Here is a 119928-nt window from a genome sequence, read left to right as displayed (position 1 = left end):
GCGTAACAACCAACTACAATACAAAGACATTCACCATGTCAGGGTTGTGTAACAACCAACTATAATACAGAGATATTCACCATGTCAGGATCGCGTAACAACCAACTACAATACAAAGACATTCACCTTGTCAGGGTCGCGTAACAACCAACTACAACACAAACATATTCACCATGTCAGGGTCACGTAACAACCAACTACAATACAAAGACATTCACCTTGTCAGGGTCGCGTAACAACCAACTGCAATACAAAGATATTCACCATGTCAGGGTCACGTATCAACCAACTACAATACAAAGATATTCACTATGTCAGGGTCGCGTAACAACCAACTACAATTCAAAGATATTTACCATGTCAGGGTCACGTAACAACCAACTACAACACAAAGAGATTCACCTTGTCAGGGTCGCGTAACAACCAACTACAACACAAACATATTCACCATGTCAGGGTCACGTAACAACCAACTACAACACAAAGAGATTCACCTTGTCAGGGTCGCGTAACAACCAACTACAATACAAAGATATGCACCTTGTCAGGGTCGCGTAACAACCAACTACAATACTAAGACATTCACCATGTCAGGGTCGCGTAACAACCAACTACAATTCAAAGATATTTACCATGTCAGGGTCACGTAACAACCAACTACAACACAAAGATATTCACCATGTCAGGGTCGCGGAACAACCAACTACAATACAAAGATATTCACCATGTCAGGGTTGTGTAACAACCAACTACAATACAAAGATATATACAAAGACATTCACCATGTCAGGGTTGTGTAACAACCAACTACAATACAAAGATATTCTCCTTGTCAGGGTCGCGTAACAACCAACTACAATACAAAGGTATTCACCATGTCAGGGTCACGTAACAACCAACCACAATACAAAGATATTCCCCTTGTCAGGGTCGCGTAACAACCAACTACAATACAAAGACATTCACCTTGTCAGGGTCGCGTAACAACCAACTGCAATACAAAGATATTCACCATGTCAGGGTCACGTATCAACCAACTACAATACAAAGATATTCACTATGTCAGGGTCGCGTAACAACCAACTACAATCCAAAGATATTCACCTTGTCAGGGTCGCGTAACAACCAACTACAACACAAAGATATTCCCCATGTCAGGGTCGCGTAACAACCAACTACAATCCAAAGATATTCACCTTGTCAGGGTCGCGTAACAACCAACTACAATACAAAAACATTCACCTTGTCAGGGTCGCGTAACAACCAACTGCAATACAAAGATATTCACCATGTCAGGGTCACGTAACAACCAACGACAACACAAAGATATTCACCTTGTCAGGGTCGCGTATCAACCAACTACAGGTCACGTAACAACCAACTACAATACAAAGATATTCACCATGTCACGGTCGCGTAACAACCAACTACAACACAACCATATTCACCATGTCAGGGTCACGTAACAACCAACGACAACACAAAGATATTCACCTTGTCAGGGTCGCGTAACAACCAACTGCAATACAAAGATATTCACCATGTCAGGGTCAGCAAATTAGACAACTATAATACAAAAATAACAATTCACCATGCCAGTACAATTCAGAGATACCTGAGATAGTTAATAAAAGCAGACAACCAACTACAATACAAAGATATTCACCTTGTCAGTGTCGCGTAACAACCAACTACAACACAAAGATATTCCCCATGTCAGGGTCGCGTAACAACCAACTACAATTCAAAGATATTTACCATGTCAGGGTCACGTAACAACCAACTACAATTCAAAGATATTCACCATGTCAGGGTCACGTAACAACCAACCACAATACAAAGATATTCCCCTTGTCAGGGTCGCGTAACAACCAACTACAATACAAAAACATTCACCTTGTCAGGGTCGCGTAACAACCAACTGCAATACAAAGATATTCACCATGTCAGGGTCAGCAAATTAAACAACTATAATACAAAAATAACAATTCACCATGCCAGTACAATTCAGAGATACCTGAGATCGTTAATAAAAGCAGACATATTGTCAGGGTCGCGTAACAACCAACTACAATACTAAGACATTCACCATGTCAGGGTCGCGTAACAACCAACTACAACACAAAAGATATTCACCATGTCAGGGTCGCGTAACATCCAACTACAATACAAAGATATTCACCATGTCAGGGTCAGCAAATTAAACAACTATAATACAAAAATAACAAGTCACGTAACAACCAACTACAATACAAAGATATTCTCCTTGTCAGGGTCGCGTAACAACCAACTACAATACTAAGACATTCACCATGTCAGGGTCGCGTAACAACCAACTACAATTCAAAGATATTTACCATGTCAGGGTCACGTAACAACCAACTACAATACAAAGACATTCACCATGTCAGGGTTGTGTAACAACCAACTACAATACAAAGATATTCAACTTGTCAGGGTCGCGTAACAACCAACTACAACACAAAAGATATTCACCATGTCAGGGTCGCGTAACAACCAACTACAACACAAAAGATATTCACCATGTCAGGGTCGCGTAACATCCAACTACAATACAAAGATATTCACCATGTCAGGATCGCGTAACAACCAACTACAATCCAAAGATATTCACCTTGTCAGGGTCGCGTAACAACCAACTACAATACAAAAACATTCACCTTGTCAGGGTCGCGTAACAACCAACTGCAATACAAAGATATTCACCATGTCAGGGTCACGTAAAAACCAACTACAATACAAAGATATTCACCTTGGCAGGGTCGCGTAACAACCAACTACAACACAAAGATATTCCCCATGTCAGGGTCGCGTAACAACCAACTACAATACTAAGACATTCACCATGTCAGGGTCGCGTAACAACCAACTACAACACAAACATATTCACCATGTCAGGGTCACGTAACAACCAACGACAACACAAAGATATTCACCTTGTCAGGGTCGCGTATCAACCAACTACAACACAAAGATATTCACCATGTCAGGGTCGCGTATCAACCAACTACAACACAAAGATATTCACTATGTCAGGGTCACGTAACAACCAACTACAATTCAAAGATATTCACCATGTCAGGGTCACGTAACAACCAACGACAACACAAAGATATTCACCTTGTCAGGGTCGCGTAACAACCAACTACAATACAAAAACATTCACCTTGTCAGGGTCGCGTAACAACCAACTACAATACAAAGATATTCACCATGTCAGGGTCAGCAAATTAAACAACTATAATACAAAAATAACAATTCACCATGCCAGTACAATTCAGAGATACCTGAGATAGTTAATAAAAGCAGACATATTACTCATACTTTGTTGACACTTCCATATAAGAGTTACATTTGCATGAATTTTTTTTACCTTGGAAGACCTCCAAGTTCAAGGTCACTGCCAATGTAGGGCCCAATACTGACAATGACGTGAAGCCCCACCCTTTTGGCCGTTTCCAGGAACTCTCTGTAACACAACATGGTCAATATTACCTATTATATATCATATATTTATCTATATGTTAATTATTACCTGGTACTGTAGTAATAAGTCAAATCTGGTACTCATAGATAATTTATTTCTAAGCGAAAGAACGTTATTGGTATTATTTTACCGTTACACACAATTGAACTGTGTTAATTCACATTCAGGTTTCTGGAGAAAATTAACAGATAAACAAATTCCTAGATAAATCACAGCTCTTTACATCAGGAATAAGAAAGAAAAAAAAAAAAAAAAAAATCAACTTTAAAAATGACCTATACAGAATACAGTGTTTGATTGCACACTTGAGAATTGTCATTGAGACAATGAGGCCATTGTGTCGTGTGTTAAAAACAACTTTGCTTTAGGCGTTAATTTTGGTATCTACACAAAATTTTCTGATTGCAGGTTCTTATTATAAGGATGGGACAAGTATCTGTTCTGATAAAAACTTATCTGATCCAGAACAATGCAGAATTTCTTGACTATTTGATACGTATTATTGCTGATCTGAAAAGATTGACTCCAGATTGTGTCTGGTTTAGTGGAGCTAGATTAATGAGCTATATAAAACTTACCCCAAGTTTAGATTCTGACCAAAGTCATATATCCCTTGTTCCTTCTCATGTAGATTCCATGGAATTGATCTGGAAGAAAACATATTGTGTAATGTCTTTAATATGATACTGTTACAATCAAATTACTTAAATAATAATTAATTTTGTACATCCAATTATATTTATTTGTGTGTCAATATTTTTATTGAAAGATTCAAAATTAGCACCCTAATAAGAAAAAGAAAAAAAAGAGAAAATGATGGTTCGTCTCAAAAGCATATATCTTGTTAAGAAATAACATTGTATCAGGTGATTTCTATGTTTTTTTGGTATTTATATATAGTTTATATATACAACAAATAACTAATCACTTACGTTTGCAGCGTGTTTAATCCACACTCTTTCATTTTTAACATACGTTCCTCCCAATAGCTCGGGACAACTCGGAAGTAGTGCATGGTACCACTGATAATTTTGATTGGATATTTATCAAGATAAAACTCTCCGCTTTTGAAGGTGAGACTACCGTGGCTTTTGTAGCGATGTTTAATGTGAGACACATCAGGGACCTCTCCTTTGAAGCCTCCCCGAGGCCAGCCAAAAAATAGAATTATAGCTGCTATGACTAAAATCGCAATGAATCCTTTTTTGTAGTTATTATCTAATAAGGGTTTTGTTAGTTGTTTGTGCCGTTTAGATTTAGATTCATCATCGTCAGTGTTTACAGGACCGTATCCATCCTTGCGCCGTTTCAACGTATCTTTCCATTCCCACGGCCACATGGTGCACCCTTCACTCCTTATTTACATCAGGGAGAACCTTTCTCTACAATATATACAACAGGTCATATCAGTCATCAGATCTCAGGGGAGACTATAATCTTCATACAACACAAAAACATCAATTTTATTTCTTCCTAAAATAATTTCAAGAATCTTGATTTTGATTTTGATACTAAATGTTACTTATTCCACTTAGCCTGTGAACTCCTTTAGCACATTATGTGTCTTTGTCTCTGGAACCACCTAAAGAAATACAACATCTTCAAAACATCTCAAGCATGGCTTCATATCTAAACACTTCTGTTAAACTCAACGAGTACTCGCCACTCAGGACATCACCAGCATGTACAGCAGGAGACTACAAGATGACACAGGAATCATAGACTTCATAGGTTCCCCATTCCTCTACAAATTCGAGCACTTTGGTGTGAACTCCAACATTCTATCATATGTAACAGGAAAGAGAATAGTGTGCTTCCACAGAGGATCGAACCCTCGATCTCCAGGTTCCTAGTCGGACGCTCTACCACTGAGCTAAAGGGAAAATCTCTTAAGTTTGAAGCTAGACGGCGACCTTAAACCTATGTACAATTAAAACCTGCCACATTACTCCCCCCTTTTAAAAGTGTTCGCCCTTCAACACCACAATCAAGGTTCTAACTCCCTGACACCACAGCGGTGGGGGTGGGGGACACAGACAATATTTATAACAGGAAAGAAAAAAGTGTGCTTCCACCGGGGATCGAACCTCGATCTCCAGGTTCCTAGGCGGACGCTCTACCACTGAGCTAAAGGGAAATTCCCTCTAGCTCGAAACTAGAAGACGACCTTAAACCTTATAATGTACAATTAAAACCTGCCACACATATATCAGTCTTGTTGACATCATGAAAACAGTTACCTTATTCACTGTTACCTTAAATTAGCCAGCTGTTAGGCGAACCTTGATTAATTTCAACGATGCTTTATTAAATTAGCTTACAAACTTGTAACATACAAACAATATCAAGGGGAAAGGAAAACAAGATAATGGCGCGTTTGTGGAACAGCTAGACGCGATTATGTTGTGAACAGCACATGCTTTTGTAATACAGTGTAAAAATCGGTTCGTTTCCATCATGATATGAATGGGCCTATATGTTAGGAACAAACAATAAACCAATCGCTCACCTGTAGATAAGTTGAAGTTCGACAAACTGAAACAAGAAACCGGAAGTGAATGTGACACATTGGTGGAATCTCATGAACTATATCTAGAACTACAATATCTTTGAAGCAATATCTTGCTTATAAAACCACAAAAATAAACTATAATGTTACTTACTGTATTCGTTACGTTGTTTTTACACGACAAACTTATAATAAATAGGCATAACGTCGGACAGGTATTTCTCCACCACACGTGTGGAAAGGGTGAAAATCAACTTCCGGGTCAGATTACAGGGTCAAAACGCCGACACTGCGATATAACGATACAGTTGCTGACACCGACCTGGAAAGTAATAATTGGTCCCTTGACAGTTAATTAAAAGCGTCACCATACAAGGATTGAGTGTGTTCATTGTGTTCTCAGCTCGGTACGTATATTTATAGGACAAACTAATTTGGTCATGTTTGGATTGTACAGTAGATTGTGTAAGGCGGGTGTAAAATAAGAGGTCATGGCTACTGACAGTTTCCAATAGACTTACACAAGTCACAATTTCGTCCTTCAATATGTGTGAATTCTACTATGTGATTGTTCCGGCTTTTGACAGAAATGAAAAAAAATCCCCAAAAGTTAAAGAAAACCCATAAGGAAAATTTGACAAAGGTGTAGCGGATGTAAACTGGGTCGATTACAAGCAAGTGCGTCTGAAGCCGTGATCGTTAGCGCGCTCAGTCATTTCTATTGCACCCCTGCAGGTGGGTGATCGGGCATTGAATACACCTGCTGTTATTGTAGGAGGCGACTAATGAGGGGAACTCCTGCAGGATTGGGAATTTGCTTTGGTGTACTCTATTTGGGGACACAAAACCAACCAAAATTGCAATATTTGGATTATTTAATGTTGTGTACATTGTCAACAACAAACATAAGCTCTGTAGAGCTTTTATTATGACGCCGCTAAGGGAACAAATGTTGTTTTCGTGATTGAGGAAAACCTACGGGGGAAACCCCCTGCCATCAGAGGGATAACAACTAACCAATTATGAATCAGACATCACTCTCTTTTTCTGCCACCGCAGGAGATCAAACCAAAATTCTTGGGAGAGCGAGAGGTCTGAATCTCACGCTTGATTGCACACAGTAGAAATGGTTTGGTTTGGTTTAATTTAGTTTTAACATCTTATTAACAGCTTAGGACATTTAAGGATGTGCCTACATGTGTGTAGTGTATGCGTGCTTGCCTGTGTGTATGCAGGAGACAGGGTATGTTGGAGGGCTTGCCTCCTTATGATAGCGCTGATCTGATCAGAGGCTGAACTTTAAGCAGGGAATAACAACTACCATTTTTAAGGACTTTGGTATGTCCCCGCCTGGGTACAGAACCCATTACCTTCCTCACCTTGGCAAACGCTCAACATTAAAGCCAAAAGTGAGGTGTTGCCAAGCAAGGCAGTAAAGATTACTTATTTATAGTCGTTAGAGCGCCAACCTAAATCTGTTTAGTCTTCTGTATTGTCCAATACATTTTTCAAAATATTTTTCTGTAAAATATGTGTTTGTTTAAATTCTAGTGTGACAGTGAACATCTGGAAAGATGCTGATGATAAGGAGGTCTCTACAATGTGTCTCACAGCGTTACATGTCTATAGTGACCGGCTCAAACTCACAGGTCACACAGCCTCTCAACTACATAGGAGGTCAAAGGGCAGAGCCAAAAAACTCACCAAACACCTTCAATCTCACATCTCCAGCCACAGGTAACTATCTCAATCTCAAAGCTCCAGCCACAGGTAATTCACTAGCCCACCAAACACCTTCAATCTCACATCTCCAGCCACAGGTAACTATCTCAATCTCACAGCCCCAGCCACAGATAACTCTCTAGCTCACCAAACACCTTCAATTTCACAGCTCCAGCCACAGGTAACTCTCTAGCTCACCAAACACCTTCAATCGTACGGCTCCAGCCACAGATAATTCACTAGCTAACCAAACACCTTCAATCGCACAGCTCCAGCCACAGATAATTCACTAGCTCACCAAACACCTTCAATCTCACAGCTCCAGCCACAGGTAACTCACTAGCTAACCAAACACCTTCAATCTCACAGCTCCAGCCACAGATAACTCTCTAGCTCACCAAACACCTTCAATCGTACAGCTCCAGCCACAGATAATTCACTAGCTAACCAAACACCTTCAATCTCACAGCTCCAGCCACAGGTAACTCACTAGCACACTAGACACCTTCAATCTCACAGCTCCAGCCACAGGTAACTCACTAGCTCAATAGATACCTTCAATCTCACAGCTCCAGCCACAGGTAACTCTCTAGCTCACCAAACACCTTCAATCTTACAGCTCCAGCCACATACAATTCATTAGCTCAATAGACACCTTCAATCTCACAGCTCCAGCCACAGGTAACTCACTAGCTCACCAAACACCTTCAATTTCACAGCTCCAGTCACAGGTAACTCTCTAGCTCACCAAACACCTTCAATCTCACAGCTCCAGCCACAGGTAACTCACTAGCTCACCAAACACCTTCAATTTCACAGCTCCAGCCACAGGTAACTCTCTAGCTCACTTGACAACTCCAGCCATTGATATCCCTCTAGATTATTAGGCAACTGAAATCTCACATCTCAAGTAACATATAACTCAACAGCTCACTACACATCTTCTATCTCATTTTAATTAAAAGACAATAAAACCCATTAGCTCAAATGACACATTTAATTACAAATCTGTAGTCATTGGTCACACTCTAGCCCACTAGATATCATCAATCCTTTTTTTTTTTTGCATGTTCAAGTTTTTGTTTTTTTAATCTTTCTAGCTTTTATGATTAGTTATGATAATTATGATATCTTTAACTATTTACGTAGTCAGCATCTCTCTTCCTTATGTATAATTTAAACTTTTAACCATTTTCCACAAATGTGCTCTTAATTGACCAATTAATAGCACCTTGGTTGGGTGGGTGAGTGGTGCAATGGATAACATGCTCGCCTTTCATATAGACAGCTGGAGTATGATTCCCAAGTCAGATGTGAAAAGGTATTGAGTCACCTCCTGAGTGCTCTACATGAATTTTCTCAATGTACTCTGGTTTTCTCCTACACTAAGACACCCTGTGTCCTAACATCCGGGCCAACAAGGGTGATTGATATAAGTTAGAAAACTTATTTCATAATTGTTGTAAAATAAGTAAAGTTTATATTATTTGACCAATTTTATCATGACCAACTTCCATATAACGGCCATGTTATTTGACAATTATTCACCGTGAGAATTAGGAGAGAAAATCGGCAATTCAATTATAATAAAGGTTATAGTACTTAATGACAGCAAATAATTTACCCAAAGATGCTTATAGTATTACACAGGTAATCCTTCATACTTTTTAGTCTAGTATAGTCATATTTTTCATGACAGCATGTACATGCCAAATATGTAAATTCCTTTTTGCCATAAAGTACATTGTAACATGTGGCATGCATTAAGATATTAATTTATGCATATTACCTCATTTTATCTATTCATAGAGTCAGGCCAGCTATGCTAGCAATATTTGACAATATGGATCCGCCTGAAGAAGCCCTAGAAGGCAGAAAGGCCTAGCGGACGATCTGAAAGATTTATGTTTTTATTCTATATTTTCCTTCGCAAGGACTAATTTATTTATTATCTACTGGATATGGTATTTTATCTATTCATAGAGTCAGGCCAGGTATGCTAGCAATATTTGACAATATGGATATGGTATATATATATAGCTATGCAGTCCAACTAGTCAATCAATACCCAAAAAACAGTTTTAATAAACATCATAACACACAGGCACACATGTTTATCATGTGGTATCTGTGTTATATGCTAGATTTCACTTATGGTCATTACCATACCGCAGAATGACAAAAAGAAACGGATTTCCCTTGTTAAGTTATCTTTGACATAGATAGGAATGCACTTCTCCTTAAGTACTTTCTTGTTTACCATACACTTCTCTTTCATCCTGTGGCTTATGACTTCAACCTGGAATAGTTGTTTCTTGTGATTCTAGTAGATACCTATCCTATGGGCAATGTCTATCAGAATCTTTAATGTTCATTTCCATTTAATCCTTCATCATTTTAACAATTTCCCCAGTCATTTGTCCCACACTTTGCCTGGCAACGTCATCGTACATATTTACATTATTCTCCTCTGAAGCTCATCGTTCGTCTTTTCTAGGGTGAACAACCTTCCTTCCAATATTTCCAATTTGCCCCGTTTATTTTTCTACAATGTCTGTTCTGACGTTTTCCAAATCACTTTTTGCTACCATTTTACTGAAAAGCTTGTCCATATTTTCCCTCATTTTATCCTCAATGTCCGGCAGCATAGATTATAATAGATCTATGCTGAATTTTCTGATCTGGGCATCCATCTTTATGTCTATATTGACCACAAGGTGTTACACTACTTTTTTTTTAAATTTCAATGCTTCTATCCGAACTTGATGTTGACGAGATAATTTCTGGTTTCAATGTGTCTGCCATCTATCCTGTATGAGGTGTACATACAATATGTTCAGGTGTTAAGTGGCACATGTGTGGGTTATACATGCTCGCATGTTTGTACCTTATGAGAGTCAAATTTAATATTTTACTCTCATTTTCTTTGGCATATTGTCTATATTCCAGGTCTGTTGAGTAATGTGACAGTATCACATGTTCCTAAATCACTTTTTAATAAGAAAATACATGTTTTTTCAATGAAAATATGAAAACTTAATGGAGCAGTATGGAGTACATGCACTCAACCTGTGTGTGTCACCACGATTTTATTTCTATCTTCAATTTTAGATATACCTTAACCAAATGTCTCCAATCACATATCTCCACACACAGGTACCTGTAACTCACTAGCTCACGTGACTCCTTTATTTTCACTCCCCTGTCACAACAAGTGGTCTACCTCTAAAACTGAGCAATGAGCAATAGGTGTTGCTGTAGTGCTTGCTTGTCTGTTATAGGTGAGGTTCTCAGACCCGTGGGTAATGCTGGAAGTCAGGATGTTGATGAGGCTGTGTCTGTAGCTCAGCAAGCCTTTAAAACCTGGTCAAAGATGGCTGGCTTTGAGCGGGGAACAGTACTGAAGAAAGCTGCTAACATAATCAGGGTAGGTGTTTCTATTTATGAAATGAGGAGGGTGTGTATTGTATATTCCAGTGCTTGTTTTATAGCTGTGGTGAAGAACATTAGATCATTTTGAAATTTGTCAGTTGGACTCTCAGGATTAGTTGTAAACGAAGTCTAATCTATATTCTTTAGATATTTGTATAGATTGGAGTGCAGCACTTGGTGTTATGATCACGTGTCTATAAGTAAGTAAGTATTTAAAGTGAAATAAGGAACACTAAATTTTCATAGCTGTTTTTTAATAAACCGTGTTCTGAATGATGTAGCTTGTTTAATACCATTAGTCACTTTGCTTGGTCTGTAAATGTTGTTTAGGAGCGGTCTGAGGAGCTGGCGAGGACGGAGGTCCTGGACACAGGGAAACCAATTTGGGAGGCTAGATATGACATTCAAGCCTGTGCTGATACCATCGATTATTATGGAGGACTGGCTGCCAAAATAGCAGGTAGGAATAACATCCTGTAAGGCACTGTATCTTTCACTGCTCAGTTGCCCCAAAGAGATTATTTTGTTCTATCATTTCTGTCAGAATAATCACACATTTTATCTAAACATCAATTCAGTAAAATAAAACATTATTCCTACAGTAGCTGACTAGTCTATCTTCATTTCAGGAGAGTACCAGCAGTTAGCCAATGGAAGCTTTGCTTACACAATCAAGGAGCCCCTGGGTGTGATCGGGGGGATTGGCGCCTGGAACTACCCATTTCAGATGGCTGCATGGAAGACGAGCCCGGCCCTTGCTGCAGGCAACACCATAGTGTTCAAACCATCACAGTTTACACCCCTCACTGCTGTCATGCTGGCAGAGATCTACACGGAGGCTGGACTCCCACATGGCTGCTGTAATGTCATCCAGGTAAATTATCTGGCCAAGTAAAATACCTGACTGAAATCCTCGCATGAATGTTAATTACATGTTTTTTGTCCTATTGTACATGCTCATTTGAAAATGCATCATTTTAAGATCATCAACCAAATAGTACAAAATGCTAACATAAACATAGAAAGAGTTTTAATCAAACATCATTATTTCATTGCAACACATTTTGAATTCATGACAAGTATAATTGTAGGGTGAAGGAGAAACGGGACAGTTTTTAAGCAACCACACAGGTGTGTCCAAGATATCATTTACAGGCAGCGTTCAAACCGGCAGCAAAATCATGGAGGCATGTGCTAAGGTAAAACTAGTTAACGACAGACTGAGTTGATACAGATAATAGTTTCACACAGAAGACATCGTTCTTCATTCTATTATGAGATTGATTTGACTGTCATATTTGAAAACTTTGCATTGTTGTTTTGATGTAAAAACTAGTTCATTACTTATTTCCCTTTTTTTCTGGATGCTGAAAATAGACAAGCATGTGTAAATTATAAATCATTGCTGTCTACTGCATTTTTTGGTTATCTCAGTAGTTTTATGAGCAGTGATGTGTACATATATATGTAACAGAGGTCATATTTTTTTCAATGCCTCCGCCAGGAGTCGAACCTTAGACCTCTGGTTTACTAGTCTTACGATCTACCGAATGAGCTAGAGAGAAATACTCTTTAGCTCATTAAAAACATTTTAATATGAAGTATTGTGGAGGGTTACATTTGGGGATACACAGTCACCATTAATGTATAAAAAAAACTGTACAAATTTAAATTTGTATTGAAATCAATAATCTGCAAACTTTTCAGCAAATCCATCACGTGACCTTGGAGCTGGGAGGAAAATCTCCTTGTATTATCTTTGAGGACAGTAATCTGGACGATGCGGTGACCGGCGCCATGCTGGCTAATTTCCTCAACCAAGGCCAGGTAAGACTTGTCAATGACCAGTCATCTTCCTCAACCAAAGGCCAGGTAAGACTCATCAGTGACAAGTCACCTTCCTCAACCAAAGGCCAGGTAAGACTTGTCAGTGACCAGTCATCTTCCTCAACCAAGGTCAGGTAAGACTCGTCAGTGACCAGTCATCTTCCTCAACCAAGGCCAGGTAAGACTCATCAGTGACCAGTCATCTTCCTCAACCAAGGCCAGGTAAGACTCGTCAGTGACCAGTCACCTTCCTCAACATAAGGAGTGACCAATCAACTCCCAAACAAATAAGAGGTAAGACTCGTCAGTGACCAGTCATCTTCCTCAACCTAAGGAGTGACCAATCAACTCCCTAACAAATGAGAGGTAAGACTGACCAGTCAAGCTTTTCTATCAAGGAGTGACCAATTGACTTTAAACAAGGACAGAAAAAACTGGTCACTGTCCGTGGAAACTGAATGGACTGTATCTGTATCTGTATCAGTTTCTGTACCAATCCGACCAAACAGTCTGTGTTAGACCAAAACCACTCACAGGTCCTTAACCTGAGGTCCAAATTACAATAAGGGGTGAAAGGTCAAGTCATTCTTATGCTTGTTCAGGTAATGATATAAGAATGAATAAATATTTTTCAATGAAAATTCAGACAGATGCATCATGTCTAGACATTGTGCCATGGTGGGATTCAATGAAAACTTCAGTTTGGTTGTTATAAAATATTAATTTCACTGTTGTTCCGTTAAATAGATCTATAGTCTGTTGAGGATATTTTTATTGCAGGTCTGCTCCAATGGGACAAGAGTGTTTGTACAAGACAGTGTGATGAAACCTTTCCTGGAGAAATTGGTGGAGAGAACCAAGGGGATGAAAATTGGTGACCCAAATGATGAGGACACTACTGTGGGTGCTACTATCAGCCCCGAACAGGCACAGAAGACTCTAAAGTACATAGACATCGCCCGAACAGAGGTACTCGCACAAAACTGTACAATATATATGTGGCAGGTTTTACATGTATATAAGATTACAGTTGCCTTCCAGCTTCATGTTGGGGGAATTTCCTTTTGGCTCAATTGGTAGAGTGGCAGACAGGGAAGCTGGTGCGATCTTCTGTAGAAGGTCTCTTTCTTTTTTGTGTTATACAAATTCGTGACAGGGAGTTGGAACCTAGGACGTTGGAGAGGTGTCAGGGCGTGCACATATGTAAAAAGGGGGTAGTAGTGTAAGTGTAGGAAGTGAACGTCTTATAAGAGGTTAAACATGTCACACATCATCCCACTCTTGTTTGAATAGCAGTACTACCGTGAGTGTGTTGTAAGGAGTTAGTTGTACATGTATTCAGTGTATTTTTTAGGGCGCTAACGTCCTGTATGGTGGTGAACGTGTAACACCAAGCCCCAGTCTGGCTGGTGGCCACTACATCCGGCCCTGTATACTGACTGGTTGCCAAGACAACATGCGAGTGGTCAAGGAGGAGGTGTTTGGCAGCGTCATGTCCGTCCTGAGCTTCTCCACTGATGATGAGGTCATCGCTCGTGCCAATGACACAGAATTTGGACTGGCAGGAGGAATCTTTACAAAGTATGATATAATGAGATACAACCCAGTTAACTCCCTTGGCTCTTTGTAAAGATGGTTAGGCTTTGAAAAATGTCTACAGTGTGTACCATAGAAAATTGATGATCACTTGTATTGGATACAAGACCTAACAAAGGTTTGTTTATAATGGGGATCTTCTGATACAATCTTTAGGTATCACTGATTTAGGAAGTGTACACTGTTGTCATGCCTACAGGTATAGACTTCTACTCTTGGAAAGGGCTTCATAAGATCAGCACTGTGGGTTTTATAGATTTACACAAACAGATTACTATGACATTTAATGTTCGCTAGTCTATTAAATCATTGACTGTTGATAATCAACACTATTCATCAATATCCAAAGGGAGATAATCAGTCTGTAATATTAAAAAAAAAAAAAAAGGATAATTCAAGGTTCATATATGTCACTTTATCACAGCCAAGCTCTTAGCCTGTCTCAAAGAGGTTCACAAATTATTATCTGTGGTTATTGGGCCTTTGCAATTACAACCAGCCAATATCTTTCTGAACTTTTTTCCAACTGAAATGTTAGAAAATTGAAAGTATGAAATTGTATGATACAGTAACCTAAAATCATTAGTTTGCTTGAAAGTTTTTTTTTCAATCATGATGAGTAATGTCTGTATTTTTTATTCCAGTAATTTACAGCGAGCTCACAGGGTAGCAAGCAGTCTGGAGGCCGGCTCTCTCTACATCAATACCTACAATGTGTACCCAGTGGGCGTACCGTTTGGCGGCTACAAGAAGTCGGGTATTGGACGTGAAAATGGAGCAGACACACTGGACTACTACACACAGATCAAGTCAGTGTATGTGGAGATGGGGCCAGTAGAAGCCCCCTTCTGAACAGCCAGAGTTTACATAGGGCCAGAGCAAGACCATGACTATATAGGGCCATACCTAGGGTAGACTCCGATATGGACAGGCGTCATTATTAAGGCCCAGGAGAAGAGGGGATAGACTCTGATTGGAACCGACCTTCTGTAAGGCCTTGTCATACTGGGGTTACACTCTGGCAGGGAACAAGCTTATGAAGAGTCATACCTGGATAGACCCTGGTGGCAACAGTACTTTTTGTTGGTCTTGCCTGGGGTAAACAAAAATAGAGACACTAAAAATGTGGAGTCAGACTCAATAAAATATAAAACCTGCCTGGAACAAAGGCATGATTTCCTAAAAAAAGCGTTCATGAAGAATTTTTATTGATGATAAAAAAGGATCCTTTAAACCAGGAGTTTCAATACAAAAAGGGTATTAAGACCTTTTGGAAATGTTATGGTATGGTTGCTGGGGTCTAAAATCATACATTTGTGCTCTCTAGGAAAAAGATATTGTATGTGGTGGAGGGCACAAAAAGATGCTTCCACTCCTGGACATATTGATGACAAAGTTGTTATATGAATATATTGTTTATGATCATGTGAGTTAAAATTTTATGTACAAGATGTTTTTACTGTTTTGAGAAAACAGTATATATTGAGACATTTCAAACTTATTTAGGGGTTTGTCGACCAAATGTTGTATGAATATAACCAAGAATTATTTCATAGGAATGCAAAATATTTATTCCAGCACATTGTGTATTAACACTGCCACTTACTAAACAGGTATATTATATGTATGATATTATGACAATCAGGATTAACTAACTTCATCATGTACTCAGCCTGTGCTGGGAAAATCTGGTCCAGATTGTTATTTTTAATGTAGTAATTTGTTTTTTATCTGGACACAACAACGAACAGCATACTGTATAGCTGCTAATATTCACGAGGGTTTTAATTTCGCAAATTTCCTGAATGCATTAAAATTTGCAAAATTAAAACTCTCATGAATATTTTGAGATTGTTAGGTTGTTTGTTACTGGTAGTAACAAGTACTCGGAAATCTTTGAGAGGTGTTCCAAAAGAGACTTACAGAAATTGTGATTCACGAAATTAAACCCCACGAATACTAAATCGCGAAATTTTAACCTAGCAAAATTTAACAACTTTTTACTATATAGTACTGAGAAATTAGTGTCATATTTATTGTTGGTTGTAGTGCCGTATGAGAAATAATGATTTTGTTTTAATGGGTGCATCTAACATGTTTTCTGTTTTATATGACATACCGATCAATAACTGTATATTAGTCAGAAGTCTGGGTTGGGGGTCAGAGGAACCTCTAACATGTTTTCTGTTTATATGACATACCGATCAATAACTGTATATTAATCAGAAGTCTGGGGTGGGGGTCAGAGGAACGTCAGACTAATGTGTAACCTGTCTTCCAATGTGATGTCAGCTAAAACTAATCTTAATGAACTTGTAAGTCACTCTTTTCCAAGCTTTCGGGCTTAGCCATCACTATAAAACCTATCTCATATAATAAAACTAATCTGTTTAATATGTACTGTCATTATCAAAGATTTACTTTATAAGCTAACAATGTATTTAAGTGTCACATTTAATATCTACAGTAGTTGTGTATAAAGTAAAACTTGAGTCATAGCTTGACAAAGGAACCAGACAGCCTTGAAACATTGCGACTCATTTAATCACCTCTGCGTTGGGAGGCAACGATAAGCGCGGACGGACCGATCCGGCGTCCGCGATGGTTATGCCACAGAAAACGGTCATTGGTGCGTCTAGAATTCAGCGTACTGACCGAAACGATATCGATCCTATCACTGAAGAGGTGTAAAATCATTCTTTAATGCATACCTGGGTACACTGTTTGTGTATAAAGTAAAAATTTGATAAAACCTATTTCATAGATATGTACTACCATGTTTTGGGGAGAAACACTTGATACATGTACATTCAAATGCCATCAAAGGTGATATAGCTATTACTAGTTCTGAAATTTATAAATGTATCTAGATTATAATTACTGGTAACAAACTACATGTAGTATTTTATTTGAGTGTTTTTTGAAGAAAGAAACAGTCTAATCCACTGATTTATGGACATGTATAGTATTATTATATTACTTCAATTGTGAAGAGTCCCAGTGAACTATAAAAATATTGTTGTATAATTAGATTTATATACAGGGTTTCCCACTTTTCATATATTAAAGTGTCAGAACAGTTCTGGTGAATGTTCTTGTACTTTGTCATATTTTAAGTGACTGGTAGGGTAGTACACTGAACAGCATTACTTATATACAGAAGATCTCACATCTGTTCATATTATACAGAATTATTCAAATTTTATAAAAATCACTTGGAGTGGGAACAAGTTTGAGATTATGTTTTTGCTCAACCAAAGCATGTATGGAAAAAAACAAAGGTAAACACAGTTTTTGTCCTCGTTAGATTACGTCATTATCAGACATCACAAGGAGTAATTTTGTATTATTACCCATTGTGATGTCATAACCATATAATGATGTATTGCATGTTACATATCATAAATTGATGCGATTGTATTATCATACTGTGTAACGGAGGATGTGATGTGCAAGTTATTTTGTGACTGATGTTGAAATAACAGGAGTTGTGTGGTTGTATGAGAAATTTTACATTTGCTGTATGTGAATTTATATAAACAAATAAAATTACATTATATCAAATTGTGCCTTGTTTCTTTGGACACTAGCTATTTGTGTCCCCGGATATGAAAGACATGTGTGTATCGTTAACTACCCACCATTGTCCGTCTGTTCATCCATAAAATCCAGTGTAAGGTCATCTCTAGTATCTTAAGTTGTGATCGGATTTCCATGAAACTTCAGAGGTTACATACTTAGAAAGCTTTTAAAAATATGTGTGCGTTTAAATGTTTTTTTTAATTTAGGTTAAGGTCACTTACTGTAAATAGAACTAAAACTAATACCTGTTCTCTCATTAAAAAAATATATTGCAATGTGTGCAATATTTCATAAAAGTGTTACAAATAATATTTATCAGATTGGAAGTTGTCCAGAAAGAAGTTCTTAACAGGGACTTGCCAATTTTCCCCCTTTTTGCCCCGCTCCTCAGCTCCCTGTGGGGTCAGCCACCACCATTTGTACAATTTTGAATCCCCACCACCTAGGGATGCTTCCAGTCAAATTTAGTTAAAAGACGACCATTATTGTGTCAGACAATCATGGCCATTTTTTGAATTCCAAAAATTAAAAGATGGCCTTTGATATAAATTATACCTCCTGATTCAGATTTCTAATGAACTCATATTAACAACTGGTTTGAAAACTTATACTGACAATCAGTTTAAAAAGGTTATGTTTTACCAATATGTGAAAGTCATGTAACTGTGTTGATAAAAATAAAGAACTCAAAACCCTGATTCTTAGAAACTCGTTTATTCCTCTCTTGCATAGTACAATGTACCTCTTTTACACAGGATCAAAATTCCTTGCAATTCAGAAAAAAAGGTCAACAAAATTAAATCGCAACAAAATCTCATAAAATTTTCATCGTCATCGAGCTTGGTTCCTTGTAAACCACTACAGGATGTGACCACCTGTATGTAGGAATACATTCACTACATATTATAGCATATTTCAGTAGAGTGTACAGTAGTCTGCATCAAAACCTAGTAATGTCTAAAGGGACTTTTTTTTACAGCAAATTTATTTTCTCTATACTCATGGTATGAAGAATGAAATTCTGTAAATACTGTCATGACAGAAATGTATTCTGAAGTACCAACCAAAGAAAATAATACTGCACAAACCAGATATTTAAAGCAAAGGAAAGGACTGTAGCCGACACTTGGTCATACAAACAAACTGTATTGACACATTAAACCAGTCCTATGGGAATATATGCTGAACTTTTCCATATAAATTGTCTTGATTCGATGACGATAATGATATAACAGAAACATGTTAAAAAATAAATCATGATCTGATATGTAGCTTACAGCAACAGTTTCGTTAAAATTCTGTTTCCAAAAAAAGAGATGAGCCACATTATCAGGAAAAAGTTCATTCACAACATGTCTTGGAATCGGCTCTTATTGTAATACATTTAATATATTTTCAAAGAATGAAACATAATATTAGTGAGATTAAGAAACCCTGATCCATGAAGGATTGTATCCACTTAATATCTCTATAACTTTCTAATGCTGCACAATTCATACATAAAAGGCTTCCTTTAGCACTCACAGCAATCAGTTAAAACAATGTGTGACCATACACGATCATCATGTCAACTTTTGACCAACAATGTAAAATACTTCAAGGACACTGACATACCTTCCCATTTACAACCACACAGACATGTATCTTCACCCAAATTACACACACACGCACACAAAACATTGGCGCCTCCTATCAACACAAATTACACACACACTCTGAGGAAAAATAGATGCCTTCTACAAACAAAAGAAAATGGAGGCCTAATACCCACAATGTTCACCAAACGCAGACACAGATAAGAAATATACACAGGGGTGGAATTAACTACTGGTCCACTGGCCCATGGTTTTCTGGGTGGACCAGTAGGTTTTTCAACAAGCTATCCCTCCGGGCCAGTAAATGTTTTGTAAATTTTCTAAAACATCAGCAAATTTGAAAATATTTCCCCAGACCCTCCTTTGGTGCTCAAACAGGACCTGTGCATTTTTACTTCAACTGGACCATTGGGCCAGTAACCTTTTTTGATTCCACCCTTTAATACTTACATCCACTTTGACAATTTGTATTTTCAGACGTTTTCCCATGCTCACATAAAACCTTTCTATGACAAGGAATCAACATGTTCACAGTAGACCTGCACCAAGAATATGTCATGTAAATACAACTTTTATAAATCATCTTTTACAGAAAGTTTAAATAAATGTGTATCTTAAAAAATCTACAAAATATCCAGATAAGTCTCCCCACACCTAAGCTGCAGTCTCAATCTAATAGAAATATATTTATTATAAATATATTGTTTAATCAAATAATACCATACATTAGTCTTTTACTATGTAAAATTTCTCTTAATAAAGCAATTAAGAAGGATAAAAGGAAAGTCGGATAAGTCTAAATGATGTTGCATTATAACGCTATTTTCTTTACAAAAAAAATCTGAAATTCATTTCAGTAAATCTTGGGCTTTTTTTCTCCAAAAGTATATCAAAAGCATTCTACTCCCGAGTTAGAATTTAGTCTTAGGTATATGATATTAAAGTTCCTCTTTCAGTCCTTTCCCAAATGAAACTGTTGCTTTTTCTTTGATGAACTTTTCGAAGTCGTCGGTCTCACGTTGGCGATCATATTGAATAGGGTTTTCCTTGTTGTTGGCAGGGGCCCAGTAGATCGTAGGGAAACCTCCAACACGGTACGCCTCTGGAGCCTCGTTTGCTGTTGCATCCATTTTGGCAATCACAAGATTCTTCTCATTCTTGAAACGCTTAGCAAGCTCGTTGTACTTGGGTGTGAGTGACTTACAGTGTCCACACCAGGGGGCGTACAGTTCGATGAGGACATCCTTGGTTGGGTCCATTACGATATCCTTAAAGGAGTTTCCTACCACCGTCACCACTGGACCCGACTGTTTCTTTGGCACTTTCTGTGATTTGATTATCTGCGGCAATTTTCCTGTAAATTCAAAACATTTACTTAGATAACTTATAACTGGCAGGATCTCTGTCTTATCTTAAATTTTCTTAAACAGCAGCTGAGAGTTGAACAGATTCTCCTACAGATTTAAGGCCAGCTTGTCAGGAATTACAACCAAGGCAGATTTCTGCTGCTAAATATTGATATTCTTATCTGCATGTCAAGATATATAATACAGCTTTTTCAAAACATTCAAAACAATCGAGCAAAAAAGATAGATGTCAACATTCTGATGTATGATCTATCATGAATTTCACTAAAGCGTGAACCATAAACAATGATCATTATAGATTCACTTCAGGTTTAAATGCTTGAGTAACTACCAAAACATGTTTAGGTTATTTCCCATATCTATATTTAGACCAAAACACCCAACCCACATTTCTGTTTTGAGGCATTATTTAATAAACCTGATCTTTTAAATTAACCTGCTCTTCTGTTGTATTTTGGACTCAAAGTTGACACTAAGCCCTGTTCAGATGTACCCGCTAAACAGTGATCAGTTGTACCTACTGACCTGTGGTCAAATACACTAGCTTGTGGTCAGTCACACCAACAAGCCAGCAGTCATGTGTTTTGTTTGTTCATGATGATTCTTTCTGTCTTCCTGCAACAACTACAGTCATCTGAAGGTCAAACCTACAATCCCGTGGTCACTACTCACCTGTGCGGAACTTGCCGAGGAACTCCTCCACGTCATCATCATCCCACTCATCCATGTCGTCCAACTTGTACCGACGATTCTTGCTGTCATAGCAACCAATGTTTAGTTCTTCCCCAGAATCTTCCAGACGGAACTCAGAAATAAGTCGCTTGTTGTCATCTTCGTCTGCCACCGCAAACAAGATCTCTTTGTTGGATGCAGCAACACCAGCTACACGATTCCGCCACAGCTGAGTAGCTATGGTAACACAGGTAAACATGGCATCAACAACTTTATGGTATCAACATGAGTAACCATAACATATCAATACTTATTAATGAACTTGTAAGTCACTCTTTTCCAAGCTTTCGGGCTTAGCCCTTAGTCAGGGACCAAATGTCACTGGACCTCTATGTCACATCCATCTTGACAAACATGTTGAATAACTATATCAATACTTAGCTATGTAGATATAATCAAGGACAAAGGGAAAACATTGACATAAACAGACTGAACTGGTGACGAAATGAAAATCAGTGAACTATGTATTAAACACCTGGTATTAAATGGTATTTGCAAAATATATTAATGCTGATTCAGAATGCTTGAAAAGACATTTAGTTTTCAACATCTTTGACCTGTGACTTTTGACAATGTTGATAAAACACCAGGCTCAAAGATCATCTCAAAACCGTCTCAAGTTTTTACTTAACCAATCACAAATTGAGTTATGAAAAGTTAAACCATACATGATTGGCTAAGCAAAAACTTAGGTCTAAGATTGCTTCATGATCCAGCGGTCCACTAATACATTTTCAGATTTAGTCATTCTAGATAAGATCTGTGATGTTTTAACACATGATTCATGTTACCATGAAAGTGTGTGTCACAGTCATTCATTAGAACAAATCATTTGTTATTCACCCCAGCCACATACAGACACTGTCATCCATGTCTCCTGGATCATTGAGAAATTTAATTGAATCATAATAAAATATTTAATTACTTTAGACCAGGAATGAAAGCCAACATCATATAGAGATCTATTTGAAAATTCTTCATAGCTCATTGGGCCTGGGGACTTAGAAATGTCATTATTCTAAAAGGTCAAGGTCATATATTTAACAACTTGAGAGCTCTTCATCCTGCAATCTTCAGGCAACATATCTCAATCAATTCTTTATGCTGAGTTGACACAACATATATATATAATTAGTGTATATTAACATAGTTCATTCACCATTAATACACATATACCTTCTCTGTGGTCGAAGCTCCAGTCTACAGCATAGAACACCAGACAGAGTGGGCGTCTATTCTTGAAGTGTTTCTCGCGTTCAGCCGTGTACTGTCCGACCAGCGGATGTTGGTGTTCCTGGATAAATTTCTGTACGTCCTCTGGAGTAGTACCATCAACCTGCCAATACAGACCAACATTAACTCATTCACCCCTACATATATCTAAACTGTCAGTCTGTCGATACAGACCAACATTAACTCATTCACCCCTACATATATCTAAACTGTCAGTCTGTCGATACAGACCAACATTAACTCATTCACCCCTACATATATCTAAACTGTCAGTCTGTCGATACAGACCAACATTAACTCATTCACCCCTACATATATCTAAACTGTCAGTCTGTCGATACAGACCAACATTAACTCATTCACCCCTACATATATCTAAACTGTCAGTCTGTCGATACAGACCAACATTAACTCATTCACCCCTACATATATCTAAACTGTCAGTCTGTCGATACAGACCAACATTAACTCATTCACCCCTACATATATCTAAACTGTCAGTCTGTCGATACAGACCAACATTAACTCATTCACCCCTACGTATATGTAAACTGTCAGTCTGTCGATACAGACCAACATTATTACACCGACATACGACATACTAGGGAGCACAACTTTACTGTCAAACACTGATACGCTGACATACTGTGGAGTTGATTATGTAGATTTGTCTTCCTGCCAATACAGTCCAACATTAATAAAATAATATTCCTCAATTCTTTATAAGAAATTCACCTTAAACTAGCTTGTTTACCTGGGAAAATTATAGGTTTCCTGAAAACTTTCCCTCCACCTATTACAAATTAACCTACTTAAGTTGTATCTTATCGAAAATAACCAATTCTCAACTGTATTTCTTGCATTCTCAAGTTTTGATGTTTTTGACTAAAGAGTCCCTGATTTACCTGCATAAATATAGAGGTTCTCAACATAGCATCAGTGCACAGCTAAAGGTAGTATGTATTGTATAAAGCTTCAGTACAGGATGTCTCACCATGTTGAAGATGTGCCACTTGGGTTCATACTTGGTGTAGAATTTCTCCGGAGTAAACACCACCACAGACTTAGGATTGACCTTGTAGCTGTTTCCCACATCCTTGGAAACAGAATGTCCAAAAGTGAAGTCCTCTCGCAGGTCATTAGCTGTTCAGAAAGTTACATTTCAGCTTTGATTTATGACCGAAGTACAGTTACAATGTATCACACAGCTTACAATATAGTATTAGTACTAATATCAAGTAGCTAAACCTGTAGCGTAACTAAATGTACTTAACAAGTAAGTACATATATTCAAGGTGATGCAACTTCTACTCCAATATTTATTTATGACAGATGAGACAGTTTCAATTCTGGATTGTGTTCAGATGAATATGTGGTAACACAAATCTGTGAGAAAGAGATATTGACCAAGACCAAGTTGAGGTCAATATAACTTTTCAGGTCCATATAACCACATATTCAATAAAATGAAAATCATGATCATTGATATATCAAATATGAAATGATCCAGTTTTTCGTCACTAAACAAGTTAGATAGTAAGAAAATTATTCAGAGAAAGTATACTGTATTTTGCAGACAAAATAGCGATCTTACAGTTGATGTGTAATCATAGAGCAAAATTGACCTGCTGTTTCTATAAAAGTAGCAACAAGTCAACATACAGATATATTGACTTGGACATGACCACCTTTAATCAATCAGTCTAAGAAATGTGTTTCTTATGTAATATTGTTTCCCGAGTACCTGCGTCCATGTAGACACGGAGAAGTGGATCAAACATGTTGTCAAAGAATCCCATGATGGTGACCTGGTCCTCCAGCATGTAGTGTTTCACCTCTTTTTTTGTGTGTTTGAGCTTTGACGCCTCACCCTGCTGCTTCATCATGTAATTGATGATTCCTGCAAATATAGCAAAACAGGGCTGACACTTTGATAAATTTTTAATTCAAATTGAATGCAAGCCTCGTTTCAGTTGCAAGCTTCATTTAAGTTAAACTCAAAACTAATCTAGTCTGTTCCAGTTTATCAAAAATTTAATCATCAGGGCTAGAAATTAATTTTAATACCACTGGTCTATCGGTGTGGCAGCTTCCAATTTTTACTAGTCAATGTGCAAATTTGGACTGGTCAATCGGGCCAGCAGTCTTTAGAACCACTAGTCCAGCTGGAGATTTCACAAGTCTCAGACTATTAAATTACCCTTATTGTCTAGCCCTGATCATTTAATTTCAATTTGATTTAATTTTAACTAAATTAATTTAATTGACTTCAATTAATTTCTACGTCTTTAGACTGTGTATCTTACCTGACACATCTCTTTCCCCATTGTAATCTGAGTCTCGTCCGTTCCTGAACATTTTCAAGGTTGGGTAGCCTGTCACATCGAATCGTGAAGCTAGCTCTTTTTCTTCTGTAGCATCCACTTTTCCTAGAAAGATAGGCTCATCTATGTCTGCCAGTCGCTTGGCTGCCTTCTCGTAGTCTGGAGCCAGCTTTTTGCAATGTCCACACCTGTAAACAAATTAAAACACACACAACATGAAATAGCATTTTAAAAACACCTATTTTACTTTCGATTTCTCAGGTGTTTTCAGTACGAATAAAATGCCAAAAAATCTTCATACCTCTTATCTTAATATACCAAACATGTTACAGTAAAAACTTTAAAGATTCAAGAGAAAATTTTCTGCTCCTAAGTATCTGTGAAAACCTCCAAGTTTGAAACATAAGAAACAAATCCTGTTTTACAGAGTCAAATACCCAGGTATGTTGTATTGATTTTGTTTGACAACTTCATCTATGAGACATCAAGTAACTTGCCACAAGACTGAGATTACAGTCTGCCGACGATCGACAACTGATCAACCCTCCCAACTTACACAATACCTTCTATGTGACCTTAGTAATCAGAATAAATTGACAGATTTATAACCAAAACAGTCATAGAAAGGAATTTAGTGTAAAACTTAGTTCTACCCAGAGTTGTCGCTCCTTCCACTCAATTACATTTCTTTCAGTTCCTAAAAGCAAGATTCTTGTCAAAACTTAAATTCTTAGCCCATGTTGTGAATACAAATAAAAAGTTTTCCTTTATGCTTTTACAGTAGGCATTGTTTTTCCATATACAATATGACTGATATAGAAGTTTTGATTTTGGTTGCTGAGTATTATAAATATGCAAAAGTCTATCAAATGAGTTAAGAATTGTGAAACTTGGTTGTCTTTCAGTCACACTCTCAAAATCTCAGAAACTAAATTAAGTGGAGAACAGACAAAAGATGTCCCAGAAAGATAGATACATTCTATATTGTTTCCCCTAATGCTATTCAATATACAAATCTTTCGGATTCAATCATGTTTTCTTACTGTTGTCTATTTTACTGTATTCTAATGACTCAATAGACATGAAAACACAAATAACTTCTTTGCTAAGTCTCTGAGGATGATGCTGGGGAGTTAATTACACAAAAGGTAACAGTGATCCTCACTATGGAGTAGCCCACCAATAAGTTCTCATGACTAGATACAAACAGTAGAATATTACTGAAAAGAAATATTCTATGTAATGACAGCTGAGTCACAGAGCTTAATTCATTCACCCCTGAAACTTCATAATGAACTATTCCAACCTTTGATCTGAAAGAGATCAAATGTGTGTCCAGGGTTAAATAAGTTAATAATGATATAGTTGGTAAGACCTTGGAATGGTTAGATGTGGATTTAGTGACAAAGTGATCCCTTACCATGGAGCATAGAACTCCAGCAATACAAGGTCAGCGCTGTCGATAAATTCCTGGAATGTATCCGTGGTAACAGTCACTACAGCTTCTGCAGGCGGCTTCCAGTCTGGTGAAGCCCTCTCCTTCATGTATTTCACTATACCTACAACACACAAGATATATATAGTCACACACAAGGTATATAATACGGTCACAGGTACATTACCTCACACACAGGCAGTTGGTTTTATTTAGGTCCAATTTCCCCATGGAAAATAATTTCATAAACCAAAAATTAATTAAATAGAAAAAAAATGTTTAAATGTAAATAAACTTTCGTAAAGAAATGATTGTAGTCTTTTAAATAGTTCTTTTGAATGACCTTCAAGTGAATTTCGCTTTCTGGATACATATGATGGAACTCTGTTCCAGAAACAGTAAAATAAGCACACAGGCTTTATCATATGACAAACTTACCTTCTTTTTCTCTTGGCCCCTCATATTCATTGACAACTCCTCCTTTGAAAAACTTAAGAGTGGGATATCCGGAAACATCAAATCTACAAAGTTAATGTACAACAATTACTTAAAATTCATAAATATCCAGATTGGCACATTCCAAAACTTTAATTTACATATGATATTTAAAATACATAACTGACAGTCAAATATCTAAAGTGGGACATTCCAAAACTTAAATTTACATAATTAACATACAGAATTGACGATCATATATCTTATAAAGTGGGACATTCCAAAACTTAAATCTAAAACTTTAATTGAAAATTTTAAATACAATAGTAACTGTCACATCCTCAGAAACAAAATAAACCAATCAACACCTGTTACGACATATTTCTGAACCCTTTTGCATTTATCCAGCCAGATAATTTCAACTAAATAATTTCATAAGATTTATGCGAAATACCTCTCCCCAAGCTCGGATTCCTGTGTGGCATCAACTTTGGCTAGTACAACTGGCGGTGTATGTTGAGACAGTTGTTCGGCAGCAGCCGCATATTCAGGCTCCAATTGTTTACAATGGCCACACCTACAATAGCCATGCAATACAGTTTAACAACACATAGTAATTGATTTTTTTATGAGCATTGTTCAGTTTTAGATAATTTGATATTAAAACAACAACAAAAACTGTTAGTTGTCTATCACAAGTATTTATAACATCATATGAAAAGTTGATGTGACATCATTTAATTGCTATTATGTGATTCATATGCATGAAAAACTTTTACAAATTAAAAAGGAATGTATGTTTGAATGGGTCAAATGTGTACTTAATGATATTGTGTTTACATCCATACATGTTCAGAGTAATGTGGTTATGCTTAGATATTTACCAAGGAGCGTAAAACTCCACCAAAACAGTATCATGGGCTGCTATAGTGTCATCAAAGTTTTCAGTTGTTAACACCAGAACACTATTTCCTCCTCCATTCTCAACATCTGTGAACAATCAATATAAAGTCAACCAATGAGATTAGTCCTTTTGTACGTGGCATTAAACTCCAGCTATGCATAATGATATTTATATATATAGGAAAGTGTCGTTACTTATTTTAAACTTTTACTTTCATCTGTCAACACATTTTCTTAACAACATTTTCAATCTAATTCTGTGATCCATCATGATCAACAAAATTGAAAAAAAAAGAGAATTATTTTGGACTCATTTTTTCCAAAAAAGACTGATATATACATATATGTCATTATAAAAAAAAAAAAAAAAATATTTATAGATCCTAGGGTGGGGGTCATGTAACAATATCACTGCTACTTTTTCAATGGATTCACATACAGACCTTTTGATATGGAGTCGAAATACACATTTGGCCATTCATTGTTTCACATGTATGTTAATATAAAGTACTCTAGCATTTCTTATTTCTCATTCTGCATGGTGATTGGATGGTAAACCACTCCAGACAAATGACACTGTACACATTTAATCTGAGATCTTTGTGAGAATTCTAATATAAGCTCGAGTTTTCTCTCTATCTGTCAAAACGTCTTAGTCTGGTGTCAGGGTCAGATAAAACTCGGGTTTATAATCAGCACTGAAAATAATGTCACAAAATGTGAACAAAAATGTTTTGCAATTTGGTGACATAGGCAAATAAACAACATGCGTATTATTATCTATGCCGATTCCATTTTTATTTATAACAAAATCACTAATCACTATTTCGATGCTTCGCTCATGTTTCGTATTATTAAACTAACATTGCCTCATCATATTGTCAACGACAGGAGCCTAGCTCCCGAGTCCCGGTAACTGAAGTCAATGGGGGGGGGGGGGGGGGGTTCTAATGGAACGAATCAAATTACATGTATCGTCAGAATGTGACAATCTTTTGAAAATATACCTTCGTCCTCATCCTCATCCTCGTCGTCGTCTTCTGCTCTTGTAGCAAATAACAACGATGCAACGATGAGCAGAACGAGATATCTTTTGATTTCCATCTTCGGTCTCCACTAGCACACGATTCAGTAGTAAACATGGGCCGAACAACTTTGCCGACTGAAAACCGGAAAAGTATCCGCAATAATGTAGTTCTCATATCCATTCATTATGTTGTCTGTTTACAGCTAAATGGTATTTTCAATTAATTCTGTCTATTATCATTAGCCAACATTCTACTAAATATTTACATTCGCGCGGTATACACCCATTTTATTTATTTACTTGGTAGCTCTGTGTATGAATACATGACAGGAAATCAGTAGCCAATCAAACTGTGACAAGTTTTGAAGCTCCCGCAAAAATACTTCCGACACGTCGAAAAATTGTTAGATGCCCCGCCCACTCAATATAGATGATCCAATATAGAAAATAGCGTTTGTTTTCCTTACAAGAAACGTTTAATTACTCAAAATGTACAATATCATTTGAAAGCAATAGGAACATCATATATTTATAGTAGATATGAAAGAGATAATAAAATGAAGGCGGTGGCGTGCATGATGAAATTATACGTGGAATTCGACAAGGACGTCCCCTTTCCTCTTATGTTAACGACAATAATTTCTCAATAATTATGAAAAAAACATTTTGCAGAAGATATCAAAGCACGGAACTAGATTGCTATCTATCTCCGTGGTCACAGTTATGTATTTAAAATGCAATTACATTCCGCATAAAGATGTTCACTTTTGTCTTTTATTTTTTTAAACATATTTTATTATATACAATGGGAGTTGGGCACAAGAGAGAGAGAGAGATTAGTTGGTAAACATTGTTGGTAAACATTGTTAGTATCTAGAATAAATTGCTGCGTCTGTTTGGCTATTAGGATGTTTTCTTGATATGACAATTCACTATTACCGTATAGTAGTAGCTGCAAGTTAAGTGGAATGAAATCATTCAATTCGCGGTAGAGTTTAATTATCTGATCCGCATAGTTATTACAAGTAAAAAAAGAAGTAATTTGTATCTTCGATAGGATGTCCACACTGACAGTGCTGAGAATCTATTAAATTAGCATGAAATAAGTGATTGTTTAAGGTACTAGAGTTATTTCTCAATCTGGTGTGTAAAATATTACTTTTTCGATCACCAAGGAGATAATATATAGCCTTCTAATGTATTTAGCCTGCGATGACTATCTTTAAAAGCTGTATATGAAACGCTGTGTCTTATATTAAGGTCTAACTGGTTCCAGAGTCGGATTGTGGGAGGGAAAAAAGACAAATGTTAATTGAAGTTATGTATTACGTATACAGTAACTTTCAGCAATACGGAGGTTATAGTGTGTGTTTTCTGAAACTGTAGGAGGAAGTAAAGAGGTAAGATAGTTTCAAAATACAATGATTCTCTACTTGAGTAAGATGATAACCCGGTGATAATCCTTACAGCCTCAAGCTGAAGTTTTTCTAATTTGTTTGCGTCACCGACAGTGCACCCATCCCATACCTCACAACAGTATTCTAATAGAGGAAGAATGTACGATCTATAAATTTTACTAAAAGTTCTTCTACTCAAAATAAATTTCAATTTACGTAAAACGCTTCACTGTTTCGATACCTTTATACAAATATTTTCAATATGGGTACTCCATTTACAATTTGCACCCAAAATTACTCCAATGTGCCTATGATTGTCAACAAAATCAACACTAACGTTATTAAATTTTAAATCGAACATACTCAAGTTCAAAGTTAGAAACAGTAAAGCTTTCGTTTTTGCAGGGTTGAATTTAACCAGCCAAAGAGGTATGGCGGAAAACTGCCCGTATTTCCCTAAGTCGGCATTTATGAAAACGGGGGAAAAAATTAAGGAGTAAAACATTTCGTGTAGCAAAAATGCATACAAAAGACACAAAACCAATTGAATATGAATTTTTAAACTGCTGAGAAATTAGGTATTGCTAATATGATACTGCAAATATAGCCATATACACTATATCTATGAAAGTGATGGGGTTTCCCGGAGTTAAAATGATACTTTCAACACTTTCCTATCCGAGGACCAACTTTTGAATACACTTTTTGTGACCGTGATGTAATATGCAAAAACAAATCGTATTACGGAAAAGTGGTACTCCTTTGGGAAAGTGCTCAAAATAATGAAAAACAGGGGTGATCAAGTTTCTCTAAACTGCGACCGGTGTTTCTCGGGTTAAATAAGCTTGAAATTGCCAATGTGTAACGCAGTTTACTTGCGACTAGAAAATAAACGATGCAGGTTCGAATCCTCATTCAGTTAAAAAAATTTTTTTTTAAATATTTAGGCATGTGATCATTTTCCTTAATAAGGCAATGATGGTTTTAATTAAATCGATGGAAGATTTTGTTTACATTTTGATAACATACCTATTGATTATCAGTTTTGTTAGTAATAATTTCTTTACTATTTAGTGCGACATACTTATATCGAAGCATGTCAACACATCCCTGTACACGTGTACAGTACAGCTACGCTTTGTAGGTAAGACACTGTTTTTGATGAAATTTATGAATTGTTTTACCCTCCAACTGGCAATAGTAATTATATAAAGTGCTTAAACACCAACAAATAATGCCGAAATACCAAATATGTGGTCTGTTTACAATAATCTATTCTTAGACACGGGATTCCGATATTACCTGAGGACACGTCATAGCAGTACACGGTTGGATGCGCGCACTAGCGTAAGATAGCTTTGAGGAAATAGGCATAGAAACCCGCCATATCTCTTTCAGCCAAATTTTGAATTTTTGCCAAATCATTATTTATCTTAGTTTCGATAATCTGGGGAGATGCATCAGAACAAAATACAGATGTATCGTCAGCAAATAATTTAGTTAAGCTTTCAAGATTATCAGATATATCATTGATATATAAAATATAAAATAAAGGGCCTAGTACTGAGCCTTTAGGTACTCCAGCATTAATAGCTTTAATAGAAGACTTATCATTACCAATAAAACTTGCTGTCGTCTATTACATTACATAATTACTTAACCAGGCTAATAACTTTCCCGATATACCAGTACTAGCTAGTTTCACTTTCAGTCCCTTGTGCCACACACGATCGAATGCTTTAGATATATCACAAAAAACTAAACAGGTAGGATATCTTTTTTCTAAAATTTCGCATACAGTGTGATAAATTTCTATCATTTGATGAACAGTAGAGTGACGAGGTTGAAATCCAGATTGGAATTTATATATAAATGAATTATCTTACAAATAGTTGTTTAAATATTTTACAATCAATAGTTCAAAAACTTTACCAATTGTGCTAAGTAATACTATTGGTCTATAATTAGCAGATTCATGTTTAGATAAGATATCGAGTTCGAGAGGTTATCGGTCGAGAATAAAATAAGAAATAGAAGAAAAAAAGCAGACGTTCTTACCATTTTTTTTCAAATCCTCTAAACTTTGTATCAAGATAGAGGCTGATTCTCCTTCTTCTTATGGTACATGGGCTCCATCAGTTGTGATGTTTATGCCATCGGGGGTACTAACACAGAGGCGTGAAAAGGGGGGTTATTTACAGTGATAAGTTGGGGTTTTTTGTGATTTTTTGTGCAATGTATAGATAAAAGATAAAAGTTGGCGTATATTTTAGCGTGTGATGAGGGCTTCTAGGACTGCATAGGGTAAGTGTGCCTTTAAGTCATCTAGTGTTGTGCATTGTACTGCTGCTATGGGAAGGAGATTCCATTGTGTTATTGTGTGTGGAAAGAATGAATATTTGTAGGTGTCCTTTGTTGCAGAAATGTGTTTGTATGCGTTTAAATCGTTTAAATCGATAAAATCGTGATCGTTTAAATCGATTAAATCGTGATCGTTTAAATCGATATATCGTGATTTGCAATAGAGGCTAAATATTTAGACCAAGACGGTAAGTATAAACTCTTAAACATGAAAAAATAAAGTCCGAATTTAAAATAAAATAAAATAAATAAAGCTATCAACTTGGCCTATTTCTAGATTTGAATTTTACTTAAACTTGGGAGTTTTTTAGTTTCAAATCAAACCGTGAAAATAGGCTGATCCTAGAAATCCTCAGTGAGCTAATTAAATTAGACCCGTAAATCTACCATTTTCTGTATCTAGTTTAAAGCGAAACATGAATTTTTAACATTTATTCCAACCTTTTATATCAATACAGCAAAGCTATTGTACGCGAAAGTTGTCTCCCGAAAAGGGTGTCCGTCAATGTGAGAGGCGCGATGGTGTTGCGTTGATTACTATGAGCCGCTGTTATGACGTCATACGTACGCGGAAAACCAAGTGATATTATAAAAAAAACACTTGAACAATATAGAGAATAAATTTGTTCACATTAACTCTGCTCAGGTATACTGATACATCCATTTACATTTATATATTTTTTTATTAATTTTATGAGCCGTACAAAATATTCACCTCGGCCCTAGCAGGATTCGAAAATGGCGACCTGGCAACAACAAACTTTTAGAACTCAGCGTATCGATTAGTGCGCTAAAAGTGCATTTTAAATATCCATAGAGTCGCCGTTTCAAATGTGAGTATAGCATACCATTATCTGAAGTAAATAGATTATGTAATTTACCGTGATATGGTTTTATATAAAACAAAAGGTCGTAAGTTTATACATCGTAAAGCCAAAGGTCTTCTGATGCGCACCTGCTGATTCTGACAGTCTGGGGTGATGACCAGAAACACACACGTATTGAAATGATTATGACTTTATATACACATATACGATGTCATTGACATGTGCCGAATTCAGTAGGGATATAGTGGCTAGTGATGTTATGTTTAAACAACATGACAACAAAATATTGAACAAATTCAATGGGGTGTTTACCTTTGTGAAAACATTGGTATGTTATTTTTAAAAGCATGGTTTGTTGATTTTCTGTCTATCCGTGTATCATTTGATGGATGAAAGATCCACAAGGACTTGAGGGAGGAGGTTGCATTTAAAAGGTTAAAAACTACACCAAACTCAACTCAAAAACCTTGTATGAATGTACCTATTGTAATAAATAGGCTTTTCAATACCAGGTACTGCCACTGGAGCACCGGCGAATCTAGCTAGATTGGGCTATATAGTCAAAATGACTATACATATATAATATAATATATAACACTACAATCGATGTGCATGAGATAAATACGACCAGTACTGGCATGTTTGTTTACATTCGCCCTATATTAGTATATACGTATAGTCATATTTGATACCCAAATTTAGCTATAGCCAGATTTGCCAGTGCTCCAGTACCTACATGCATTGGATGAAAGCATAATGCACGTTTGTTATATATATCTGTAAAAGTACCGCTGAGTATATTTGTCAATATCAACCGGGTCCCAACATGGGCGCCAATGTAACAAAGGTCTTTATTTTTTAATGCCTCCGCTAGGACTCCAATCCGGGACCTCTGGTTTACTAGTCTTACGCTCTACCGAATGAGCTAAAGAGAAATTCTCTCTAGCCCAGACGGCAGGAAACAGCTATAGTATTATACCAGGGTGACATATGGCTCCCCCACTTTGATTGTAAAGTCACTCGCTCCTCTCAATTATAACGAGCACAAGATTTGAGTTCATTGGTGTTTATTACTTGTCCAGTAGATAAACATAAAATACTATATATCAGTAATAAAATATATGAGTCGAACTAAGTACGAAACTAACATCATAGATGATAGATATCTACACTATTTAATTTCGCTTCATAAGCTTCGACGTTATTATACAGATACAGTATTATATTATATTATATTGGACTGTGCTAATGTACATTTACACATTTCTACTATAATTATAATGACTTACCATAGGCCTGGAAAGGTCCGTCCTGCTCCGACGGCAGCACAGTGCAGAGTGAGGTGGGAAGGTTATGGGTGCGTGTGTATATGACACCCAGGGTGGCTTGAGTTATTGGAAATACTCGTGCCATTGCAAGTAAACATGCTGACCTAGTGCATTGAGTACAACCTGTTACATAACTATATCATGAGTCCCTATATATGTCTAATAGGTAGCAAGATGTCTGCTGACCGGTGATAAGTGCTGACTATGGCTGCCAAGCTGGAACAGTCTCTAGACCAGACGTCCAGTCTGCCACTACTGCGGGATGGACAGACCAGTCTGGTGGCACCCTCCCAGACCTCCCCAGCCCCCTCTCCTCGTCACAGAGCAGCACAGTGGGCACAGGAGGTTCGTCAAAGGTAAGATAAAGTCTACCTTTTTCTCCCCATACTGGCATAAGCATCCCACATACAAACAAGTCAAAGCGATGGACCTTAGTCATGTTCCCTAATTCTAAACGGCTAAGGTTTGATTCCCTGATCAAACGTGGAAAGGTGTTATAGGTTATTTGCCTGACCTGAATAGTCTAGTTTTCTCACACTCTGCATGCTTCCATCTAGGCAAGCAAAAATTATTTATATAACTTGTTTTTACAAAGAACTTTCAAAAATCTGTCCTAAACAATGTTTTTCAGCCTAGCTTGTGTCCCTGATTAATGTGCTATGAATTATAGACATTTGACCCATGTGTGATTGTACTATGCTAAATTCATCACTGAATGAATATGTGAGTATAAGTGCATGGATGCTGTGTTATTATATATACATGTACAAGTGTCACCTGTTAATGTTTGTTGAAGTAATGTTAAACACAATGAAATGTTCTCGTTCTTCATAGGTTAAAAAGTGGAGATCAACTTGAGGAAGATGTAAGGATACTGAAGAAAGAACTGATCGCTGTCCTCATCACAGCACTCCAACAGGACAGGTTGGTCGAGTGTGTCATAAAACATTCCAGTCTGACATTCCAAAACACTGTACAATGCAGTGTTACACAAGTAGCAACCTAAATTTTATGTTTCTGAGGTAAAAAATGTACTGTTGTAGTTTGAATTTTGTCAGGTATGTGAATGATAAATATCTGACTGAACAAGAAAGATTGTGTTGTTATTCTTGTAGAGTTATAATTTCTTGTTTCTTGTTGAATACGTATACTTTACTGATTACAGCCGGTCTGCCTGGGTATTCCTCCATGAGGTGTTGTGTTTACTGGAGCCTCTGAAGGAGTCCTTAGATTATCCAGAAATCAAACCAGAGGTAAATCCTACATATAACAAGGCTCCCTTAAACACCCTTATAAATATAACGGGTTACTTTTTTATTCACGCACAGTTCTGAGGATTTCTTTTTATCACAACAATCTCCAAATTTATTATCATGACAAAAAATCACTTTCCACCCATTTATAAGTAACAAATGTTATTTAAAAATGAATAAAAATACAAACTTATAATAAAATTCAGAAAACTAATATATGCATCACTAAAATATAAGAGGATACTAAATTTACTAATGACAGGATGCTGAATTTTTAGTATTAAATGAGAAGATACAGAATCCACCAATAGCTTTTGACTTCTCTCTGTATCAGTTACAAGTAGTATACAAATCAGAAAAAAACTAACTCTGACATTTTATCCACTGAATGTTTTAGTAAAAGTTATTGTGAAATGCATAAATTATCAACGTATTAACTAACATTGACATCTGTTTAGTAAATGTAACAAATTTTTGTCCTTTTCAGATTGTTCACTACATAGAGCGAGTGTTACAACACGTGGCCCTACACAAAGAGAGGCTGTTTGATCTACAGATCTCTGAGTCTCTCACCAAAGTCTTCCCAAAGGTACTGACATTATTACAGATGATACTTGGTTTCAAGGGATTTTACTTTGCATGAAACAAAAGAAAACACCACACTATGACTATTATGTTCTGTTACAAGGACATTTGATTTTGTTGATTTATTGTTTTACTAATTACATAGCATGTCTCTGTTACAATGTGTTTATTGTCTGCTGTTTTACCAGATAAAAGGGAATATTTCAATTGTTTGTGAAATAGAAAACAGCATGTCCTTACTTAAGGGCCCATCACACCATAACGTTCTGGTCAGCGTTCTCTGAACGTTCTAAAAATGTTTAATCGTTCAATTTTCGAGAGGTCTAGGGTGAGGTGGACACATCTGGCGTGTGATTAGTGCATTATTGGCGTGTGACTTACGCATAAGGAGCGTGTACCAGCGACCAAGTAAGACACCCCTGAAAGCTATTAGTGTGTGCTGACGTGTCACTGGCGCGTAGATAGTCAACAAGGTTGTTGAGCGTGTGACTAACGTCTGACTAACGACAGACTAGCATGTTGAGTCGTTCACTGCAAAGCAAAGATTATGAAGATTAATAACAACCAAGTAACTCTAGGGTAACGACTGCCTAACAACAGCCGAACACGTGAACGTTCTCCAGCGTTTAAAGTTTAACGTTCCGACGATCACCAGCGTTCACCAGCATTCACACACTCTCTTCTGGCGCTATACCAGCGACCACGGACGATTACCAACGTTTCCTCAAACGTCATAGAACGCTGACCAGAACGTTATGGTGTGACAGACCCTTTACACCTGTTGACAATCCTTTTGCTTTTCCTCCGTTTTAAAGTTATGTTTCTATAATCAGGAGGTGAGTAAAGTGAACCATTATGGATCCAGACCGGCCAACAACTACGGTGTGTCCGTGGTTAAGCTGAGCGCTGTGTCACCTAAAAAGTCTGCCCACACACCTCGCCAGGCCATGTTACTACCAGACAACACAAACCCGTACAATCCTGTACTGCCGGTAAGTCAGGCTGAATATGAAGACATATGACTGTATACTGTCAATAAAACATGGTCTTTATGTTTTAAACTTTTCCTCTTAAAAGGTGAAAAAGTAAACTGTTTAATGGACAATAAATTTTGACTGTTCCCAAAACAGCCATTTAACAAGTGACATTGATTACTGTTGTGATATTTGATGATACATGTGTTTCAGAGAGAAGATGAACCCATATTGCTTACAAAACCTTTGACCATTGGTGATCTGAGGAGCTCTATTGCTGGAGTAGCAATGGAAATGGCTGCAAGTAAGTTAACTATGTCTTTTAACAGTTTTAGATAGATAAACCCTAACTGAAACAATTTTTGAGACTCATAGTTCATCCTACTGGTCATTTTGAAATTATCAATTTCGGATGGTTGTTGACGAAAGTTGCTAAACATTATCATATACACTCTTTGTCAATCGATACAGAAGAAGAATAATAGAGACTACTAGTGAAATCAGAACAGTATTTCAAGCTAACCAGTAATGACTGTTGTGTACATTATAGAGTTTGTTTAAGTAATATTGCTTATTTTACAGGAGAGTCTATATGGAGCCACCATTTTGGGACAGTCACCACGGCACTTGCCACAGATTTCCTTGACCCGCCAGATGAGGTATTGTCCAAAATAAACAAGTCATATATCTGCTTATGTTTAAAAAAGTAGCTGATGCCAGATATTGCAACATGAAAGTGCCACCAAACTGTAGTGTCAGTCATTATACATACATACAAACTCATGATCTGGGCAGGAGTCTCACAAAACTTACAAAGGATGTTGTGAATAATTCTGGTGAAACAGCCAGTTCTCTCCCACCTCATATTTATGGTATTTAGTCTGTAGCTATTTGGGGTAGAGGGCTATAAGTAAGTTAGTTTGACCCACATTTCTACCAACTCCTGTTCAAGTTTCTATGTGAATTGTACAGGCCCTATAGATCTCTTGTTTAATGTGTAAGGAGTTGATGTTTTTTAATGAAGTTTTAAATATAATTATTGTTGGAAATATTAATTAAAGATGTTGTATTATGTAAAAGTGGATATCTTCATTTAAATGATATTGAACATTAGTATAACTGTTATCAGGGATTATAAGTTTGAAAAGAAGAGAAAATATATTTGTGTTTGCTGTGTTACAGATGAAGAATGAAGTGCATGCTTCTGCTGCAAACAGACCAACTACTCGCAGTTCTGTCTCCTCGCTGTCGGGCAGTCAGAAGGACAGCAAGACGCCCCGTATACAGGTATTAAGACATGTATTATCTCTGCTAAGACTCTTGTGTATAGGAATATGTTGATACTGTATAAACATTGTATTTACCTGTGGCAGCAATGTGTTGGTTTCTATCCATATAATTGATAAAAATTAGTGTAAAACCCACAAAATCTGTAGAGTAAGTGTACGTCTGTTGTTGATTAGGAGGAGAAGGTGATAGATATGACGGGCAGGGAAGCTGTAGAATACTTTGCCAAACTCCACCATATTGGCAAAATACAGTCCATTTACTTCAACAAGGTGGAGAATCGTCACTACCGCCCCTACGACCTGCGCTCTGCTCCAAAGAACAAGGTTAGTGGTAGCACTTTAGACATGACCGGTAACACTGAGTTTTGTGTTCTCAGTTGATGGAGATCAACTCTTTTGTGTTTCAATGCCAAGGCATTTACAATGTAAAAATATAATAGCAAAATTGCTTCATGGAACCATGGAATCTAGTAGTCTAGCACCTGTTGCTAAATAATATTTTGAATCACAGATACTCATGATTAATAAGGAAGCAGTTTGTATTAAATTTACATTCAGAAGTATTTTTCATTGAGTATAGTACTAAGTACTTAGAGCTACTCCAAGTACTGAAGTCGTTTTCGTGAGACCTTGTTTTTCTATGTTGACTTTGAGAGCCTGGATTGATTCTTGTTTCATGAATTGACTATTGACTATAAGAGCAATAATTTCCTGGAGACAATGTTCACAAGTTGTCTGGTGATATTACAGGCTAACCCTGAACACTATGTGTTCTCCACATTCGGTGTCCTACATGTTTATCAAGACCAGCCGAGCGAGAGCCTCAGTTTGGCTGAGTGGCAGCGAGAGGCTGTACTGTGGTCAGCTGTGTCATCCATCCCTTTCTTCAAACAGTTCCTCATCAGGAAAATGTTCTGCAAGTAAGTCTAGCATGACATCTGTATTTGAATATCGATCATATTGCAACAATTATAGCAAATGTATCCTTGTAAAAAGTAAAACAAGAAAACAATGTCATTGAAACCCTTTTAAATTATCATACTGAAAGTGTAGAGAGGACAGATTGGAAATATTATTAGAAGTTACTGACATTACTGAATACTGATCTGCAACCTGTACAGGTGGCGATACAACAAAAGATACCTGGACTTCCTGAGACGACAGGACAACCTCACCGCTAACCTGTTACCTGCTGTACCAGCATTTGGTGCTGCCTTACTACAGGTCTCCAGGTACCATTACATTTTTTTTCCAAATCAAACAGCAATAAAAACAATATCAGATGAGTACAGATAGTCTTTTTTTATAAAAGAGTACCAACAGGAAACAGATTTTAGTATCAGGTACATCTGTTTTATTTTCATTTAAAATATCAATAGGTTATTAGACTTAAGTGTCAGTAACCAGGTAGCATGTCATTATAATTAGCTCAGTAACTGGATCCTCGCATCAGAAGAAAACAATTAACATATTAACTTGTCTTAATCTTGTTGATTACTGACAATGTTTTATTTTATACATATTTCACGTTTTTCGAATTCATGAATCTTCACACATACACATATCAAGATGGAAACTTAAGAATTTTGTCATTGATAATTTGAGTGGATTTGTTTTGTCTTGTAGACTACTGAAGGAGCTGATTACTGTGAAATTCCTGCCATTTGATGTTGAGTAAGTAACTAGTACCAGTTCTAACTCTCCAGCACTATAGAAAACCTTGTTTATCTGTAAAACAGAACTGCAGTATCTCGATTCTTGGCAACTTCCAGACACATAATACTTTGAAATTAATTTCCTATTGAGCCATATTTCTTTTTTATTGAAAAAAATATGGGCATTTCATTTCCCTTGATCTAAATGTTTTTCTTGTTTGTTTTCCAGCAAAACATATCAGCTGTCTGATTTTGAGAATTATGTCAACTACAAGAATATACAAGCAGAAAAGTTCCTGGAGAAATTCTTCAGGTAATGAATACCAATACACCTACAGAGTCAATAAAATGTTTAGCTTGTCTGTCAATTACAGACAAAAAACAAGTGTCTTGTGCTAAGATATCCTTACTAAAGATGATGAGCAGTTTGATCTTGTGTCAAGAGTTATCACATTGTGTTGATAATCACCTCTAACACACCGATGATAAGTACAGGTGATGGTTATCACAATGTAATGCAATATTGGAATGTCAATTATTTAGTGCCTCACAAAATTGTCATTAGGCAAATTTAACATCCTTTTAGTATGTTTTATTCCTATATCTGTTTAATACGTTCATGTCCAAATAGCTATACATTAATTTAAATCTTGTGCCAAACAGCAGTTACATTCTTTCTTATAAAGCCCTAAACTTGTCCTGGTAGAGTCTATTAACCATCACGTTCACCTGTGTAGGTACTGTAAGATGGTGATGGACGTGACGGCTGAGGAATCCTTCAAAAAACTGAAATACTGTGAGGACCAGGTGAAGAAAAAGACGGTGTTGTAAGTAATATAAGTAATTGTTTTGTTGTGGTATCTTACCTGCACATGTCACTGTTAACTACAGTTGGAAAGACATCCAATCACAAAAGGTGAGATATTGATGACGAAAAGAAGGATGGAAATTGTGAAAGACATGCTAAAGCGTTTTCTATAAATTTGTAAACTATACACAAGTGGGACCACATCATTTTGCTGCATCGTAGAGTTCAAGATTACAGATATTCCACTTGTTACACATTCTTTGGTTGGTTTAGATGTAACAGAGGTCACAGGACCTATTGTTTACTAGTCTTAGGCTCTACCGCATGAGCTAAATAAAAATTCTCCCTAGCTGAGTCAGTAGGAATTAAGCAGCTAGTGTTTTACCAGGGTGACATAGACAAAAAATCCTTAACGAACAGAGTCCAGTTTCAACAGAGTGGACTGTATCATTAATCCCCTTTTATGACATTGGGTATAACAGGAGTAACCTGTCTATACAGCCAAGTACCCTCAACTAAAAACATTAAATTCTAAGCATTGTATGGTTGGGAGGAAAATACAATTAATTTTTTGTTGGTTAATTTTAGCTCAAAGGACTCGCTCCACATGCAGAGAGTGAAAAAGGAGAACAGGGCAGAAAACCTGCGTAAAGCACGGAGTGAGACAGGGTTGGTATTCATCTTGTTTATCCTCACCTGGCATTGTCAAAATATCATAAGCATACCAAATTGAACTAGCAATCATAATCTGCACACCAATTAATAGCATTTCCGTAATTAAGGGTCTGGTAATAAAGAACTTAAAAACAACATCAGAGTTCTGGTGTCAGATTTTCAAGGTGATTTTTATATAATGCTATACTTAGATTTATAATTCATACATTTGTTTTATACTGTTGTCATTTGAGCGTAATCGAAATTCTCAAGAACAGGTTGTTAGAAACGAAAGCACTGAGATGAAAATATGAAAAGTTCAGACATTGACAGAGTACAGAACTTAGTATGTCAACAGGGGTTGTTACCCAAACCAACCACCTGCCCATCAGACAAGAGTATAACCTGGTTGTTATGTTGTAGGCGCCTGGGTAACTTTGTGAAGCTTGTGGACCAGGTGATCGTGGAACACATGTTTTATATCTGTAAGAACCAGGTGATCTCCTTTGTGGATTCGGTCCTCAAGATCGGCGACGAGGCGCCCAGGGAGGGATTCTTTAAAGCCAACCTCATCCTCACCAAACAAGGTAACTATAACATCAATAAATGACTGATGTTAGATTATTTTTTATTCAATTCGCTTAAAACAGTTTTATTATGATGTATTAGTTACGGAATGGGGAAACAAGTTTATAGACTTGACAATTTCCACACTGATTAGAAACTTGATATAAGATTAAAACTTTTTTTCAGCATAACACTTACTAGTATTGAAAAAAATTGTAGTTTAATTACCTGAGGGTCATTTTAATTTCTGCTTTCATATATAAAACTGACTACATGTACAATCATAGGGTACCTTATTGAGGCTAGACATATAAAGTGTGATGTTCTTTAGTACTTTCATTTATCAGGGTCAAAGCTTGACAGTTTTGCTTCAGGAACAAATGTGTGGGGTTTCCAATTTCACACAACAATTCTTACTTACTCTCAGAAGGACAAGATTTTGGAGTTTAAATCTGGCACATTCTTTTAAGGCTGCCAAAACACAACCTTTGCAAGAGTGTTATACAGTCGCACTGAATTATCTATACAGTACAAACTTCAAGACAATGTGTACATAGAGGAAAATAGCTGGAAATAAATATTTTGTTTTGTTTCTATCGTACATTATACACACCACCTTCACTGAACTGTGTGTTGATGTTAAGAAGATCCGGGAAGCCAACTGTCTGTTGTAATGATGTATAGTTATCATACTGATTTATTCCTGTTTCAGATGTGTTAGGGTTGTCCCCACCTTCTGACCGGTTCATTAAGGTCTTGGCCAGCACATTGAAGGGGATCCCCAACGTGCTCACCAGTAATGCCATTCCCATCGACGGGTCAGTACCCCCTGATCAGGACATTCTAGGAGACGACACAGAGTCATCTGCTCCAACTAAATCTGATGCAGCCAAGTCTGTGGACAATGTTAGGTAAGTAGTGTAGCACTACCAAGTCAGGTGATAGAGTCTTGTAAACTTTGTTTTTAAAGATATTAATCGTGTTTCCTCACATGCATGTGTATATCTAAGTTGAAATGTATTAGTAAAATGATAATACTGGCCTGGCACTGTTCTCTCTAGGATCGCACCTGAGAGGAGGAAAAGTACAGCAAAAAGTTCTCTGAAGCAAGACAGTCACTGTAACCTTGGTGACCGAGATAAAGCAATGTCATCCCAGGCAACGCCAGCAGGGGAGACAACTGCAGGGGAGACAACCACAGGAGAGGCAACCGATGTTGAGTCTCAAGTAGGCATGTCCAAGTCAGTTCTTGGGGATGATGGGGTACCATTACCTGACCTCCCCCGTCAGGGTAAGTCTATGTTAGATTAATACCTCAAATTGATACCTTACTTTCATCATTGGTTGATGTTGAAGGTTGAATAGATTCTTGTATATTGAACTGATTCCCTGTACTAACTAGTGAATATATACTTGTATGTTGCTATGGAGATTAGGAGTTGTGGTCTGTAATTGGTTGTACAGTTTTGTTATGGAGACTAGGAGTTATGATTTGTGATTGGTTGTTACAGAGACAATGACCAAAGAAGAAGATATAATGGGGGTCGCGACACCTGACCTTGTGAATCGGGCTGACGAAGGACGACTGGTGGTGATGGGGGAGGGGTTTATGGGGCAGTACGACCCACTGTCTAAGGCCAACCTAGAGGATAAGCTGGACAAGGAGTGAGTAACATTGTAATACCTCAATAACAATAATAATAATATACAATATATTATTTGATATAGCACCCTATCTAGCTAGAATAAGCCACTCTTAAGCGTTTTACAGTACATAGATAAACAACGTATACATTAATCAATAAAAATTTTGAGGAATTCACAGGAACTGCCTTAACAGGTGCTTGCTACTAGTCCTATGCCACCTGGCTAATATCTCCCTATGTGTGTATGCCTGCATGTGTCCTGGAGATGTACAATGTATTGTGATAATCCAAATACATGTATGATCCGGACCCTCGGTAATCCAGACACCTTTGTAAAGCAGACCCTCATCTCTGTCCCACCACAAAATGAGTGAGTGACAATGTTGTAATACTCTAACCTCAGTAATCAGGAAAACTATATGGTATGTAAATCTATATCAACAGTCTGGTCCCACTGGATATGTATATATATGTAGGACAAAAAAGGTAAAACATTCATTCATGAGATATATTTCTCATTAAAGTTTGTCTTCATTTATTTATTTACTAAAATGATATGATAACATGTTGTGTTACAGTACGGAGTACCAGCTGGCCCTTGAGGACCACAGTAAGATCATTTGTGCGGGCCTAGAGGAGATAGATCAGTACTGTGAGAGGGCCTCATGGATCAATCCCATACACCTCTTCTGTAAGAAATGGAACGACAAGTCACTGAAAGAATTCAAAGGGATGGCTGCCTACACTATAGAGGTAAAAAAACAGACGTCACCACAAGGTCAGGTTTACTCTAACATTGTATAACGGGAACACTATAGAGTTTATACATAACTAAAAGAATCAAGGAAACAGTTAAGATGTTTATTAACGATAGTCCGAAGACTATAAACCACAAACGAAATATAAACGTTATTTCTTTGGCGTACATGGGGCTACTCACTCATTAACCAAAATAACAATAGGCTTGACTCTGAGAAAAAACAGAGAAGCACTGTGCAGTAACATGCTAAATCAGCTTGACTCTGACTTTATGAGAAGTAAGCTTGACTCGGTAGACCCTGGAGAAGCAACGTGACTCGAAAAATCAGAGAAGCTATGATAATGGTAATATTCAGCTTGACATGGAATCTGTGAGAAATCACTTGACTCAGAAGATTGAGCTCTTGCTTAAAGAAGTGATTTGACTCCAGACCAACAAGCAGGCGATATAGAACAAGGTCAGACTAGTCAGGTTTACTCTAACATTGTATAACGGGAACACTATAAAGATAAAACACAGACGTCACCAAAAGGTCAGGTTTACTCTAACTGTGTATAACGGGAACCCTATAAAGGTAAAACACAGGCATCACCACAAGGTCAGGTTTTCTCTAACATTGTATAACGGGAACAATATAAAGGTAAAACACAGACGTCACAACAAGGTCAGGGTTACTCTAACATTGTATAACGGGAACGCTATAAAGGTAAAACACAGGCATCACCACAAGGTCAGGTCTGCTCTCACATTGTATAACGGGAACGCTATAAAGGTAAAACACAGACCTCACCACAAGGTCAGGTTTCCTCTAACATTGCATAACGGGAACACCATAAAGGTAAAACACAGACGTCACTCCAAGGTCAGGTTTACTCTATAATTGTATAACGGGAACACTATATAGGTAAAACACAGACATCACAACAAGGTCAGGTTTCCTCTAACATTGCATAACGGGAACACTATAAAAGTAAAACACAGACATCACCACAATGTCAGGTTTGCTCTCACATTGTATAACGGTAACACTATAAAGGTAAAAACAGACCTCACAACAAGGTCAGGTTTACTCTCACAATGTATAACGGGAACCCTATAAAGGTAAAAACAGACGTCACAACAAGGTCAGGGTTACTCTAACATTGTATAACATGAACACTATAGCGGTAGAACACAGACGTCACTACAAGGTCAGGCTTACTCTCACATTGTATAACGTTACCATAATAAAGGTAAAAACAGACGTCACAACAAGGTCAGGGTTACTCTAACATTGTATAACCGGAACACTATAGAGGTAAAGCACAGACGTCACCACAAGGCCAGGTTTGCTCTCACATTGTATAGCGGGAACACTATAAAGGTAAAACATAGATATCACCACAAGGTCAGGTTTCCTCTAACATTGTATAACGGGAACGCTATAAAGGTAAAACACAGACGTCACCTCAAGGGTAGGTTTACTCTAACATTGTATAACATGAACACTATAGCGGTAGAACACAGACGTCACTACAAGGTCAGGCTTACTCTAACATTGTATAACCGGAACACTATAGAGGTAAAGCACAGACGTCACCACAAGGTCAGGGTTGCTCTCACATTGTATAACGGTAACACTATAAAGGTAAAAACAGACGTCACAACAAGGTCAGGGTTACTCTAACATTGTATAACATGAACACTATAGCGGTAGAACACAGACGTCACTACAAGGTAAGGTTTACTCTAGCATTGTATAACGGCAACACTATAGAGGTAACACACAGACGTCACCACAAGGTCAGGGTTGCTCTCACATTGTATAACGGGAACAATATAAAGGTAAAACACAGATGTCACCACAAGGTCAGGTTTCCTCTAACATTGTATAACGGGAACACTATATAGGTAAAACACAGACATCACAACAAGGTCAGGTTTACTCTAGCATTGTATAACGGGAACACCATAAAGGTAAAACACAGACGTCACTACAAGGTCAGGCTTACTCTCACATTGTATAACGGGAACAATATAAAGGTAAAACACAGATATCACCACAAGGTCAGGTTTGCTCTCACATTGTATAGCGGGAACACTATAGAGGTAAAGCACAGACGTCACCACAAGGTCAGGTGTACTCTAACATTGTATAACGGGAACGCTATAAAGGTAAAACACAGACGTCACTACAAGGTCAGGTTTACTATAACATTGTATAACGGGAACGCTATAAAGGTAAAACACAGACCTCACCACAAGGTCAGGTTTAGTCTCACATTGTATAACGGGAACCCTATAAAGGTAAAACACAGACGTCACAACAAGGCCAGGTTTACTCTAACATTGCATAACGGGAACAATATAAAGGTAAAACACAGACAGCACCACAAGGTCAGGTTTGATCTCACATTGTATAACGGGAACCCTATAAAGGTAAAAACAGACGTCACAACAAGGTCAGGTGTACTCTAACATTGTATAACGGGAACAATATAAAGGTAAAACACAGACACCACCACAAGGTCAGGTTTGCACTCACATTGTATAACGGGAACACAAGAAAGGTAAAAACAGACGTCACAACAAGGTCAGGTTTACTCTCACATTGCATAACGGGAACAATATAAAGGTAAAACACAGATGTCACCACAAGGTCAGGTTTACTCTAACATTGTATAACGGGAACACTATAGAGGTAAAACACAGACGTGCTTTTGAGAATGAAAATAAGTACATGTCATTTCAACCTGCTACATCATGTTGATCAGTGTTTGCTACAAATCAAATAACACTGATAGTCAGTAGAAATAAAACAAGGTACAAAATTGTGAGTACCTGGAATCACTAACTGAGCATTTGCACATTAAAAAGTTGACCCCAGGAGTTCCTGCTCCAACTCTCTGGAAACCTTTAACTCCAGAAATTTATCCTAGTCACTTAATTTTTACAACAGCAAAGGCTGACAGAGCTACGGCAATGGTCTGAAAGAATCCGAAACTTTGACAAGAGTTTCTCCACGGAGAACAACCTGTTCTACATCGACTGTATGGCCATTCATGAAGTGCTTCTCCCTCGACTCAATGACATCTACCAGGAGGTGGTGACCTTTGTAGCCGAGGAAGCTAAGATGTTGGCCACTAGTTTCTGTGAGGAGATGGAGGAGGTCCTACAGGTGTGTGTCAATGTGTTCACTGGGGCTCACACGAATCATAGGTGACTCAGGGCAGGGCGTAGTTTTAGTGTAAAGGAGGGTTTACATCTGTTCTTATTTCAAATGTGTTGTTTGACATTCTTGGCGGAAAATAAATGGATGTGGGGCGTGTACAAAAGACAAGGGGTTCTGAAGGCTAGACTAGGGAGGTTTATGAAAGACAATAAGCAATATATAGGCTGTAGTGTAGAAATAAGACTAGGGTGTGAGAAATCTGTTATTGTGAATCTGGAATTGAGGCTTACATAATCCAGAATTCAATGTCAAAAGCTATCATAATCTTTATTCTTTTTAGAGTATAGTTGTTAAATTATAAAACGGTAAGATTAAAGAAGACATTTATCATCGATTCAATTTTCAGCTGTATTACTGGCAATTGTTTATGATTCCAAAAGCTTGTTTTTCTGTTTCAATGCGTATAGCCTGTTTTGAATTAAGGTATTCCCCTCTGTAACCTTGTTTTCTAAACTAAGTACCTCTTGGGACTTCTTGGGACCCACTGCATGTATCTCTGGTGCTTTTGCAGAACATGAAGGACAAACGAGCTTCTGTGGATGCATTTGCCAGATTTGCCAAGAACTTCACCATTTACAAGAAGAATGCTCCCCAGTACCAACAAAGAATGGAGTACATCAAATCTTTGTTTGAGGTAAAACAAATGTTGTACAGATAAAGATCAGAAAGTTAAAGCTCTCCAGGTGGAACTGTGCTTTGTTCCTGTTCACCTGAGACTTGTCTATGGGTATATTGGTAATTCAAGGCTTAGATTCTGGATATAAATATTGTAGTTTTATAAACATGTTATGAAATACAAATTTGAAAATACTATTTTAGCAGATGTCAGGTGTACTATCTATTGATAAAAACCTTCAGTTATTGTTTGTCAGATGAAGTAGATCTTGGTTGATATATATTTGGCTATGGAGAAGGGTCACCTTGAACTTGGCTATGAAGAAGGGTCACCTTGAACTTGGCTATGGAGAAGGGTCACCATGAACTTGGCTATGGATCGGACTTCTGAGATTGAATCTATGTATGGACAAATGTCTGAACTTACTGGTGAAAATTTACTTTGAACATTGTATGAAAATCTGCATTAAAATTGGCTATGAACAACATACCACGAACTTGGCTATGGAAAACCGACCATGAACTTGTCTATGGGCAACTGACCCTGAACTTGGCTATGGAAAACCGACCATGAACTTGGCTATGGGCAACTGACCCTGAACTTGGCTATGGACAACTGACCTTGAACTTAGCTATGGATAACTGACCTTGAACTTGGTTATTGACAACTGACCTTGAACTTGGCTATGGACAACTGACCTTGAACTTGGTTATGGACAACTGACCTTGAACTTGGCTATGGATAACTGACCTTGAACTTGGCTATGGACAACTGACTTTGAATTATAATAATAACCAACCTTGAACTAGAATATTTACAACTGAAATTTAACTGGATGATATTGAATCCTGGATGAAAATGAATCCTGGATGAACTTTAACCCTGATGTTTGTTGTAGGTAATAAGAATGGGATATCGCCAGCTGACTCCGGAAGAAGAGAAGAACGAGGAGAATGTTTCTGCCGCGGGAGAGGCATTCATGCTCCAAATGCAAGACGCTTCAGAGTTTGTAAACACCCAGACACCACTGATGACCAAACTACTGGAGGATACATTCCAGGTAAAGAGACGTAACTCCAGAAGTTATGTTTTCAGTACGTGTTTCTCACAAAGATGGACATTTCTCTGAGACAAAATTACAAAGTTATCTTCATGTTCACTGCATGGTAACAATTATGTTTTCTGTTAAAATGTTCCTCATATCACCCAAGGCATTCAGATCATACTTGAGACTTCAGCCAGCAGTGAAGGATTAAGAATACCATTCATGTAGAGGTGAAGTTGAAGGGAGACAACTCGTTAAGTTTTGGGAGGATATTTGAATGCCTGACACATTGTGCTCTGTGATGACTGTGTATTAGGACAATCATTGATATACATTTCCTGGTTTCTATTTTACAATATCAAGGGTCAGAATGTGAGTGATACGTTTTTATTTTCCATATCTCACCTGATGAACCATTCACACACTTGTCTAATGTAATGTGAGCCCCACCCCAATGTGAACCCTATCCAGAATGTTGCTGGACAGTGGTCAGTGTAGTGATCATTGTAGTGGTCACTTACCTGTAATTAGCTCCCTCCAGTATTGTTCTTGTCTGATATACAGTCGTCAGAGAGGTGACTGTGTCTCAGGTCTAAGGCCAACATTAAAAATCAGTTTGTCTAATGTAACCCTACCGACCCCATCCATAATTTGTTTCGATTCCTTTGGGATTAATTTTGTTTTCCCACTACTTTTTTGCTTTTTACTCTAACATTATCAGTAAGACAACATTTTCCAAACAATACCTTCCTTTCCTGTCGGTTGATGTTGGGTCGAGTTTCACTAAACAAAGTTATTTTTAGTTGTGGCCTAATACAATCAGTATCAGAGAGATGAAAGTGTTATATGTTGTACATTTCTAATTCATTGTCAGTCTCCTTACTATTATAGTTACCATTCACTTACATTTTACAAATAGTCACTAATATTTACAATATTCACAAAGATTTGCTAGTATTCAGCAATGATTTACAGTCACTGAAGATTTACAAGCATTCACCATTTTTCATGTTGACTTTCACTTTCACTTGTTTTCACATTGTGTGTTTAGTAATAGGTGTTGACCAGCTATATAGTTGACCATTCTACATTCACTGAAGTGGTTAGGTCACATATAATTGAATTTCCTGATGATGACATTTTTGATGTTTTTTTATCTTAATAGTATCATTGTCTATGAGCTCTTTGCTTTATGAGTATTATGCCAGATTGTTTTCACTTGAACTTCTGTCACATAATTTTCTTTTTCTTATCTCATATTTTTTTCTAGATTTGTCTTTATAATTCATTTAATGCTCAGAGTGGCCAATGAAATACCCAAACAGTGCATCAGGATTAGGAAGGACCCTGAACAGCACTGTAGTATATGTATGTTCCAGTATTAAAAACATAAAATTTAATGACAAAAGTGCTGTATTATGGGATAGAGACATCGATGAGCTGGAGTAATGTTCTATATTATTCACTGTTGTGTGTCCATGTGTGGTTCCAGCGTATGGCTAAGGCGAAGACCTTGAAACAGAAGGTGGAGGCGATGAGAAATCCCAGCCTCTACATGGTACACTGTGTGCTGTGTTTGTTGTGTCCTGCTAAACCACACTCACTGTTCACCACACGATTGTCACACTAACTCACAGCGCAATAATTAATCACAAAACCACATCATAATCACACAAAAATACGTCATAAACACAAAACTACATCTTAATCATAAAACATTGCTCCAGCTTACGACTCAACTGTTAGGTTCACTCACTACACATAAGTCACAAACTAAAGAAAAACTCATCACGAAACAATCAACAAATAGGCTAACTCAAAAAGTGATCACACTAAAGTTTTTTAAATAATATAAAATCATTGAAGACAGAAGGTAAAGATGTTCCTAATATAGTGAGTTTACTGATGCCACTGAATTCTAAATCAGGTGATTCAATTAAATTTTGACTCCATGGCAAGTTAATTAAGTTCAAACAAACCTTTAGAATGACAATAGTGTTTAAACGCTTTGTATATCCTGCAGCAAAAACATGAATACTGGAAACTTATTAAACCTGAAGTGGTACCTATACCAGTCACAAACACAGGATTTTGTTTATACATGACTGTAGCGACTGATAGTCTAAATCAGAGTGGATGATAGTCTAGATCAGAGTGGATGATAGTCTAGATCAGAGTAGATGATAGTCCAGATCAGAGTGGATGATAGTCTAGATCAGAGTGGATGATAGTCTAGATAAGAGTGGATGAAAGTCTAGATCAGAGTGGATGATAGACTAGATCAGAGTGGATGATAGTCTAGATCAGAGTGGATGAGAGTCTAGATCAGAGTGGATGAGAGTCTAGATCAGAGTGGATGAAAGTCTAGATCAGAGTGGATGATAGGCTAGATCAGAGTGGATGAGAGTCTAGATCAGAGTGGATGATAGTCTAGATCAGAGTGGATGATAGACTTACCATTTTCTGCCAGACTAGTCACTTGAGTGTCCAGCAGGAATGTATTGTGATGTGTATTACATAGTGATTCATATCCTTATGTTGTGATGGCTGTGATTTGTTGGATCCCATTTTAATTGCTTGATTTTTGTGTGATAATGTAGTACATGTATATTAAATCCTTACATTTTCGTTTGAAAACGAAATTACCCATAATTGTGCATGTATTAATACCAGTGTTTTATAAAATCTAAAACAATTCGGAGTGACTCTGCACAAGAAGGTAAGCCATCAAGCATTCAACTTTAAAGTACTTAACCTTATTATCAACATATTTATTCAGTATCTTGTGTGTCCCAGCAAAGCTACCTTCAGAATTAATAAGCATATTACTAGCATTTCTATTGTTGAATTCTGGATTAATATATATATATAATTATGGTTAAAGATAACTTTAGCTCTATGCTTGGAGCTTAAATTTTATGATAATAATAAGACCTCAATATAGGATTGTTTAGAGTAATGCAGTGGGTTTGATGCTACTGCTAACGGATTATTTGGGAAATTGAGATAAAAAAATCATAATATTATGTATGATACACATATAAAAAAAACTCCTAGAATCTTGTTTACATTAATTACAAACCTGTGGCTTACATCTTTTACACTTCTGGTATATCATTTATCAATCAAACAATAATAATGAGTGTTAGAACGGTAAACGGTAAAAAAAAGTTTTGAACACAAACAGTAATTGTAAACTTATTTTGCAAGCTTTTAAAAATGTCTGTTTCCTTTGTCAATCAAAGCGTGCAAATGCCATTAGACTGGTGACTTTCGACGATAAGCGCTATTTACTAATGTCAGTTTTAATGCAGCACAAGCACGTTTATCACACCTCGTCACTGTTGATCAACATGTCACGTCTTCACTATCATCTGGGGTCAGTTTTGAGTGACTTTTTGTGTTTTATAAGTCAATGGTGTGATGTTGATGTACCATTGTCATGTCCAATGTGTCGGTTATGAGTCTATAACGTGTCTATTGATTGTTTCACGTGTCAATGTCGTGTCATAGATGTGTCTATTTTGTCAATGTTGTGTCTAGTGTACATGACATGTCAATGGTAAGCCATGTATCACAAACAGATCCCCTCTGTGATGACTATCATGCCTTATATTACAGAGACTGGAGAAGCAGGTCCTGGAGCTGTCGGAGAAAGCCACTAACGGGAAGTTCCTGGACACAAAACAGGACCCTACGGCCATTCTCCAGGAGATGAGAGGGGTGAGTACTGAACAAGGTCACTTATTCTGTATCAACCTTAATCTGTATTTTAATGAATCAGTCTGATTTTCACCTCTTACTGTCATTAACAACTTGAGTGTCGTGTCATAGATCCGAGACGAGTTCTTCGACGTGTTGTCACGACTACGACAGGCGAGTCGGTGGCGTGAGGCAATTTGTGGGGAGGCCTACAACCTTGACTTCCTAGAGGACCTCACAACAAAGATGAACGTACGACAGGAAGTGTGGAAGTATGTGGAGGTCACACGCCACTCTATTGACGACTGGAAAGCCACGCCCTTCAGGAAGGTATAACAATCAAAGTGACAGTGACACTGGGCTAGATATAATGTTGAATATTAAAATGTATTGGAGAATTCAAGTACCTTTGTGAAGGGTTTCTTTTTTTCGTAAGGTGAAAAAAATTAACAAACATTCCCTCATAGTTGAAGATCACACTGGTCAAGGTCGTGGTCAGGTTGTTGATGTTCTCACCTTTTGGTATGGACCAGATTAACTGTTTGATGAAAAAAGTATAGAAATTTTTCAAAGGAACATAAATAAAATGATTCAGCTAATTTAAATTAAAAACACTCTGCCTGTGATTTGTGAAATTATTCGTAAGAGTATAATGTAGTACAAAGTAGTACAGTATTGTTTTAAGCCCCACAGACTACTGTTCTCTTCTAGTACTGTTGCCCTTTTACTTAAAAACTTGGAGTGATATGTGACAAATTATCATGCCTTACTCATTAGTACAGCATTAGACTATTGATAGGTCGGTGGACACACTAACTTAAAGATGTATTGTTGTGTGTTGTAGATGAACATTAAGAAGGCATTGGAGAAGCTGTTTGAGTGGCAGTCAGCAGCTGCCCAGCTCAAACCCTACCTACCACATGGTGACCAGGTGTTAGGGGCGTGGTTCCAGTCCATGTCAGAGTTCAAGAAAAATCTACCTGTTCTTCACAAGCTGGCTAACGAGGCTCTCAAGGTAGGTTTAATATTTATCGTGTTGTGAGGCTCCTGAGGAGATTTATTATGTGATGATGTTCCATGGGAGATGTTTTATGTCATCGATTATCAATCAAGTGATCATTATAGATAAACAAGAATGTATTTTCGAATCTTACAATTACTGTTGTTTAAATTAAATCTTAAAAATTACCATTGTTTCAATCAAATCCTATAAACTACAATTGAATCATTTTCTGAATTTTCTTTCCCTAACCAAACTAAGTATTACTGTGAATCCTCTGTGAATCAAGATTTTACCAGTAAGTGGTTTACAACATTATTGTCCCTGTAATGTAGGAGCGTCACTGGAAGGCCATCTTTGTCGGTATGAACGAGACTTATGATGGGATGAAGCAGTACACTGTTGCTGACCTTCTAGCGTATGACCTTGAGGAGCATGCCCAGCTCATTCACACGATCTATCTTGGTGCAATCGAGGAGTTTGACCTCGAGGTCAAAATCACACAAATCAGCAAGATGTGGGAGGAGAGAGAATTTAAACTGGCAAAACACATTCCTGACAGTGTCCTCAGTAGTAAAGGTAAGCAACACAGACAACTAACAACATACATCACAAACATCACACAACAGGCAACACAGACAACTTACAACAGACAACACAGACAACTTACAACAGACAACACAGACAACTAACAACAAACATCACAAGCATCACACAACAGGCAACACAGACAACTTACAATAGACAACACAAACAACTTACAACATACATCACAGACAAATTAAAACATGCAACACAGACAACTTACAACATGCATCACAAACATCACACAATGGGCAACACAGACAAATTACAACAGACAACACAGACAACTTACAACATACATCACAGACAACGTACAACTCACAATACAATGCATTACTGACAGTGTCCTCAGCAACAAAGGATGGTTACAAACAGTGGCCACACATAACACCTATCACCTGACAGACAACACCTATCACCTGACAGACAACACCTATCACCTGACAGACAACACATGAAAGACAAAACACAAGACAACATGTAACATAATACAGATAAAGCAATATGAATAAAAGATAAAACAATATACAACAGACAATGCAAAGCAGACAACACATTGTGTACATGAGCACGATATGGATAACATGTAATGGACTTTAATATTTTGTGTGTTTGATATTGTCATTGTGTGTCATTGTTGTGACTTAAATGTATGTTCTGTGTTAATTTTTATTTATTATTTCACAAAATAAGAATCAATCACACTGCCTGATTGTTTTAATGAGAAATGTAAACAGTCCTAAATGTGAATTCCCACCTGCAGATCAGAAAAAGGAGATAGAGGATACCGCTGACATGGGTAATTATACGCTGGGCGTGTCCTAACTATTCACGTTTGTCACAGGGGAGACAACCCTGCGTGTGATCCTCACCTACACCTAATGCCTAACCCGACTGCCCATGTTGATGAACTTATACATAGCTTATAAGATTATGTTTGCTTTTATGATATTGTAAGCTGTAAGTTTAAGTTGGGTCTGTAACATGTGGTCTGTGCTGTGTTATTCAGGTAGCCTGGAATTGTTCATGTGATATAGGCTCAATTTAATATATAAATACAATGTAGTGGGAAACTAAATGATTCAAACCAGGATTAATATAAAACAATTAATTACCACCTTTATATTGCTGTTCAGGCTTACTCAACATACTATGAGTTAGAATATATCTTGTCAGTATCTAGTTTGTATGATGTTCTCAACAACAAAAAATGATAACTAGGTAATACAAAAAAATGCTCTGCTAAAGACGTTGCAAAGATTTGCTTTCACAAAAGGAACAACAGCTTCTAATTTTGTTTCTTGTTTAACCAACACTGCTTAAAAGATATTTATGATCCTCTGTTCTCACGAGTAAACTTGAATATAGATATCTCATGAATTATAAGGGACTCCCTTCCGTAATATGTACATACTGTGCCTAGTATAGCTATGACTCCCAGTTAATTCCCCCACAGTATGTCTACAGTGATATTGTATTCTCAGTCCTCAACAGGTCCATTTACAGGTACCAGAATCAGAAATTTACAATTTTTATTTTCTTCCTCAGCGTAAGAAAGACTTTTTGAAAAACAAAATGCTGCTGTGTTGAAAACTTTGATTGAAATCTTTGAAAACTTTACGTAATAATTGAGATTTGTCTGTGTGTTATCGTTGTATTTAAGTGTACAATGTAATGATTAAGAATTATCTGTGTGTTATCGGTGTATTTAAGTGTACAATGTAATAATCAAGAATCGTCTGTGTGTTATCAGTGTATTTAAGTGTATAATGTAATTGTGTCATGATTTGACTGTGTGACCTAATCCAAGTTTACATTTATAAAAGATATCTCGCTGATTTCTATCTGCGGAAATCTTTTGAAAAAGTATTCATGTCAGATGTACATATATGTAGCATACTCCCTTAAGGTCTAGGGAAATCAAAGATGAAATAAAGCTGCTGTGTCCCAGTGTAAAGATTAATGAGGCTAATTGACATAAAGGCATTGTAATAACACTGTTTCTAATTAGATCAGCTACATATATAGCTAAATGTCCCATTTATGATATTTTGAAAATCCTCTTTATTTTTGCAGAATGTACTATACAATTTTCACCTACACATATTGTCTGGAATTCTTCAAAGACCAGAAAAAACATCACTTGATGACATTACTAAACCACTGTGTGCTATTTTTTGTTTGTATGAGTGGCAACTTACACTACCCTACTATCAGTATCATACATTGTTACAGTTAATATACGACTTAAAATTGTGTGTTAGGGAATCATTTTATTTGGTATATTAAGGTCTTTTGATGCTGGCTACTGTTGAAACAAGATTTTCTGACTTAATTTTTGTAGATATGCCCAAGAAACCAAGTAGCCCACGACGCCGCACCAAACTGGAGAAATACCGCCAGGAGCGAGCAGCGGCACAAGTGGGCGAGCCCCAGGGCCTCAACGTACGAGACGATGATTTCTTTATTCTCATCGAGGTTGACGACCTGAAGTACCAACTACAGGTGAGATCACAGGTTTCACAAGGTCACCTGCAGCATCATTAATCATTGACATTTCTTTATTTCTCATTATGATGACTGATGATCAGAACAATCAAATCAAATAATGATTACAAACCAAATAACAGTTAATAAGTTCTATACTAAAGATATGATGTAATAGAAACCTACTTTCACCGATGTGCAACCAGTATCTTCAGGCTAGATTAAAATAGGTGCTGAAAAATATACATGTATTTAAATATACATTATTGTATAATGATACAAGGGGGATAACTCTCCACTTTAAATGGTTTTCAGCATTCCCGTATCTCCATCAAGTCAATGATGCAGTCACCTTACCTAGGTGACATGAGCCTGCAGGTGGAATACTGGCACACAGCACTACAGCAGGTGGAGGAGATCACAGACCTCTGGTACACCTGTCAGAAAAAGGTACGGTATTCACCACTGTCTTGGTGTGGTATCATTGGGTTATTGTGGAAAACTATGAATAATAGGTAGAGTTATGTTATATCTTCTGTTATTTGTTTGTAGTGGCTTTACCTGCTGAAGATCTTTGAGAGGGCAGACCTGTACAAGAAGTTCAACGCTGTCAGTCACAAGTTTGAGGCCATCCATGGAAAATTCAAGGTAAGTTACCTGTTCCAGCTGCAACTGTAGGTAATCAGTTGCAGGCTGAATCAGTTTAACTATCTCCATCTATCTGATGTAAGTTTTAAAGGTTCAAGTCTGCCAGTTAGACCCAACAATCTTACAGCGAGATAGCGCTCATTAATTATCACTTTAGTTAATGCCCTGTATACTGTGGCCTGAGCCTACCGATATGGGACCTGAGGAATTAAAGCAAGTTAATACATAGCTTCCCTGTTTTCCATGGAATATAAAAGATCATATAATTGTAAGGTAAAAAAAACATTGTGAGACATGTTCTGGTGTAGTTTTGTTGTGTGTTCCGCTGCAAATTTGACATGTTCTCCCCAATCTCCAACCTGTTCAGGTCAAAATAGAGCCAGGTTAGTCAGCCAGCTAATGATATCTCATAAACATCTGTGTCCGTGTCCAAACACTGTACTGTGTGCTACCCTAGACCATGTAGTTACTGTTGTGACTTATCTGCAGCATGTAGGGGAGATTACTCCGTACTTTATCTGAGTGTTTTATGGGAGGTGTTATTTTGCTGTTTTTGTACAGGACTGGATGCGAGTGGTGTCTAACGACTCTAAGATCCTGACGGTGGTTCACAGGAAGAGAGGAGAGAAAGGGTACCGCCTGTTACAGGGAGACAACCTACGCGCTTTATTCCTCCAACTTATTGAGAGCCAGGTCTGTTGATAACTTTGTTCTTATATTTAGAGTTAAAGAGATTATAATATACTCTGCCTGTAGGATTCACTAAAGAAAATGGTATATTTTATAGATGGAAATGAATTAATTCTGTACTGTTCATTGGTGAATATTATTCATATAAAATAACTGTTTGTTTTCTTTTGAAGGAGATAAATCTGTGCTTTTTCTGTAGGAAAGATAACTGTACTATTTCTTTTGAGGAGATAACTCAGTTCTTTTTCTGTCGTTAGAAATAATCTATACAATTTCTGTTGGATTGATAACTCTTTACTTTTTCTTTAGGAGGAAATTCTCAAACACCTTGAGGTGGTATTGGAGACGTCCAGGATGGAGTTCCCCCGTCTCTACTTCCTCAGTAACGATGAACTCATTGACCTACTCGGAATCTCCAGGAATCCAAAGATGATGCTACCAACTGCTAAGAAGTGTTTCCAAGGTGTGGAGTCGCTGACCTTTGCCCTCCCTCCAGGAACCTCCAGTATCAGTACCGAGCTGGACTTTGCTCTCAATGGTATGTCTGTCAACCATCTTACTTAAAAGACCATACTTCTGTATCCCTGTTTTGTATTTCTGTCATCAGTCATACATACATTGTATATCAATTTGCTAATTTTACAGCGGACAAGTTGGAGGTGACAACAATGCACGGTGACCTCGGGGAGGAGGTGCCACTCTACACCCGCGTACAAGCCTTCTCTAAGGCAACACGCTGGTTCAAGAGTCTTGAGGCCATCATGAAAAACACCATGGCGCTCATGCTACAGAAATGTATCCAGGCTCGCATGGATGAAGGTAAAATTATTATATGAATCATTAAAATTAATTAGATTCTTTAAAATCACTTTGAGCAGATTGTTGTGAACATATGTTGACAGTATACAGTAAAAGAGGAAATTCCTGGGGTGTGGAAATGTTCTTGTTGTAACTCCATCAACTGATTTAAGTGTGGGAATTTTTGCATTTTCATAAATGGTTCTAAAGTTTATATATTCTATGTATCATCTGTCTATAAAATCCATAAATGTATATTTCTGTGTGGACATTTTTGCACATATTTATTAAAAGTGAACAACGTAAGAATTTCCACACTGCGAAAATTTCCACTTTTACAGTAAGACACTTATTTGATTCAAGACATGATTACAAGTTGACTGACAGAATTCAGCATGTGATCATATAAAATCATATATATATATAAGCTGTTTGATAATCTAATTGTATTAAAATATACACGTATACATATATATATAAGTTAGCTAACAATGTAAATCACCTGTTTGTATCTGGACATGTGTATAGATTGAAATCTATTTGTAGGCTCCCGACAGCCTATTCAGCTCCTGGAGGAGATCTCCCGCCTGACAGAGAGGCGCAGCTCAGAGGAGGAGCGAATCACAGGAGACATTAAACACACGTTCCGACATTGGTTGCTACGTTTCCCCGTCCAGTGTGTGCTAGTCGCAGAGTCCCTCATGTGGGCACGTGCTGTCAACCGTGCTCTGGAGAGTGGGTCACCTGACGAACTTGACAGTCTACGGTAAGTACAGGTGTAGTAGATATACTATACAAGTGTTATGGTGATGTTGTACAGGTTTGTAGATCGGATTTTTGATGTGTAGTACAATCAAACCAAGTCCAAACAGTTGTCCGTTTACACAGCGGGTCTCGTAATACATGTTTATTTCACAATGAAATCAGTACAATGGGGAACATTTGGAGTGGTCCCTTGACACAGGTGGTTTCATGATTGAGGTGGTTGGTTTAGCAGGTTTTACTGTGGATTGTATATTAGAACTGATATATAGTACAACAGAGAATGGATTGGGTTCTTGGAGGGTTCTCTTAATAAAATGTCTTATTTAACTCATTAACCCCTGACATTTCATAATGAACTATTCCAACCTTTGAATTGGAAGAGTTCAAATGTGTCTTCAGGGGTGAATGAGTTAAGTAAAGACACAATGATCACTGACATTAATTCCAATTTCTGTTAGTTACAACACAACTATGACATTCTGTTACAGATCCAGTATGAACTCCAAGTATGAGCAGTATGTGGATCTGATACGGGAGAGCTACTCGTTCAACGGCTCCCTGCCAGCTTGTACCAAACAGAGGCTTCACCGACTTCTGTGTAACCTAATCAGTCAGACCATCCACCAGCGTGACGTCCTTAACTGTAAGTACTGATCAGTTTGCATGTCTAACCTCTCTCATGCAAATATTGATAACTTGTTGAATAAGTTATGAAATCAATTTGTTTTTCTTTTTGTACAGTTGTGCTGTCGTCAGGTCTGGTGGGGCCTGGGAACTTTGAATGGTTGAGGGAGCTACATTACCACATTGACATACAAACAGTACTACGGGCCAAGAGGGAGGAGTTAGAGATCCAGCCAGCACCGCCCTCCAGTCAGACTCCTGTCAGTCAGCGGAAGGCAGGTCGAGGCAGGCGTACATCTAAGGCTCTGGCCACTAAGGTCCATGTGGAAACCACAATAGGTATGTACCCAAATGACCTTGATACTATATTCATCATGTCTGAAATTTATAAACCCATAAAGTTTGTCATGTTATATGTTCTCAGTATTTGTTTTACTAGACTTCAAAGTCTTTTTTTGAGGATATTTTGGAAGAAGGGAGCTTTGATCCCCACAGATCAGTTAGTACACTGTCAATGTTTATTGGTAATCAAAAATATATTAATCTACTTATGATATTTCAGAAGAACCGCCCAAGTTGACGCGGACCAAGACCGTGGTGTCAACAGACTACCAGTTTGGACTGTGTTGTGTACAACAGCTTGGTAACACATTCCACTATGATTATGAGTACCAGGGACCAGCGGCCCGCCTTGTCCTCACCCCTCTCACACACCGCGCCTTCCTCTCTCTCACACAGTCTCTCCGTAACTTTCATGCTGGCACACTCGTTGGGCCGCCAGGCACTGGCAAATCTGAAACCATCAAGGAACTATCCAAGGTTGGTCTCATCTAGCTTTCTGGCATAGGACTGAATATTATACACATTTTTTGTATTTTTGCAGTTTTCAACACAAAAGCAAACATTTCTAGTCAAGATATATTACATAAAAACTATATTCTTGTTCCTCCTAAATTCTTCAAAGAACCCGCTGAAGCATCAGCTACCTTGCATCATGCTAGCCCTAATCTGTAACATGTAGTGAATATCTGTTGTCTTAAATAATAGATAACACACACTTAATGGTATTAATACTTGATACACACTCAGTAATACTTTTTCACCATCTAACTACGTACAAAATCTCACCACTACATACTCTCTGAGTGCTGTGGGGTTTGTCACTTATTTAGAGTGATAATGTGTACTTTATGTGTCCTGTGGGGTTTGTCACTTATTTAGAGTGATAATGTCTCTGTACTTTATGTGTCCTGTGTAGATATTTGGGTGTGCCATGTTGACCGTCAACTGTAATGAGGAGATGACCATAGGGATCATCACACAGATCATGTTGGGTACTGTCCAGTCTGGCTGCTGGACGTTATTTGATGACACTGACCGTCTCACAAAAGGTAAGTTACATTTAAACTGACATTCCACATCTGTTCGTTAAATTAAGTACTTATTCTATTGTGGTAGAATTAAATATTGAGTTTCGTAAACTTTTTAAGAATTCCACAAGATCAGTCTACAACCTAGAGTCTCACTAGATGACTCTACTTACTAAAATATTTCTAGATCCCCCTACATATTAGAATAACTCTGGTAGTTATTAACAATAACATATAGCAGATTTTGTGTCTTGATAAAAACAAAGCTGTAGCACTATTAGCCCCAGTTTCCTCTGGCCCTAACACCAGACTTAGACTTTTTGACATATAGATGTCTGGTGTTAGGGCCAGAGCGCACTGCTATATGAAGTCTAAGTCTGGTGTTAGGGCCAGAGCGCGCTGCTATATGAAGTCTAAGTCTGGTGTTAGGGCCAGAGCGCACTGCTATCTGAAGTCTAAGTCTGGTGTTAGGGCCAGAGCGCACTGCTATATGAAGGCTAAGTCTGGTGTTAGGGCCAGAGCGCGCTGCTATATGAAGTCTAAGTCTGGAGTTAGGGCCAGAGCGCACTGCTATATGAAGTCTTAGTCTGGTGTTAGGGCCAGAGTGCCCTGCTATATGAAGTCTAAGTCTGGTGTTAGGGCCAGAGTGCACTGCTATATGAAGTCTAAGTCTGGTGTTAGGGCCAGGGCGCACTGCTATATGAAGTCTAAGTCTGGTGTTAGGGCCAGAGTGAACTGCTATATGAAGTCTAAGTCTGGTGTTAGGGCCAGGGGGCACTGCTATATGAAGTCTAAGTCTGGTGTTAGGGCCAGGGCGCACTGCTATATGAAGTCTAAGTCTGGTGTTCGGGCCAGAGCGCACTGCTATATGAAGTCTAAGTCTGGTGTTAGGACCAGAGTGCCCTGCTATATGAAGTCTAAGTCTGGTGTTAGGGCCAGAGTGCACTGCTATATGAAGTCTAAGTCTTGTGTTCGGGCTAGAGCGCACTGCTATATGAAGTCTAAGTCTGGTGTTCGGGCCAGAGCATACTGCTATATGAAGTCTAAGTCTGTTGTTCGGGCCAGAGCGTACTGCTATATGAAGTCTAAGTCTGGTGTTCGGGCCAGAGGAAACTCGGGCTATAGCACTATATGATCAAAGTTGAACAATGATATATACTGGGAATAGTTGCATTTTGAAGATAACATTTTTGCTACTTAAAGTCATCAACAAATTAAAGTCATGATTGGTTTTTTTACTCCTTCTGGTAAACAGGGGAATCTTTATTTAATGATATGTCCCACCATTATATAGTGCTGTACTGACAATAATGTGTTGACAGGACTAATGTCGGTGGCAGCCCAGCACCTGGACTACCTGAGGACGGCCCTCCGTACACTTCAACAGTCTAGTGAGAACCAGTACAAAATCAGGGGACAAGCTCGAATGGACAAGGTAAGAATGTTACAGATAGGGGAGCTAACTCCTGTACAGAGACAGTGTACTAACATGTATAGGGGGGATAACTCCCCTATCCAGACAAGATTTAGGTTCTTGTATATAAGTTGTGGAGCTTTTTCCAAAAAACAGACAGCGTATCGGTACTATATATATGATTGAGAATATAACTTTACACTCAAACAAGTTAGGTTGATGGGTACGAGAGATAACAAAACTCTCTACACTGACAAGATATATAGGTAGAGAGCTAGCTCCCAAAAACGGACAGGGTATAGGTAATATATGTATAAATAGATAATATAACTTCACACACAGACAAAACAGGTTAATGGGTACGAGAGATAACAAAACTCTCTACACTGACAAGATATATAGGTAGGGGAGCTAGCTCCAAAAACGGACAGGGTATAGGTAAAATATGTATAAATAGATAATATAACTTCACACACAGACAAAACAGGTTAATGGGTACGAGATAACAAAACTCTCTACACTGACAAGATAGGTTCACTAGACAAGAAAAGTCAATTGGTGAAAAAAAATCCAAACAGATGAGATTGTTCTCTGTTTTAAGTATAAACTATTATTAACAAAACTTTGTAAAGTGCTGTGTGTGTAAGAACGTGGAAAGTGAAATCAATGAATATAGTATTACCTATAAATTGAACAACCTTTCTAATTTACAGGGCCGTTTTCTGTTGGTATGTTACCGTATGTAGAAGGCTAGGACTGCTTTCCTCAGTGTTTCCCAAACACTTTATTGGTTATGCTTGCCATGTCTGCTTTCCCACTTTTACGACCATATTCTGCTGCTAGCAGCTTTTGCATGTTAGATATTGCTGTATGATGAATACCCCAATTATCTAGTCCCTTGGATGCTCCCCGCTATATATACCCCTGGGCTGCCTCCACCTATCTATGCTTGTTGAGTCGCCTTTACAGCACAATGATGGTCAATGTTTAAAGTCAGCTAGTTTATGTTTTATATAAGCTAGACGTTGTACAAAACATATGATTATTGGTTTGTAATATTATTTTATGCGATTACCATGTCTCACTCCGAGCCCTCAGTACCATCTTTAGGGCTTGTGGCGTACTGCCTCCCTCTCTAGTTGCTCCCAATTTGAATTTACCACTGTTATACCTGAGCTCTTTAGTGTCCTTCAGAGCCCCAAAGCTTTCTTTGTATCTCACAGGTTCTCCCTATCATGCCTGATGTGCATCTCTGGTGTCCTCACTACTTCAGTACCTCAACCAATACGCTCTGGTTCCATTCATTTTCCAGTAAATGCTGTGCTGCCTTTTGCTCCCCACTGGTCACTGATGTCCCCAAAGCTTCATTACCGATTGTCCACAATGTCACAAGTGCATGCTCCTAGCTCTGATGTTGTGTTCTATATCAGTGCCCCTAGCACCTCAATTGCCCACAGTGCCCCCAGCACCTCAAATGCCCACAGAGCCCCCAGCACCTCAGTTGTCCACAGTGCCCCTTGCATCCAATGCACAAGTGCCCCATGCACCCTATGTCTTCATTGCCTCAAGCACCACCAGTGTACTAAGTGTCCCAAGCACCCTAAGTGCCAAGTCCACCACCAGACCCTTGATACCCTCAGTGCCAAGTCCACCACCAGTACCCTCAACCCTTGATACCCTCAGTGCCAAATCCACCATCAGTACCCTCTATACCCTTGATACCCTCAGTGCCAAGTCCACCACCAGTACCTTTGATACCCTTGATACCCTCAGTGCCAAGTCCACCACCAGTACCCTTGATACCCTTGATACCCTCAATGCCAAGTCCACCACCAGTACCCTCGATACCCTTGATACCCTCAGTGCCAAGTCCACCACCAGTACCTTTGATACCCTTGATACCCTCAGTGCCAAGTCAACCACCAGTACCTTTGATACCCTCGATACCCTCAGTGCCAAGTCCACCACCAGTACCCTCGATACTCCAGTGCACTAACATCTCCAGTGCCCCAAGCGCCACCATTGTTTACAAGTGCCAATAGTGCCCAGTACCCACAGAAGCTGCACCTCCAGTACCATCAGTTTCCTCAGTGCAATCAGTATGCCATTAATACTCCTAGTGCCCCCTGTGCAAGCAGAAGCTGCACCCCAACTACTTGCAGTGCCCCAAGCACCCCAGTGCATGCTACTTTGTGACAGTTTACTGTATATTCTGTTGAGGTCTGTTACAGCTACTTTTACACAATGCTGTCAATCAGGATTTTTCTTGTTATTGGTAACTATAAATCATAAATCAATTGACTTGGAAGATAAAGTTCTGCATATAAAGTAATTCATTTATACTTAATGGGATAAGTATCACAATGCATACCATAAAAAGGTAGTGATTATCCAAAAATTTGTGAAAATTAATATACCAAAAGATATCCAGATGTATGATGAGAGAAAAGCCTTGTATGTACACAGGAAGGGATAACAGTGTCACTCCCTGATATTACACACACCATGGACATATTCGCTACATAGAAGATAAAATAAAGTAAGGTGAAATTTGATACCAACAAAATTTTAATAAAGTCAGATAAGATAAAGATTATTTTCTCTAATTATTTACAATAAGTTATATTTAAGTTTCCAGAATATGATTTATAAAAGGATTGTCACCGGAAGAGAATTGTTACAGAATTATCCTTATTTAGAGATTAGACAGGATAGCTTATAAGTCCACTTCACTGTTGACAAGTGTGATTTGTTTTTCTAGAAAACTGGTGTTGGAGACAAGGTGATTCGACGCAACTCCCTCACAACACTCCATCCTCTGCCGTCAGACGTTGGTACTGCAGGTCTACAGCGACAGAACACTGTGCCACACGGATTCAATGTAAGTACTAAACCCACAAATCTTATTTGAAAACAGTTTGGAGTAAAATCAGAATCTAGTTTATATTTTCATAAAATTGTAGTTTGAAGATTGAAATTCATAGGAAATCATTGTGTTAAAACAAAAATATCATTCATTTGAAATTATCAGTTAAACTACCAAGCAAGTTTACATAAAATTGTGGTTGCTACAGGAGAAAGGTCTGGTGACCTACTTTGAGGACACCTGGGTTGCAGAGAAGGACTTACGTCGGCGCCGTCACTCAATAGAAAAAGAAATAGATATACAGGAGTCAGATCTGTATAAGACCAATCGTCCTCCACCACTTTTCTATGAATACGTCCGATCACGCATCAAGAATTCAAAGCCAACCCCTGATGACTACAGTCGACTTAACTCGGAGAATGTGTATACACATCGTTACCTTGGCAACATCATGTTCAGTGGGAAGCTTGTCCATGCTAGTGCTAACTTCGGCTGCTTCATGACGCTAAATACACAACGGGCTACCACTGCTGACATGCCAGAGGTGTACAGAGTAGGTATCCAGGGTTGTCTCCCTTACCCTTAAATTTCTAACTTTTTTGATATCTGGAACAACTGGTTAGTCAATTAAATGTAGCTATTTAGTGAAAAGCTCTATCGCATAATCAGACCAGATAAAAAAAAAATGGTGATTGGATCATAATTGTACAAACAATCCCTCTTGTCATACCAAATGAAAAACCAAAGTGACTCTGACGAGGGCTTGGCTAGATAGCTGATCACAAGTTGTCTCCCCTACTAATATACTGTGGATTGAAATGATTGATATATAGGAAATGTTGATGCTGAGGTTCTACCTAAGTTGGGAAGTCAGTACCACTATGATATCTATAGGTCTGACGTGTTCATCCTTACCTGATTGATCTCCCTTGCCTGATTTATCTCCCCTGCCTGACTTATTTCCCTTGTCTGACTTATCTCCCCTGTATTTTTTGTTAGACACATTGTTTTATTTATGTTCCAGTTGCTGATGAGACCGTGCGCCATGATCATCCCCGACAAACAACAGATCGCTGAGGTCCTGCTGTGTAACCATGGATTCAGGGAGACCAAACACTGGGCCAGGAAACTTGATCAACTTCTGAGAATGCTCAAAATTCAGGTTTATTTTGCTCATTTTATCCATTTTCCTTACCTGTCCTCGGTAAATTTTTCTTTAAGCTTTATTTTTTTCTTTAAAAATATAATGGTGGATATCATTCAAATTTGTTCCTAGGATTAAAAAGGTAACAATTTGTTACAATGGGGAGGGGGGCTCCAGGGGTTAAATTTTAATTTTTAAAAATCAAAAAAATCTTCTTTAGATCTACTAGTATTACTGCTAAATGGTATGGTATTGCTGATACCCCTTGGGATAAAGAATATAAATTGTCACATTGAAGTGATGTGCTTTCTGATTACACATGATAATTGCAGACAATTGATTTTAAAGAATTTAGCAACACATTTTGGCAGGTTTCAATACATCATAACCTCTCTATCTTTCCTCATCACATGTCTACAGTTAATTTTATCTTGACCTTTTCAGCTCCCACGGAAGAATCACTACCAGTTTGGAGTGAAGGATTTGAAAACCGTCCTGACCTCTGCATCCAGTGTTCTACACAACACAGTTTTCTGTCGGCATTTTTCAGCACTCTCAGGTAGACCATCAACACAATTGTATTTATGAAACTTAAAAATTCTTTAGTATATATTAAAAAAAAAAAAACTGAAATTAAAGCTACTAAGCTTGTTAAATGTGAACTACTCATTAAGGTAAAAGTTATCATTAACTATGGGTGTAAATTAACAGGTGGGCAGTAACCAAAGTTATAACAATAGGAAGACAGTAATTGAGAACCTTGTTAGATTAACAAGTTATTGACTAAGTAATTTAGAGGTCGCTGATGTTAAATATTACCATTGTATTATATAGAAGCAAACTCGCCGCGATCAGTATCCAGCACCTCCCCTACATCCCCGAAGAGCCCTGACCTACAATCACCTAGGAGTCCTGGCATTTCCAGCCCCTCCCCTCGAGTAAAATCAAACCCTGTTCCCCAGACCGCCTCTGAACGCCACGCCCTAGAGGAACACTGTCTGGTACATGCGCTGCGGTACATCTTACTGCCTGCCCTAGAGACAGATGAGGATCGTGATATGTTTTCAAGCAATCTCCGTAATGTTTTCCCAGCCAGCACCAACATTACCGACAGTACTATGGCCTTTAATACCCTGATGAAGAGAACTGTCCAAGACCAGCTCAAGGAGGACAGCCTGGCAGAGTCAGAGCCTCTCCTCCACAAGGTAAGTCTTACTGACCAGCTCAAAGAGGACAGCCTGGCAGAGTATGAACCTCTCCTTCACAAGGTAAGTCTTACTGACTAGCTCAAGGAGGACAGCCTGGCAGAGTATGAACCTCTTCTTCACAAGGTAAGTCTTACTGACCAGCTCAAAGAGGACAGCCTGGCATAGTCCAAGCCTCTCCTCCACAAAGTAACTCTAACTGGGGTATTTATACACTCTGATGATATTTATTCTTAAATCATATCCTTTGTTGAATAATTTCCTATTTATGTATTTTAATCCTCGCTGTGCGGTATGTCCACAGATCCTACAGTTAAACACAGCCCTCCAGATGAAGAAGAGTGTGATACTGTGTGGGCCGGCCGGCAGTGGTAAGACAACATGTTGTACAACACTGGGCAGAGCCTACAACAGACTTAATTATCTCTTGTTCGCCCCGGACCATTCCAAGGATGAGCTCAACACAGACTTTGTCATACAGGGCAAGCAGAAAAAGAAACTACGGGTAAGTCGTTTTCTGTTTGAGAGTAAATGTTATCATATCGTATAATCTGTCGACTATGATTAGTTATATAATGACAAGGGATGAGAGATTATGTTTTCTTCTTTTCAGCATAATGACAACTGTGAATGTTAATATGTAAATGTAAAATGTGCAAGGTCACTGTGTAGTTGAGCAGTATGGGTGAGGTCAAGGTCACTGTTTACTTGTTCAGCATGTGTGAGATCAAAGTCACTGTTCATTGTGTGTAAGGTCAAGGTCACTGTGTACATGTTCAAAGTGTGTGAGGTCAAGGTCACTGTTTACATGTACAGTGTGTGTAAGATCAAGATCACAGTTTATTATATACAAGGTGTATGAGTTTAAGGCCACAGTTTACATTAACATTGTGTGTGAGTTTAAGGCCACAGTTTACATTAACATTGTGTGTGAGATAGAGGCCACAGTTTACATGTACAATGTATTACTCTAGGATGAGCAGGAGGAGGACCCCGGTGAACTAGCAGACAATGAAGGAGAGGACGAGGAGGAGGTATTCTACTTCACACCTGCACATTTTACTGCATTTTTATGTTTTCACTGCATGCTGTTCATAGTCGCACTGTGTAGCATCTTGTTGGAAGTGGTGGGGGTTTTGTAATTAAATATGATATGTAGTTTAATGCATGTATACCTACGTCAGTGTACCCTGGAGCCAGTAACCTATAGATATGCTAGTCCTATAGGATACAGGCTTTTGCTTATCACAGTCTCACAACAAAACTGTATCACAGTGATGAGAAGAATGTTTTAATATACCAATGTTATTATTATATGTGTAAAGTAAAACCTCATTATCTGGCCATTTCTTCAATGAAATACATCATGGATTCAAAAAGGAAGTGTTAAAAAAAATGAATGAATGACTGAGATAATATGGTGATAAGTAAAACAAACGGCATGATACCAAGGTTTTACTATATATTTATTCACTAGTAGGGATACTAGCTACATTGATTACCACTATACCTGTTGTGTTGTTTGACCCCACTTTGTTAATCCCCACAGGTACTACCAGAGGAGGGTATAGGTTAAGACTCTGTCCATCCATCTGTCTGTGTGTCACTTTGTTAATCCCCACAGGTACTACCAGAGGAGGGTATAGGTTAAGCCTCTGTCCATCCATCTGTCTGTGTGTCACTTTCTTAATCCCCACAGGTACTACCAGAGGAGGGTATAGGTTAAGACTCTGTCCATCCATCTGTCTGTGTGTCACTTTGTTTCAGAACATATTTCATAGACTCTCCTCATCTGTATTTGCCTTGAAGGTGGTATGAGTAAAATAAGTTGAAATCTTCCGACAAAGATTCATCATTTCTCTACACCCTTAAGGTGTAGAGTAATCATATTTAGTTTATTAAAATACATTTTGACCTTGACACACTCTGAAGATTACTAAAGTAAGATGAACTAGATGGGAGCAATAGAACCCCTTTGTTCTCTCGTTAAAGATGCACTCCTACTTTTGTCTTACCACTGTAAGTGATAACTATACACCTGGTTGTCCTATCCCAACTGTTTTTTATGCATTCACCCATTGTCGTGTTATTCTACAGTTTCTGTGTGATAACCACCCAAATGGTTCAGTTTTAACAAAATGTGATACATGGTCGCAAGTCTCAAGCTAGGTTCAGTGACCAGTATGATGTTTCTATATTTTGACATAATGAGGGACCCAATTCTGAGTGGTGAACATAATGGCAGGTATGAGCCTTAGTGTAGTGGATTACAGCTTTAAAGCTCCTGCAAGCGGAAAAAATAATTTACACAAATTTGCATCTTATAACTGCACTGCACAATGTGATGTGATACCTCATAGGATACAGAATATAGATAGGATATAGAATATAGATATGATATAGAATATAGATAGGATATAGAATATAGATAGGATATAGAATATAGATAGGAGATAGGATACAGAATATAGATAGGATACAGAATATAGATAGGATATAGAATAATATTGACTTTTTTTCATCTTGGATTTAAATATCAGCCAAAGTCCCATGTAATAAGATTTTTTTTTAACATGTTTTAATGAAATAGTTTGGAAAAGATTTCTTATGATGACTTGGAATGTGTTGATTATGATGATAATTGTTGTATATTCCATTTAAATCAATTGAGGTTAAGGTTTGAAACACTTCTTGGTATCTGTTATTAAGACCATTTTTTTTATCAATTACTTGATGAGCTAAATAAAAAAAAAAAAATAACAGTTATTAATTATACGAAGAAATTGTTGAACCATCATTGAACCTGCTACTCGTACCCCTTCTCTAGATCCTGGAAGAAATGGAGAAACAAATTCCAGAAAAGAAAACTACCAAGAAACTGCGTAGAATGTCGAGGCTCCTGGGAAAGGTGTCTGACGCCATGCAAGAGTTACAGGCACCACGTCCAAAGGATCACGCTGAACACCCAAAAGTAGACATCATACGTCTGTCCCCTACAGCCTTCCCACCCAGCCAGGTAAGTTACAGGCCCACGTCCAAAGGATCACGCTGAACACCCAAAAGTAGACATCATCCGTCTGTCCCCTACAGCCTTCCCACCCAGCCAGGTAAGTTACAGGCCCACGTCCAAAGGATCACACTGAACACCCAAAAGTAGACATCATCTGTCTGTCCCCTACAGCCTTCCCACCCAGCCAGGTAAGTTACAGGCCCACGTCCAAAGGATCACACTGAACACCCAAAAGTAGACATCATCTGTCTGTCCCCTACAGCCTTCCCACCCAGCCAGGTAAGTTACAGGCCCACGTCCAAAGGATCACACTGAACACCCAAAAGTAGACATCATCCGTCTGTCCCCTACAGCCTTCCCACCCAGCCAGGTAAGTTACAGGCCCACGTCCAAAGGATCACACTGAACACCCAAAAGTAGACATCATCCGTCTGTCCCCTACAGCCTTCCCACCCAGCCAGCTAAGTTACAGGCCCACGTCCAAAGGATCACACTGAACACCCAAAAGTAGACATCATCTGTCTGTCCCCTACAGCCTTCCCACCCAGCCAGGTAAGTTACTGGACCACGTCCAAAGGATCACACTGACCACCCAAAAGTAGACATCATCCGTCTGTCCCCTACAGCCTTCCCACCCAGCCAGGTAAGTTACAGGCCCACATCCAAAGGATCACACTGAACACCCAAAAGTAGACATCATCCGTCTGTCCCCTACAGTCTTCCCACCCAGGCAGCTAAGTTACAGGCCCACGTCCAAAGGATCACACTGACCACCCAAAAGTAGACATCATCTGTCTGTCCCTTACAGCCTTCCCACCCAGCCAGGTAAGTTACTGGACCACGTCCAAAGGATCACACTGACCACCCAAAAGTAGACATCATCCGTCTGTCCCCTACAGCCTTCCCACCCAGCCAGGTAAGTTACAGGCCCACATCCAAAGGATCACACTGACCACCCAAAAGTAGACATCATCCGTCTGTCCCCTACAGTCTTCCCACCCAGGCAGGTAAGTTACAGGCCCACGTCCAAAGGATCACACTGAACACCCAAAAGTAGACATCATCCGTCTGTCCCCTACAGCTCCATAGAATATGTTCGTTGCCAGCTGCGTTCATACTACTGTATACACCACCAAAATGAACGTCAGTCCTTAAGTGGACAACTCTATCTACTCTTATCCAAAAAGCAAGATACACACGACATATTTACTGTTGTTGTTCTTCTAGCTCCTTGGATACTTTAAAGAGGGAATGTGGAATGGAGGACTGTTCCCTAAGTTGCTTGCGGATAGCAGTTTCCTATCAGATGCTGTCAAGTCCTACATCACCTCGATCAAGGATCGTAAGAACAAGGGACAACAGGAGATTCCATCAGTCCTGTTGCGCTGGATCGTCCTGGATGGCGTGATGCACCCCATCTGGGCTGACAGCCTCAACACACTGTTTGATGAGGAAAAGAAGCTATCTACTCCCAACAGTGGGGGCATCCACCTCCAAGGTAAAATATCATTGATATTGGAGAAGATTGTTCAGAGTCACCAGGCTTACATCAAAAGATTTCTCTATCTCAGGTTGCTTGTTATTTGCGACAAATGACCTTACTAGATAAAATTATTTTGTTTGACAGACACTACAGCCTTGATGTTTGAGACGAGTGACCTGACAGAGGCGTCTCCTGCGACAGTCTCCCGCTGTTCCATCCTCCACTTCAGTCAGGACACCGTCCAGTGGAAGTCTTTGTTTGACCGCTGGTTAAAGATGGCCAAGAGTCGCTGGGTCATCACTTCCACTATGTAAGTCATTGTTTGACCATAGGTTAGATGGCCAAGAGTCGCTGGGTCATCACTTCCACTATGTAAGTCTTTGTTTGCCCATTGGTTAGATGATCAAGAGTCGCTGGGTCATCACTTCCACTATGTAAGTCTTTGTTTGACCGTTGGTTAGATGTCCAAGAGTCGCTGGGTTTTCACTTCCACTATGTAAGTCTTTGTTTGACCATTGGTTAGATGTCCAAGTCTTTCAGGAGAAATGTTAAAACAGATTATAAAATAAGAAAAAAATCATTACTGAATGTTTGTATGAGGTTAAAGCTGATGTAGTAATCTTAGTTTCTATAAAAATGTTTACCTTAGTAAGCTAGACATCACAGTATTAAAACTAACAATGTATGACAATGACATATTGTAACATTAAACACATTAATCATTAAGATCAGTAGAAGTTGATGAAGTGTTACATCTGTTGCAGGGTGAAGGTATGGGAGGATTTGGTGCGGGACGTGTTCGGCCCTACGCTCCGTTTCCTGAGACAGGAGTGCTGCCCCGCTCTGCTGACAGATGTAGGACACGATGCTGCCCAGACTAACCAGGTGGCCCCTGGAATACAGGAGATCAGTACCTTCCTCCGATACATGACTGCTCTTCTGGACAAGGGCTTCCTCCGCGAGGAGCTGGAGCAGCGCGAGAAACAGGCAGAGATGGAAGGTAAGGTCAAAGTTTACACTAAGATGGAGGCAGAATAAGGTCATGGGGTCAAAATATGCACCACAGATGGAGGTTAAAGTCATAAGCTACACTCAGCATTGAACTGCTCTCTGTTGCATTCATTATGGTATTATGAATGCCAACTTGACAACGACAAATTCAATGAAGCATGGCTATAAATTGTACAGTTGGGATGAAGGCAGGGTAAGGTTATTTGGTCAAAGTGGAGGTTATATAGTCCAAAAGATCATTGAATAAAGGTATTGAGTGTAAGGACTTAAAAGAAATAATCATTTAATGTGAAAAGGTTATTGATGGAAGTCAACAGTTAGTGTATTATGTAACCTGAAATAATAAAAGGTTCTATCTTAGTTCTGGAATGTCAGTCGACTTTATCAATCTAATGTATCTTACAGAGGCGGGTAGGAAGTCTCCGACTAGCAGTATTGTGACAGCTTCCCAACACACTACGAGCCGTCTGACAGGGAGCTCACACATTGAACAACTCATTCCCAACTACCTGGAGATACTCAAGGGTGTATTTGCCTTCTCCTACATCTGGGGATTCGGGGGCCACATACACGAAAGGTAGGCCTTTAATCACTGTTGAAATGTGTACTGTGAATGATATTTGAAATATGTTACATGTACTATATTTAACACATGTTACATGTATGATATTTAATATATTTTACATGTATGATAATTACAATATTGAATGTGTACGATAGTAATATTATATAATGTGAATGAAATATATTGTATGTAATGTGTATGAGGTTATTTTGAAGATAACTTTGTGTCTGTTTACCTAAAGACAGGTGTTTCTGATGGATGATTTAAACCCAAGAACTAATTTATAATAACATGGTTCTCTATTTTTCTACTTTCTTGTTTAGATTTAAAGACAAGTTCAGTAAGTTTTCCCATGATGCCCTGTACCGGACCTCCCACCCAATACGAATCCCTATAATGGGCTCTGTATACGACTACTGTCTGGAGGAACAGACGGGGACCTTCATACGCTGGAGTGATAAACAGCAGGAACGCATGAAGATCATGGCAGGTGGCTTTACCCTGACAACAGAGGTGAGATCCTTTCTTTTAGTTTATCAAAATTTAACTATGTTCTGTAGCAGAAAACTAGTTATTAAGTTGATTGAAGCCAGAACCATATTGGCTACCATCTTGGAATATGCTGTGATGTTCACATTTTGTTAAACTAGAATTATTAAAGATATCGATGTAAGAGAAAACGTGATTGATATAGTAAAGTGTATCTTTTTTTACAGGTTGAGAAGTATACCTACCACATGGACCTTTTACTGGGGGCTCACCAACCAGTCCTCCTTGTAGGCAACCCAGGTGTGGGCAAATCTACACTCATACAGGTAAAAAAAAAAAAAAAAGATAACAACCACGAAACAACCCCCAACCCCTCTCCTGCCCCCGCCCCTTCGTAATTTAAAAAAAAAAATAGTCTTGCATGTAAAATCCTTCTTACAGGTAGTTTCTTGATTACAGGTAAATAGTATCCTTCAGGTGAAATACAGGTATTACTGACCTAATTTTCCTGTGTTTACCTGTTCTGTCCTACTTTAACTGAGTTTACCTGTCTTGTGTTTCCACCAACAGAACATGGTCCTAGCTAAGCACAGTTCCACCAGTATCATCATGTCACGCAGTATGTCATCGGAGCTGTTCCAGCATACGATGGTCGCTCAGATCCTTGAGCTCAAACACAAGGCATCCAACGTACTGTCAGGCCCGGGTGGGACCAGCTCTCCCCCGAAGTCACAGCAGTACCACCTCTTCTTCATTGATGACCTCAGCCATGCCCAGTGTTATGAAAGTAAGTTAGCAGACTTTATTTTGTATAGAAATATAGCAAATATCTTATTGAACATAACTAAGGCCTCAATGAATAAACTAGTTGGACTTCAACAACATGATGAGATAATGATCCTTCAGATATTTCATGTTAGAAATTTTGATTTTTGAACTAGTTGTAATACAGACCAAATGTTGTCTCCAGAGGAACATTGAGGTTTTCTATAAATGTTCTGTATTTGATGTTGTTTCAGACTACCAGCCACCATTAGAGTTACTGAAACAGGTGCTATCGGAGGGGGGTACATATGACCAACAACGACAGGAGTTCCAAGGCATGGAGGAAGCGCTGTTCCTGGCAGCCACCACACTCCCCTGTGTACCAGGTAATATAGTGACAAGTATCATAGCTAGTCATTGTAGTCATCAACCACACTTAATTATACCCCCGCAATAAAGTTAGCGGGGGTATACTGGAATCACCATGTCTGTCTATCTGGGATTTCGACCCTTTTTGATGGAGTTAGCCCCTTTTTGTGAAATACTTGTCCGTGCAACTCTTCCTTAACGAAGAGGTAGATTTTATTGAAACTTTGCATGAATGATCAGTAGCTTGTGTAGTTGTGCACCAGCATTTTCATTTGGGATTTCGACCTTTTTGGTGGAGTTATGCCACTTTGTGTGAAATACTTGTCTGCACAACAGCTCCTTAACTAACAGGTGGATTTCATTAAAAATTTGCATGAATGATCGGTATCTTATGCAGTTGTGCACCCTCATTTTAATTTTGGTTTTCGACCCTTTTTGATGGAGTTATGCCACTTTGTGCGAAATACTTGTCAGCACAACACCTACTTAACTAACAGGTGGATTTCATTTAACTTTGCATGAATGATTGGTATCTTATGCAGTTGTGCACCCTCATTTTAGCGGGGGTATTAGTTAGCCTTTGGCTTACAGTTCTAGTTACTGATAGAAACAGCGTCCTCCCTTCCCTGCATATCAGGTAATCATTGATCCTTTGTGCATCACTAGGTTCAGGAATGGGCAAGGCTTGCCATGTGATGTCATCCCGTCTGACTCGGCTGTTCGTGACGCTGACCTTGTTCACCCCACCACTGGATGGCTTGCTCAGTATGTACGGCCGCAGTCTACAGAACTGGCTGGAGGAGTTCCCCACTTACTCTGTTGAACACCACTTTGAGTTTGCCCGGGTAACTAGCATGATTTTTCCACTTGCCCATGTCATCATTTACATCTTTATGTAATTTACGTAGAATAGTAACAATCATCTTAAGGCCTTCGGGTCAGTCCTTTAATGTTGTCAGTGTGCTCTCCCCATTGAAAGAGGTTCTCCCCTTTTATAAAACTTCCCTCCACTTTTTAAAAATGCTCTTCTCAGTCAAATGTGTTTTTTGCCCCTTTAAATGAGTTATCTGTTGTAAGAGTGTTCTCCCCTTAGTTGGAGTGCTCCTTCCTGTTACAGGCGATGACCATGGCCCTGCTGGAGATGTATCATCGTATCAGAGAGAAGTTTCACGCCACTCCGGCCAATGCCCACTACATCTTCACACTACATGATATTTCACGTGTCGTCCACGGAATACTCCTCATGTCCCCAAGGTCAAGGACACGTAAGATGATGAGGCGGAAAAAGGATGGCCGTTCAGAATCTCGTGAGTAGTACAATGACAGGTTACTGCGATAAAATCAATGTTTTATCTTGATAAGATAGGAGAAGTGTTGAATTGATTTGACAACTTACAGGGAAATTTGAACCATCTTGTTGTGTTGTATTTTATTTTACAATATTAAAATTCTTATCATATTTTTGATATAGCACTACATCATGCCTGACACCTATATATCATACTGGTGTTGATAGTAAAGCTCCAGTATACAAGCAATACTTGTTGTAGGTGGTAGCCGTAGTAACCAGGTGTCACGCCAGACTTCATGGGAGTCTCGTTCTCGCTCCGTCAATATGGCTAGTGGTGCCCAGCCACAGGAAACAGCTGCGCCCATGATGAAGGTCATCGCCCAGCTCTGGTGTCATGAGTGTACGCGTACATTCGCTGACCGCCTAGTAAACGAGGACGGTAAGTCTCAATGCCAAATATGTTGTAATGTGATGTAGTTTTACATTATAAATGAAAAATTACAATATTTAGTATTTTCTGCTGGAGTAAATTGTACATTAAGGATAAAGCTTTAGTTGTTTCAGAATCTGACTGGTATTATGAATTGCAGGGCACTGCACCATTCACTATTGTACGCATCATCGTAACTTGAACAACTTATTCTGACTTCTCTACAGCGGATGTTGATGACAGTGTCTTTTTGTTTCAGATTCTAATTGGTTTTCACGGATTTTGGAGGACACTGTAATGAAATACTTCTGTATGGCCCGGGATGATCCCAAGACTGAAATGGCAGCCATTTCTGAAGAAACTGTCTCTCAAACGGTAAATCATGTTTCAGAAATACATTTGCGTTTACTACTACCATATGAATTTCATGTTGAGTTGTTTTAAAGGAATTTGTGATTTTATTCAATTTATCTTTGTTCAAAGTAATTGTGTTATTTTCTTGATTTATCAATGTTATTTAGGGTTGTGTGACCGTGTGAGACCTTGTGTGAACTTATGTTATATAGGGACGTGTAACACCACAGACAACATCGCCCTTCCCTGCTTCACCAGTGGAGGAAGATGAGGAAGAGGAGGAGACGAGGGAGGTGAGACTGGAGAACCTGCCTAAGCTGGAGGAGGTGAAGGAGGATGAGGAGGAGGAAGAGGATGTCAAGTCTCAGTCCCAGACACTGACCTTCTCCGTGTCCCAGTCCCAGACACAGAGTGATGACCTAGCCGACACGACACCAGTCACCTGTAAAACAGGTCTGTGAACGGTCCTCTTAATACTTCATAGTTTACATAATAATATTGTTAGCTCTCTTACATCTGAACTTTTATAGCTTCAACACATGTCTTTGCTTACTATATATATGTAAACATAAACCAAGAATATCACAAAAAAATACTGTACATTAAATACAAAACAAAACAGTGAACAGTAAATATAACCACTATAAAGTAAAAATAACACTTGTACAGTAGATATAACACTTGTACAGTAAATATAAGACTTGGACAGTCAATATAACATTTGTACAGTAGATATAACACTTGTACAGTAAATATAACACTTGTACAGTAGATATAATACTTGTACAGTAAATATAACACCTGTACAGTCAATATAACACTTGTACAGTAGAAATAACACTTGTACAGTAAATATAACACTTACACAGTTAATATAACACTTGTACAGTAGATATAGCACTTGTACAGTCAATATAACACTTGTACAGTAGATATAACACTTGTACAGTAAATATAACAGCTATACAGTAAATGTAACCCCTTCTCATTTGATAGAACGGCTGGGTAGTAAATGCAAAATGTACAATATCGTTTTATCGTAATTACTTTTCAATGCTAGCTGTGCTTAAATTGGTTTGTTCTTGTAACAAGGGCTTCTATTATTATTTACCAGCAGATTTCGGGGAAACAATGGCATCAGCTCGTACAGAACCACGTGGGGAAAGTGAGTCAGATGACTACGAGACAGAATGTTCCGAGGAAACAGAAGAAAGTAGTGACACAGAAACCACAGAGACCGAGACGGATACCTACGATACACCCAGAGGTAGGGTTTTCTACGATACACCCAGAGGTAGGGTTTTCTACAATACACCCAGACGTAGGGTTGTCTATGATACACCCAGAGGTAGGGTTGTCTATGATACACTCAGAGGTAGAGTTGTCTATGATACACCCAGAGGTAGGGTTGTTTACAATACACCCAGAGGTAGGGTTGTATACAATACACCCAGAGGTAGTGTTGTCTATGATACTCAGAGAGGTAGGGTTGTTTAATACACCCAGAGGTAGGGTTGTTTGATACACCCAGAGGTAGGGTTGTATACAATACACCCAGAGGTAGGGTTGTTTGATACACCCAGAGGCAGGGTTGTCTACAACACACCCAGAGGTAGGGTTGTTTACAATACACCCAGAGGTAGGGTTGTCTATGATACACTCAGAGGTAGGGTTGTCTATGATACACCCAGAGGTAGGGTTGTTTACAATACACCCAGAGGGAGGGGTGTTTACAATACACCCAGAGGTAGGGGTGTTTACAATACACCCAGAGGTAGGGCTGTCTACAATACACCCAGAGGCAGGGGTGTTTATGATACTCCCAGAGGGAGGGTTGTCTACAATACACCCAGAGACAGGGTTGTCTATGATACTCCCAGAGGGAGGGTTGTCTACAATACACCCAGAGGCAGGGTTGTTTACAATACACCCCGAGGTAGGGTTGTCTACAATACACCCAGAGGGAGGGGTGTTTACAATACACCCAGAGGTAGGGTTGTCTACAATACACCCAGAGGCAGGGTTGTCTATGATACTCCCAGAGGTAGGGTTGTCTACAATACACCCAGAGGTAGGGTTGTTTACAATACACCCAGAGGTAGGGTTGTCTACAATACACCCAGAGGTAGTGTTGTCTATGATACTCCCAGATGTAGGGTTGTTTGATACACCCAGAGGTAGGGTTGTTTGATACACCCATATGTAAGTTGGTGACCTTCAATACAAATTATTTGACAGTAAATGACGTATTTTGTACCTTTTATGTTGCTGTTGTTTATTTGTGGTATATTTTCCACAGATGTTGACCCTAAGCAGCTTGCTCCGGGGGCCTCCACTCGTCGTAGCAGTCGGGAGTCGTCAGGCATGACAGGTGAGTCGTCAGGCATGACAGGTGAGTCATTGGGTAATTTGGAGTTTTGAATATTCTCTAATTCCCAAGAAACTTTAACACTCTTGCAGAGAAACATTTTGAAAGTGTTTGAAGGAATTAGCAAAAGAAGATTCAAAACAACATTGGAGTGATGTCGAATCAAAACACTCTGTTATATTCAAATATGAAAAATTATTTGAATATAGAGACAGATTTATCTGTGTTCAGAATAAGCTAAGTTGAACTAAGTTAGCCCTTTCACCACTGTAGACCATAATGGACACATCCAGATTAATGCATGGTAGAGTCTACTTAAGTTACATGGGGATGAAAGGGTTAAGTACAAGACCTTGCACGAAGACTCTTGTACACATGTGTTCTCTAACTTGTGTGTTCTCATATATGTACCACTACATGTGTGCACTCTCACATATGTGTAATCCAATTCACTTTGTGTTCTGTCCCCGTACACGTGTGAACCTTTCACTTCAGACTCCAGCACACGTAGCACGGACACCAGTGTAGGTCGGGAAACACCTCGACTTGTCCACAAGGCCTCATCAGAATCAGGTCGTTCAAGCAGAGGTAGGTAATAATTATTCTCATCAGGATCAGGGCCTGAATTTACAAAACAGTTTTCATCCTCAAACTGAGATTCTAAGTTCAAGCCCAATTTCTTGTTCTGGTGATCAATTAATAAAAGTTCATATATGTCAATGATCTTAATGAATTTTGAGATATATAAACATTGTCAAAGTCTATAGTCTAAAGCTAGGTCACTGCTTTGGGCAAGATTACTGCACCATTCTCTGGATTGAACACATCACCTGATTGTTTGTAAACTTACCCCCACTGAGTGTCACCTGATTGTTCGTAAACTTACCCCCACTGAGTGTCACCTGATTGTTTGTAAATTTACCCCCACTGAGTGTCACCTGATTGTTTGTAAACTTACCCCCACTGAGTGTCACCTGATTGTTTGTAAACTTATCCCCACTGAGTGTAACCGTTCTGTTTGTAAACTTACCCCCACTGAGTGTAACCTGATTGTTTGTAAATTCACCCCCACTGAGTGTCACCTGATTGTTTGTAAACTTACCCCCACTGAGTGTCACCTGATTGTTTGTAAACTTACCCCCACTGAGTGTCACCTGATTGTTTGTAAATTTACCCCCACTGAGTGTAACCGTTCTGTTTGCAACTATTATAGATCTGATTTTGCATTTCCATTTGTTTTTAAATTGTCCATCATAAAAACACAGTTGAGATCAGCCTATTTAAACATCCAACATACATTTTGGATTATAATACTAATAGATGTTAAAGTAATAACATCAGTACGTAAACAATATCACAAGATCAACCTATTTTATATTTTTAATGTCAAACAGTGGCTAGAAGCTTCAAATGATTCTCTCTAGTTTATAAGTCTCAGTTAAGGTTACGTGGTGTAGGAGTCATACCGACACATATCTTTTTATTTTGTTTGTTAGAAGAAGTGAAAACTGAAACTTTATCGCAATTTCTCTGAATATAGCAAAATCCTTTGTATAAATCATTCCGATATCACTTTAAAGAGATGTAACATACATTGAAATGTTTGTGTATGTAGGGAGCCAGGGTGGGACTGTCGGAGGGAAGGTGTCCACCACGCCCAGTCTGAAAACTCAGGGGCGATCCGGCCATGGCAGTCTAAAGATGAAGACGGTGACGTTTAAGGCAGGCCTGCTGGCAGACTGGGAACACGAGGCTTACTTTGGTCCACTGATGACTATGGAAGAGGTAGGTATTCTGCTGTTGTGTCTGTCAAAAATTTGTGAAAATTCCCAAGCACAGGTCAGAGGTTAAGAAAGATGTGATAACTCTTGCTGGAGAGCCTCTAGATATTCTTAGTTCAAAGGTCAACTTATTTATCTGTCAGGCTTGTTCTCTATTCTATCTACTATTCATAAACTGAATTTTTTCAAGATTGTTACACTTTACCATTTCTCAAATGTGTGTCTGTCAGTATGTCAACTCCATTAAAGTGACATTGTACTGATATAATGCATTGTATAATAATCTATATTTGTACCACAGATCCGAGCTCCAAACGATTCTCTCACAGACTTCATCTTCTCCAAATTCTTCCTGACTACCCACACAGAGACACAGGGGATCCAGGTGGAGAAAGGTAAGTCAGTAAACACGTTTCTAGAATATAGCGCTATAGCATTACAAAAGTTAGAGCGTATGTGGATGACTTTAATAACAGAACATTTGAGGTATCTATTAGAGAATTGCGTATTACCTAGTCACATGTTGTGTTACAGGCTATGTGGATAGCCAGGAGGACGTACTCGGAGACGCTCTTGCCACATGTCTTAACGTCTACAATGCAGGGACGTCACAACGCCTGGAACTTGTGTTTTTCAGTGAGGCTCTACGACACGCTGCGAGACTGAGTCGTGTACTGGTAAGTCCTATGTCAAAGGAAAAGCTGGAAGTGGATGATCTAGAGCCTTTAGAATTAGGTGTCTAGCGAGTTAAATAAATCACTCTTTACCCGAGAGTTTCATAAAATATTCTATTTGATAAAAATAATATTTCATATTATTTAGTCATAAACAGAATTGTATTGTCATTGCCATCTATGTTTGATTCTAAGTGATATGTCTGATGTTTTATACAGGCAATCCCAGGAGGCCATGCTCTGCTGCTGGGGATGACATACTCTACGGGGCGAGCGACTCTGGTCCGCTTAGCCTCCTATATCGCTCACTGTAAGGTGAGTATCTCTGTTTTGTAGGTTACCAACCAATTAGCTGGCCATCTAACCACAATTCCACACAAATATCTATAGGCACAGTCCCTGTCGGATGAAAACAGCATTTTAACTAGGCTTAAATCTCCCTTTCACAAGGACAGAAACCCTCTTATTCAGCTGACAATAATCTGAGATGTTATATTATTTGACCCATTGAGTTTTTGTGAAAATGATAGTGTGGGAATGCATGGTAATATTTAAATATTTTCTGTGAAGACTTTTTGGGGTTACAGATTTCCAGAGCAAAAAAAAATGGATTCTTTTAGATCTTGAGATTAAGTTTCCTTTGATACCTTTGAAACCAAATGTGAAATACGTAGATCTGTCGTCCAATGTGACGATGTGGAGGAATGGTATTGGTATAAGGAAACACGTTGATTATACCTGACTGAAATAATCTTGAGCATTAAGTTAGTAGGTAGAGGAAAGGGCTATTTTTTGTCAGTGAGGTTTTGACATGCTCTAGACGTTTATGATCATTCAGAAAGCTCCTGGTAGCTGCTGCAGACGTAAATGTCGTGGGGTAAGTCGTGTGTTATAAGGTGTGTCATAAGGTGTGTCGTAAGGCATTTCGTAAGACGTGTGTCGTAAGACGTGTAACGCATGCTGGGTTGTGTGATTAAGTGACTGTAGGAGTGCATGCTTAGGACTTTACAATTTAGAATTTAATCCTGTAACCATGGTTACTACCACTAATAATGTATAGTTCAGTGGTTAAAATCTTAACATCTGTAGTTTAGGAGCATTAGGGTCAAAACATTGAATACAGTTAAAACATTAACTACTGTTAGAATGTTAGTATTGTAGCTAAAGTATGGTTAGAAAATTTTAAAAAGCAAGTAATACAGTTTAAAGTTTGGTAAGAAATATGGTTACAGTGGGGTTAGAAAATAATATGTTCAAGGGCGTAGTTAGAACATTGGTATTACATGTTAAGTGTGGTTAGAATATTAGTAAAATGGTTAAAGTTTGGTAAAATTATTAGTAAAACAATTGAGGTGTGGTTAGATTATAAGGCTTGATGAGAACATTATTTACACAAATAAGGAGTGGTGAAAACATTAGTTATACAGTAAAGGAGTGGTTAAAACATTAGTTATATGGTTAAGGTATGGTTAAAACATAAGTTATACAGTTAAGGAGTGGTTAAAACATTAGTTATATGGTTAAGGAGTGGTTAAACATTAGTTATACAATTAAGGAGTGGTTAATACATTAGTTATAAGGTTAAGGTATGGTTAAAACATTAGTTATACAGTTAAGGAGTGGTTAAAACATTAGTTATACAGTTAAGGAGTGGTTAATACATTAGTTTTATGGTTAAGGTATGATTAAAACATTAGTTATACAGTTAAGGAGTGGTTAAAACATTAGTTATACAGTTAAGGAGTGGTTAAGTATTAGGTTTGGTTATAACATAAGTAATTTGGTAAACGTGTGGTTAAAATACTAGTTATACAGTTAAAGCCATACCATATTGATTTGTTAAGTCCTTCATTTCAATTGAAAAGATTTTGTTGTGATGACAACACACTTTTTCAAAAAAACAATTTCAATTTTGAAGCAGATATTTTTTTTTATTTTTGTTCAGTTGTAAAGAATTCTTAAAGTGTAAATTCAATTACACTTTATGGATTCTTTACAACTGAAGAAAACAAAAATCTATACTAAGTACATATCTCATTTGTTATCAGATTTCTGTTAATTGATACTTGTTAGTGACCCGAAGAATTACAAACTAATTTGGTGTGGCTTACATCATAGAATATAATAACAATTTTAATTATGATCAGACAGTTATCATTAAAAAGTTTTAATATTGATAAGAACACATAAAAAAGTGTTATAAACACATGGTTTAAAATCAAATACGCAAACAAGGTATATGGTAAGTATTGTCTTGTTTGAAACTTAAATAATATTTTGACTAAGCATAGCAATGTCCAACATTAACTACCATAAAACAGCTGTTTCAGCACCAATCTGTTACAGTATTTAACATTGTTGTTTTGTATTGCTACATTATAGTATGACATCTTTAGATAGTTACAGTAAACAATCCATACAATCCCAGTGATCATGACAGTTTTATTCACACTTTGACTGGGATGAATTCCTGTCTGATGTCTGGTATGGTTGGTACAATACTGTGTTAAAGTAGCTGGTAACTGTACAGTATTCAGGCTACAGTAGAAAATTGGTAATAAATGAGCAAAGAGATGTAGGCCCTTTTGGCCTGTTGGGTGTGTGTTATGGTTAAGGTAAATACCACCCCGTTGATGTTTGTGACAAGGTGCATGGTATGGTTGGTACAATACTGTGTTAAAGTATCTGGTAACTGTACAGTATTCAGGCTACAGTAGAAAATTTGTAATAAATGAGCAAAGAGATGTAGGCCCTTTTGGCCTTTTGGGTGTGTGTTATGGTTAAGGTAAATACCACACCGTTGATGTTTGTGACAAGGTGCATGGTATGATTAAGGTAACAGACAATGTTTTTGGTGATTGTGATGACTAAGGCATGCAATGACCTTAAGGTCAGGGTGTATTGGAGGCGGGACTGTCTTATGATTGTGATGACTAAGGCATGCAATGACCTTAAGGTCAGCGTGTATTGGAGGCTAGACTGTCTTATGATGAAGTGGAGGATAGGTATCCCAAGGGAATGACACAATTAATGAACTGATGTAATGGTTCAGTGTGTGACTGGGATGTGATCACTAACAGCATGGTATGAGGGGATAGTACCACACTGACATACATTGGGCGAACAAGAACACAGTCACACTGGTGTGAATTGCTATGTAGGTGACCAGTATCCACTTTGTGTTTTTGGAATGAGGCAGAGGCTTTATACTACTATATATACTGTGACTGTATGCTACTGAATTTGAGAAAGTATAACAATTTTTAGAACGTTCCTTAATTCATTTTAGTTATAACTGTAACGGTGACTCATGCATTCAACTTTTTCCGTGATTGATATTTTTGTTATCTTTGAAAAAAATGCCTCACCCTTTTGGGAAATGGGTCTACTTTAGTTGACACGTAAAAGGGCAGAAAGCCCGGAACAAGTAGCTGGTGTTGATCTGTTTGTTGTTGTGTCACAGCTGAGTGGAGGGAGATGTGAGGGGCGTAACTGCTGGGTAAGTGGGCGTGGCAGGGGTGTGGCTGGGGATACAGTGTCCCTCATGGTGATTGGTCCCTCAAATGTACCATGCTGTCTTTATATCATTTGTCCTCTATACCTCCCTCCCGCTGGTCATAGTTAATGTTCCTTCATCTCACTCGTAACCAGGCAAAACTCTGAGTCTTCATACCCTAACAGGTATCTCACGTATAACCACTCTCTTGTTCATCTGGACATTTAATTCTTAACAAAAAGAAATCATTTTTGAAGAATCATCTAGATACCAGTTCAGTTTTTTCATGGATAAAATAGGAATATATTGAAATCATTTTTTAATGAGTATTATTTATATGTCCAACATAACAACCTACTAGACATCACCTGCAGTCATGAGTCATCATTTGCCAGTCCTCATTTCACATAGAATACAATTTCTTGATGACTTTACTTTAAGGTCATTTCCTAAATTCTGAAGAATCATAACATTTCTTTTCAAAACTTTGAATATATTTGACCTTGCCAGATATTGAAGCAGATTATTTAGAAACCAGTCAGTTAAAAGTTAGACATCCAATTGATCACCATGCTCTCTATATTGTTAATATCACCTTCATTTTGCCTAATTTCTATAAACTTTATCTATAAGTTTTATCTTGCTGTCTTCTCACGGTTGTAATTACCTATCTGTATATACGACATGTTGACCTATGATTGGTTGGGGTGTCAGTATACATCTATCCTAATCACCCTCGGTATCACCATAGTAACATCATAATACAAGCACCTTTCCAGGACAGCCTCTCACTTCTATGACCTTACTGCAAATAATCAAATCTTGTTTCGTTCATGAACTTATGAATGTAAATTAACTGTTATATATTTCTTAATAGGTAAACATTCTGCTGTTGCACTCATATTTAATGTATCCAAAGGTCAAGGTTACTTTTGGACATAAAAATGACCGAGTGACTATTTGTAGGTAAGACTAGCTGGCATTACAATAATCTATCTCTAGTTAGAGCCTATGAATTCTGACTATGAATGGGTCAAGGTCACTAAGAAACATATATACAGGTCGCTGTGACCATGCCCTGTAAGAGTGTCACAACACAGAGATTTTTACTTACAGTTGTTTGAGCCGAAGCCCCAGACTGATGTTAGAAGGAACCACCAGATCGTACGGGAACACATCAAACGGGCATGTCATCACACAGGCATTCTGGGTAAACCCACAGTGCTGCTCATACATGAGGACCTGGGTATGGAGTGTCTCGCAGACATCTGCTGTCTCATGGCCGAGGGTAGGTGGATTGTTGGGGTCAAGGGGTCAATAGATTTATTTTGTTCAATAATTGTTCATATTATAATTTCCTATATCTGTAGCCTGTTTCATATTACTGCCTGGAGTAGAATTTGATGGTATTTTGGTTCACCAGGAGTATACCTGATATTCTGACTCACACTCATATTAATTAATTGTTGTTTTGTTGCTAGGCGCAAGTCAAGGTTTGTATACTGAAGACGAGGTTTATTTTTTGTAATAGTTTATTGTTGTTTTGTTGTTTGGCACCAGTCCAGGATAATATATTGATGACAAGGTTATTTTTTTTGTTTTTAAATAATTGATGTTTTGTTGCAAGGCACCAGTCCTATTCTTTACATTGATGTTGAGGTTTAATTTTTGTTTTAATTGGTTGTTGTTTTGATGCCAGGCACTAGCCCTGGTCTATATACTGATGACAAGGTTAATTTTTATACGCCTGTCAAATTTGACGGAAGTATTATGGTATGGGGTTGTCCGTTTATCGGGCAATCTCCTCCTACATTTTTTGTACTGATCTCTTTGAAACTTGGTATACATTATAATCGTGATATGAAGTTGTGTCTCCCTTAAAAGAATTTTGATTCAACAATTTTTCCAAAAGTTATTGCCCTTTGTTCATTTCAGTATTTTATTTTTTGTCTGGAGATCTCCTCCTACATTTTTTGACAAGATTTCTTTGAAACTTAATAGGCTGAATAATCATGATATGTTGTTGTGTTTCCTTAAAAAGAATTTAGATTCAACAATTTTTGCAAAAGTTATTGCCCTTTGTTTATTTCAGTATTTGATTTTTGTCCGGCAATCTCCTCCTACATTTTCAAACGGATCTCTTTGTAACTTGGTATACATTATAACCATGATATGAAGTTATGTCTCCCTTAAAACATTTTTGCAAAAGTTGTTGCCCTTTGTTCATTTCAGTAATCAATTTTTTTGTTTGGAGATTTTCTTTAAAATTTATTATAGCATGTCAGCTAACCACTCTTAGAATGATGCAGATCTTATTTCAATGTAAGAAAGTATATATAACACTATATTTCATTCGACAGGCATATAATGTTTCACCCCATGGTACTCTTGTATTAATTGATTGTTTGACACCAGTCCTGGTGAATATATTGATGACAAGGTTTATATTTTTGTTTTAATTGATTGCTGTTTTGTTGTTTGACACCAGTCCTGGTGAATATATTGATGACAAGGTTTATATTTTTGTTTTAATTGATTGTTGTTTTGTTGTTTGGCACCAGCCCTTCTCTGTATACTGATGACAAGGTTCATTTTTGTTTTAATTGATTGTTGATGACAAGGTTTAATTTTTGTTTCAGTTGATTGTTGTTTTGTTGTTTGGCACCAGTCCTTGTGAATATATTGATGACAAGGTTAATTTTTGTTTTAATTTATTGTTTGGCACCAGTCCTGGTGAATATATTGATGACAAGTTTAATTTTTGTTTTAATTGGTTGTTGTTTTGATGCCAGGCACCAGCCCGGTCTTTATACTGATGACAAGGTTAATTTTTTTGAATTGGTTGTTGTTTTGATGCCAGGCACCAGCCCGGTCTGTATACTGATGAAAAGGTTATTTTTTTTTAATTGGTTGTTGTTTTGATGCCAGGCACCAGCCCTGGTCTGTATACCGATGACGAGGTCCAGGCCATTGTGTCACAGATGATGCCTGGCGGAGTCCAGACCAAGCGGGTGGACAAGATAGAACAGGCATTCGAACGTTATCTGAAAAAAATCAGACAAAATCTGCACATCATCGTTTGTCTGAACTACAGAGGTGAGTACTTGTGGAGGTATCTGAAATATTGATAACCTCATTTTAATTTATCATTTTTGTCCTTGTGCCAGTTAAGAAAATTAGATTGGAATTAGTTTTAAAGTAAAATTATTTTAACAAGGATAGTGAAGACCACTACAGGTTAGTTTACCAGAGAGTGTTTGTATTTGTAGGCAACAGTTATTCCAGTGATGTACGGAACCTCCATGATAAGTTGAACATCTACCCGAACCTGCTTAAGTACGCCTCGTCTGTCGACATGTACCACCCCTGGACCTATGAGGCCTATGTCAGGATTGCTGAGGTCTGGCTCCAAGATCAGAGGTCAAAGGTTAGTAGTTCCATCTCTACTTCTCGTGTAATGCAGCACACAGAGTGTAAACATACTATAATTTATTGTAAATGTTTCGTTACAGCTGTGTTGACAAGCAAGGTCCAGGTCACTTCTCTATAACCACAGGGAACCTTTCGTGGCCACGATAATTTGATTTAACAAGAAACTAACATTCATATAACATATGTAAGAACATAGTATACCAGCATTAAATTTGAACCACTGACTTGTTTGTACCTGAAATATAATACAATGTACAGATACTTGTTAACTTAGGAACTTACAATTACAGAGCTGTGACATTATCTGCAATAAACCCGCAAAAAAAATCATAAATCATGTTATTATCAATAATATCAGGCAACTTTTTTCAAAATAATCGAATTGACAGCAGAGGAAATGTAAACATTCCTATAGTCTGATAAAACCTGTGAATCTGTGTATGTGTTATCTCTTTATGCTACAACACAGGTACAGGGTTATGCTTAAAACGTCAAGAAACTACAAACAAAAAATATAATATGGTCTTAACTCTGTCCCCAGATTGCCATTCCATGGCACCCGACACGGATGCTGGACCAGATGAGCATGACAAGCCAGGCCATGGCCTATATGCACCTTTCCGCCAAAAACATCATAGAGCGCCAGTTCTGTCACCAGAGGGAGCCACTTAGGTTCTACTCACCTTTGACCTTCATGGAGTTTGTGCATCTGTTCAGGGTCATATCTGCCTTCATTGTAAAGAAGGAGCGGGTGAGTGTAGACGTTTAAGGAGGCCGAGGAGTTTTACTGTCATATTGTACACAATGTTTACTGGATTTATTGCAATAATACTTGCGCATAACTTTAACCCAGTTTTTTCAAGAAGCAGCATTTTAGAAAAACTAGAACTTCATACCATCCAGTTAGAAAGCAGTATTTAGTCACATGATATATTACATAACCTAACCTTTGACCTATGATCCTATTAAACAGGAGAACATAGGCAAGCATGAACAGGCTTTGTCGAAGGTGAATGAAGCATTTGGGAGCATCAACCAGTTTAAGAAGCAGGTGTCGGCCCTGACACCCCAACACAAGGCAGCCATGGAGGAGATCAAGGCACTGGTGGAGCAGGTGGAGGAACACCGTGAGCAGTACATCGAGGTAGAGTGACAGTGTATAGGGGGACAGAAAACAACAGTCTATAGAGACACGGAATATAGTGTTGATAGAAAACAACAGTCTATAGAGAGACGGAATATAGTGTTGATAGAAAACAACAGTCTATAGAGAGACGGAATATAGGGGAGATAGAAAACAACAGTCTATAGAGAGACGGAATATAGGGGTGATAGAAAACAGCAGTCTATAGAGGGATGGAATATAGGGGTGATGGAAAACAACAGTCTATAGATGGACGGAATATAGGGGTGATAGAAATCAACAGTCTATAGAGAGATGGAATAGGGGTGATGGAAAACAAAAGTCTATAGATGGACGGAATATAGGGGTGATAGAAAACAACAGGCTATAGAGAGACGGAATATAGGGGTGATAGAAAACAGCAGTCTATAGAGGGATGGAATATAGGGGTGATGGAAAACAACAGTCTATAGATGGACGGAATATAGGGGTGATAGAAAACAACAGTCTATAGAGAGATGGAATAGGGGTGATGGAAAACAACAGTCTATAGAGGGACGGAATATAGGGGTGATAGAAAACAACAGTCTATAGAGAGACGGAATATAGGGGTGATAGAAAACAACAGTCTATAGAGCGACAAAATAAAGGGGTGATAGAAAACTGGGTGGAGGAACACCGTGAGCAGTACATCGAGGTAAAGTGACAGTGTATAGGGGGACACAATATAGAGGGGACAGAAAACAACAGTCTATAGAGAGACGGAATATAGGGGTGATAGAAAACAACGGTCTATAGAGGGACGGAATATAGGGGTGAAAGAAAACTGGGTGGAGGAACACCGCGGGCAGTACATTGAGACAAAGTGACAGGGAGACAAAATATAGGTGGCTTCAATAATTATTAATATAAGTATTCAACAACTTTCAGACGGAATTAATGGTCAGTATGAGCGCCAACTAAAAGTGACAAATTTAACATGAAGCACTTCATAGATTTTATTCTATCGAGTAGTCTTTCATATTGATTTTGAATGCAAACAGAAAGTAGTTGACACTTAAATAACTACTGGATTGATATTCACAAATCACTTTTTTCTTTTTAGTTGTTAAGACCCTTTGTCTATTGTTTTCACTTCCTTCCGCCCTTGACCACGTTTTATAGATTGGTTTTCTGTACTGGATCTATCTCAGACTTTATGGTCTAAAAATGTTTACTTGACGACACGTTTGGTTGTATTGTTTTACAGTCCCTGGACAAATGTAAAGCACAGGAACATAAGATAGAAGAGCTACAGACACCACTGGAAGATCTACGACGAGAGGCACAGACAGAGTTTGACAAGGTAATACACATGGTGGATTAAGAAGTGTGTGTGTGTGTCTTTGTGTGCTGTGACCAAAATTCTTACTAAAAGTTTGATTTTCAGTTTTTGATTTTATGGTAAGGAAAAGTGTCACCATAATTTGGCATTTTAAGCAATATTTCTTGTGTGACTTAGAAGTGAAAGATTGAACATTTGAAATAAAAATATAGGTTTACAACAAAGATAACAAACATCTGTAAGATCTTAGTAAAACAATTACAGCAGTTTGTAAGGTCTAGGCGTGGATTGACAGTACTAACATGTAATAGACGTGAGAGATTACATCTGTGTGATTCTGTAGCCCAACAAAAGATCGAGGAGGGGCTCTGGCCCTGTGGTGGAATACTTCACCTCAACGCAGTACAAGGTACTAGTCAGTGTAGAGGTAAAGGGTTACAGAGGTATCACTGGGTACGACCATCTACAGGTGTTTGGGTACTGCAGTCTCATTGTGTCACATGGTTATACATTTATGTCAGGGATTAAGGTATGGTTGTGGAACATGTTGCAGAAAGTTTTTTTTCTTTTCAGCATTCAACAGGCATATACCGGGGGTAGAAGTATTAAGGTGTGGTGGGCCAGCTTGGTAGTTCAACATTTAACCTAGTACCCTACGTACTGCTTTAGGTTTTATCTAATGTAGCAATATTTGATATATCCATTATCTATGATATTGGGACGGGATTTTTTTTTATATTCTTACTCTTTGAAGCTTATATAATTCAGAGATTCCATTATCTATGTTATTGGGTCAGGTTTTTTTTTTATATTCTTACTCTTTACAGCTTGTACCGGGAGGTATTGTCTGGCGTGTCAGATAACACTGTAATAATACAATGACAACAGCTGTACGTTTTATCATGGCTAATACTTTGTTTACTGGTGTTTGTTTATATAAGTGACACTTTATTTTATTTCCATTTTTACGGTTCTGAAGCTCAGTACCACTAACCTGAAATCTGATGTACTGGTGACTGGAACAGAGTGAGAGGCACATACAGTGTCAATGATAAAATAGTGGTACATTAATAGTCAAGGTCAAATCTAGTCCATGTCCAAAAATTATCTTACAATATTGAGTAAATGAAGGTATTAATAAAAAATCAAAATGATCAGACAAACTGATGAAGAGAAATCTGTTATAATGTGATAAAATACCATACATGTTTGATCAGCAGCCTGTCGGGTGTCAACACATACACAGGTAAAACTGTCACTGAATGTAAGCATGTTCACCATTGGTCAGTAGATGTAAACCTGGTCACCATTGGTCGGTACAGTGTACATGTAAGCCAGTTCACCATTGGCTGGTGTCTCAGCCACTGGATATAAGGCTGTTCACCATTGGTCAGTTGTAACTTTCGTATCACACAGATGACTGTTGTTGACACATTGTCTGTAAAATATCTTGCATCATTGTAGTCTTATTAATTATTTCTTTTGCACCAAGTCAAAAAGATGAAAATAGAAGTCTATCTCTTCACCAAATATCTTCATTCAACACTTTATTTGATATTATTGTGTGGCAGAAAGAAATGTTGACCTTCTTTTGGATTTACAATATACAAATGAACCATATGATTTATTGATGAAGCAACATTTTACTTCATAGTCATAAAATCTTAAGCCAATTATTTTAATGTATACTAGGTTCTAGTCCAAAGTATATTGCATAGGTGACGGACGAACTCTCCTGTATTTTTGTGAGAGCTGACCATACATAAGATTAGTTTAAGCGAATATTTACCCTCATAAATGATTTGGTAGTCTACGTCCTAACTTGGTTCCCACACAACACGGACAACACGGACAACACGGACAACATGGACAACACGGACAACACGGACAACATGGACAACACCGACATGCTCCTTTACCCAGTCACTCCTTTTTTTTCCTTTTTTTTTTTTTAAATATTTACCCTCCATAAATAAATTGTTCATATATTGGCTGTATGTTTGACCCTTATGAGGTCAAACATGACCAGCAAGAAAATATGAATCAATTAGCCATATCCTTTGAATATCCATCAGCTATAATGTTCCACCAATGACCTTCCTGTTTATTGTTGGGACAATACTATATTGTTTGACCGGGTGGCCAGCACATTAGTACAGTGACCATGGTCTTTGTTCTGTACACATAAATATTTAGGGATTTTTAGTGTCGCATGTCTCTGTTATTTTTTAAACTGTTTATTTGTATAAAACACACCTATGTTTGAAATACAATTGATATTTACATGCTACTAGGTATAATCATAATGAAACAGCAACAAAAAACAGTGATATTAAGGATTGCTTATATTGTTGATTCATGTCATTTTTTAATTTGTTTAATTTTGAAATATATATTGCTGCATGTACAGAATTAATAAATGTATTGAACTATAAACAATAGATTTTGGTCTTTGAAATATAAAATTTGGTGTAGTAAGAACTACATAGTCTGTTACAGAACACATTTGTCTGTATGTCATCATTTCATTCGCATTACAACTATTAAATATTTGACCGTTAGCTGGTGTAGCCTAACTTTGGCAGTCAGATACAGGTAGGTAACATCAGACCAAGACAGCACTAACAGAACAGTCTATATATTTCTCTATAACTGCATGCACGTATGAGACATTCCTAGTTGCCACTGCTGTCTGTTGTCTATGTTGAGTTGCCAATGTTAACCCCTGTCTGATACTTGCTCCAGGTGAACCCTAACTACCAAGCGGCCCTAACAGCCCTTAGTGTACTACACAAGAAGGACCTAGAGGAAGTGAGGTCATACCGCGATCCCCCCCAGATTGTCCAGTTTGTCATGAAGGCCCTGTGTCTACTCTTCAATGTCCCTCAGGAGTAAGTATAGGGCTCCCACCAATATAATCACACTACCATCAAGTAAGTATGCAGTATGTAAATGAAGGCGAGGTCCATGGAAACTACCTTATTTCTTGTCCTTTTCTCCATCTGTCATTCTGTCCTAATTCTTTTTCCTTAAGTAGATTACCCTATTCTCAAAATTAATATTTTGTCCCTTTGTCACAGTCCTATTGTCTATCCTTTCCTTCAGTATATCTCCTTGCTATTTCATTCATCTTGTTGTCCTGTTCATCCCTCTGTGTTTCTCCTTGTCCTATTCCTTCCTCCATTATTCTCCTGTCAATATGCTTCTTCTCATCGGACTTTCTCTCTGATTCCCCTTTTCTTCCCCATCCCACCATTTTCTTTCCTTGCCCCTTTTGCCTTAATGCTTTTCAGCCTGTCCTCTCACACCTCCTTTGCCTTCATCCTTTTTAATCTGTCCTCCTACACCCCTTTTGGCTTCATCCTTTTCAGTCTGTCCTCCCACACCCCCTTTGCCTTCATCCTTTTTAATCTGTCCTCCCACACCCCTTTTGCCTTCATCCTTTTTAATCTGTCCTCCCACACCCTTTTTGCCTTCATCCTTTTTAATCTGTCCTCCTACACCCCTCAGTCTGTTCTCCCACACCCCCTTTGCCTTCATCCTTTTTAATCTGTCCTCTCAGATCCCTTTCGCCTTCATCCTTTTCAGTCTGTCTTCCTACACCCCTTTTGCCTTCATCCTTTTCAGTCTATCCTCCTACACCCCTTTTGCCTTCATCCTTTTCAGTCTATCCTCCCACACCCCTTTTGCCTTCATCCTTTTCTGTCTGTCCTCCTACACCCCTTTTGCCTTCATCCTTTTCTGTCTGTCCTCCCACACCCCTTTTGCCTTCATCCTTTTCAGTCTGTCCTCCCACACCTCTTTGCCTTCATCCTTTTCTGTCTGTCCTCCAACACCCCTTTTGCCTTTATCCTTTTCAGTCTGTCCTCAAACACCCCTTTTGCCTTCATCCTTTTCAGTCTGTCCTCCCACACCCCTTTTGCCTTCATCCTTTTCAGCCTGTCCTCCCACACCCCTTTTGTTCCACTCTGCCTTTTCATTACCTTGCCCTTTTCCTTATCCAAAACTGAGCGTTTCTTTGTTTTGTTTTACAGCTGGGAAAATGCTAAGCTGCTCCTCATAAAGGAAAATGTTGTTGAGGACATGATGTTTTATGATAAGGATAACATCCCCAACGACATCTTTGAGCAACTCGGGGACATGATCCAGCACCCGCTGTTTGAGCCCGCCCTCATCAGACGTGTAAGCTGTGCTGCCGCAGGTGTGTGTGGCTGGGTACAGGCTGTGTACCAGTACGCACACATCCACCGCAACATGCAGCCTCGCCTGAAAAACTTACTGGAGCATGAGGAGAAATTTACTCAGGTAAACACCACAATAAAACCTTCATAATCAATCAACAGTTGTTTATGATTCACATCAGTATTCTGATCACTGTACTCATGGTAGGAAATAACTGCTGACTGAGAAATCCTAGAGCAGTGGTCTTATTGACATGTTGATTTGTTTATCTAAACCTGATGATATTGCTAATAAACGAATGTTATAATGAAGACCAGAGTTGTATAGCTAGTCTGGAAATGGCCACGAGAAGTTAACACTGCTGTTTATGTGCTTGTTTCGGGAGGACACTTAATGTATGCACCTTTGCATAGTAATTGCTTGTAGTATTTTTACTAGTAATCAGTTAATGTTTTTTCACTGTTTTTTCCTGTGTTTAGGCTCAAGCCAAGTTAGGACAGATGAGAGTGGAAGCTAACCGCATTAAAAGTTCATTGGAAACTAAAATTGTTGACCACAAAGCAGCTGTTAAACGGGCGAAAACCATAGAGAAACACATGCAGGTATGTAACTGGTACTGTGTCTCATATCTACTGCCATCGTTAGTGTCCACGATGTTAAAGGTAGCCAAGTCGGACACTTCTGTATCGTGAAGTTATCCCGACATGTTGTATGGTCTTAGAGGGAAATTTAATGTGAAACTCATTGTTATACTTACACTCAATGGATGATTATTGAATATTTAATCAATATATGGTAATTTTTGGAAGCACATATATCTATAATTTGTTGAAATAGTATACACCATGTATAAAGAATTTTAAAAACACAGGAAAATTGTATTGTTATCATGTGATTGACATAATAAAAACATTTAAAAAAAATATAAAATCTTATGGAAATATATTGACTGACTGATTAAAAGTCTTGTGTAAGATATTTTGTGTGCTGACATTTACCCTGCTTGTTGACAGAGTATAGAGAAGATGATCGCGCGGGCGTGTAACCTGATGGAGAACATGTCCATGCAGCACTACCTTTGGAAGTCAGAACTCAAGAAAGCCAAGACCCACGTCCTGACCGCGCCTGGTGATGCACTTGTCACCGCGGCAGCCGTGTTGTACCATGGACCCCTGGAGGACAAGTTCCGTGCTGACTTACTCCAGGACTGGCTTGACCGCTGTCGTCAGGGTAATTTCACCCTGAACCAACACATGGGACAGGAGAGGTATCCACTCAGCAGTATCCTGGAGGGTCTGGAACAGAAGGATGCCCCCAGTGACAGTTCCCAGGCCGGCGACTCGAGTGTTCACAGTGACAGTGCCACATCTATACCAAGTCTGCCGGAGATCCGTATCTACCGGTATCCCCCAGCTGTGTATGACACCCGCAAGTATTATAAGTCTGAGCTGAAGAAGCGGGGCAGCATCGAGTATGACGGCACACTCAACATCGAGGGCGAGGGAGAGGATTCCGACGATGAGGATGACCAGAGTATTCTCCTCAACAGGACGGGCTACATCCTCCAGGAGATCCTGTCGGACTTCGACGAGCTGAGTAAGTGGCGCCTTGACAACCTACCAACAGATCTACACTCCATACAGAACGCCCTCCTCATGCGGGTCAGCTGTCACAACCGTAAACACTGCTGGCCACTCCTTATTGACCCCGATAATCGGGCAGAGATGTGGGTCCGAACTCTGCAGACAAGTCGTAATATCTTCTCAGAAAAGGACCTCCGGGCCAGTACACCAGATGATGTGGACGGTATGTACAAACTCTATAAATTCACTGATTGATGTTTGTTTAAATAAAAGATTGTTTTAACATTGTTTCAAATGTATACCAGAATAATAATAATACGCATAATAATTTGTGAACCACTTAGAGACAACCTAGGTTGTGATAGAGCAATATTTAAGAACCTTAATTTGTTTTTATGTATGGTCTATTTTTATTGTAACGAAATCTACTGAAATATTTTTTTTTCTTTTACTTTTGTAACACTGGCTTACAAATAACCATGCGCTTGGGATTCTTTTGTATCAGTTTAATTTCTACAAAGAACTACAAATACATAATACATGACATGAACACTTATAATAAACTTTACATAACTCACACATTTAGACAATGTTCATCATTATATAAAAATATCTTTTGACTGTTAAATTGCTGATTGTAGTTATCGTTATCATAGACAAGTTTCTATATATTACAGGTATACCACTAGAGTCAAGCAGGGACAAAGAGAGTACATCTGACCCACTTCCCCCGAGTCGTGGCACCATACTAACATTCTCAGATATGTACTCAGAGGGCCAGACCACTGATGGCCACACAACAGACCGCACTGCGTACACATCAACCAGTGCTGCCACCATGACGACCGACTACACTAAGAGTGGTGGACGTCATTCCCGACAGACCTGGAACAGCGAGGACCTGCGGCCGGTCACCTCGGTAACCAACAGTTGGGAGACCACCAGTCTCCGAGCCGACCAGAATGTCGACCACCCAGAGCATAATCTGTGGATTGTAGAGGCAGACGACCCCAGTCTGGACAGCAAACTCATCAACGCTATTGTCCATGGTATGTACATCATCAACAGTAAAGAGCACCGTTATTAGCTTATTGACTTTCATGTGTCTGTGACAAGCAAAACTTGAATTGAAAAGTCTAATTTTGAACTATGATTGTGAGCTAAAATCTTGTTACCGTCATTGCAGTTTATGATATGTTCTGTTTTCTACTGAAGAAACTGTTGTTCTCAGAATAATGTAATCTACCAAACATAATACTTCCATGTACTCGATTGTCTTGTTTACAATAGGTATCACAGTACTCGTGACACACCTGGAGAGGAAACCCCTCGACCCGCTGTTCCGGGGACTACTGCTGAAACAGTTCTTTGTAGATAAGGAGGGACACAAGATCATCAAAGTGGGCAGCTACGAGTTCCGCTACCACCCCAACTTCTGTCTCTACCTAAGTACATCTGTACCACTCTTCCTCAAAGGTAAGTTACCTCCCTTGTCTCAAGTCTCAGTATCCCAACTTCTCTCTCTACCTAAGTACATCTGTACCAATCTTCCTCAAAGGTAAATTACCTCCCTTGTCTACAGTCTCATTATCCCAACTCCTGACTTTACCTAAGTACATCTGTACCACTCTTCCTCAAAGTTACCTCCCTTGTCTAGTCTCATGTAAATCAACGACCTGTTAAAGACAAGCTTGACCATAAATTAACTGGAAATTAGACTTGGGTGGTTGTTATAAGTGTTTTTCCTATACTTATGTCTCTGGATAGCGTCATGAATGTCTGTATATATATGACATGGTATCATGTGTTGTATAGTTGTGTCTAACTCAGTAACCCTGCTGTCTAGTTATGTACTCCTTGTATGTGCTATGCCCCTGTTTTATGAAAGAGTAAAGTGCCCATAATGTTCTTGATGTAAAATTATGATCCTATTATATGAGTTATCTCCCCTTGTCGCAGGTGACGGCCTGTACAGTGTACCAATACACAGGATGTGTATCATCAACCTAGCAATGAGTGACGAGGCCATCATCAACTTACTGCTCATTGAGACGATGAAGATTGAACGCAAAGAATTTGAGGGACAGAAACGCTCCAATGAGAATGACATTATCCTCCATCGTCAGAGACTTTTCCAGGAACATGTATGTCTTCCTAGCTATTAACCTGTCCATTACGGGACAAGTAATATACAAAGTATTCTTAACTAAATAAGATTGAAAAAAAATATATATTACTTTTTCTGCTCAATGTCTTTTTTCATGTTGCTAGACTAGAAGGTGATAATTTGTTGTAACTGAAAACAAATGACAGATTTTATAAAATATAAATAGCTGATAAGCATTTACACAGATTTCATTTGTCACTGGGCCTTTATTCAATTAAAACAATTTAAGTGTTGGACATGTAAATAAGACTCCATCAATATGCCAGTGAAATTCTTCTCACTGTAAATGTCACTGATCACCAGGAGCTGATTCGGGAGAAGACCCTCAACCTGGATGTGCCCATCCTAGAAGACAAGACAATGCTGGAGTCACTGGTTGCATGTCAAAAGGAGGTCGAGCGTAACCGCCTCATTCTGGAAGAGACACGCTACATGGGCGAGAACCTAGAGGAGAAATTTGCCGATTACATGGGGATGATCATGAACTCATCTGTGGTGTACAATACAATCAAACGAATGGCCGTCCTCCACCATCATTATTATCTCCCCTTCTACAAGTTCATGGACATCTTCACAAGTGTGCTGAAGATATGCTACCGGGGCAAAGGCAGTATTGGTAAGCTCTCAAGGGCAGTATAGGTAAGCTCTCAAGGGCAGTATAGGTAAGCTCACAAGGGCAGTATAGGTAAGCTCTCAAGGGCAGTATAGGTAAGCTCTCAAGGGAAGTATAGGTAAGCTCTCAAGGAAAGTATAGGTAAGCTCTCAATGTCAGTATAGGTATGCTGTCAATGGCAGTATAGGTAAGCTCGCAAGGGCAGTATGATTAAGCTCTCAAGGGCAGTATAGGTAAGATCTCAATGGCAGTATAGGTAAACTTATAGATGTCTATTTCAGATTGACACATTAATGTCTACATGAAAATATCTGTGTTTGCATGTTATCCATGATCATTAATTAGTTTTTAATATATGGAAGTGTTTTTTTGTCTATTGTTTGTCAGACTATTTTCACTTTGTATGGCCAAATCTACTTTTGACCTTTCACCTTCTACCCACAACAGGTGCCCCTGAAGCAAGGGCCCAAGAGCTGTCCAATGCCATGTCCTCTGCCATCTACAAACAGGTCTCCCTCATGATGTTTGAGTTACATTTCTCCCTCTTCCAACTCCTTGTTGCTATGGAGAGCATGCGACTGACACGTAAAACTTCAACAAAGGAACTGAGTCTTTTCATCAATGGCTTCGAGAAAACTGGACTTGATGAGTCCACACTTCTGGAAAATAAACCTCAATGGATGACCAACCAGGTTGATATTTAAAAGTCCTTACAGAACTTGAGGGAAAGAAACAAAGTTAAAGTGATTGGACCGAATTATTCGACGAACAAATTTGTTTGTTTTCAAATATAGGATAAATCTCTTATTAACATTAGTAATCTTTAGATGGGGAAACTATTAAGTGACAAATTAAAGTTCTATCTTCATATATTATAATGATTGAGAATAACTATATGTATTATACTCAGAGATGTATTTACCGAGACCTCACTTCCTCTACAGGCCTGGGTGGACTGTCTGGTGATAGAACAGCTCCATCATCCGTTCCACGGACTCCGGCGCTCACTCCAACAGACCAGTTCTCAATGGCAGGAGTACTTCCAGGTAAACATTAGTCCCCAGCAAATTGCCTAGTTCATGTTGTATTTCGTCCATGTAAACCTTACATATGTCAAATAGTCTATCTTTTGAGCCTTAACTTACTATTTTATGTAAAATCTGCTGTGTTTCATCCTACATTGCTCTGTGTGTTCCACATTGTTTTGACCTACATTGCTATGTTGGTTCCACATTGTTTTGACATACATTGCTCTGTGTGTTACACATTGTTTTGACCTACGTTGCTCTGTGTGTTCCACCTTGTTTTGACTTATATTGCAAAGTGTGTTCCACATTGTTTTGCCCTACATTGCTCTGTGTGTTTCACATTGTTTTTACCTACATTGATATGTGTTCCACATTGTTTTCACCTACATTGCTCTGTGTGTTACACATTGTTTTGACCTACAGTGCTGTGTGTTACACATTGTTTTGACCTACGTTGCTCTGTGTGTTCCACATCGTTTTGGCCTACAGTGCTCTGTGTGTTCCACCTTGTTTTGACTTATATTGCTATGTGTGTTCCACATTGATTGGACCTACATGGCTCTGTGTGTTCCACATTGTTTTTACCTACATTGCTCTGTGTGTTCCACATTGTTTTGACCTACATTGCTGTGTGTTTCACATTGTTTTGACCTACATTGCTGTGTGTTCCACATTGTTTTGACCTACATGGCTCTGTGTGTTCCACATTGTTTTGACCTACATTGCTGTGTGTTCCACATTGTTTTGACCTACATTGCTCTGTGTGTTCCACATTGTTTTTACCTACATTGCTATGTGTGTTCCACATTGTTTTTACCTACATTGCTCTGTGTGTTCCACATTGTTTTGACTTACATTGCTATGTGTGTTCCGCATTGTTTTGACCTACATTGCTCTGTGTGTTCCACATTGTTTTGCCCTACATTGCTGTGTGTTTCACATTGTTTTGACCGACATTGCTGTGTGTTCCACATTGTTTTGACCTACATTACTCTGTGTGTTCCACATTGTTTTGACCTCCATTGCTCTGTGTGTTCCACATTTTTTTGACCTACATTGCTGTGTGTTTCACATTGTTTTGACCGACATTGCTGTGTGTTCCACATTGTTTTGACCTACATTGCCCTGTGTGTTCCACATTGTTATGACCTACATTGCTCCACATTGTTTTGACCTACATTGCTCTGTGTGTCCCACATTGTTTTGACCTACATTGCTCTGTGTGTCCCACATTGTTTTGACCTACATTGCTCTGTGTGTTCTACATTGTTTTGACCTACATTGCTCTGTGTGTTCCACGTTGTTTTGACCTACATTGCTCTGTGTGTTCCACGTTGTTTTGACCTACATTGCTGTGTGTTTCACATTGTTTTGACCTTCATTGCTGTGTTTTCCACATTGTTTTGACCTACATTGCTCTGTGTATTCCACATTGTTATGACCTACATTGCTGTGTGTTTCACATTGTTTTGACCGACATTGCTGTGTGTTCCACATTGTTTTGACCTACATTACTCTGTGTGTTCCACATTGTTTTGACCTCCATTGCTGTGTGTTTCACATTGTTTTGACCTACATTTCTGTGTTTTCCACATTGTTTTGACCTACATTGCTCTGTGTGTCCCACATTGTTTTGACCTACATTGCTCTGTGTGTTCCGCATTGTTTTTACGTACATTGCTATGTGTGTTCCACATTGTTTTGACGTACATTGCTATGTGTGTTCCACATTGTTTTGACTTACATTGCTCTGTGTGTTCCCCATTGTTTTGACCTACATTGCTATGTGTGTTCCATATTGTTTTGACCTACATTGCTCTGTGTGTTCCAAATTGTTATGACCTACATTGCTGTGTGTTTCACATTGTTTTGACCTTCATTGCTGTGTTTTCCACATTGTTTTGACCTACATTGCTCTGTGTATTCCACATTGTTATGACCTACATTGCTGTGTGTTTCACATTGTTTTGACCTACATTTCTGTGTTTTCCACATTGTTTTGACCTACATTGCTCTGTGTATTCCACATTGTTTTGACCTACATTGCTGTGTGTTTCGCATTGTTTTGACCTACATTGCTCTGTGTGTTGCACATTTTTTTGACCTACATTGCTGTGTGTTTCACATTGTTTTGACCGACATTGCTGTGTGTTCCACATTGTTTTGACCTACATTACTCTGTGTGTTCCACATTGTTTTGACCTCCATTGCTGTGTGTTTCACATTGTTTTGACCTACATTGCGCTGTGTGTTCCACATTGTTTTGACCTACATTGTTCTGTGTGTTCCACATTGTTTTGACCTACATTGCGCCACATTGTTTTGACCTACATTGCTCTGTGTGTCCCACATTGTTATGACCTACATTGCTGTGTGTTTCACATTGTTTTGACCGACATTGCTGTGTGTTCCACATTGTTTTGACCTACATTACTCTGTGTGTTCCACATTGTTTTGACCTCCATTGCTGTGTGTTTCACATTGTTTTGACCTACATTTCTGTGTTTTCCACATTGTTTTGACCTACATTGCTCTGTGTGTCCCACATTGTTTTGACCTACATTGCTCTGTGTGTTGCACATTGTTTTGACCTACATTGCTGTGTGTTTCACATTGTTTTGACCTACATTTCTGTGTTTTCCACATTGTTTTGACCTACATTGCTCTGTGTATTCCACATTGTTATGACCTACATTGCTGTGTGTTTCACATTGTTTTGACCTACATTGCGCTGTGTGTTCCACATTGTTTTTACCTACATTGCACTGTGTGTTCCACATTGTTTTGACCTACATTGCCCTGTGTGTTCCACATTGTTATGACCTACATTGCTGTGTGTTTCACATTGTTTTGACCGACATTGCTGTGTGTTCCACATTGTTTTGACCTACATTGTTCTGTGTGTTCCACATTGTTTTGACCTACATTGCCCTGTGTGTTCCACATTGTTATGACCTACATTGCTCCACATTGTTTTGACCTACATTGCTCTGTGTGTTCCACGTTGTTTTGACCTACATTGCTCTGTGTGTTCCACATTGATTTGACCTACAGAAAGATTTGACCTACATTGCTCTGTGTGTTCCACATTGTTTTGACCTACATTGCTGTGTGTGTTCCACATTGATTTGACCTACAGAGAGATTTGACCTACATTGCTCTGTGTGTTCCGCATTGTTTTGACCTACATTGCTATGTGTGTTCCCCATTGTTTTGACCTACATTGCTCTGTGTGTTCCACATTGATTTGACCTACATTGCTATGTGTGTTCCACATTGTTTTGACCTACATTGCTATGTGTGTTGCAGCACCCTGTGGCCTTGATGAACCCTGTACCTGGCTCCACATTACAAGACCTCAGCGTCTTCCAAAAGTGTATTCTCTGGAAAATCATCTGTCCCCATCGGGTATGTATGTTCTAGTTTGGGACACAGTCAAGTATGTAAGTCTTATCTTCATGGGACATCATCAGATATGTCCTGAAGCTGTGTTTTATCAGAAATATATATCATAATTAAAGAGCTGTTGAGCATTTCCGATTCACCAATATTGAACTAAAAGGAACGTTTGAATTCAAAGTGTTTGAGATGAGACTTGCTATATAACTCTGGTATACTTGACAGCTTGCTGAGATTGCCTCAGCTTTAACCCTGTATGAGCTCGGAAGTCTGAGGAAGGTGCCTGACCACTACAATATCCGGGAGGTGTACAACTACATCGACAACACCACCCCGGCCATCCTCGTTCTACCCAACTCTCAGAACGAGCAAACTATGTCTGAGGGCACAAAGGGTAAAGATTTTATCATATATAGTGTAATCGCTAAGAAACCTCCTTGTTTCAATGTGTTGTCAAGTCTATTATTACAGCCAGCTATTATTTAATGCTTCAAACACATCGTTGTATTGATAACTCCTAGAAACAGTCCACTACCTGTCATTTTTCTCTAGCCTCATCTGAACGTCATTGAGCATCATTGAGTATACTTATGACCTTGACATTTCCAGGTAACACCTATGTAACACCTGCCCACGAGATCAAGCGACTCGCCAAGGAGGTCGGCATGGATGGCAAGGTGAAGGTCATGAACTTTGGGGTGATAGGTCAGACGTCTGAAGCACGCCATGCCCTGGAGGAGTGTATACAGAATGGCTACTGGCTTCTCCTACAGAACTACCACCTGTCTGAGGAGCCTGCCCGCCCCTTCTTCGCCCTCCTCAAGGTAGACCTTACTGAAAATCAAATGTTTTAGATATTACCAGTCAGATCAACCTTAAAACAGGTTTCAAGGTTTCAGCTCTATTACTTACCTGTTTCTAGCTGCATCCTCATTAAACTTGATCAGGTTGAAGTATTTAGGCCGTTCTCACTTATCACATTCCAAACGGTTGGACAGATTGGACCCGAGTTGTTGGTTTATGAGTTAGGGCTGGACCGAGTGTTATGGTGATGTTTTCTAGCAGGCCTGTGGAAAGACTTTCATGGCCTGCATTAACATTTGCAGGTCTGTCAGATTGTACCACAGAAATACATTTGTATTACATTTAAATGATAAACAAAACCAGTTAATCTGCATAAACAACCCTTAGTATGAGTTAGATTCTTTTTCATGTAACTCTCTCAAAGTCAAGGTTGTCCACATTCTGATTAGCCGATTGTTTCCATACTATAATTTGTTAGCTTCACTTCACCGAACTGCATGAAGTCATAGTGCCAGGAAAAAGACAAGTCACCTATACTTTTTCAGTAAACTGCAGCTTGTATTATGCATCGTGTATGACAGTGTTGTTGTGTTTGAGGCTATCATCGCCTAAGTTATGAGTTACACCGTATGTATTGTGGATGGGACTTATTGTTAGTGATTTATTTCCTGTAACAATTATAAATAATTACTGTGACATGTAGTATAAAAAAAAACTGATGACAATGTGTTACAGGACATTGTGTACAGTAAGTGGATTCAACACGAACGTCGGAGACAACACACAGAAGTAGTAGACAACACTGCTAACCTTGTCGTGTACGCCAAACCAAACATCAACACCGATAATGATCTGGTCATTCACGACACATTCCGCCTCTGGATCACGACCAAGGCTGATGCTGGGCGACAAATCCCAGGTACGAGGTCACTTGTAATCGACAGAAAACTGATTTGTATAAACATATATTTATATTTCCACTGCAAGTTCCTCTATAAGCATAACCTTTAGAAATTGCATTAAAGGGGCTATGAACGCCATTGGATCAGCCTCATTTTGAAATTTTTCCTTCAACCTCAATTAACATGAGACAATTGTTAGAAGCAAACATTTTGGTGATGTTAGCCTGTCCCAGTTTGCACTTACCACACAGGTAATTAAATATCGAAAATATAAGGGAATAACTTTGCTTAGTTCAACAATAACTTAAAATTTAGAATGTGAATGTAAGGATTTAACAGCATTTTTTCAAAGTTCATGTCAGTATTGAATTGAAAAAATGGTGTTCAATCCTTATGTTACTTTTATCACTGTTGACTACTTATTTGCATCTCAAACCAGCTAACTAAAGTTTGAACACTTGATTGTGATGATAACAAAAATGATTTGCTTGTAAGTAAGCTAAACCTGTATATTCAAATGAAAGTGTCTTATAAATAAATGTATTTATATAATCATACACCGTCAGAAATCTGGCTGATATTCATTAATGTTGAAGTTCAATTTGTAGGAATGTTAACACCTGGAATCAAATAAGTGACGCTGTCTTAAAATTGTGAATAAATCTACTTACCAATTACTTTCCCTGTGCACTGTTAGGAACTATATACAGAAACAGATGTACAATACCGTATTTCCTTTACAGGAGTCCTGGTTCAGCATGGGTTCAAGGTCACTTGTGAGCAGACTGGGAACTTCAAGGCCACCCTCCAAAAGTCGTACCGCTCCACAGCTTTCCTTATGACAGACTTCCTCACTGACACTCAACAGGTAACTCACAATAATTCTGGACTCAGTGGATTTGGTTTGTTTATGCTTAAATTCCTATTTATAGTTATGGTCATTTAAGGACGAGCCAGTTATAAGTGGTTGAGGAAATCCGGAGTACCTGGAGAAAAAACGCAGACCAGTACCTGGAGAGAATAAATGTACTTATATTTCACTCCACATTGCAGTTGTTTGTAGATAACAGGAGGTTTTCTTTCAGTTACATTCTACATGACACTGCAGCTGAGCTTCAGTATATATTCAGTATATGTTACTGGAGGAGAATCGTAGGGCTCTACATTATACCTCGCTCAACACAGAGGCTGAGTTCAAATATAATTAAGTATATGTCTGTTAACAGGAAAAGAAGTCTAGCTACATCATGCCTCTCGCCCTGCTACATTCCCTACTGCTACAACAGAGTTTTTACGGCCGAAATGCGTTCCGTGGCGAGAACTTTTGGACACTGACTGACCTTGCTCTGGCAGTGGACATGTTCAAGAAAGTGATGAAAGGCAGCCACAGTCCAGAAGGGGTGAAGGAGCTTGTTTCTAAAGTCTACTTTGACCACTGCACGGACCAGACTGATGCCGAGGTGGTCAGGTCTTTGGTCAGTTCTCTGGCCGAATATGCAACCAACCCAGATAAAACGGTCAGTATACACTCCTCCTGGCCGAAGACATAAGGTTTTTTAAATGTTGATGAAGGGAAACTACCATGCTCTCTCTGCACAGTAATGTGTGAAGTAATAATGCTGTGTTTATTTTTGCTTGAGAGTTACTGTATAATGATATTATATTTCTGAGGGAATACTACATGCCTCTGATACAAATAAATAAACCAATTTCTATTAAAAGTGTTAATTTGTCTGTTTATTTGACAGTATACATTAGTAAATAATCATTGTAGTGATATAGTTTCCCCGTTACTTACTGCAGCCTCCCCGCGAGCGGTCCAACATTGTGAACCTGCTGGATAAGTTACTCAAGTCCAAAGACAACTTCCAGCTGCGGCGAGCAGTCGACTCCCTGGAGGAACTCTCCGCTAAAAGTTATGGGTTACCAGAGTCGGCTGATACCAATGTTACCTCTGTTACCAGCAGGTATTTAGACACTGTGTTACATTGAAAAGGACCTTCTTTTCTAATGTCTATGTTTTTACACAACCTTTTTTACTTTATCTTGGGGTAGATTATGTGTTAATTGTAAATGTTTGTGACTGTATCACTGTATTTCTGTGAATTATTACCTGTATATTACCTGAGCATTACCGGAGCATTAGTACCTGGTTATATCACCTGTGTACTGAAAGTGAACTGCTGCATACTACAGACTAATATCTTAAATGATTACCCTCTGGGGTTAAAATCAATTTGCCTTGCATTGAATCTGCCCTCAGTTACTTATTTGAACTATTAATTTAATGTGTATATTTTGCATGGTGTTGAATTCACCTTTTTACTATATAGGTATAAAATATTTATAAATAATCTGTAAATAGTCATAACATTGATAATGTTTTATTTATAGAAAATGCATATTGTGTATTGCTGTAACCTATGTATACTATACCCGAGCCTCTCCTGCGTTAAAGGGTGTTGGTGAAGGACTTGATCCAGGTGACGGGAGCTCCGGAGCTGTTCCAGAAGGTGACAACCAGTACACCCCCTATGGGTTGGTATGCTGAGGCAGTGTTCCCTCGCATTGTAGCTGGCCTCCAGGCGTGCCCAACTCTACCTGACACCAACAGAAACCAGGTGCTACCATTGGACACATTCCTTCACGGGGAGGTGGAGTGTTACCGTGGCCTTCTAACCACTATCCAGGCCGACCTTGCCCTTCTCCAGCGCCGCGCCCGTGGTGAGATCCTCCTCGGCAAGCCCTTCCAGGATGTCATATCGGCCCTAAGTAGTGACCTTGTGCCAGACACCTGGTTGGCTCAGACGTTCCCGTCAGCATCCAGTCTGACAGAGTGGATTAGCTGCCTGCCCACAAAGATTGAGACACTTCTATCTTACCTCAGACAATCACCTCATATCCCCACCTACAACCTGTCAGCATTCATGCGTCCTGACCGCTTCCTTGAAGCTGTCAAACAGACACATGCTCGCAAAAACTTCAAGGATGTTAACTCCATAGAGTTTGATGTTCAGGTCAGTATATCTGTACATTAAGCTATGTTGATTTCAGGTCAGTACATCTGTACAAGCTATGTTGTTTTGGTGTCAATGTTGCAGCAGGTTTATCGAAACATATTCACTGGTACGCAATTAGGAGTTAAGGATGGAAACCTCAAGACATTAATGTTAAAATGCCCACACGAATTAAAGGTGATACACAGTATATTGTAATCGGGATTACCTCTCCTTGTCTTATCTGTAGGGTTTTTGTGTAGTGAAAATTATTATAAATTTTCACCTTTGTTATATATTTTTTTCAATATGAATATGTTATATGTGATGTGAGAAACAAGAGTAGTTACCTCCCATGACTTTCAGTTGTATGCTAGAGACACCTGGGCCCATATTCATGAAACCGTTCTCATGCCCAAGCATGGATTTTGTGCTCAAACCAACTTTCTTGGAACTCGCTTAATTCATGTAAAATGATCAAAAAGTCAAATGTAAACATTGTAAACAGTATTTGACTTTAAGTCTCTTCAAATATTTTCGAAATCATTGTCAAAATAATCCTTCATTATTATTTTATAAACCGAAAAAGAAATTAGACTTGAGCACAGAATCCATGATTGAGCATGAGAACGGTTTCATGAATACGGGCCCAGATACTAATCTCTGACTTTCGGTTTAGAGAAACACCTTGTTACTAATCCCTGACTTTCGGACAAGAGAAACACCTGATTACTAATCTCCGACTTTCAGATTAGAGAAACACCTGGTTACTAATCTCTGACTTTCGGATTAGAGACACACCTGGTTACTAATCTCTGACTTTCGGACAAGAGAAACCCCTAGTTACTAATCTCTGACTTTCGGTTTGGGAGAAACACCTAGTTACAAATCTCTGACTTTTGGATTAGAAACACACCTAGTTACTAATCTCTGACTTTCGGATTAGAGACACACCTGGTTACTAATCTCTGACTTTCGGATTAGAGAAATATCTGGTTACTAATCTCTGACTTTCGGATTAGAGAAACACCTAGTTACTAATCTCTGACTTTCGGATTAGAGAAATACCTGGTTACTAATCTCTGACTTTCGGATTAGAGAAATACCTGGTTACTAATCTCTGACTTTCGAATGAGAGAAACACCTGGTAACTAATCTGACTTTCGGATTAGAGAAATACCTGGTTACTAATCTCTGACTTTCGGATTAGAGAAATACCTGGTTACTAATCTCTGACTTATGGATGAGAGAAACACCTAGTTAATTATCTCTAGACTTTCGAATTTGTGAAACACCTGCAGTAACATCCCCTAGTTTTTGCAGGAAAGAAAAAATCATAATTGCACTTTGTAACTTTGAATGAAAAAAAGAAAGATAAGATATACTGATATAGTTATCTCCCTTTTACTTTTGTGAGAGAAACACATGTAGTTACTTCCCCTTACATTTGGAGGAGTATCTGGTGTTTGCCTTGTGATGAGGACACCAGATGCCCTCGGCTGTCCTGTTTATCACTACACAGCAGTCCTTCTCTTTGATGTTGTTGGCTTTCAGAGCAGATCATTCAATCATAACTTAGTGTTATGAAAAAAGGAAATTAGTAAGCTGTGTAGAATACTCGTGACCCCGCTACAGATTAGCTAGGGATAACCATCAACATAAGCTCAACAACATCTGTGAAATACACTTTACATATTCCTCTAAGAAGTCTGTAAGAAGGGGGTTCAACGAAAGAAGAAATACATTTAGAGAGAATAATAATTAATGGTGCAGTATGTATGATTTGGATTGTCTGACTTCAATAGGAAATAAACTAGGTCTGTAAATATGAATTAGATAAAGATTCTTTAAAGGTCTTTTGTTCTTGCTTTGATAGGAAATTAATTTATGTCTGGTTTGAAAAATTGACTCGCATAGAAAATTAACGTCAGGCTGCAAAATGTCTTAACCATGTTAAAAGAACTTCATTATCTGGCTTTGATATGAAATCACTGTAATAATACTGATAGTCGTAGGAGTTACAGATCTACGTCTGATTTTATAGACCCTGATAAATAATCAGTCCAGATTGATCAATTCATGTTATGATTGAAATATCTCTGTTCAAATCTCTAGGATCGAAGGAAATTAAGTAAGATTTATAAACACTATAGATTTACTGGTGTCGGGGAAAGTATAAGTCATCGGCACTGGTATATAGACATTCTGCACGTATAATACTACACACATACAATGCAGCAGAGTGTAGACTGTCAGTACACATGTACTGGGTACTAACATCCTTGTGATGTATACATGGTTTCCTGGTAGGAGAAAGTTATGACAGTGGAATTTGGTGTGTAATCCTAACAATCAGATAAGTACCATCAACGTGTATTCAGCTAGACAAGGACAGAGGCTGCATACAGAAACAGGATCTGCTGATAGTATCGTATACCTGATGTATTGTCTGTCTACATCTAGTGTATATCTACACACCTCATAAACACTTACTCCTCTGTAAGTATACCCCCTACCCCTACAAAGTTAGGGGGATAACACTTACTCCTCTGTAAGTATACCCCCCTACAAAGTTGGGGGGGTAACACTTACTCCTCTGTAAGTATAGCCCCTACCCCCTACAAAGTTAGGGGGATAACACTTACTCCTCTGTAAGTATCCCCCCTACAATGTTAGGGGGTAACACTTACTCCTATGTAAGTATACCCCCTTCCCCCTACAAAGTTAGGGGGGAACACTTACTCCTCTGTAAGTATACCCCTACCCCCTACAAAGTTAGGGGGTAACACTTACTCCTCTGTAAGTATACCCCCTACAAAGTTGGGGGGGTAACACTTACTCCTCTGTAAGTATAACCCCTACCCCCTACAAAGTTAGGGGGATAACACATACTCCTCTGTAAGTATACCCCCTACAATGTTAGGGGGTAACACTTACTTCTCTGTAAGTATAACCCCTACCCCCTACAAAGTTAGGGGGATAACGCATACTCCTCTGTAAGTATACCCCCTACAAAGTTGGGGGGGGAACACTTACTCCTCTGTAAGTATAACCCCTACCCCCTACAAAGTTAGGGGGTAACACTTACTCCTCTGTAAGTATACCCCCTACCCCCTACTAAGTTAGGGGGATAACACTTACCCCTCTATAAGTTTACCCCCTACCCCCTACTAAGTTAGGGGGGATATAGAGTCACCAAGTTTGTATGTACATCCAATCTGCCTAGCTGATCTCCTCCTGATTTTGTTAGAATTTCATGGATGTTGTGTTGTGACTAGACCACAATTACGTTAAACTCCCAAGCCCTGAAGGTCAAGGTCATGGGGTCAAATGATTAAATGTTGAGGTTATGGCAAAGGGTTCAACAATTCACCAAGGCCCATACCCTAACAGACAAGATTGTGGTGAGAGGTCAAACGATCTAAGCTCATACCCAAAGGTCAAGGTCATGGTGAGGGGTCAAATGATCCAAGCTCATACCCCAAAGGTCAAGGCTATGGTGAGGGGTCAAATATTATTCAAAGTCCAATAACCCGAATGTCAAGATTATGGCAGGAGGTCAAATAATTCTCCAATCTCGTATCCCAAAGGTCAAATCAATATACGAACATCTTCAATATTATACACAGTAAGCACTTCTAAAAGAAATAAGTAGAGGCAAGGTGAGGAAAAGGGATAGTGGGATTATATTTTAACAAAAATATATCAAAAAGGGGATCTTAAGACAATTGTTTTGGGGCTAGAGGAGACTGGAATATTACAGTTTGTCTATGATGGGTTCAAGGTATTTTCACTGGAAGACGAACATTATTTTTGTCACAACATTGTACTCGGTAACCTGGAGTCAGGTTTGCCTGCAGTAAGGCTGTTTTGTCTTGATAATTGAGAAATTATGTAACATGTCATTGTTTTTGCATTGCAATGTGATATCATATAGTTGCTGAATACTGATACAACGCTATTTATTTCCAGGTGATGCCTGCTGGAATGAATCCATCAACGTCCCCACGAGATGGCATATTCCTGACTGGTTTAACATTGTATAACGCTCTGTGGGACACATCACGGGGCACGCTCATGTCTAACAACACTGACTGTCAGCCATGGCAGGAGATGCCAGTCCTCTGGCTCAAACCTTCCGACACTGGGTCCCGTCTCGCTGATAAGTACCACCTGTATCAGTGTCCTTTATTCTGTACCCAAGAGTCGAGTCAGCAGGGAGACCCCAACCTGGTCACGTGTCTACCCCTTCCCACACTCGACCCTCCTAGTGCCTGGTATCAGGCTCGAGTCTTCCTCGTCAGCGGGGTCTGAACAAACAGCTACCACAGGAATACCATCAAAAACAATCACAGAAACTCCTGTGATCAATAACAAGTGTTTAAAATCATCACAAACATATTTAACTTATAACAGTATTATGTATTCACCAATGGTACTCTAAACAAAACTAAGGCATCTAAGATATACTGCTGATGTAGTTTTGCCAGAATTCCATTTATTTACAGTACACGGGACCAATCTTACTGGCAACAGGAACTGGTGCAAATGTGACATATATAAAGTGGGACTGCTGAGAAATCATTACAAGTTGTACAGGATTTTACTGTACAGACTGTGATTTGTACAATTATTCCCTCAACAGACTGTGATCTGTACAATTATTCCCTCAACAGACTGTGATATTGTTGTGTTTTATCTTAAAGAGTTTTTATAATATATATATATAAAAATAGTTGTAAATATGGATTTTTATTATAAGATACTTTGTGTGAATCTGTTTACTCTCACTGCTGGATACTTTGAGAGTGAATCCGTCCTTAGTCCTTACTCGTACTGCTAGGTACTTGGGTGAGTGTGGATTTCTTTACCATTGGTGACCACTGCTGAGTAATCCGTCTGTATTCTCACTGCTGAGTTATAGTATGTTATAATCCGTCTGTATCCTTACTGCTGAACACTTTGTAGAGTACGTCCAGATCTCACTGCTGAGTAATACCGTTACTGCTGAGCAATGTTTTAGCACTGTTGTTTTATTTGTACATACATTATTAGGGATAACCTTTCCTTTGTTGTTACAACTGTCTTGTTCATAGATAAGTAAATTATTATGGATTGCCTTTCACCATTCTCTGGGTGTATACTGCCGTCTTGTCTGTAGTTATATTATCTCACATCTCGATACAAAATTACTGCTGTCCCTCCAGTGTAAAGAAACAAGATTACTGCTGTCCATCCAGTGTAAAGAAACAAGATTACTGCTGTCCATCCAGTGTAAAGAAACAAGATTACTGCTAAGTAGACTAACGTAAGAAAACATAACTTCACAGATAATATGCACAGGATGCATAACATGTCCTAGGGAACTAAAAATAAAACTGATTTCCAGTGTTATACATTAACAAGTAAGATATTTTTTGCTGTCATGTTTCCATACATTGCAATTATTATATAAAGAAATTATATATATTTATCCAAATTTAAATAGCAGTATTTTGCACATCCTCTACAGAAATTTTCCCACAAAGCAATATCATCCAGTATTAACTGTATTTATTTGTTATCACACATGAGAAAGGTTGATATATTTGATATGAAGTGCTTATTCATCATTGGGATAGGTATTCATATCTGTGCCAAAACCAGTTTAGTTACTTATATTGTACACATGTAAGTTGCCTGTGTGCAAATTATTACATGTGATTCTCAAGTCAAAAATAAATTTGAAGAAGATATTTCTGTCTTCTGTGTCTCTGTTATTATCTTGATTGACAACTGCATCAGAACACCGTAGTATGTTAGATCTGGTAGTCAACAACCAAATCTCTGACCTAATTGACAATTTTGACCACTTGTTGAAGCATCCAAACGTTTTCCATTCATGGTTAGTTTTGAGGAAGATTGTAGTGGTCATCCACATGTAGTGAAGATTGTAGCTGTCATCCGCATGTAGTGTAGATTGTAGTGGTCATCCTCATGTAGTAAAGATTGTAGCGGTTATCCACATGTAGTAAAGATTGTAGAGGTCATCCACATGTAGTAAAGATTGTAGAGGTCATCCACATGTAGTAAAGATTCATCCACATGTAGTGAAGATTGCAGTGGTCATCCACATGTAGTGAATCTTGTAGCGGTCATCCACATGTAGCAAAGATTGTAGCGGTCATCCACATGAAGTGAAGATTGTAGTGGTCATCCACATGGAGTGAAGATTGTAGCGGTCATCCACCTGTAGTGCAGATTGTAGCGGTCATCCACATGAAGTGAAGATTGTAGTGGTCATCCACATGGAGTGAAGATTGTAGCGGTCATCCAGATGTAGTAAAGATTGTAGTGGTCACCACATGTAGTGAAGATTGTAGCAGTCATCCACATGTAGTAAAGATTGTAGCAGTCATCCACATGTAGTAAAGATTCATCCACATGTAGTGAAGATTGTAGCAGTGGTCATCCACATGTAGTGAAGATTGTAGGGGTCAACCACATGTAGTGAAGATTGTAGCAGTGGTCATCCACATGTAGTGAATCTTGTAGCGGTCATCCACATGTAGCAAAGATTGTAGCGGTCATCCACATGAAGTGAAGATTGTAGCGGTCATCCGCATGTAGTGTAGATTGTAGTGGTCATCCTCATGTAGTAAAGATTGTAGCGGTCATCCTCATGTAGTGAAGATTGTAGTGGTCAACCACATGTAGTGAAGATTGTAGTAGTCAACCACATGTAGTGAAGATTGTAGTAGTCAACCACATGTAGTGAAGATTGTAGCTGTCATCCGCATGTAGTGTAGATTGTAGTGGTCACCACATGTAGTGAAGATTGTAGCTGTCATCCGCATGTAGTGTAGATTGTAGTGGTCACCACATGTAGTGAAGATTGTAGCTGTCATCCGCATGTAGTGTAGATTGTAGTGGTCACCACATGTAGTAAAGATTGTAGTGGTCACCACATGTAGTGAAGATTGTAGCAGTGGTCATCCACATGTAGTGAAGAGTGTAGCGGTCATCCACATGTAGTAAAGATTCATCCACATGTAGTGAAGATTGTAGTGGTCATCCACATGGAGTGAAGATTGTAGCGGTCATCCAGATGTAGTAAAGATTGTAGCGGTCATCCACATGAAGTGAAGATTGTAGCGGTCATCCAGATGTAGTAAAGATTGTAGTGGTCATCCACATGTAGTGTAGATTGTAGTGGTCATCCACATGCAGTAAATATTGTAGTGGTCATCCACATGCAGTGTAGTGTAGATTGTAGTGGTCATCCACATGCAGTGTAGATTGTAGTGGTCATCCACATGTAGTGAAGATTGTAGTGGTCAACCACATGTAGTGAAGATTGTAGTGGTCATCCACATGTAGTGAAGATTGTAGTGGTCATCCACATGTAGTGTAGATTGTAGCGGTCATCCACATGTAGTAAAGATTGTAGTGGTCACCACATGTAGTGAAGATTGTAGCGGTCATCCACATGTAGTGAAGATTGTAGCGGTCATCCACATGTAGTAAAGATTGTAGTGGTCACCACATGTAGTGAAGATTGTAGCGGTCATCCGCATGTAGTGAAGATTGTATCGCTCATCCACATGTAGTGTAGATTGTAGTGGTCATCCACATGCAGTGAAGATTAGGCACAGCCATTGAATTAGTTACAACTTTCCAGATATTAAAGGGACAATTTAGTGAAGTAAGATTTTTTGATTACCTGAAAATCAAGTCGATGCTGAAAATATACATCTCCTAACGAAAGTTTATGTGGTTGATAATGACATGGCCTGAAGCAAATCACCTGTGTGGTCAGTTTCATCTTTTGGGAAAGCCGGTGATAAAAATAGCTACGACCGAAATAGCGCAATATCCGGGGCTTTCAGTGAGAAGTAAACCTGTACAGCACTACGATGTCGACCGACAACACAGTGCCAGTTACGGGTCCGAGTTCACACATAACACACATTCTTGAATTTACACAATACATCGCAAGTAAGAATTATAAATATCATAATATATACCTCTAATCAGATATTTCTGTTCACATTTGGATTTGAATAAGAACGAACAGGTTCAATAAGAGCATGCATGCACCGAGAGGGTGCCGCAGGGAAAATTTTCAAACCGCAGAAAGTACGATATCAATAGGTTTAAACGTAAAATAGATCACTCATTTATGACGATGTTATAGATGCTGTTAGAAGATAATTTTATTCAAAACAGATGCATATACTTGTAATCAGAAAGGCTACATGAAACAAGAGGCCCAATGGGCCTGCATCGCTCACCTGGTATAAATCTCACACTTGTAACCTTAAAAGTGATCTGAAATAAAGCTACAGGAAAAATATCAGTATTTATGATTAAAATTCATTCAAAAGATTCTGTTAATTTTTTTTAAAACATTTAACCCCTGTGATTGAAAGTCGAACAAAGTCATTATGTTGAACAAATTTTATAGCCTTTCATCTCAGGATGCAACTTGCAAAGTATCAACATCCTGGGACCCATGGTTATTCAGAAGAGGTCGTTCAAAGATTTTAAACAAATTTGACCCCTGTGACCTTGAATATAAGTCAAAGTTATTCACTCTAACAAACATAGTAGTCATTGATCCCAGCAGGCTACTGACTAAATATCAACATCCTGAGCATTTTGGTTATTCAAAACAAGTTGTTTAAATATTTTGAACATATTTGCTCCTTGTGACCTTGAATATGATTCAAGGTCATACATTTAAACAAACTTGGTAGCCCTTGATCCTAGTATGCTACTGACTAAATATCATCACCCTGGGCATTTT

At 38.5% G+C, this 119928-nt stretch overlaps 4 protein-coding genes across 5 annotated transcripts; 2 read left to right on the top strand and 2 right to left on the bottom strand.

Moving 5' to 3' along the window:
- Window positions 1–3187: 3187 nt before the first annotated feature.
- Window positions 3188–6264, bottom strand: LOC110463362 (beta-galactosidase-1-like protein 2; the record flags this gene model as incomplete). Its single annotated transcript, XM_021517888.1, has 5 exons — window positions 6172–6264; window positions 4441–4890; window positions 4087–4155; window positions 3395–3490; window positions 3188–3212 (listed from the first exon to the last, which is right to left on the bottom strand). Coding segments are annotated over exons 2-5 (597 nt in total), but the record flags the coding sequence as incomplete, so codon positions are not given.
- A 27-nt stretch (window positions 6265–6291) lies between these two features.
- Window positions 6292–17263, top strand: LOC110463364 (4-trimethylaminobutyraldehyde dehydrogenase-like). Its single transcript, XM_021517890.1, has 10 exons — window positions 6292–6424; window positions 7569–7754; window positions 11021–11166; window positions 11502–11631; window positions 11801–12045; window positions 12263–12370; window positions 12879–12998; window positions 13779–13967; window positions 14353–14579; window positions 15239–17263. The coding sequence occupies exons 2-10, from the start codon at window positions 7592–7594 to the stop codon at window positions 15444–15446; spliced, it is 1536 nt and encodes a 511-aa protein (XP_021373565.1). The 5' UTR covers window positions 6292–6424; window positions 7569–7591; the 3' UTR covers window positions 15447–17263.
- Window positions 17264–18874: 1611 nt separating this feature from the next.
- LOC110463363 (protein disulfide-isomerase A4-like) lies at window positions 18875–29384 on the bottom strand. The gene is made up of 11 exons (XM_021517889.1): window positions 29208–29384; window positions 28182–28287; window positions 27752–27874; window positions 27301–27383; window positions 26848–26986; window positions 25410–25615; window positions 24848–25003; window positions 24098–24246; window positions 23047–23206; window positions 21811–22047; window positions 18875–21125 (listed from the first exon to the last, which is right to left on the bottom strand). The coding sequence occupies exons 1-11, from the start codon at window positions 29302–29304 to the stop codon at window positions 20710–20712; spliced, it is 1872 nt and encodes a 623-aa protein (XP_021373564.1). The 5' UTR covers window positions 29305–29384; the 3' UTR covers window positions 18875–20709.
- A 4340-nt stretch (window positions 29385–33724) lies between these two features.
- On the top strand, window positions 33725–116869 carry LOC110463347 (dynein heavy chain domain-containing protein 1-like). 2 transcript variants are annotated; one of them, XM_021517859.1, is made up of 97 exons: window positions 33725–33818; window positions 35307–35496; window positions 35975–36064; window positions 36306–36393; window positions 36881–36982; window positions 37812–37970; window positions 38166–38256; window positions 38535–38611; window positions 39135–39239; window positions 39416–39565; window positions 39992–40161; window positions 40363–40473; window positions 40868–40915; window positions 41126–41209; window positions 41634–41723; window positions 42293–42373; window positions 42782–42945; window positions 43638–43836; window positions 43987–44216; window positions 44437–44590; window positions 45150–45324; window positions 48270–48488; window positions 49054–49176; window positions 50057–50218; window positions 53825–53926; window positions 54038–54235; window positions 54750–54920; window positions 55241–55484; window positions 56254–56289; window positions 57835–57995; window positions 58293–58427; window positions 58530–58625; window positions 59187–59318; window positions 59625–59853; window positions 59961–60134; window positions 60660–60879; window positions 61367–61521; window positions 61620–61841; window positions 62065–62321; window positions 62761–62893; window positions 64195–64307; window positions 65000–65014; window positions 67048–67167; window positions 67361–67705; window positions 68177–68314; window positions 68741–68855; window positions 69131–69501; window positions 69806–70006; window positions 70476–70535; window positions 72329–72517; window positions 73739–74009; window positions 74139–74304; window positions 74759–74994; window positions 75411–75582; window positions 75894–76083; window positions 76287–76385; window positions 76630–76846; window positions 77079–77210; window positions 77860–78038; window positions 78311–78500; window positions 78744–78923; window positions 79174–79289; window positions 79481–79721; window positions 80383–80535; window positions 81568–81639; window positions 82132–82224; window positions 83252–83421; window positions 83719–83812; window positions 83952–84094; window positions 84311–84406; window positions 84930–84968; window positions 88704–88875; window positions 89069–89080; window positions 90516–90683; window positions 90857–91014; window positions 91561–91770; window positions 91993–92163; window positions 93392–93487; window positions 96212–96357; window positions 97501–97771; window positions 98128–98250; window positions 98662–99454; window positions 99909–100280; window positions 100522–100707; window positions 101191–101375; window positions 101702–102014; window positions 102459–102703; window positions 102956–103057; window positions 106349–106447; window positions 106664–106832; window positions 107048–107262; window positions 107978–108161; window positions 108888–109012; window positions 109371–109661; window positions 109948–110111; window positions 110603–111161; window positions 115113–116869. In XM_021517859.1, exons 2-97 carry the CDS (start codon window positions 35345–35347, stop codon window positions 115452–115454), a joined length of 16476 nt encoding a protein of 5491 aa, XP_021373534.1. In that variant the 5' UTR covers window positions 33725–33818; window positions 35307–35344; the 3' UTR covers window positions 115455–116869. The 2 variants fall into 2 exon arrangements, with proteins under 2 accessions (XP_021373534.1, XP_021373535.1); XM_021517860.1 differs by lacking the exon at window positions 89069–89080.
- The last annotated feature ends 3059 nt before the right edge of the window (window positions 116870–119928 follow it).

This window comes from Mizuhopecten yessoensis, unplaced genomic scaffold (assembly GCF_002113885.1).
Source record: "Mizuhopecten yessoensis strain PY_sf001 unplaced genomic scaffold, ASM211388v2 scaffold10891, whole genome shotgun sequence".
Taxonomy (NCBI): domain Eukaryota; kingdom Metazoa; phylum Mollusca; class Bivalvia; order Pectinida; family Pectinidae; genus Mizuhopecten; species Mizuhopecten yessoensis.
The sequence above is the reverse complement of the archived record's forward strand: the minus strand, read 5'-3'. Positions and strand labels throughout refer to the sequence as shown.

Bases quoted from the DNA above. Each gene is read 5' to 3' on its own strand.
- LOC110463364 (XM_021517890.1), top strand. From the start codon at position 7,592: ATGCTGATGATAAGGAGGTCTCTACAATGTGTCTCACAGCGTTACATG. The intron at 11,167-11,501 runs GTAGGTGTTTCT...AATGTTGTTTAG, and splicing joins AAGCTGCTAACATAATCAGG to GAGCGGTCTGAGGAGCTGGC. The intron at 12,046-12,262 runs GTAAATTATCTG...GTATAATTGTAG, and splicing joins GCTGCTGTAATGTCATCCAG to GGTGAAGGAGAAACGGGACA.
- LOC110463363 (XM_021517889.1), bottom strand. From the start codon at position 29,304: ATGGAAATCAAAAGATATCTCGTTCTGCTCATCGTTGCATCGTTGTTA. The intron at 27,384-27,751 runs GTATTTCGCATA...TTAACTTTGTAG, and splicing joins GAATCCGAGCTTGGGGAGAG to ATTTGATGTTTCCGGATATC. The intron at 23,207-24,097 runs GTGAGACATCCT...CTGTATTGGCAG, and splicing joins AGTGGCACATCTTCAACATG to GTTGATGGTACTACTCCAGA.
- LOC110463347 (XM_021517859.1), top strand. From the start codon at position 35,345: ATGGCTGCCAAGCTGGAACAGTCTCTAGACCAGACGTCCAGTCTGCCA. The intron at 36,394-36,880 runs GTAAATCCTACA...TGTCCTTTTCAG, and splicing joins ATCCAGAAATCAAACCAGAG to ATTGTTCACTACATAGAGCG. The intron at 106,833-107,047 runs GTAAAGATTTTA...TGACATTTCCAG, and splicing joins TATGTCTGAGGGCACAAAGG to GTAACACCTATGTAACACCT.